Source organism: Cebus imitator, unplaced genomic scaffold, assembly GCF_001604975.1.
Source record: "Cebus imitator isolate Cc_AM_T3 unplaced genomic scaffold, Cebus_imitator-1.0 Scaffold50, whole genome shotgun sequence".
Taxonomy (NCBI): Eukaryota; Metazoa; Chordata; class Mammalia; order Primates; family Cebidae; genus Cebus; species Cebus imitator.
In genome coordinates this window covers 2,043,842-2,172,597 of record NW_016107365.1, presented here as the reverse complement: position 1 = coordinate 2,172,597, position 128,756 = coordinate 2,043,842, and the positions used below count along the sequence as shown (strand labels likewise).

At 41.9% G+C, this 128,756-nt stretch overlaps 1 protein-coding gene and 1 long non-coding RNA gene across 3 annotated transcripts; one reads left to right on the top strand and one right to left on the bottom strand.

Moving 5' to 3' along the window:
* Positions 1 to 7,290: 7,290 nt before the first annotated feature.
* Positions 7,291 to 27,094, bottom strand: LOC119471094. The gene is made up of 2 exons (XR_005200087.1): positions 26,526 to 27,094; positions 7,291 to 7,488 (listed from the first exon to the last, which is right to left on the bottom strand). It is a non-coding gene; the product is annotated as an uncharacterized LOC119471094 (long non-coding RNA).
* ZNF366 (zinc finger protein 366) lies at positions 18,620 to 84,699 on the top strand. Of its 2 annotated transcripts, XM_017527612.2 has the most exons (6): positions 18,620 to 18,810; positions 30,811 to 30,986; positions 62,735 to 64,080; positions 67,759 to 67,950; positions 76,832 to 77,006; positions 80,326 to 81,737. In XM_017527612.2, the coding sequence occupies exons 2-6, from the start codon at positions 30,950 to 30,952 to the stop codon at positions 80,856 to 80,858; spliced, it is 2,283 nt and encodes a 760-aa protein (XP_017383101.1). In that variant the 5' UTR covers positions 18,620 to 18,810; positions 30,811 to 30,949; the 3' UTR covers positions 80,859 to 81,737. The 2 variants fall into 2 exon arrangements, with proteins under 2 accessions (XP_017383101.1, XP_017383102.1); XM_017527613.1 differs by lacking the exon at positions 30,811 to 30,986 and having other exon boundaries at positions 18,635 to 18,806; positions 80,326 to 84,699.
* The last annotated feature ends 44,057 nt before the right edge of the window (positions 84,700 to 128,756 follow it).

The following is a 128,756-nucleotide window of genomic DNA, read 5'->3' as shown; positions in this document are numbered from 1 at the left end:
AAAAAAAAAAAAAAAAAAAAAAACCAGAATCACTTACTGTATTGCTTTTCTTTCTTTTTCTTTTCCTTCTTTTGAGACAGGGCCTTGCTCTGTGGCCCAGGCTGGAATGCAGTGGTGTGATCTCACCTGACCGCAACCTCCGCCTTCCAGGCTGAAACAATTCTTCTGCCTCAGCCTCCCCAGTAGCTGGGGTTACAGGTACCCATCACCACACCTGGCTAATTTATAATTTTTTGTAGAGAAGGGGGTCTCACTATGTTACCCAGGCTGGTCTCAAACTCCTGGACTCAAGCAATCCTTCCACATTGGCCTCCCAAAGTGCTGGGATTATAAGTATGAGTAACCATGGCTGTACACTGTATTCGTTTTCTATTGCTATGTAATAAATATTTTAAATTTGCCAGCTCAAAACAACACACATTTATGATGTCACCATTCCCAAATGTCAGGAATTTAGACATTGCTTAACTGGATCCTCTGCTTGAGGCCTCACAAGATTGTATGCAAAGAATTGACCAGGTCTCCTTCCTTTCTGGAGCTCAGAGTCCTCTTCTAAGTCCAGGGGGATATTGAGTAGGAGTTAGTTTCTTGTGGTTACAGGACTGAAGCTGGAAGTTTCTACAGTTTCCACAATTCCCTGCTTTGTGACTCTCAACATATGTAGTTGATGTGGTGGCAACTTGCTTCCTCAAGGCCAGCAGGAAAGTCTTAATTCTTCAGCCTGCTAAAATTTCTATCACGACCTAACCATGGGGTGATAGCCTGACATCTTTGTTGTATAATATAACCTAATCAAGGGAGTGCTAGCCCATTACTTTTGCCGTATTCTGTTGGTTAGAAGCAAGTCACAGGTTCATCCACACATACAGGGGGTGGAATACACAGGACTTGAACAGCAGGTGGCAGGAATTATCAGCAGGCACCCTAAGGTCTGTCCACCACACTCACTGTCCTAATCTATAAGTGGGAATGTTTCCCAAGGTTGTTATGAGTATCATACAAAATAATAATATGAGAAAGTGCCTGACATGAATAATAATATGAGAATGTGCTTGGTAATGTGAAATACCATTTTCTGGCCCAAGAAGAAAGTGAGTGATGATCAAACCACAAGGTAGGAATCTAAATTTTTAGCAGGTGCCTTAATGCTGATGCAGATGGTCCAAGGACTGTATTTTTAAAAACACAGAAAGGATATGTCATCTGCCCAAGGTCCTACAGTGACAGAGCACAGACAACCTGGAGCCTTTGTCTGACTTCACAGTCAACACATCACAGTGCCCACCAGCTCCTATCCAAGGACCCGAGGCCTCTCAGTTCCCCTGTAGCCCTACAATTCATGTCACTCTGGAGGTCCACCCCGGGGCTCTGCTTTTTGAAATAGGCCTGGAGTCTCCAGATTTCTTTATGTACCCTTTCCCTAAATTTGAGCATACATATCCAAAATGTTTATCTGTGTTTGATTGTTTACAAATTATACATATAAGCTGTCATACTAGTTTATGATAAAACATACCCAAAAGAACTTTTCAAAGGATAGAAAACATATAATAAACCATACATTAAGTTTTCTGCTAATTACAATGGCTCTTTTCTATCATGAGCTGATATTAGTTGAGGTTTTTGTTAATGATTGATGGTTTAAATCTGTACTTCAAATAACCTTCTTGATGGAGTTCAATACCCTTTGGCTTCTGTGTAGCCTTCTTTTCAGATCTGATTCAATTATCATTATTTTTACTTTGTAATACGATTGAAGGAGTAGAAAAAATGTCTGTTCTGCCATTTTCTTATTCTTTACAGAATTATTAATTGCATTATTATTAATTGCACTATTATTGGATTTAACTTGTTATTCTATTTAACTTGTAATTACATTTAGTTTGTAATTTAGGGGGCAGGAATCCTTAAAAAATTGTTAGTTGGCAACATACAAGCTGTATTATGTCACAATACACTAAATGCCAGTGAAGGAGTGATTGTATAATGGTCAACGTCTTCACAGTGTGGAATTCCCACTTCTCCTTTGGGATAACTCAAGTTCTGTTTGTGACCCATGACCAGCTTATATATGGATCAAGTGAGAGTACCGGTGCCATTATGTGTACTAAATGTTGATCAATCTAGATTGCTTATGGGGGAGGATAAATATAAACAACTTTGGAAGTTCTGCAAGCCTGTCATTAGAGATCAGTGAATTGGATTTTTCACTTGCGAATCCAAGTTAATCAATATTGGAGATTCTGGCATCAATATGAATAGTCATTTTAAAAAGGTATCTATCACGTCTTTGCCACCTCTAATGTATAACATTTCCATGTCACTTCAGATACCTGCCAAGTGCAATATATGAAGCTTAAGAGAATTCAGTTTTATCTCAGCAGAGGGCGTCCCTTCCTTCAACAAGAGGCTATCTTAAGACCTGCAACATAAAAGAGGTCATAAGAATAATCTCTAAGTCTAAAAGGACTAAATGAAGCTCATCCATTATCCAACCCAATGTTCTCATTTCCTGTGTGAACTCAAGTCCAGAGAACTGGTCAGATGTCCATGGTTAGCGGATGACTAAAAAGCAGGACTAGAATTCAGGCCTCCTATCCTCAGCTCAGGGCATTCTCCAGTATTCCCCACAGTCCTTTAATGCATATTTATTAAGAAATATTTATTAGGAATAATAAGGTTAACTCATTTACATTTAATGGAATTACTGATAAATTTGGGTTTTAATCTAGCATCCTATTTCATGATCGATATGTTCTGCTTCTATGATTCTTTTTCTCATCTCTTGACTTCTTTTGGATCAACTAAGATTTTTTAATCATTGATCTTCCCCTTTACTATTTTGGAAGGTTTACAATAATTATCTATTCTTTTAATGGCTGTCCTAAAAGTTATTACCATTTTCTATTTATTATTTCAGTTTTAACCTTTCATTGTTAACATATCCAAATATAATATAAATATTATTCTCTATCATTGGCCTATACAACTCAGAAAGCTTAGAACACTTCAATCCCATTTACTTACATCCCAATTAATTGGCACTTGACACAATTAAAAATTCTACATAATTTTAAATTCTGTAATCTGTTTTTATTGTTTTTTTATTCCTCATTTCTTCCTGAGTCTCAGGTTTTCCATCTGGATCATTTTACTTGTTTCTTTTTTTTTTTTTGAAATGGAGTCTCACCCTGTTGCCCAGGCTGGAGTGCAATGGTGCAATCTCAGCTTACTGTAACCTCTGCCTTTGGGGCTCAAGTGATTCTCCCACCTCAGCCTCCCGGATAGCTGGGACTACATGCATGCACCACCACATCTGGCTAATTTTTTGTATTTTTAGTAGAGAAAGGGTTTCACTGTGTTAGCCAGGATGGTCTCAATCTCCTGACCTCATGACCTCAGCCTCCCAAAGTGCTGGGATTATAGGTGTGAACCACCACACCCAGCCCTACTTGTTTCTTAAATACATCTTTTAAAATTTTCCAAACTCACTCTCTTTTTTTTAAAAAAGTATTTATCTTTACCAAATATAATATAAATAAATATATAATATAATAATATATTAATAAATGGAATACTTCCTGGGAATAGAAATCTAAGTGTGCAATTGTTTTATCTCAACATGTTGACAATATTATTTTATTGTCTTCTGACTTCAATTATTAACTTTTAAAAGTCAGCCGTCAATTTAACTTTATTTCTTTAGAGGTAATATTTCATTTTCTCTATGACTGCTTTTAATATGTGGTGTGCTTACAGCTCAGTTTCTCTGGTTTTCCATGGTTTCACTATAGTGTGTCTGGCAGTGCTGTTTTTTAATTTATATTGTGTAAGCTCTATTAGGCTTCTTGAATCTATAGATTTATGTCTTTTATTAGTCCTTAATATTCTTGGCTATCATATCTTAAAACATTGCCTTCTGTCTGTTTTCTCCTTCAGACACAGCAGAGTTATTTTACAGTTTGTGACTAGTAATTCCAACAGACATTATTTCCAGTGATTATGGGTCTATTTGTGTTGTCTGTTGTTTCTGCTGGCGTTGCTCTATAAGCTCTGTTTCCATGTATGACTGGCTATTTTTGACAATGTGTTGGACATTGTGTTTTAAAGATTATTTGTACGAATTTTCACAATAATTTGAGGCCTAGAATAACATCCCCTTCTTCCAAAGAGGATTTTCCTTTGTCTTTGCCAGACAGTTGAGGTGCTACCAGTCTGGGTCTATCTCAAACCAAGATCGAGGCTTGCAATTTCCTGGACCAGCCAGGTGACATAAAGTCAAATCAAAATTATTTGCAGGGATTAGCTTACTCATGATTCACCTTACCTGGATCCTTTGGATCCCAACTTAAAGTGGTCATGGTTTATTAAAATTATCAATTCTGGTGGATTACAGGTCTTGCCTTTTGCCTCCTGGCCCCAGGAATTTGCCAAAAGTAAATTTCTTTAGGATTAACAAATGTTCTTAGGGCAAAATCAGATTTGAATGTTGGTCTTACTCTCTAGGTTCTCCTCTTCTAGATTTTGGTTTTGTAATTCTTCAATATCTTAATACTTTGATTCTTTTAAGAAGATTTTTTTATATTTCATTTAGTACTTTAGGTTTCCTTAGTAGAAGGATTGGTCCAAATTTTCTAATCATCAATTATTGTGAGTAGAAGTTTCAGTTTATGTATTTAACAGAAGAAATAATACTTTTCACAGTTTTCTATTTCTACTTTGTTCATCAAATTGTTAGTCACTATAAAGCACTTTACATATACCAAGAATGTAACATATCCTACAGAACCAAAATTGTTATGTAGCATTTATCAAGTTCCTTTAAAGGACCCAATCTGGTATGATATGAAATTGTTTATAAGACAATTTTAAGTTGTGACTACTTCAGGTGTTGGATATTCAGTATGATAAATGTGTGCTTCACCAATTCATAAAAATATAATGGAAGATTCAGTGAACTATATATGGCATACATACATAATGTCATACCCCACCAAGGGTACTTACTCTTTCCACTGAATGAAAGTGTCTTCCCCTTCCCTGGCCTCTTTCAAATCTTTTCTCTATCCTCATCTTCTCAATAAAGCCTTTCCTATATATCCTATTTAAAGTTGCAAACTCCCCCATCCCATCCCTGCATTTCTTAATCTCATCTTGTTTTTTGCTTTTCTCCATCTTGCATACTTATATACCAAACATTATATATCCTGTCTCTATCTATCACTGCCTCTCCAATCTTGATAAATCTACTTAACCTCTCAATTCCTCATTTTTCCTAGATATAAAACAGCATGAAGAAAAGCATTCCTCTTCTTCATATGGGTGTCTCACTGTGAGTATGGTGATCACAAAGGGGGTTACATTTTAATAAGATTGTTGCCATTATTATTGCACAATAGTTTTTTATAATAATGTGCTGAATTGTAGGAAATGACCACAAATTCCTTCTATATATATATGCACACATACATGCACTCCATTTTCTTAAATCTGGATAGCCTTATGACCTGCTTTGTGGTGGAAATGACACTGTATGTTTTAATTGCAGGCTTCAAGAGCCTCTGTAGCATCCAATTTTACCCTCCTGTAACCCTGGGACATTTACATGAAGTAGTCTGGGATAGCCTCCTTGAGAATGAGAGACCACATAGAAAGAGAGGCCCAGCCAACTCCTTCATCAATTGCTAGTGAGTGACAATGTCTTCGACCATATAATCCCAGTCAAGCCACTAGAAGAATGCAACAATATATGTAAGAATAAACAAGACCAGCAGAAGAGCTGCCCATCAATCTGAGCCTCCATTGCTGACCCATAGAACCATGCGCAAATAAATATAAAACTGAGACAAAAACTATTTGCTAGAGTAAAATCGACTATGTCTTAAAAAAATTTGAATAGTTATTTGTTCAAGAAGCAAAAGAATAAGAGTTATACTCCCTTTTATAGTAATAAACCTCTAGCTAACCAACTTTTCTGCAGATTATAATTTAAAACTTTAGAAAAATAGAAAACTATCTGAGGGCAAATAAAAGCAGGCAGATATTACAGAAGAGTTTATACTTGAAAAAGAGAATACCATGAGTTAAGTTTTATGTTTCTTTTTTTTTTTTTTATCCTGAGAGCAGGCTATAGCTGGTGCGACATGGGGATCACTGAAACTGTGATAGAAACCCACAGTCTTCCTGGCTTGCAGAACCAAATGTCAGAGTTCAAGGCAACCACAGCTTCTTGAAAATGAGAGGGAAATTCCATGAAGGAGATAATCACAGAGAGAGAAAGAGAGAGACAGAGCACACCCAAATGCTGCCTAGAAATTTCTGGTTGAACCCTATGTCTCACATTTGTGGGACAGAGCTCAAGCCTCTCAGCTGAGGAAAACAAAACAAAACAAAACAAGAACTTGGATTTGAGCTGCTGCCTACTTCAAGACATACCAGAATCTGCAATTTGAATTCAGCCAAGATAACTGCCTGCATAAAAAATCTGCACAATATTCCTCAGAATAGCATAACAAAATACAGAGTCTCTTCAGAGTATCATTTATAACAGCCAGAATACACTCCAAAATTGCTCAACATTTGAAGAAAAAAATATAACTTATTTATTCTCAAGAGAAAAAAAACAATTTGGAGATAATACAGGTGATGGAATTGGCAGACTAGATTTTAAAGTGGTTATCGTAACTATACTCAAGGACATAAAGAAAAACATACTCCTAATAAATGAAAAGATAAGAAAGCTCAATAAAGAACTAAAAACTATTTTTTTCTTAAAAGAACCAAATAAAAATTCTAGAATTAAAAATTACAATATCTAAAATAAAAAATATACTGGTTGGTCTTAACAGTAAAATAGAAATAACGGAAAATATCAGTAATCTTTAAAATCATTCAATAGAAGTTATTTGATATGCAGAACAGAGAGAACAGACATTGAAAAACAATGGGCAGATCCTCTGGGAACTGTGGATAATATGAAAAGGTCTAATATATGTGTAACTGAAGTCAGAGAAGGAGAAGAGAAAAAATAGTTCAGAAAAAAATATTTGAAAAGAAGTAAAGGTGAAAATTATTCAAATTTAGAGAAAGGCATAAAGTTATAGATTTGGAAGGAAAGCAGTTCCCAAGCAGAAGAGGATTAAACACACACCCACACCCACAACCCGCCCCCCACACACAGATACATTAAACTGCTAAAAACCAGAGTTAAGAAGAATAATCTCGAAATAACACAAAGGAACTTATTATAAACTCATTCTATACCAAATAAAATACTACATGCAGAGTTTTATGAATTTTTTTATTAAGGAAATTTTCAGTGTAGGAGAAATTGCTACTTTTCACTGGAGAAAAAAATCCTGGCTGTGAGGAGCTCATTCACACTGTCAGGGACCATGGAGGTGGGTGGTTGAGGAGCAGACTAATAGCCCTTCATTTACATTTCAGCTGGGGAAGAGCTTCTGGAGGAGACAGGATGCTATGAGCTCTCTGGAAGACAGAAAGATTTTGACATAAATAATTCTAAAATCAGGGAAAGAGAAGTGAGATCCTCATGGTAAACTTGAGAATGACCCAACCAGAGAATCTAGTGCCTTGGAGCCAAGGGAGTTTTTGAAACGGAATTAGTAGAAAGAAATTTGGGGGGAATGGGGAAGGCCCAGAAGATTTTGATCCTTTAACAGCATTTGTTTCCTCATATACTTTCCCTTCTTTCTCCCACAATTTAGCATAACCCTTTTCAGGGTGGGTCACTTTGAAAAACGTAAGGAGGAAGATTCTTTCCCTTCCTTTTCACCAACAGATCAGAGCTGTCCAGAGGTAGCTGCTCTGGGCAGTGTGTGGCCTCATTTTGACAGATGTGTACTCCTTAGTTCATAGAGGATGATGTTAATAATTGAAAACAAATAAATAATGAAACCTCCAAATGTAAACCCAAAGTTTGCTGCTTGTTATAATTGTTTTTCATACTAGACTGGAAATAGGGCTATTGTGTTTTTGTTCGTATGTAAGTCTCTTTTTCTCTTTTTATTCTCCCTCCCTTACTTCCCCATTCCTCCATCTCACACCATCTTATGTTTTAGGGGCAATATTCCCAAAGGAAGGTAGTAATCCAAGAAATAGCTGGAAGCTGGTTGCCAGGGGCTGAGGCAAGTTCCTGGTGTGATCTCAGGCTGAGCACCAGTTAGGAATAGTGCAACCCAGCAGCATCATGGCCGGTCTTTCAGCCCGTCTGCAGCTCTTCCTGGAACAAAGGCCCTTTCCTGTGTTTGAACTCACCGCCAATGGCTGTCCTACCAAAGGTAAACAGCATCAGTCTAAGCAAACTACTCTGTTTCCAAAAGAAAGCTTTTAACTTTCCTGCTGGAGGAGGCAGGAGGGGGTTGTTTGAGGACTGGGTGGAGGAGAGGGAGGAGGTTAGACCAGAGGAAACACAAGTGACCCTGGAGCCTTGCCCTGCTGTGTTTCTTTCTTTTCTTTTCTTTTTTTTTCTTTTCACCTCTCTCATTATTTTTGGCTGGCTCCTTTGTGCATGCTGCCTTCTATTCACTGACAGCTGCTTTGAACATCAGTCATATCAGGTCATCTGCCAAGCTGTGCGCCTCTGGTCACATTGCTCTGAGGCCTCCGGTTTTTCAGCTTCAAAGCACCTCACAAGCAGTGACTTGCCTCCTTTGGAGAGGGTGTTAAAAGAAGGGGAAGCCTGTGACGGACTCATGAAACCTCTGGTGTTAAGGCTGGAAGCTTCGATCTCATTTTGCAGAGGAAGAAATTAGGACTGAAGAAGAGTTGCAGAGGCCTACTTCCTGGTCCTTGTGGTCAGTAAGTGGAAGGGCCAGGGGTAGAAGCCAGATCTGTTCATGTCTGGTCTGAAGGTGTTCTTCCCACTCTTTGGATTTCAAACCATATTTCTCAAGAAGTCTTAGCCTACCTCAGATGTGCCTCATTGATGACAACATTTTAAGAATGAGATGGGTGAAGGGGTGGGGCTAGAAGAATGCCCCGTGGATGGAACCATCCTCCTCCTCCAAGTGGAACCTCTTCTTTTTGCTCTCATTCACTCACGTTTTCATTCATTCGTTCAAAGTTCCTTATTGAGCAACTTTCACATGCCAAGTGGCTTCCAGACACTGGAATACAATGGTGATCCAGCAAAGTCTGATTCCCATGAAACTTACATTCTGTTGTTTGAATTTGTTCCCAAGGAGGATTATTTTTTTGGTGAAAGCGTCCTGTTGATTTTTTCCTCCTTTAAAGAATTTTTCCAACATCTAGCCTTCAGATTATTAACTGGTATTCATTAAGCACTTGCAACACTAAGTATAGATTTTGCCACCACCTAAAGCAAATTAGCTGCTGATCTTCTAACCCATGGTAATGTAAAATCTATAAAGAAAAGACAGCTAAAGAGAGAACTTGACTAGAAAACATCCCCCCCACTCACTAACAAATGTTGGAAAGAAATAAACATGTCAGTGGCATAGATGGTGAGTTAAACTCCTGTGGCTTGTAGTCTACCAAGGGCCACTAATACACTCACTGTTTTGTTATCCCATATGTGATGTAAGGAGGTGAAAAAATATGTGACAATTTTACTACAGACCTACTTGGTTGGGTATGGTGAAGGTGGGTACAAGCAGTTAACAGACTTAGTTAATTTCGTAGTCAAATTTTGAGATCCACCCACCTACAAATATTCCTACCTGGGATTTTTGGTCTGAAAATTTAGAGCCAAAATTGTAAACTAGCAAAAGATAACTGCTACATAGCAAATAATAACAAAACTAACTGGTTTTTTGAAAAAATGCTTATTATCTCATATTTCTGTGGGGCAGGAATTCAGAAAGCATATCTGAGTGGTTTGGTTAAGGATCTTTGATGAGGTTGCAGTCAGTGTGGTAGGGGCTGCCATTGTCTGAAAGTGTGACTGAGCCAGATGCTCCATTGCCAAGACAGTGCACTCACAATGCTGTTAGTGGGAGCCCTCAGTTTCTCTCCATGTGGTCTTTTCCACATGTTACTTGGGTCATGACATGGCTGCTAATTTCTCCCCAAAGCAAGCAATCCAAGAAAGAGTAAACAAGGAGGGGACTCCAATGCCTTCAATGACTGTGTCTTCTAAGTCCCTTACTGTCACTTCTTCCTTATCCTGATTTTATGGAACAAATCACTAAGTCTAACCCACACTAAAAAGATGAGGAACTAGATGTCATCTCTCAAAGAAAGGAATATTGACGAATTTGGAGATGTATTTTAAAACCCTAATGCTAGGTTCCCTTCACATATATAATTAATTTTTTCTTAGATTATTTTATTTTGGGAAGGTCTTGCTGTTGCCAAGGCTATAGTGTAGTGGGGTGATCACTGCTTACTGCTCATTGCAGCATTGACCTCCCAGCCTCAAGCAATCCTCCCACCTCAGCCTTTCAAGTAGCTGGGACCACAGGCGTACGCCACTCTGCCCAGCTAATTTTCTTATTTTCCTTCTGTAGAGGCAGGCCTTACTATGTTGACCAGGCTGGTTTCAAACTCCTAGCCTCAAGCAGTTCTAATCTTGGCCACCCAAAGCGTGGGGATTACAAGCATGAGCCACCATGCCTGGCCCAATTCTATATTTAAAGTATAGATTCCACATAAATATTCAGTTTTTGTCTTATTTTTAAAAAATAAGATCTGTTCACACTAGGCCTATGTGCTCACAAAGCACTTTATATTGAACACAGGCTCTTCAGTTTGCCATGATCACCACTAAGCCCTCTGTATTACACATGGCACACTTACTTAACACATGTGTTACCTGCTTGGCTCATTTAAATCACTGAGTTTAGAGCTAAATACTGATCTAGATCTAATGAGGCTGAAGACATGGCAATGGAATTGAAGAAGGAAGAAGCCTGACCCCTGGTGTGAGTTGTATCCCAGAAGATTGGGAAATGAGACAGGTTGTGGGTTTTCTTAGAGTGGCAGCAACCTTGCATCACACCTGCATTGGGCTGTGTAGATGACAGGGGCAGGAGATCTGGGCATGAGGCAGGCAATAGGTCAAATAGATTTGGCAGATGTTCCTGTGATGGAACTTGACACTGAGTGTGTAGAGTCACCAGGAGAACCAGCCCCCTTTGAGAGGACCATGAATGACCCAGCATGGATCAAGGCTCAGTGCTGTCTTCCTAAGATTGCCTGAGTCCTATGTCTGGGACAACCTAAGGAAGGGTGTGGGATCCATGAAAAATAATGACATAGAATTGTTAGCCAACTTTGCCAAGGAGGGGAGCTCTAATCATATTTAGTTTAATGTATAAAAATAAAGTTATTTCCTGACCCTGGTGTGCCACAGACACATCAATAAGCATTTAGAATGCTTGAAGAGAGCCTGCAAACAGAAGAAAAGGTCTTTACAACCTCTCTGGAGGAGACTGTGAAAAGGTGAGCTTTACTAAGTTATAGAAATGAAGACTGGAGAATGATGAGCCTAATAATAACCCACAGTTGACAGTGCACTCAAAGGCTGTTAGTGGGAGCCCTCAGTTTCTCTCCATGTGGCCCTCTCCATAGGTTACTTGGGTATCCTCATGACATGGCTGCTAATTTCCCCTCAAAGCAAGCAATCCAAGAAAGAGAAAACAAGGAGGGCTTGCTTTACTTTTAATATGACTATGAACATTCCCCAACTTAAAAATGTTTGTTTACTCCTACCAGATATTTGGAGCTCAGACTGCATGTTCCTTGATGGTTAAGTCCACAAACCAGTTGTGATACGGTGAAGTGTATATTTGGCATTAGTCCCCTTCCTGGCATACAACTCCTAAAATTCTTGGAATCTTCAAAATGATGTGTCTTTTGATATGCTAATGAGCTGACTGGTGGCTGGGAGCCCAAGTTAGCTTCAGGATGGGGGCTGGTCACAGGAAAGACCCGAGTTGGGACTCTCAGCTTCACCCCCCAACCTGCAGGAAGGGGAGAGGGGCTGAAGGTTAAACTGATCATCAATGGCCAGTGATTTAGCCAATCATCACAGTGTAATGAAGCTTTCATAAAAACCCAAAAGGACTGGGTTTGAGAGCTTCTGGATGGCATACCCAGAGAGGACATGGAAGTTCTGCCCTCCTTCCTCCATATTTTGTTCTGTCCAACTCTTCATCTTCTGCTCATTGGTATCCTTTGTAATATCCTTAAAAATAAACCAGTAAAGGTAAATAAGTCTTTACCTGAGTTCTGTGAGCCACTCTAGCCAATTAATTGAACCAATTAATTGAGGAGGGGGTCATGGGCACCCTGAGGTATAGCTGATTAGTCAGAAGTAAAGGTGAAACAACCTGGGGCTTTCGATTGGCACCTGAAGGGGAGGCTAGTATCATGGGACTGAATCCTCAACCTGTGGGATCTGATGCTATCTCCAGGTAGATGGTGTTGACATTGAATTGAATTAGGACACCCTACTGGTGTCTGCTGCAGAATTGGTTGATTCCTAGGTATGTGGGGAAAACTCCCATACGTCTGGTGTCAGAAGTGTTCTGTGATGTAAATGTATAGCAGGAAAAACTTGAGTGTTTTTTCCTATATCCTCAGACCAGTTGTTAAAACCATAATGTGCTGGAACTCTGTTACACCACCACCAATCTACCAAGTATAACAGTTTTCTTAGAAATTTCAGCCTGGGTCCTACATGGAATGCCTGGGGTACATTTTCCCCAATTCCAGTAGGTCAAATACTGGGTTCTACTCCATCTCTCCAACTACCACTACTGGGCTAGCTTGGGGGATGCCAGTAGCTTTTTGGTAAAAGCATTGTATATTACTCAAAGGGAGCTCTCTGTTAGGTCAGTGTTGAAAAAATTAGACATGGGACAATGACAGCAAGGCAAGCAGACAGGAGGCTTGGGTGGAATAAAGTGGTGGGTAGGCACTTAGCTTTGGAGGCTCTGGAAACTGGGGATGGTAGGGAAATTGTAGATGTTGCTGTTTGAAAGTAGGGAGCGTTCATAATTCAGTTATTCTTAAGCCAGGCATTGCCTATATTTATTCTTCAACAGACTCTGGTCAAACTTGGTCATCCTATGACCTCTCCAGGCACTAATATTGAAACTGCCTTTGCAAAACTTACAACTGAGGAAATTAAGACAATGAAAGAGATCAGACTTAATCAACTCTGTCTTGTTTCTAACTTTTAAGCTGTCCTTGTTCATTCCTGAGCATAGGCCGAACTAACTTTGGGAAGGAATTCAGTTCATGGTTTTACTCTCTTAAACAATATTGATAATAGCCCTTTCCCGAAAAGACCCCCTTCTTGCCTGGGGACCAGTCTGCCTTTCAGTACTAACAAATTAGCTACAAGATTAGAAATTACAGTTTAGGGATCATGCAGCCTCTGGCTCCAAGAGTCTGAACCTCCCCAAATTGCTCCTAGGGGCAACATCACTACTGTAAAACCTAAGATCAGTGCTTGAGATATTTTGCAGACCCTGCACTGGATGGATCAGCTGACACCACCCAGACTGGTAGTCTGGCTCAACCAGCTCTGCCATCCCACCCAAGAACAGAAGACAGCAAGAAAACCTCACTTCCACCCACAATTATTCCATCTCCAATCTGACCAGTGAGCACTCCCCACTTCCCAAGCCCCTACCTGCCAAATTATCTTTAAAAACTCCAATCCCTGAATGCTGGGGGAGACTGATTTGGGTAATAATAAATCTCCAGTCTCCTGCACAGCCGGCTCTGCATGAATTACTCTTTCTCCACTGCAATTCCCCTGTCTTGATAAATGGGCTCTGTCTAGGCAGCAGGCAAGGTGAACCCCTTGGGCGATTACCACACGTCCACCTATGTCTCTTGATTGGACTCACTGGCAGGATCAACTTTACAGCTGCTCATCTGCTTCCACTCTTGCTCCCCTTCATTCTTTGCACAGCCACCGAAATAGTCTTTCCGAAATGCAAACCTGACCATTCCATCCCCCACGTAAAATCTTTAACGATTTCCCACCCTTCTCAGGATCAAGGTCACAATCTGAACTCAGGCCTGTCGGCTGGCCCCTTGCATGAGCTGCCCCTTACCATCTTTCCTGATTCATGCTCATTCTTGAGGTCTCAGCTGACATGCCATTTTTAGGAAGAGCCTCCTGACCTTCCTGCCCCGATGGCCCTGTAACTCCCAGACTTTATCTTCAGAGCACTGACCACCATGGTAACTGTTTAGCTATTCAGATATGGTTTGTTTGATTTCTTTAACATATTTCTCCTCTACGAGGCAATAAAATCCAGAAGCACATTAACCACACCTAGCATGGGGCTTCCTGGTCCATAAGACATGTTTATTAAAGGGTTGCCCTATGAACCTTTGTGCCTTTTATATTGTAATACATGTGGTTCTCCAATTTTAGGGAGCAGTCATTGGTTTTTACTATGTGACGTGCAGTGTTAGTTTGGAGAGCAGGGTATGTTAGCTTTGTGGCTAAAAATTAGGGCTCCGAGCCAGAATTCCCTGGGTTTGAAATCTTACTATTTGTGTGGTACCAAGGAAATAGTATGATGTCTCCATTACTCAGTTTCTTCATCTATAAAAAGGACAGGGGGGTGGTGGACGATAACAGCACCTACTTCAGAGGACTGTTGTGATGACTAAGTTAGTTTGACGGATGAAGTGTTTAGAAGTGTCCGGCACATGGCAAGTATGTGAACGATGTTAGCCTATTCTTGTTTACTCCAAATACTGTACAAAATAGATGTGTTCTTATCCCCACTTGTATGAAAAAACTGGATGCATAAAATAGACTTTCTTCAATAACTTGTCTAAATGAATCCTTCATATCATCTTTTGATGCTAAAAAAAAAAAACAACTTAAAAGGAAAAAAAGAAATGAACATTCTCACGTTTTTGAGAGTTGGGACTTGGAGGCTTTTGGGGTTTGGCAAGTTGAAGACAGTAAATCAAAGAAACAAAGGAAGTTTCAAAACAGTTTCAAGCTGGGGACTGCGCCATCCCTCCTGCGCTTTCACGTAGCAAAACTCAGCATGTTCGTGAGAAGCCCAGAGCAGAGAGGAGAGACACATTTTCCATAGAATCTGCAAGGGAGATGGGGAGCGGCTGGAGCGTGACTCAGCAGCAGGAACTAGCATCTCCAGGTTGCTGCAGGAAGTGAGAACAGTGGCTCCTAACCAGTGCCCAAGTGCCTCAGGAACTCTGCCAGTGTCTCCAAAGGCATGGCCATGTCCTCAAATCAAAGTCATTTGATTCCTTTTTTTAAATCTATGCTATGCATCCCCTGTGAGAGGAAGTGAGTGCCAGAGGATGCCAAACAGAAAGACTGTGAATCACTGGAGTGGCCAGTCTTCCTGGAGAGAGACGAGTCCTGCATCAGGCTTCTAAAAAGACATCCGGCAAGGATAGGAATATTCCTGGCAGCCCATTTGTAATGGCTCCAAACTAGAAACAATCCAACGTCTGTCTGAAGAAGAAGAGACGTATAAATGGTGGTATATTCACAGGCTGAAACCCTATCCAGCAGTGAGAGTGAATGAGCCACAGCTACATCAACAACAGGGACAAATTCCATGAATATACTACAAACGAAGTGCAAGCCAATGCCATTTTCATGTAAATTCAAAACCAGGTAATGCGTATCCCTGTCAGGTGCTGGAAGTCAAGGCATGTGAATGGAGGTAGTGACAGAGGTTTGGAGGCCTATGTCCTGTTTCTTAATCTGGGTGCTGGCTACTCAGACGTGTTCCTTTTGTGAAGTTCCCTGACCTGTAAACTTACTTTTTTGTGCATTTTTCTGAAGAATATGTCGTATTCCAATCCTTTCTCCATTCTCTCCTACCCTGCTACCTCCATGACCTGAAATCAAGTTGGCCCAGGAGTCAACAGATGATCCTAGAGTTCTGTGTCATTGGAAGCTGGCACCATACAAATTAGGGCACTTCAGAGGCAGGATGCCATTTTGAGCAGAGCTCCTATTTCTGTGGTGCTGGTTCTGAGGGCTGGAGTCACAGCATTGCCCTCACCTTGGTTTCTCTCCTTGTCCTCCTATCTATTCCCAGGGGTAGGCAGCCCCCCTCTCTACTCAACTGCTCTTTATAATACGCTGTGCCACACGGGGCTTTCCGGAGGGGTGAGGGCCAGAGCCACGTGCCCTTCCCGCTCTTATGTCTCAGTTGGATCATTCACTTTCAGTCAGGATGCAGATAGGCCAGGACAGAACTAGAGCTCCAGCGGCCTGATTAGAAATCTCTCCTGCCAAGCCTAATGGGAGGGTTAGGAATTTCTGCCCCTGACACCCAGTGGGTGATTTCACAAGTTTTAGAGGGTGACTGTTCAGGTGATTGGCAGCATAGGGGAAGAGGGAAAAGCCTTTTCTGTGAATCTCACAGGCAGGGTTGCAAGGTCGTGTGAGCATGAAGCAGCTTGGCACAAAACAGCCTTAAAAGTCCTCTGGCTGGCTGCAGGGAAGATGTCAGAACCCGACTGAATGCTGTCCCATTCAGTCAAATGCAGCCTGAAATGGCACATGTCCCAATCCAGGCCGTCTGGGTGGGTCAGCTGGCCTGGAGAAAACAACACGGCTTCAACGTGACAGTCCCCACATTCTGCAGACTTAAAAGGGAAATCCTTTGGATTCTGCCTGGACTCCTGGGGCTCAGCCCTGGCCTTGCCCTGGGGCTGCGAAGAAGAATAAAAATGTGGGAAGGGCTGTGTGTTGCTGCGATAGATTCTCCAAGTGAGCAGAGGCAGTTTCGTGCCTGTGAGGAGTTGGTAGCCTGAGCATCTTGCTGCTTGGATCCCTTCTTTCCTCCGCTGCTGATGCCCCTGACACCTTGCCCCCTCCCTATTGCTCCTCCTCACCTCACCTGACTCCCACGGATGTCTGCTTTTTTATTGTGAATTTCAGCCGCCTGCTTGTTTCACCTCCCTTATTCAAAGCTTTGCCCCACTGCGGCTCCCCTTTAAAAGACTCCGTTCCTAGGCCTTCCCGCTCCTTTCCCTCATGCCCCTTCCCTGGCTTTCTCAGATTTTCATTTTCATTTCCCTTCCCATTTCTACAAAGCCAGGATGCAGAGGAAGGCCAGCAGAGGGCAAAGAGCCCAAGAGCCGGGATCAGGAGACAGAAGTGTGTTGGCATGTGGCTCTGGGCAAGCCGTAGAGACTGTCTCTGGTCATCCATGTTCCCCACTGTTGGTAAGCCTGGATCACTCAGGCCAGAACTCCAGTGCCGTGGGTGTGCCAGTGTTAGTACTGTGGAGGATGTAAAGAATGGCACTCTGCCCTGGCTTGTGCACACCAGCCGAGTAACAAAATCTTATCAAAATCTTCATGTCTGTCTCTGATACATGCACACATATTCAGATAACTAGATAGAAAGAGACAGATAGATATGTAGATAGATTAGATAGACAGATAGATAGGAAAAAAGACTGTCAGAATAAAAACATAATCCTATAGGCCAATAAGGACCTAATCAAAATCTTGCAGGGTCACTGATTCACAATCGTTCTTTCCCTGAACTCACTTTCGTGACTCTTTGCAATCAGGTGTATCTGTTCACCTCATTTTTTTCACAATTGGGTAAAATGAGGAAGTAGTATAAAGCTAGTTTTTCTTTTGCTGCCGCAAAGGTCTACATAACTGCTAGTTCCTTTTCACAGTGAAAATGATCCTAACCAGATGAATGAGGGGTGCAAAAGACATAACACAAATCTGAGAAGTTAAAACTGAGCTTATACCTAAGTGCAACTAAGCCTAAGCAGAGCTCAAGCCTGCCTGCTGAAGTCCCAAGTCTTCTACCTTGATACAGGGTACTTCCTCCATTTTTTCTGCTCCTGCCTCCCCCGTATTTTTTCAAAAATTGTGGCTGGTTTATCTAAGCCCTATGCTGCTTGGCAGTATTATGAAATTAGAAATCTCCTTCCAGTTTTCCAAAGGTGATTAAATCCAAGAGGCCTTAGGAATGTAGAGGATAGGATAATACAAACAACAGATCTGAGATGACCATGTCCTGTGCAGTTGTGGTTAGTTGCTTCTTTTCCCTTTTTCGTCCATCAGTGATGGAAGCTGGATTGGGTCAACTGCATAAAGCTCGGTGACCAAAGCATAAGTCTGCTATTCGATTCTGGAAAAACTCTAAGGATCCAGAGTCAGCTGAGGAATTGCAGCAACGCTGGTGTTTCAAAGGGCCTAGGAAAAGCCAAGAGTCCTGGCTGACCAGCCCCGACACTGTCTTACAGGCTGCAGGTTTACCTTGGTTAGCACAACAGCCAAGTTCTCCCTTGCTCTGAGTCGACATGACATGATTTGTTCCCTTTCGGCTGTGTCAGTTCTGCAAACCAGATACCAGAGGCTGCAAGCACGGGAGAGCCTGCCTTTCTGGAACACCATTTGTTTGGACAGGACAGGCCACTAAGGCGTTTTCATCTCTTTAAAGCTCCCAGGGCAGAGAGCATATTTGAGGAATTCCTTTTTTCAAAGATTTTTTTTCTTTTTTTGCCCCTTCCAACATTTTGTTTAAGAGAAAATGAGATGTCTATCTTCTGTTTCCTTATTTTTTTTCAGGAAAGCAAAGGGTTGTTGACTTCCTCCCTCTCCCCTCCCTTCCTTCCTTCTTCCCGAAGGTACTCATCTGAGAAAAAGAGAACGAAGTATTGTTCCTGTTCTCTTTCTTAAGTCATTCGAAACACTGTCCCTGCGAGTTCTTTAAGTTCCCTGCAATCTGTACACAAGTGAAAGAGGGAGAGAGAGAGGGAGAGAGACAGAGAGAGCAGGGATCAGGTAAAGGAGTGGGGCTGCTGCAGCCATTCAGACCTCAGGACCTGGTAAGTTACCCATGCAATCATTTCTGCTTCCATTTCAAGGTTCCTGGGGTGGATACTGCTGTGGGCATCTTCAACAGAAAATACCTTACTGAGTATAGCCTTAACCAAAGGCTGTGAGTGATAGATGGCCCAGAATTTAAGCTAATACTTTTTTTTTTGTAAGAGAATACTGATGCTTTGCAGAGCTAAGGCTGGTAAAACTAGAAGTAGAATTACATTGGGACTAAAGAGGACACTGTGTTAAATCTGAATTTTGGCATAGATCATGTGGCTGGGTGAACCAGGAGCCACTGGAGTATGAGATATGTCCCACACTGGAAGAGTAGAATTTGCTCTTCCTCAGTACTATGTCCTGGGAACCTTATCAGGCTGTCTGTTAAGGACTGTGGTTTTTCTCTGGAGTTTTTGTTAACATGTTGCCTAGATTGAGGTGCCCTTCTCCTGTTCTTTGCTTTCCATTCCGCATCCCACTAAAGGAGGATTGTTAATTGTTATATGATGGTTTTTCTGCATCACTGAAGTAGGAGGGAAAGAAAGAAGGGAATGTCACTTGGAAATAGTTCTGCATGTGAGGAGCTTATGTGTTCAGGTTCCCTGTGCAATGTCATCTGCCACATGAAAGAAGGCAAAGGTTTTGGGGCACATAGCTTTAGTTTTGGAAAACAATATGCAGCGAGAATTGGAGGATTAAGATTGATCGTTTATGTCAGTAGGAGGGGAAAACTAAGTTATAGCACAATTGAAAAACATTCACCCAGTGCCTGGTTTTCCAAGCACCAAATAGAGCACAGTAAGCTAGTCAGGCTTATATAGACAACTAGTTTTTAAAAGTCTAACTGGCTTCAGTTAAATTTTTCATAAAGGATAATGTTACCAGGAGCCCATCATCACAAGCCATGGGGGAGCCGAAGTCATGTTGTCAAAAATAGGTCAGCAAGGTCACTCCGAGAGACTCAGTATGTTTCCCAATATTAATACTTCAATTCAGAGAGATGCCGAATGGGTGAAAGCCAATGGCCATGCACACTTTTAAAAAATATTCACTCCTATGAAATGTACTGACTGAAATCACCTGGGATGTGAAGAGTAAGATAAAAATAGCTAGACTCTCATTTTTAAAATTAATTTGGCCAGACTATGCTTTAACCACATTCAAGTAATTAATCTTTATTCAAAATTGAACCATCATCTTACTAAGGATGAGAAAACATGATAGAACTAGACTGTGATGTAGCTTTTGTTCCATTAGTCAGACCTCTTTGTTCTTCTCCTTTTTTCAATAGACTTTCCTTAGGAGCACCATAACAGGAGCAATGTAAAAAGACGTGATTAGAGTTTGCCAGCTTGCGGATGCAAAATTATTCTAGTAGCAATTGAAAATGGTTTCCAGCTACCCTACCTCCTCCCCTAACTACTCAATTTTTATAGATCTTCAGATCAAAAGGTAGCTGGGATAGATTGTTCAGGGGATTATTGCATCATTTATCAGCAGTTGTGGCCCCAGAAGAAAACGCAGGTCTGCGATCTTCACTTGCTCCTTTCAGTTTCATTTCTCTTGATAATGTGTTTAATTTTGTGTCCAATTAAAACAACATCACAGAACACATTCTAATTTTGTTTATTGAGTAAAAGCATCAGATGCAGCACAATAAGAAACAAATGACAGCAGAGTCATTTGTTAAAGACAAGAAAGGCAATTAAATTAAAGACAAGGAAGGCACAAGGTGGATAGGCCAGTGGCTCAGAAAACAGCCCCACTGCTAGCATGAGTCTTCACTATGGCTTGAGATTAAGAAGCTGAGGATATGCAGTTTTCTTTAAAAGAAAAAATTGTATTCAATATTTCCATTTAAGTTGTTAAGTCATTGCCATGAAATTATTTCTTGGATCCTGCGGAATAAGGACTTTAGCTACCTGAAGAACAAAAGCCATGGACTGGTTTAGTCTAAGTCGCTACCACTCGATCTATCTTTACTCACTCAGCTCCAAAGAGTGAGTTGGCATTTGTGGAAACTTCCAGTGTGTGATTCTTTGGGGGTCATGGTGCAATATCATTGGGGGAATTCCAGTTTGAAGTGATCCAGAATTTGAGACATACAATATTTTACTCATTAATTTCTGCCAAAACTATACACATACTTAATTATAATTTCTTAAATACATTTTAAATCATGTTAGGATGTGTGTCCGGTAGATCTGTGTGCTGCGATGTGAGTCAAATTAGAGTGAGTAGGGCACAAGCTGTTGTCAGACTAACTTGGGTTTGAATTTCAGCTTCCTCGCTTACTGATCATGGGCCTCAGGTCAGGTACTTAACTGCTCTAAGTCTCAGTGTCCTCAAATGTCAAATGGCATCGACATAATGGAATTGTGAGGATTAAATACAACTATTGACATAAAACACTTAACATAATGTTTGGTAAGTAGTAGGAGTCAATCAATGTCAGTTATATGTATTTTTAAGAGCCATATATTAACACTTAAGAGTACTGTATTTTGTTAATATAGCGAATAGAATGAGTCTCCTGTAATTTGTGACATTATTCTTGCTTAGTACTATACCAAGGATCTATCAGAGCAGATATTATTCCTCATAGCTTTAGCGTTGGGCACACATTGAATGAAGATATTCTGAACTCTAAATTCTTATAAAATAAAAGAGGGTAGATTTTAACGTATTGACACTTATCTTTGCTAATGGCAGAAATGGCAGATTTTGCTTAATTGAATGCAGCTGTATTCAACACAGCTCAATGCAGGGGAAAGTTTGTCTTGGGATAAACGTTTTCAACTTGGATGAACGTGCGAAGAGACTTCAGTTATATTGTAGATATTTTATTCTCCCTTTCACCCACTTCCCCAAGCGCTCGAGCTCTGTGTCATTGGTGACCTTTTCCCTGGTCGTAGAGGTCTGGAGACACTTTTTTTGGAGACCATGGTAGTTGTATCATGACTCAGCTAAAGAGAAAAGGACTTAAAGTGACACATTCTCCTCCTGCCTTGAGCACACTTAGGGTTCTCTCACCTCAAACATTCAAACAATGAGCCTCTCACCTTCACACAGAGAAACAGAACGCTGTATCACCATGGGTGAATGTGTGTGTGTGTGTATATGTGTGTGTGTGTCTGTGTATGTGGTGCCTGATTGATCCAACTACTATTTTTCTTTCACTGTAAACTTCAAAACCTATATGACTATTCGTTTGTTAAGTAATAATGATTTTTTTACTTAGGTCTTGGTTAAATTTCTCTCCACTTTCCAAAAGCAAAACATATAACAGCAAAAACAATAAAAAATCTACCACCAATACACCAATATCTGAAACCATTCAGGTCCTTTTGTTAGACTGGGAGCTTGTAATAACAACAGAGACTTGCTTGGACGCTTAACTTAGGGACAAATCAAAGCTGAGTTGTTCTGCACTTACATGCCAAAGGTGCCTTCTCATGTGGCTTGGTGGAGTAGAAAAAGACCAGACTGGGGGGCGGAACACTGTTGTTCTGAGCCAATCTCTGCATTTCCTATATGCATGACTTGACAGTTTTCTTTACTTCGATCTCAGTTTCCTCATCTGTGAAATGACAAAATGGGCTAAATAAAGTAATTTTCGAGGTGGCGTGTGTGTGTGTGTGTGTGTGTGTGTGTGTGTATTAGAGTTCACTTGGGGGCTTGTTTACACTCTCCTTCTGCCCTGCCATTGCACAGGATGACCTGTGAGACTCTTGCTGACATGCAGTGATTCTCTAAAACAGATTGTCGGTGTCTTGCTCCATCTTCTTCAGGGTGGCATTAACATTAACTGTAAATGCTCACTGTTAGAGTCATGCTTTTAAATGGAACTCCTATTCAGCACTGGATGTTCTCCCTAGAAGATATTTCTGAGTATATCCATTGTTATTTTAGAAGCTATTAGTATTATAGAATAAGGAAAATCCTAGCCGGTTGAGCAATCTGATGATAATGATCAATGTTCTAGAACCATATGTAAATCACAAGATCAATTACTTAGATCTGTAAACATTATAAATTAATATAAATAGCACTTTTTTTTGAGACAGAGTCTGACTCTGTCACCGAGGCTGGAGTGCAGTAGCACAATCTCGGCTCACTGCAACCTCCACCTCCCAGGTTCAAGCGATTCTCCTGTCTCAGCCTCCCGAGTAGCTGGGATTACAGGTGCCCACCACCACGCCTGGCTAATTTTTGGAATTGAATTTTTAGTAGAGATGGGGATTTACCATGTTGGTCAGCCTGGTCTCAAACTCCTGACCTCAAGTGATCCAGCCACCTCAGCCTCCCAAAATGCTGGGATTATAGGCGTGAGCCACTGCGCCCAGCCAAATAGCACTTTTTGATTTATGCATTTCTATATTATTTGCATCTTAGGGTGAGCATGCATTTATTAATCAAGAAAAACAGATACTAAACTTTTTCTATCCCCTTAAAAGATATTAGTAGATTCCATTTCATAAGGTTTTGTTTCTTATTTTTTACAACATGTGCTGTGATGAACCTATTTTAGAAGTTAGATCCATGTCCCTAATTTAATGGTGATGTAAAAAGGCAAAAAGATTGATAATGGTGTTTGAGAAATCAGCACTCACAAGTCATATTGCCTGCTTTAATTATAAGGAAAATATAAACCTTATAGAAAAAGTTGTTCTCATTTTCCTGATTTAGTTTCTACCTAAATCACTCATATTTTTTTTTCTTATATGTTTATGTGGATAACGAAATAGAGCAGCAACGGATACAGATCTGCCTCTGACAGGAATGTATAGACCACAAATAATGCTGATGGCTGTTCTTTCTGACTATTCAAAAACCAAATACATTTATATAAAGTAATGGTATTTACGTAAAAGAATCAGAACATGTCTTCATCCAGTGTTATGTGTAATACATACGTTCACAAGAAAGTAAGTACCACGAGGACAAGACTTGGTTTTGTCCACTGCTGTCTGCCCAGGGCCTGTAATAGCACAGAGCCTGTCATAGAGGCACAATAAATATTTGTTAAATAGATGAGTTAATGAATCAGTGGGCTGTAGAGTGAAAGATGCTATCTTTATATAATGCCAAATGAAGCCGTTAATTACTAAAAAAAAAAAAAAAAAAAAAAAAGTCAAACTTTTTTGGAGTCTAGACAATACCAACCTGCCAGCTTGATGTATTTATCCCTCACCTGAATTGACTGGAATTATATGGGCTTTGTTCTGCTGTTGAGTGCATGGGGCTGCTACATGTGTAGTAAAATGTCATCTTGGTAAGCACCCCCACCCATTTGTTCATGGGAAATTAACATTTATCAGATAGATACACAGAAAAGACTGTTGTTGCATTTTCTTTTCCATTTATTTTCTGGGCAGATGATGGGTTTGCAAATTGTTTTTGGCGACAGAGAGAATGGTCATTTGTTTTTCCTTGACCAAAAGAACTGTGAGCCAGGATCCAGCCTTGTAGGAAATGTTCAGCTCTCTGGTTTGTTACAGGCAAAGGCTGTGAATCCATGCTAAAGGAATGCCACTTGGGCTGAGTTTACAAAACACCATGAGGTAAAGTCAGGGAGAGAAATGTGATACCCTTGTGGAGAACAATACCCTTTCCCTTATTTAATTAAAGGCAATTGAAGAAAGCCAAAAGCACTGGATTGAGACAGTTTTATACTTATTTGGCAAATTTAAAGTGGTAAATCTAAATGCCTAATAACAAAAGTTGGAAAGTTGGGATTTTGGATGATGCTTTTTACATTTAACAACATTGGGGTTCAAGGTGAAAAGGCTCCCTCTACTCATATCGATAAAACTTCTCTTTAGTGTCAAGTACCGGGGCACACAAAGACAATTCTGTACAATTCTCCTATATTCCTTTGATAGATTATGCCCCCACTCTGACCTCATTCTGTGATGGCCACTGATACTAACTGGGAGAGTGACTTACCAACAACAGCACTGCCACCACCAGCACCATTTATGGAGGAGTCATTACTAGGTTTGGGGCCTCCTTAGAACTTTAGGTGCTTCATTGCACTTACCCCATTCTCAACTAGGAGCCTTATTCTCCTCATCTCAGAGCCAAAGAAAGGCTTATTTAACAGATAAACTAGAGAAAGTACATGATTTGCCAAAGGCAGTAAATTAATGTTGCTTGTTTTCAGGTTTCTTAGTAAGAAAGAAGTGTCAGCTGTAGCTAATAATTTAAAAAAAAATGTATTCTTTTAAGGCAGTAGCCTTCAAATGGGGTGCAAGGACCAGCAGCGTGGCACCACCTAGAAGCTTGTTAGAATTGCAGAATCAATCCCAGCTCCACCACAGATCTACTGAATCAGACCAGCATTTTAACAAGATCTCTAAGTGAGCAGTTGCACATTCAAGTTTGAGCAGTGCTGCCTTACAGTTTTGAACTGTTGCACACAGGTTGATCTTGGAATGTAGATCCCTATTCCAAGGAGTTATAAAGCCATTTGTTAATTTTGACCTTGTCCAAGAAAACATACCTTTCTATTAAATATTGGTATTACTGGACAAGTCTCCAGTCTATTCAGCTCTGAGCAACAGTAGGCATGATTTCTGTGACCTCCCCCATGAAGTTAACCCGGTGTCATGGGATCTTAGCACTCCCAGAGAGGAAAGGTCGGGGATATTATTTTTCAGGTGCTTTCTGAGCACCAATCATCAGTCACCTGGGGCAGATTTGTAAGCCCTTCCTCAGATCTAACAAATCTGAAGAGGGGACCAAGGCTCTGCCTATTATTCAAGCTACTGGCTCAGGGTAAGGAAGACCCCAGGGAGGGTAGTGATGAGTATTTCAGGGAGATCATCCTAAAAAATAGTTTTGCTTTTTTCAGTAGCTTGAAAAAAACATTTAAAACAGTAGTATGCACATGAGGGCACCGCAGAGTTCTTCCAGGAAGAAAAGGCACTCTGCCGGCTTCTTCTTTGAATGCTTGAGAATAGGGACGAGAAATCCTGCGGTTTGCCCTGTGTCTTTCTCCCTTTGCCCTGTGTCTTCCTCAGGGAGAAAGGGAGGACCCCGTTCTCCAGCATCACAGCCAAGGAGGAGACGCCAGTCCACACGCCTCCCTCTTCCCAGTCAGAAACCTCTGTGGAAAGAATCCTTAGAGTTTCCTTTGCACTGGGGACTCACCGTTCTCTCTTGGAACAGAAATCAAGAGGGGACTATTGTTGGAGGGGTGGGGGAAGGAAGCAGGACCGGAAGAGAGCGAGGGAGAGGACCGGAATCGCCTCTGGTTCGCTGAAGCCTGGACAAAATGGGGCGTCTGCCTGGATGGAGCCTATGGCATCTCTCCCGTGACTGAGGCCCCCTGGCCACCTTCCATGGAAAGTGCAGGGAAATGAGGAATTTCATGTTTTCAGCACTGTTTGATGGAGCACCCACCTCCATCGTGCCCACCACTTGTTTCTTGCTGTTTTTCTAGTTTATGCATTTTTCTTTCCCATAGCACAGTGGAATTTCCTCCCCTCATCCCTACCCCAGAGAATTTTTTCAGTTTTTTTTCTTTTAAGCACAAAGAAGGGCCTTCTAGCATTATCCTAAAAAAATGTATATATTGAACATTTTTAGGGTGCCAAAGAGCTCTATGCTTAATCTATAAAGGCGGGGTTCCTGAAGTGCTAGAATTTGAATTCTTAGGGTGAGAAACATGTGAAAAGTTCTGAAAGGTTGCTGGCAGGCATATCCACAATCTCGCCTCCTACCTGGCTTTTAAGAGATCTGGGCAAGGAGGGACTATTCCCAGCATCGTCTTTCTTGACACTCAGGAAATATTCAGTGATGCAGCAGGCAAGTGAGAGGCTCCTCCAACATGGTCTGCAGGCCTTCTGGCACCCAGTGATTTCATGGCACAATCACCTGTCTCTGGCCAGGGAGAAGTATCCAGAGGCAGAGAATTCTTCTGATGGCAGCTTGAACCCCAGATCTCAATGGGATTGTTTGCGAAGGAAGAGAGAGCCCAGTTTTGAGGGCAACAAAGTGCTGCTCAAAACTGCATCATTTTGCAGAAGGCAATCCCATTCCATGTGTATTTACAGCCTCCATATGCTCAGACACATCCCACTATTTAGGATGACTGACATTGGCTCTTTTCTCCCTTGAGTTTCCTTGGAGCAGAATTTCAGCATCACATTTTTAATACATGCAGTTGGGAAAGACATTTAATGGTGAGAAAATCCCATTTCAGAAGGATTAGGACACACAATGCCGAATGTATTTGCTCTTCAATCAATATGGATATTTTAGGAGGGGTAGTGGTTTGCTGAAGTGCTATCGCTATGTACCTGGGACATGTACCTTAACGCTTGTGTATACATACACACACTGCCTACCCAAATTCATTGGCTCTTATAAAAGATTACGAGCCAGTGGGTTAGCCCCAAATTGTTTGACTCAAGAATGTAGTATCTGATGTTCAATCTCTTAAACTTCCAAACAGATTTACTGTCCTAATTATATTTTTCTTAGTGATGTTAAAAAGAATTTGAATATTGTTAGCTAGTGGGGACAGGGAGAAAATGAGAGAAGATTTAAGTGTTACTGCAAGCAATTCATAAAGCACTTCATCCACTTACTGTGAGATATTGTGAGAATGTGAGTAACGCAGGAAAGAATGCTACTTGGAGTCAGAGAATGGAGGATTGAGTATGCGTGCTGACACACGAATGGATGGCAGATCAGTGAACTAAAATGCATATGGGAATTTAGTATATGATAAAAATAACATGCATATCAGATGAGAAAGTTGAATTACGTAATTAATGAGATTGGGACAACTGTGTAGCTATTTGGGAAAAAAATAAACATATTCTTACTTGATTTCTTACATTAAAATAAATTCCAGATAGATCAAAGACTTAAAATGTTAAAAATAAAAATATACTGTGAACCTAAAATTTTGCTTTAAAAAATCTTCAGTAAAACAAAGAAAACATAAAAACTGTAGAGATGTGTTTTTTTGAATCTCAGAATAGGAAGGGCCTTTCTGGTTTTACGCAGAAGACTTAACATTTATCATGCATTTTATTGCATTACAATAAAAAGCTTTTTCAGGGCCAAAACTCAATAAACAAAGTCAAAAGACAAACAAAAACTGGAGGAAGCATTTGCAACATGTATCACAAAGAGCTTAGTATAAACAGAAAAATGAGCAAATGACATGAAACACATACTTCACATAAAATGAAATATAGTTAACTTTTAAACATGCACAAAATACAAGATACTTTAATTCACAATAAGAAGATGCAAATTAAAACTATGAGATACCAATTTTTATTTACTTGATCGGCAAAAATGAAACATTTGTTAACACACTTGTCTCTGGGGTTCTGGAGAGAGCTGTCAGATATTTCTGGTGTAACTGTGAATTAGCAGAACATCTATAAAGAGCAATTTTTTGAATGTCTATCAAAATGTAACATTGACTCCTCTTGATTTTATCCTACACAAATAAGATGCAAAAAGACATACCTACAATGCACTGTATCTGCCACAGCATTATTTGGACAGAAAATAATTAGAAATAGCACACTCATCCATTAGTAACAGACTGGTTAAATTAGTACAGGGCATCTGTACAATGGAATATTATGCAGACCCAACAAATGAAGGAACATAATAGAGTCCAGAAATGGACTCTAGGTATATGTTCAATTGATTTGACAAATATGCCAATGAGGGAAAAACAGCCTTTTTAACAAATGGTACCGAAACGATTCCATTTCTATAACAAAAGAAAAAAAATGAAGTTTGGCCCTTGTCTCACACCATACACATATATTAACTTGGAGTAGATCATAGGCCTGAATGTAAGAGTTAGAACTATAACATTTCTATAGGGAAACACAAGAGAAAATCTTTGTAACTTTGGCTTAGGCAAAGATTTCCTAGTTATGACACAAAACATTAAATAAATGAAAACATTGTAAATTGAACTTAATAAAAAGTAAAGACTTTTGCTCTTCAAGAAAAAGATACCGTTATAAAAATAAAAAGACAAGCAATAAACTAGGGGAAAATATCAGAAAATATATCTTATAAAGGACTTGTTTTAAGAATATCTGATAAAGGACTTATTTTATGCATATTTTAAAACTCTTAAAATTCAGTAATGAAATAAACAACCCAATTTAAAAATGGACACAAATTTTGAAAACTTAAAAAAGACATAGAAGTGGGAGATGAGCACATCAAAGATACACAATATTGCTACATTATGAAAATGCAAACTAAAACCCTGTTGAGATACCACTATACACCCAGTAAAATGTCTAAAACGAAAAAGATAGAAAATATTAAGTGTGGGTAAGGATGCAGAGAAACTGAAATTCCTGTATGTTGCTGGTAGGAATGTAAAAGGATACTGCCTCTTTGGAAAACAGTTTGGTAGTTTCTTAAATAGTTAAATATATGCTTACCATTCAACCCAGCCATTTTACTCCTGGGTAACTACCCTCAAAAACTGAAATCATATGTTCCCATGAAGACTTGCACACAATGTTCACTACAGCATTATTCTTAATACCCTCAACTGGAAACAATCCAAAGGCTGATAAATTGGTGAGCGGATAAGCAAAAGCTGGTTTGTCTATGCAATGGAATACTACTCAACAATAAAAAGGAACTACTGATATACGCAACAATGGATGAATCTCAAAATCATCATGCTAAGAGAAAGAAGCCAAGGAACCAGACACACAATAAATGTTGAATGCTTTTGTTTATAAAAAATTTCTAAAAGCACAAAACTATAGAGACAGAAAGTAGATTAGTGGTTTCCTAGGGCCAGGGGTGGGAATGAGATCGGCTGCTAATGGGCATAATGGAACTTATTGGAGTGATGAAATTATTCCAAAATTGGATTTTGTTGATGGTTGCACAACTGTATAAATTTTCTAAAACTCAATACACTGCATATTTTAAAACACATAAATTGTATATCATGTAAATTATACCGCAATAAAACTGTTTAACTTGAAAAAAAAATGAGGCAGCTTTATAATTTTTGATAAGGGAGCAATCTCCAACCTGGATAGTTAAGTAAAAAGGCCAAGGGGCTTTAATTCTATAGAGTGCTACCACTTTTGTAATTTTAAAAAAGTACATTTTTTTATATGTATAGAATATCTCCAGAAAGATACAATAAACTTGCTAATAGAATTTGCCTTTGGACAGGGAGCAGGATGGCTGGGAGACAGGGATATAAGGAAATATTTAACTGTATTTCCTTTTTGTACCAGGGAGAGGGTGGGGTGGGGTGGTTGAGACCCAGGTCAGCCACACCAGCTCTTTTATAGTGGGCAAATGTCTGAGCCTTTGTTTTCTCATCTGTAAAATCAAGTTGATCTCTAAAGATACTTCTGATTGTAAGTTCCATGCTCTGGGAATTTCCCTAAGGATGAGCATCTCACGCCTGTCAACATTCCTCTCATTCTTTCCCTGCCAGCATGTCACCAAATGCCACATATAAAACCACAACCAAAGGCTTTGTTCCTTCTCACCCAGTTGCCTCTTAGTTTATTGGGGCCCTGTTCTCTTCACAAATATGAAAAATATGTCAACCACTGTGAAATGGCAGCCTAGAATGTTTGCTAGGGGCAAACACACAAGACAGTACATGGGAACAGTTACAGCCACGTCCTAGGGGCAGCTGCTTGAGAAGAAATCCCAACCACCTTGTTTGCTAGCCACATGACCATGGGGAGTTCACCTGTGCAGTTTCTTCATCTGTATGACAGGTATAAAATAGCATCCCCTCTTTGGGTAGGAATTAAGAGTGATAATTCATGTAATTAATAATATTCAATAAATGGTTAGCCCTTTTAATTGTTAATCTGAACTCCCCTACTCATGGGACCAGGAGCTTTCATAGAAGTGGGGGAAAGAGAGGCATGTAAGTTAACAGGTTGTATATTCATTACCACTGTGAACTGAGAGTGCTGGCGGTGATGAAATGGCTTATTTTTTCATGCAACAACCCAAAAGGAGAGGCTGGAATAAATTCTGCTCCCTGCAAGCTAGTATCACTGAGGAAAACTTCTTCAAGAAACTTCTTCCCAGAGTCCATCCCCTAGAGTCAATTTCATCCTGAAAATGTGATGAATGCAAGCTGTGAAACAGCAAGATTATGACATTATGCAGGGTGTTGAGCCAGTTAAGTTACAGTGGGTTTCAGTTTACATGATAAATGTGCCTTAATTGACATTTGGATTAAGATATTATTAAATATTAATACGGGGACAACGGCATAACCTCTTTGCCATGGTAGTCATTCGACAAAAATGAGTTGCTGCTTCAAATCAAATGAAACCAAACCAAACACCTCTAATTACCATGATATGTGCATGTCTATTTTTCAACTTTAGTCTCAGTGCAGAAGCAAGGGTTTTATCGAAGTCCAGACAATTATCTGTGGATCCCTGTAACTTCAAGTGTCTCATAGATAGTAGCCCTCCACACATACATACACACACGCACGCACGCACATGCAAATCCCTGACAACTTTTAAAGGAGTTGAATTTCCCCTATGCGTGTAAGGTGATAGCAGACTCCTTTCACACTCTGCTTGCCTTATACATGATCAGATCACATTCTAGAACTGGATTCTAGAAGGCACAGTTCAGTTTAATGGTTGCTCTGATTACTAAATCTTTCACGTCTATCTGCTCTCCTTAACTACATCAGAACTGTATTTGTCAGGAACTGTGTTTTAAACCTTGTTTGTACTCTCTAGGACAAGAGGCTTTCCAATTCTTCCTGGTCTCACATTAATTCTCTCAGATCCTTTGAAGAAGTAACAGCTCTTATTATCCCTACTTTAGAGATGAGTAAACTACCACTCAGAGAGAGTGAAGGATTCAGCTGAAGTCATATAGCTCCGTGGATCTTCAGGCGAATGTAGAGTTATTGCAAAAAGTCTGTACATAGATGTCAAGTGCTTAATGTTTTTGGACTAACTAAATAATGGTTTAGAAGTATATGTACCTCTATTTATGTTATAGTATATGTTATGTTATGGTCATTTATAGTAATTAACTCATTCATTGATTAATATAAATTTTAAAATGTTATTGAATTCAAAATAGCTTTTATTTTGTATTTTTCTAACTTATTAGTAATGTGCAAAATGGTTTTTTTTTTTAAACTTACAAGAAGTCCTTGAACTGAGAAGTCTGGAATCCATTGAAGTAGACCAAAGCTAGGGCTCACTAATAAATTACAGAGGGTGTTTTAAAGAATCTAGTTTTCTAGTTGCAAAGAAAATTTCCGTTTTTCAATTGCTACCTATATAGGTTTGCATGTGTGATCAAAGCCTAGAAAACGCCTGGAAGTACTGATCACTATTGTTTAATTTCTTCCTTCATCTAACAACTATCTCCCCCAAAACTTCTAATTCTTACCTTTATTATCTAAGTGACCTTGGACAATTTGCTCAACTTATTTGTGTCTTAGTTTTCTCATTGATAAGGAGAATCGTAGCACCTACCTTATAGAGTGCTGTGATGGTCACATGAGTTAATGCATGTGATATCTTTAGCACATTCTTGTCACATAGGAAATACTCAGCAGATATTGTTGCTGAATACTTAAGACTGTTGTTGACACATAGTTGGGGCTCAATAGACATTTTTGGAATGAATTAGTGAATAAATGAAAAAATGAATAGAAATAAGGACAGTTGCATATATGTAATTTTTAATCTACATTTCTTTGGTCATAGGCAGGCAATTAGGAGAGCTGCTTTTGTGCAGAGGCTACATTTGGGGAATATTCATTTTGGTGAGCTCAAGCTAGAGAGCTGATGATGTTTCTGTGTTTTCTGGCCAAGCAGACTTTACAAGTTTATCAGCTTTATCTGCTAGATGTATCACAACATGCATTTAAAAAATCAGGTGGGAAAAATTTGGGTTTGGAACTGATGTGAAGTGCAGGCTTTATTCCTCATTAAAAACCATAAGAGGAAACAAGGCCGTTAGACCCTCTAAATGGGAGAAGAGAAGCAATGCTTTCTTGCCACAAACCAAAATGCTGAGGACCACAGTTATAAGAAGGTCAAAGGAAGTTAGAATGACCTTTCGTAGCAGGCTCAATGTTTAGCTAGCTTAAAAATTTACTTTCAGGTGGTGGGTGGGAAGCTGGGGAGAGATAGCAAGGGGAGAAATGCCAGATGTAGGTGATGGGGAGGAAGGCAGCAAATCACACTGCCACGTGTGTTCCTATGCAACAATTTTGCATGTTCTTCACATGTACCCCAAAACCTAAAATGCAATAAAATAAATAAATGGGAAAAAAAATTTACTTTCAGATTATCCTAGGGATAGCTATTTAGTTTACTACATAAACAGCCTTGCAACCTTATAGGAACAGTTGTTTTTGCTTTGGTTTTGTTTCGTTTTGGTGTTTGTACAGTGAGGTTTTGAAAGTAGGAAAAAAGAACGTATTGCTTGACTTTAAAAGATGAGCTGTCCTGAGTTTCGGCACTAGCTGACATGGTTTTTGTTTTGGTTTGGTTTTAACAAAGGCATTGGCCAAATGGGCCAATGAAGAAATAATCCGTTTCTCAGGTTCCACTGTCTTTTCTAATACTAGACGGTAATCAGATGACATGTCACAGCGATGATAGTAGCTAGTGCTCCTTGGAACTCCACACTGGGGAGGCTCTGTGCTGATGCGCGGACATAGAAGGAAGACCCATTTTCTGCCTTCCAGAACTTTCCAGGCATGGTTATAATAAGGGACATTAATATGCTTCCCTATTACCTACATTCACTGGCCCTGTGTCTACCTACTGGTATCAAATGAAGCAAATCAAGTTCTTTTAAGTGTCAGCTCTTTGAAGCATTTAAACATAAGCTATCAAGAACCCAGGTGTCAAACACACTTCCTTATTAACATACTAGGGAATGCCAGCCATCTCAGTAAGTTATAGTTTTATGTCTCTTCACCAGTAGGTCACAGTGCTTTTGCACACTCTCTAATTTGTCTCTGTCCATAAGGTTTGACCCACTCCTCCACCACCACCATCCGAGTGGTTTTGGCCAGTACAGAGTAGAGCTGGGCTCTCTGGGCCCAATATACAGGGTCACAGCAACTTCTGGAATTCTCCCTCAAAATGCCCAGGTGAAGGGGTCTGGAGTAACTAAATAAGAAACTTGAAATAAAATGATTGATTTTCTTTATTATTTTTTTAGATCCTCACCCCTAATCCTGTCTCAGGCCTTCTTCCTTTCTCTGTAGAACTTTTAGACTATCTTCTTACCAGTGTTTTTAGGGAAACCAAATACTAGTATAATTGCCATTTATTAAGTGTCCTTTTTCTGGTACCACATGCTTTAAATTTCTTATTTTAAGAAATCTTATAATAACCAGGCAAGCTGGGTTATTAGTATTTTTTATCCCCATTTTCCATAGGAGGAAATTGTGGTTTAGAGGTTGAGCAACTTGCCACAATTCTAGAATTCAGACCCGGGGCTCCCTGACTCCCAAGTTTCTGCTCCTTCTCACACATCACTCAGTGTCTCTGTGATATATGAATAACGTACTTGGAAATACTTAGTACTTTGGTTGGCCATGCTAGGTGCTCAATACATGTTAGTTTCCCTTTTTCTCATCATCCTTCCTTTTCTCCCAAATAATCACATGCAACCTAAAAATGAGGAAGAGGGCTTAGAGTAGCAAAAGTCTGTGCCAGATTCCCAAGGTGGTCAGATAACATGAATCCTGCAGTGACGTGCCTTTGGCCAGGTACGCCCTTTCCGTGGGGCTGTGGGCCAGCTCTACGTCTGTCAACATGTGCAATGCCAACTTGTTTACTATCAATGAATGTCTGGGAGTTCTTTCTAACCAATCCCTACCCCAAACACTTTCTCCTTATTTCTTCAAATAATTCTATTCACTCCCTAAACCATTTCATTAAATCCAGTGACTTTTGAGAGTTCCATAGCAGCTCAGAGCTGGCCCTGTCTTCTTTGGACTCAGGGCCCACAGGTCAGGGAAAGATGTAGACAGCACATGCCATCAGGGAGAAGAGGGTCTTGGGGCAGCCTTCTCTTTGGCTCCTCCTATCGTTGCTGGGGTTCTTTTTGCTCCTCTGAGAGCTGCGTACTATGTTACTTACAGCAACTATCATGCTCAAGTTCAGTAGTTGTCAACTGGGGGCAATCCAGTGCTTACAGAGGTATTTGGAAATAGGGAGGGTGCTTTCTGGTTATCACAATGACTAAGGGGCATTTTTGGCATTTAGTGGCTGGGGGTGGGCAGATGTGTTAAAATTCTGCAATGCACACAACAGTTTGGCATGACGAAAAATGGACCCCAAATAGCAATGCTGTTGCCCCTGTTGAGAAGGCCAGGGCCACCACTATCTTCTTGCCATTGTCCCTCCATGTCCAGCACAGTGCCCGTCCTTCCACAAAAGCTAAGTACAAATCTCATGAATGAATGCTCTCCTTGGTACCTTGCCATCTTTCCTTATGTCTCCTCTTCCCGCGGAGCTGTCCTGCTTGCCTCTCATTTCTGGAACTGACTTTGAAAGTGGAGGACTTATTCAGCTCCATCTCATCTGTTTTCCATTCCTCTTTCCTTCCCTTATTCTGAAAATTTTCAAAATTGACCTTCTAAATTGATGAATTATGATTTACCTTTTGAGTAAAATTCAAAGACATGGCTTTCTAGGGTAATTTTAGATAGCAGCATTTATCTCCACAGTAGATGTAAACACTCTAAAAAGGTATTCTGTTGATGGTCTAATTGATTAGGTTTTTAAATGATTAAGTGATTTGGCCAAAGCAGCAACAGTGGCCCTGCTGACTTCCCTTCTCTGACCCTTGAAGCTACCCTTGAAGCCTGGAACTGGTGGAGGAAGGGAGGGGTGTCTTAAGGAGCCAGCAAGGAAGAAGCTCAAGCTCAAGCTGTGCCCTCTTCATCATTCCTGCTGGAGTGTCAGGAAAGCTGGTACTAAGCAGATCAAGGACTGCAGCTCCCTCCAGACAGATAACCTGCTAGAAGAGGGTCAGAAACATGTCCCCATGAGATGCCTGTATCCTGATTCCAGTTAAGTGATAGCAATGTGATGCTGCACCGTGGAGCATTATCTGTGGTTGGAAATTTTCAGAGGTTGTGGGTTTTACTTTCTGGCTCATTCCCTTGAGAAGACCCTTAGCTCCTTTCTCTTTTGTAAATTTCACAGAGAAGGTTCTCTTCCCATCATGGGAATTCCCAACTCTGCTCCATTCAGGGGTTCTCCCATTTTCTTAAAGGGTATTAGGGAATACTTTTAAAGGTCTTAAAATAAAGTTCATTCTCATCCTTCTCAAATTGAAAACAACTTTCTGAAGGGTAGCAAAGCTCAGGGCTGGTAAGTGTGGGCTGGGAAAATCATGGAGCAGAGAAATTTGATAAGGGGGGAAAGAACAACATTTACTTGTACTTGCCATGTGCCATGCACATTACCTATTAAGTAAATTCTTTAATCTGCCTCAAATTCCATGAAGAAATATATTAGTCTGGATGGATGAGGTTATGCTCCAGTAACAACCCCTATATCTCCCAACTTTAAAAAAAAAAAAAAAAAAAAAAAAACAAGAATATATGCCTTACTTGTATTACATACCCAGTATATAGATCCAGGTCATCTTACCTTTATGCCCTAGACTGACAGAATAATTGTGATCTAAAATGTTTCAGGCTGCTATGACAGAGAGACAGAAAATAACATGAAATTATGGACTATTTCTTTTTTTTTTTTTTTGGTCTTAATTTCTTTTTTGAGATGGAGTCTTGCTGTGTTGCCCAGGCTGGCTCAAGTAATCCACCTGCCTTGGCCTCCCAAAGTGCTGGAATTACAGGCAGGAGCCACCACATCTGGCCAGAATTGTAGGCTATTTCTTAAAGATTCCACGAGGAAATGACACATGTCACTTGTGCTCATGTGCTCGCATTTTATTATCCAAAGAAAGTCATGTGCCATGCCTGCCTATAAAGGGTTAGGAAAATGCAATCCAACCATGTGCCCAGAAGAAGAGCTAGAAATGTTTCATGAATAAAGTATTATTATCTCTGTTTTATAGCTGAGGAACTGAGGCTTAGGGAAGGTAGGAAGTGATACAGCTGGCTTTCAAAGCCAGGTTTTGTGATGTCAGCTTCTTAGCTCTTTGCTCTCCTATAGTGGGTGCATTTCACAAGCATGTTCCATACATGGTACCCAACCTCTCTTCTCCAAATGCAGTTGCTGGGCTAAAGTGTTCTTGGGGCTTAAGAGGGTATGCACATGTAACAGATGCAGACAGGTTAAAGTCAAACCAAAATCACTGTGGCTCAGCCATTATTTTACTTAACCCACTTCAATTCTCCTTCAAGGGATTCAACATATTCGATGTGAAATCATATGTAAAATAAGTGGTATCTTTAAATACATGCAAGATTTTTCTTCTTAATCCTAGTCTCAAATGTCATAGATTTCCTTTCTTATTGCTTTTATTTGTTAAATAATAAGAGAAGAGGTGCTCTGCTCTTACTTTGGTAAGACTACTGCCTGGTGGATGTTCATAGTCCAGGGAAAAGAATGTCCCCAAATTCCCTCTATTTCTTTCAGCCAAAACAGTCTCCAGGAAAAAAAATAATAATAATCTTTGTTCAAAGGAGCAATAAAATAATAAGACTGAGAGACTGATTCTACCAGCCCTTGGGAAATCAGTTCCAGCTGATTTCTTCCTCCTGGAACCCAGAGGAAACACCCTGTTACATCAGGTTTTCATTTTGTTTTGTTTGAGATGAGGTCTCACTCTGTCGTCACCCAGGCTGGAGTGCAGTGGCGCAATATCGGCTCTCTGCAAACTCTGCCTCCAGGGTTCAAGTGATTCTCCCCTTCTGCCTCTCCAGTAGCTGGGACTACAGGCATGAACCACCACACCTGGCTAACTTTTTTGTATTTTTAGTAGAGACAAGGTTTCACCATGTTGGCCAGGCTGGTCTCAAACTCCTGACCTCAAGTGATCTGCCCATCTCAGCCTCCCAAACTGCTGAGATTCCAGGCGTAAGCCACCGCACCCGACACCCTGTTATGTCAGATCTTCTCAGACTTTTCTATTTCTAATAGGAGAGAAAAATCTGAAGAAGACATCCTAGGCAGTGGGCCACAGGTAGAATTTCAGACTGTCCTGGCTTTTTGCATTCTGTTCTGTAACATACCCATATTTGTCTGCATTTAAAATGTTTTCAGTTACTCACTACTACACAGGCCAAAAGATACACTAACTTATTCTGTGGTTTCCACCACACTTAGGAACTTGAGCTTAAGCCTTCCCCATCCTTTAACAGCAATGTGCTTATCATCTGAAAGTGGGTCCCTGAGGGAAAGGGACAAGGATTGCTGTCAGGTGGGGGTATGGTAGTTGCCCCTTGGCAGCTAGAGTGTCCCAGAAGCCAAAGAGGATGAAGGAAAGGAGGAGGAGGGGAAGAGAGGAAAGACTGTGAAATGATATTAGAAGACTAGGAAGAGCCCCAAATATGGCCTAAAAAAGCACATGGAAATAACTTGGAACCAAGTTACTGATTAACACAGTAGTTAAGGGACTACATTTTTTATTCATTATATTTTTCTGATTCATCAAAAAAGACAAAGTACTTTGTCCAGAGCAACACAGGTTTTAGCTCGAGGCAAATTGTTTAACCTTGCTGGGGTCCAACCCACAAAGCATGAGCTCAAGCGCTGCTCAGCCTAATGAGGTGTAAATTTTCCAAAACTCTTTGAAGGCGGAGAGCACTATTTGAGTATTATGTATTGCTGAATAAAATATCAGTTTATGAAGGAAACTCTCCATCGCATTATATGCACCTTAACTAGTAGTCAATCAGTAGATCTGGTTGTCGAAGTTTCATGACAGAAGGAGCCCAATTGTTGATCACTTAAAAGGGAAAACAAAAGAACAAAGAAATAAGCCAGGCAGTCACAAATGGCATGCACCATTAAGGCATTGGCTTGGTTCAGAGAGAGATTCCTGAGCTAAAGAAGGCCTCATTTACTGGAATGGAAAAATATAAGGCCAGGAAATTGCTCAGAGGTCTCTCGTCTTTTCCTGTACACATGGGATGCACTATGTGTTGGCTACTGTTTTGGATCAGGATCTCAGTTTTAGAAATAGCCCAGTGTGTCCTTGGGAAGGGAGAGAGTGTTATGGTATATTTGTGTGTGGTGGTGTGGGGCAGGAGACCTGCAGCGGATATTGGGAGGAGCCAGTGAGACGCTCCCTGAATCCAAACTGCTTCCTTGGGCCTCACAGTCATCAGAACTGAGCCAGGAGACTGGGCAGCCAATCTGAGTGCAGGGAGCTTCCCAGTCTCCTGACCGAGGTAGAGCTGAGTTGGTCCCACTGACAGCACAGGCCAGTTCTGCACGTTCAAGCCCAATGACTGGTCTCAAGTCTGCCTATTTTTCTGGTGCATAAGTTGAGCTTTAGTCTCACAGTCAACAGGTATTTACCAGGCAACAACCTCTCACCAAACATTGTTTTAGGCAGTAGGAATATATAAGGAAACAAAAGACAAACATTCCTGTGCACATAGAGCTTGCATTCTAGTGGAGGAAAATGAACAATGAATAAAGTCAGCTATATGGCACATTAGAAGACATGAAGAAAAATAAAGTCAGGAAGGGGAGAGAATAGGGAGTGTTTGGCAGCCAGTGTTAGGGTGGCCTCACTTCAGAGGTGGTATTGAGCAAAAACTTGAAGGAGGCAAAAGAGGCATGTGGGTATCTGGGGGAAGAACTGTACAGGCAGAAAGAACAGCAAGTGAAAGACCCTGGGGTGGGAGAATGCCTGGCGTGTGCCAGGAACAACCAGTGGCTGGAGAGTGGGAGTGGAAGAAGCAAGTAAGGGAGGGCGGGTAGGGCATGAGGTCAGAGGAGGAACAGGGAGAAACTTCAGGTAGAGTCTTGCAGGCCACTGTGTGGACTATGGCTTTTACTCTGAAATAGATGGGAAATCACTAGAGAGTTTTGAGCAGGGGAATGACAAGATCTGATTTGCATTTTAATAGAACCTGCCTGAGTATTGCGTTGAATAGGCTAATGGGAGACCAGGGGAGAAGAGAAGAGTCTGAAGGCCATTACCATGATCCCAGCAGGAACCTCTGGTGGCCCGACCAGGGTAGGGGCAGTGGAAGTGGTGAGAAGTGTTTGGATTCTGGACAGACATTGCAAATAGAGCCCATAGGATTTGCTAATTAATATAACAGGGTACTCAGCTGGCCTGTCGAGGAACACATGAGTGAACTGGGAAGATTTAATAAAGAAGGAAGGGACACAGCTAGAGCAAGCAGGATTCCCGTTGTTCTTCCTTTGCTCCTTTCTTTAACTGAGGGTCAGTTATGGGGCAGGCACATTAGGGACTATGAAATAACAGGATCCCTACCTCATGGAGAAAACAGTCTGTGGAGAGAGTCAGACATTAAGTGAATAATCTCACAAATCCATGTAAAATGACCACTCTGACATGTGCTGAGTGTCGGTGCTGAAAAATAAAAGTATTTTAAAGTAGATCTTCAGACTTTTTTAGATTTCAAATTTTCCCATTAAATGCTGTGTATGCCTCATAGAAAAACCCTGCTTGAGGGCCAGGAGCACACGACTCTTACTTAATACTCCAGTGGGACAAAGCCCCCAGCCCGTCACTCCCATCATAGTTTAAATATCTCTGGCAGTTTTAGTAGCAACACAACTTTGTCTTCTCATCCTTCCCCTTGTTACAGTTTAGGATCAATATTTATAAGTGAAAGGCTGTGTCTTCTGTGATTCAAGGTGAGCCCCAAACTCTGCCGGAGCCACACAGGTGTCCGGGGACCATGATGATATATCACTGGTTTATGCAAAGCACACTGAAAACCAAGAAAGGTGAAGATACTTGGCTCACAGGCACAAAGAATGTTACTTCTTCCTCATATTGTGGAAACTACATGCCACAGAGACAGATAGGGGCTAACTGAGGAAGGATCTCAGAGAGAATGAATGTCACCTAAAAGGCCAGGAAGCCAGCTTCTGGGACCCACAACTGTATCCTTAGTAGGGATAGGGTTTCATCATCTTGGCCAGGCTGGTCTTGAACTCCTGATCTTGTGATCCACCCACCTCAGCCTCCCAAAGTGCTGGGATTACAGGCATTGAGCCATCACGCACTGCCATGGCTCTTGTTACCCTGGGTTGCCTGGGCATTATCTAAATATCTGGTATAATGCTCTAAGTTCAGTGGGAGCTTTCTGGCCTCTACCTGTTCACTTTACTCTCTTGAACATCATGATAGAGGATGAAGAAGCTGGACCTCACACCTCTGAGTTACTACCCAAGACATTGTGAGGGGCTGAATGGTAAATGGAGGGCACAGGACAACCTTGCAGGATTGACACCTTCAGGTGCCTTTGCCTGACCAGCATGGATCTTCTAGCTTTGACACCACTGGATGCCTGACTGCTCACCAAGAATTACAGCAGGCACTTGTTTTTACTTACAAAGGAAGACTACTGCTAATTTCTTTAAAACAGTGTCTACAAAGAAAGAGAAGAGGGCTCAGTCTGAGAATGTTTTCCTTTTGCATTTTCATCAGCCAAAAAAGTATTGAGTTTAGGGTACCAACATACGGTGCAAATGTTAATTTTAAGGGAAATTTGGCATACTCAGCATCCTAAACTGTGCTACTTTCTACACATATTATACTTGGCTTCAGTGGTGGCAATACAGTGCCAGATTTTCTTAAATGTCAGGCATTTTAAGAGATAGTTTCTCAGAATTTAAAATTACACACACACACACACACACACACACACACACACACACATACTAGAAATGCTACTGTGATGCTTCTAAATGAATTTGACCCCCAAAGGAAAACAAGGCAGCAGCTCTCTGGAGCCTGTGCTGGCTCAAACACCAGCACACTGCCATTTTAAGCTCTAAGCAATGTGTTGTAATCTCATAGTACATTAACATGATGCTAATCTACAACATAGATTATCCAATCTTTAGGGAGCATAGGTGGTTTCCCTTGAAGATACCCATTGTCTGTTGAAAGAACTCACTTATGCTACCTAAAACAGAGAAGCAGGTGAGAATTATCCAGAGGAGTCCCAGCAAACATTAGCATTTGATAGTCTTTATAGTCTGGTGCTGAAATAACACTGAGCCTGGAACCCTGCACTTCTTCTTACTAAACTTCCCCTTGACTACTTTGGTTTTTCTTAAGCACAGATCTGACTCTCTCAACTTCATTGGCTCATTACACAGTCTTGGGGGATCTTTTCTAGGTCATCACCCACATCATAGATAAAACACTCATTTGAAGACTGTTCTGTCTCTACTTATGAGTCCGAGTCCAGATTTCTAGTTATTTTCATACCCCTGGAAGAGCAAGAAATCTAATGATGTACTTCCCAATGGACTAATGAAACAGTGCAGGAAGGAGGAAATTGAGAATGATACAAAGCTTAACAGGGACAAGGATAAAGTCAAAGTCATCCAGCAGGAAGGAATACATGAACTGAGATTCCTGACACTTGGGTTCTAGAATTTTGAAACTCTCATATCTTGCCCATGCCTCTATCAGATGGAAACATTAATAAAATCTGAACTAGATGATATCAGAAACCCTTTCCCATGCCCTAAACATTCTATAACTAATTTTCTTCATCTCAGGGGTTTTTGGGGAACTAAACGTACTAATGGGTATGAAAATATTTTAAAGAAGTGAGAGTTATCTCACTGTAAGTTAGCACAACATCATGAAATAATTATCTCAATAAACGTAGAACTGTTCTTACTCCTAGTACAATGTTGAGTCAAATGTAGGCGCTTACTTAATGTCAGGTGGAAAATAAAAGGAGTCATAGGAGATTAAAAGATACATTTATAGAAATGAGTAATGTAAGCATAAATTAAGTTGACCTTCCAGGAAAACAATTTAGCAATATGTATTAAGACCTGAAAATTAATATATTTCACTCTGTAATTCTATTTCTAGAGAATCTAAGGAAATGATAGAGACATAACAAGGATTTGTGAACAAAGTTGTCTACTGCACTGCTATTTGTTTAGTGCATAGAAATATATAGTAAGTAGTGCTGTAAAAGAAAATACATTCATGCATAGTAAAAGACTTGAAAGAAACAGACCAAAATATTAACACAGTAACTCTTGGTGGTAAAATTATTGATTATTTTAATTTTCTCTTTTAGATGTTTCAGCATTCTATTTACAATGGTAATAAATTTATGCTATTTAAAGGTCATTAAAAATAAATTATATAGAACTGTTTACCTTAATCTGATTCTGGTACCTATACATTTTGTCTTTTAATATGTCTGATCAGTAGCCAGCTAATATCAACTGCTTTCAGAACTTTCTTCTGTTCTGTGCTAACCATGAGGCTGCGTGGGCTTTGTATTATTGCTATTATTTGCTAACAGCTCTCTAACACCCAGAGAGCTGAGTCACCTGTCAGTTTTAGGGTGTCCACATATGGTGTTTATTCCTTCCTTCAATACCCCCCATACTGTTTCTCCACATGAAGTTCACAAGCTGTGAATTGACCCAGGGCTCACTTCTTCGACAATAAGATATACAGGGGCACTCTTAAAGCGTGGCTTGCTTAATCCTCTTTAAGAAGCAGTCGTCACTCACGTTGAATTTCCCATTAATTTCTACAGAATAGCTATCTATTCTGAGAACCCAAAGGTTTTAGAAACTATAGGCGATTCTGCAAACTCTAGATCAAATATTCCCATATTCTGTTATCATTAAAAAGACCCAAATTAATTACCTGTCTCCAGGTGAGACCTTCAGTAGAAAGGTGTTTTGTTATTTATTCATTCCATTATTTATTTAAGCATTCAAATTAGTTCTGTCTTAGGTTTGCCTCACCAGTTCTTCGATCAGCATAAATGAAAATGAAAACTTGACAGCTTCATTTCCCAAATGCCCATTAAATGTTATCTAATGTACCCTTTTTATAAGGAAGCTACAGAAGGCTAATGATGAAACAGAATCAGCCTGTTATTCTGCCAAGACAGCAGGGTTGTGGGGAGGGAGGGAGGGAGTACAGGAAGGGAGAGATATAGATTGAAATCCACCAGAACCAACTCATTCCCAAACACCAAAAGTCAAACAGCTCCATGGAACAGAAAATAAGTTATGGGAAAGCACTTAAAAGAACACTTTCTTTTGCCAAACCTTTCAAGAAATTATTCTTTATGCAGAATCTTCTTCTAGATTCAGCCTATGGCATCCAGTCTCTCAGAATTGGCCCCTCAGTGTCTTAATTAGCTTTCCCTTAGTACCTCATCAATTTGTCACACAATTCTTATTCAATTTAGATCCAGCTATTTCTGCACACTTTCACATTGATTTGGAAAATGTCCTTCACACTTTGGTTTTAGTCTCTACTCATGAAATGTCATTTGCATTAGGATGATTTAGTTTCATGAATGGATTTTTCTCATGTACGATTTTGCCTTAGATGATGAGCCTTGGACTGTGTATACCGCATTCCAGCCACTGCTGCAAAACAAGACTTTGTGAGCCTGCTTGCACCTCCTCCTTAAATGTATCTATTTTTTTTATCCTTTATTCAAGTTCTCAGGATGAAGTCTTGCTTATGTTTGTATATGTTTTTTACACAAGTTTTGAACCTGAAATTCAGTCCAATCCCTGTCTCCAGTCTTGTAGCCTCCAGTCATCTAAACTGTCTCAGGCAGGTGTGTGTTTATATAGAGAGACTGCACATCCTTGTGCACACACACACACACATGCAACTTAAGTATGCCAGATACGATCCTGCACATTTTGTCTAAGCAACTCTATTACTCATGATTCTGTGATAATTAGGTATCTGGTGCTACATGAAACTAGCCCCCCAAAAAATTTTTAAAAATATGACATTAGTATTGTTCTTCTGCATTGCATTTTGGTGGCTGTTGCCCAATTTTCCATTTTAAGTTGTCACTTTTGTGATTGATTTGTAGAAGCTTTTAGACATTGAATAATATTGTCATATGTCAAAAGTAGTTTTAGTTTGTCATTTCCTTTCAAATTTTATGTGATTTTTGACATACAGGAATTTTTTTATTTTTCTTTTTTAAATTTTTAAATTTTTGATTTTTTTAATAAATAGAGACAGGGTCTCCCTATGTTGCTTAGGCTGGTCTCAAACTCCTAGGCTCAAGCCATCCTCCTGCCTCAGCCTCTCAAAATTCTGGGATTACAGGTGTAAACCGCTATGCCCAGCAAGGATTTGTTTTCTTGTATAATCAGGTTATTCAATCTTTCTAGTTTATGACTTTTAGCCAGAGGTTTAAAAGATCATAGGGGTAAGGCAGACTCAGTACAGCCATCTCTACCAATGAGTTGGAGCTTTGGACTTGGAATGAAGCTGGTACAATGTTTCCTATTATAATGGTATTGTTGAAACAAATGGGCAAGGGCTACGTCTGGGATAAAGGGTTGGATTTACACTCATCCTCAGGAGGAAGAGCCCATTTGAAATGGACAGAAGTAGGAGGAAAATCTCTTGGAGGAAAGCAGGGAGCGGGGGCGGGGACGGTGATGAAACAAGTGTTTATAAGAGTCATTTATGTGACTAGAAATTGAATGACTGTTCTGTAACCTTTTCCAAGTTCCTGGGCTTTGGACTGATTTCAGGGGATTTTTAGAGGCCTATTTCTCCCCCAGTTTGAGCCATCTGAATGATTCAGTAGACAAAGTCCCCTGGGGGTGGGCAAGCCCTTTCTATGGCCAGTTCCCTGGCACATGCCACCACTTTACATTTGCAGAATATTTTTCCCCTTTGCAAAAATCTTTCACCTACTCTACTTGCTTGATTATTATAGCAATCATGTAAAATGAGAGGATATACCAGGGTTTCCTTTTCTTTTCATAGGTCAAAAATAAATAGAATATCAAATTTAACTGACTTTCCAAACTCCGTGATTTGAGTTAAGCAAGGTGAAATGTGCATTCACTCTAAAGAAGCCATGTGGACTAATGAAAGCTATACAGGCAAAAAATTGGGCACATTTGGAGTGAAATGCCAGCTTAGCCATTTACTCACTCCCTGACCTCAGGCAAGCCAGTTCCCCTCTGCACTTTGATTTCTCATCTATAAAACAGAATAATGGCACCTGTCTTGCAGGATTGATGTGAGGATTAAATGATACAATGCTCCATTTCCTTCCATTCTTTTATCTTTGTGGTGGTGTGTGTTTTTGTGCGCCACCTTAAAACTTGCATGGAAGGAATGGTATATGAAGACACTGAAGAAATGGGAGAGTATAAAGGATCCCCTCACAAGGCCTGGCATAGAGCAGACGCTGCATAAACCTAACTGTTCTTTCACTGCTCAGCTCACAAATTCCTGGAGCCATGATGCCCTTGAGGCTTTCCCCTGAAGGTTTCTTACGTGGTCTTACAATCCTACTCATTCAAATGTCTTTTCCCACAAAAAGATTTAGAGTGTGGCTGGAATTCAGAAGTATGATGCATTAAAAAACAAACAAACAAACAAACAACCTCAATTATTTACCCAGAAGGCCATTATACAAGTAGGCTCAACAGCTGCTTGCAATAGTTCTTATGTTATGACCAAGAGAAGAAATTGGCCAACTATAGACCCCAGGTCAAATCCAGCCCACCACTTTTTTTTTTTTTTTTTTTAATTAATTTTTTTTTAAACCTTGGCCCTTTCCTTTGTTTTTTTTGTTGGTTTTGGTTGTTTCCTTTCCCCTTGGTTGGTTTGGTTGTTTGCACCGGGGCTTTTTTGCTTCGGGGGGTTGAAATTTTTTCTTTTTTGTTTTTTTTTGTTAAATTTTTGCCACCGGTTGGTTAGGGGTTGTTCTTTCCCGGGCTTTTGCCTTTGGTTAGTTCTTTCCCAATTTTTTTGCTTCAATTTCTTTTTTTTTAAATTGGGGTTATTTTTGTTGTTTAGGCCGGGGATTCCTTCTTTTTTTTTCTTGGATTTTTTGTTTTGCGGCAAGGTTTTTTGGTTAAACCCTTGCCCCGGGACCGGAACCTTTTTTTTTCGTTTTTAAGGTTCCTTCTTGCGGTTCCCATTGGCGGTTGGACCGTTCTTCTTTCTTTGCCTTATTCTTTTTTTTTTGGGTTTTGCCTTTTCATTGCCTTTGGTTGGATTTCTTGGCCTTTAAACCTTCCCCGGCCTTTCTTCCCCCTTTATTTTGGCGTTTTGGTTCGTTGCCCTTGGTTTTTTTCCATTGTTTTTTTTCCCTTTTTTGGGGGGGAGGGATTTGATTGGGGCTTTTTTTTTGAATTTAATTTTCAGGGTTCCCGGTTGTTTTTTTTTAAAATTTTGGGTTGGTTTTTCCAAAGGTTTTGACCCTTCATTCAAGTTCCAGGGGAGGTTTTTTCTTTTGTTTTTTTTTTTTTGGATTTTTTTTTTTTTGTTTTGTAGAGAACCCCCCTTTTTTGACATGTGGTTTTGGGCGCTTTTGGGGGTTTTGAAACACCAGCAGTTCCACTTTATCTCCTCTATATGGTGAGAAATGCTTTCTCAATGTAAAGAAATCTTATCCTGCAGTCCAACCAGTATATAGGGTGATTTCCAAGACAGAAGTGAAAAAAAAAAATCCCACAGCCCAACCTTTCAGAAGTATCATAGTCATGCAGAGAGAAAACATCCTGCCCTCTTCCTCATTGTTAAGCTTTGTGGGTTAGCAGAGCCATCCCTATGTGGGTAGCCATATCTCCCACCCAGCTTCTCACCAAGTAGCTGGGAAGGGTCTTGGTTTGGGATGGAGAGAAGTCTTCCGCTTAGGACTCATATGCATACAAATGATACACCTGTGAGCACTCTCCCCTGTCGACAGGGGAGAACATAACCTGTTCAGGATTTGGATTACCTGGACCCCAAATGGCCATTTCCATGGACTGTGCCTCATCAACTCAATTTCGACAGAAAAAAATTTTCTCCACACCTCCAAAACCCCATTGTTAGTATCCTAGGTGGGTGGTGGAAACAGAGAGATGACTGCAAATCATAGGGCTTCTTCCATCAGAATGTCTCCTCTTCCATGCTCACCCACTCACCATGCCCGTTCACACTTCCCTTATTGTAAAGACTTGTCATTTACATTGAACAGAGGTTCACTGAGCACTCCCTACAGTACTTTTTAGTCTAGGGTGGCCATGAGAATCACTTACAATACAGAGCTCTCAAAAAACATTGATGCCTCACCCCCACTCAAGAGATCCTGAGGTGATTTTGATCTGGGGAGAAGCCTAGGCTTGCATTTCTTAGGGGAAGGGGGCATTGCTTATTTAAAACTTCCCAAGTGATTCTCATGTGCTGACCTGTCATGTGCCAGCCATTCTTCTAGAGGCATACAACAGTGAACATAGGCCAGGTACCTGGTCTCATGAAGCTTACGGTCTAGTGCGGCAAGTCAGATGGTAAGCAAATGAATGACCAACATATTTTTTATGGTGCTACTAGGATAATAAAACTTGAAGCTGTGAACAAGAGAGCCAGAGATAGGGAGATCTGTAACTTTAGAGTGGTCAGGGCATTATTGTTATGGGATCATACTTTGCTTCTTTGCACATGGTAAGCTCAGTGCTACAACAGGCCTGCACTCAGACAAATTCTGTTCCTTGTTCAGGACAGCAAGTGTCACTGTGTTCCCCAAGCCCAGATTTTACAGGCTAATGGACAATGAGAGCCTCTGATTGGGCAGACCAGTCCAAATCAACCACCGTTTCTAGAAGCCACCTTAGGGGGCATGTATTACCCTCAGTGATTTGGTTCCAGAATGCTCCAGCTCTCTTTGTCCTTTACCTACTATTAAATCCATAGCAGAACTTCTTTGACTATTTCACTCCAAAGTGATAACCTATTATCAGTATCATCTATTGAATACAATTTTTTGACTTGTATATTGATAGTACTAAAAGCACATGGAAACTTGCTTGTTCTGTACAGGCCCTCTGCAAGACAATGATCTCATTGAATGAATCGCTAAGGTAGGCATTATTGGCTGAGTTTCATAAATGTGTAAACCAAGCCTCTGAAAGGTTAAGAGAACTGAGTGCAGCTTACCTCTGTAGCCCTTTTAGGTTCCTACCAGTTAAGACATTCTGTGGTCCTATGATCTTTAGTGGATTTCCTCTAATAAGTTGGCAAGCCTCTAAGGGAAGGCATTTCATCTTATACATCTTTGCAGAAGACCCCCTTCTCTTCCACCCACTATGGACCTTGCTTGTGGTGGGCAGTAAATACACAAGAGACCAGTCTGTGAATGCAGCCCGATGGTCACTCTTGAGCCCCTGAGCCCTGCAGGAAGGTCTTAAGGCCTGCAGGCTTCAGGATTGCTTCTCATAAATTCCTGTATGTCAGAGAAAAGATGGTAACTTCTGGCCTTTCTTCTCAAGACTCCAGGATGGAATTCTCAGTAAGCAACATTGAGCCTCCTCAAAGAAGCTCCCAAAGCACCTCAAAGGCTTTTATAAATGGCTTCTGTGGGTGTTTGCCCCAAGATCTGTCCCTGGACAGAAAAATTCAAGAGAAACAATTATTTTATGCTACCCCTCCTTTCTTTCTCATTAAATTTTTAAAAATTGAGATTAAAACACCAAATAAAGAGTCATTGCAATTCCTAGACTAGGAACCGTTATTCACTAAGGTAGACTTCGAAATCCAAGTAATAAGTGGATTCTCTGGTTGAAGATGTGGAGGATTCCATACAGAGAAAGAAATCCCAGTAAGGTTACTAAGAGAACTCTATCTTTGAAAGGAACCCCCTATTTTGTTAAGGTAATGCACACACAAAGAATTAGCAACTTGGATTACTTATTTGAGGTATGTGTGTGTGAGTGTGTATGTGTGTGTGTGTGCATGCGTGCACGCATGCATGGGTGTATGTTTGAGACGAAGAGAAAGAAAAGTTATGAAATGTGATGAAATCTCATTGAAAAAAATGTAACGTAGAAAATTGAGAAATTACAATAACCTTCCTTTCTGAATTTGGACTCTCCCTCCCTTACTCTGATGTCCTTTTTGATTTTCACAGTTTAAATCCCTAAAGAGAGATACAAAACCGTCCAAGATATAAGTCCTGTGATTATTTCAATTTAGCTGAAGAATACTTAAACCTTCACAGGTTTAATCAACAGTGGCACATACCCCCAGCCCCCATCCTTTCTCCTTTGTGTGGAGTGGAGAAGCACAGCCCTCCAAGGAGACTTTCAGGATGGCTTAGCTGCCCCAGCTCAGTGCAGGAGCCTGAGAGCTTCGAGCCTTTTAGTTGGCCTTTGTGGTGCTTCTGAGATAGTATCAGAAACTCCTGATCTCATCTTCCTGAGGCCAAAGACATAGATTTAAGGGGTTAAAAATTGATCTCCAGTACCAACAAATGTTCTTTAAACAATGTGCAAATTCAACATAATGATCACAGAAATAAATAAGCCACAATGATAATATTTGCTGCTGTACATTTCTCCACGTGGCAAATTAATTTATTCTGATTCCGAACTGGCAACCAATAGCAATATTAATTTACCAGATGGAGACACAACCTACATTCACATGCTCTTCAAGCCACAGACAAACCTCTTTTCAAAAGTAGATACAGCAATGCATAAGAGGATCACAACCAAGCAAGGGATATCTACTGAATATCTTCATGGTGGTCAGTACAGTGCAAAGTGCAATTTCAGAGAGAGTATGAATCCCAGGCTGCAGGGAGCTTAAGCACTAAACCTAACCACAAAATAATCAGAGTGCGATATAGGGGGGAAAACATGCATTTAACCCAGGGATCAGTGGGTTAATGCCATAGGATTTGAAACAAGAAACAGATAACTGAGTAGGAATCAAAGGCTTCTGGGAAGAGGCCGAAGTTAACTTCAGCCTGAAAGAACAGAATGGATCAATTAAAAGAACATTCCTGGATGGCCAATCAGTCTAAACAAAGGCAAAGAGGAAGGGATTATTATGCCCCTTGCAGAGAATAGTGGAAGTCTGATCTGGCTGCAGTTGACAGAATTTTAGAGAGAAGGGTAACAGAGTTGGACTCGATTATGGAGAACTCTAAAAGTCAGGTAGAGGAGTTGACATTTGATTTGCTCTATATATCAGGTAAGGATTGTGTTTAGCTGCAAGCCACGGAACTTGGGATTTTAAAGGATTCATTTTTTCAGTTAAGAAGACCAGCACCAGTGGGTACAGGAGCTCCACACTGACAATCTCCCTTTACCTCTTGACCACATTTGGTAAGAAGCATTGTTGCTTCGTGGTTCCAATATGGCTGCTCCTCCTCCAGCCTCATATCCACATTCCAGGCAGTTTTATCTACTATTTATTGTACAAATAAATAGAATAAAACAAAATCCTCTTAAGGCTAGAAAATTATAGCAATTTGAAAATTCATCATTTAAGTACCAGTTATTGTATGAGACAGTGATGATGCAGAAAGATTTCAAGGAGATCCCAGTGTTGTAGGAGGTTAGATTATTGCAATACCCCGTGAGGAAGCTCTCTCGGGGGTGTGGACACAGTCTGTGGGAGCTGAGAGGAAGGAGGACTGATTCTGTCTGAGGGCTGGGGCATGCTTTGTACTTTGATATTGTGTGGTTTTACAGTGGTAAAGATAGGATTGGACTTTTAACAACTGAGCTACATCAGGGCCCTGGGGAAGGACCTTACATTGCCAAAATCTAAAGGGCTCACAGCTGACATGCCAGAGTGCCCTGTCATGTCTTGCTGCAGCACTGGGGAAGAAGCCAGGGAGAAACTCGGAGGGCTGGAATGGAGAAACTGGATTAGTCATTATTTGCAGTGTGTAATTCTGTAATTACTGTGAATCTTTACAACAGATTCATCTTTATTTCAAGGCTAAATGTAGTTCATTTTTGGACTTATACATACTGGCGTTCTTAATGCAGTTAATTGAAGGTCAGCCTAATTTTCCAAGTCTCCAATTCATCCTGTGTTCCGGAGAACACACTGGTAGGGAAGGCTTAAGCACTGGATGGGAAACGGGAAGGTTTTTCTCTCATCCTTCACATCCAGAGATAGTCCTTCATCCTTTACTTGTTGTTTTAACTGACATTTTAATGATTTAAAAAAGGAAAACAGAACATTTTGAAAGAAAATAGTTTCTGATGTTAGTCAAGGAAATGTAGTTCTGCTTTCTGTTCTCTCATGTTCAGTAAATCAATCAACCAATTAAACACTCTTCTAGCAGCTCTTAAAATGTTTGGCGCCACATCTGGTTGTCGGTTTCTTCCACTGCACAATGAGTTCCTTGAACCTAGTGTTTGGTTTATGAGACACGGTCCTCCTGGCAGCCAGCATAGTGCAGACACAGAAGAGACACTTGAAGCAGTTTGCTGAGTGAATACCTGTGGGGCAGTTCCTCACAGTCTGAGTCTTTACTGTGGTTTATACTTTTTTTTTTTTTTTGATGATATAAGCCTAGGCCATAAAGCTGTATACCCAAAGTATAAGCCAGGGTGAAGTCTGACAAAGCATCAAAAGACCTTAGGCAGAGGCTGAGGCTGGAGGATCACTTGAGTCTAAGAGTTCAAGACCAGCCTGGGCAACAAAGTGAGACCCTATCTCTTAAAAAAATTTTTTTTAAAGACCTTAGGCAGAAAAATCAAGGAGTCCATTGAAATGCCTCAAGGGAATTTTTCAGAGCTCAAAAGGAAGGGAATCTCAAGTCAGACAAGTGTTTGCTGTTTGGAAGCCAATATGAATGTTTGCATTTTTAATGCAAGTGTTTGAATAGCTAAGTCATCTACGGTATGTAAAAGTATCAGTTCCAAAACTATACCATTAAAAGATTCCTTTTCAGCCAGGTCACTGAATAGCTGCAGAGACACCTACCTAGAAGCTATGGTGGGAATGGCCCTCTACAATCCTCTTCCCCAGAGATAGCAGATAGTACCAGATTCTTCTATTTCCTTCTAGAGGTAGGCTATCTGTACATGTACACAAGGAGATAAGTGCATATATTTTATAAGTATGTATATTTTATAAGAATGATTTTAGTGAGCATAATCAATAGAAAAAAATCAGTATGAAGCAGATGAATGAGAAGACTTGGAATTATAAAAATGTAAAGCGAGGAGAAAAGGGATTCAGATGCAGAGTGATCATTCATCAGAAGGCAGAAATATAGCAAGAAATCCATCTACATAAATAAAAAGAAACAGTGGAGTCCTAGACGCATCTGCCCATGAGGATGGGCATTTCCACAAAGTGAATGAGTATTTTTGCAAGGAGAGTCATGGGGAATCTGCAGCTATTGAGTCAGTGAGTGAAATCATGATGGCCTGCCCTCCTGGGGAGGGCAAAACAAACACTGTGTTTGTGGGAATGTGGACATGTTTTACTCTGTGGTGGCATACTCACTCAGAGGCTCATTGGCATTTGCCCACTGTTACCTTGGGCATTTTCAGAGAGCTCCCACATTAATTTATGTTATTTCAGTGAAACAGAACATTTTATCTTTCATATCAAAGGAACATGGCATTCATTGGCCAAGGAGCCTGAGCTAGGATGAAGCAGGGGCCATCCCTTCCAAGGAGCGCTACCCTATTCCCTGCTATGCCATGGCTAAAGCACCTTCCTCAGGGGAGATGTTCTTAGCAGTTAATTTATGTGAGGTTGGCTCAGGATAAACTGGGACAGAACAAGTGAACCAGTTAGCCCTGCCCTCAGGAAGTGACAAAATTTTGCTTAGGGTCAGGGAGCAAGAGAAAGCTAGAACGTGGTTATTTTTCAAGTAAATTTTCAAGTAATGATTGGATTTAAACCATATATGAGGCACCAGGCAAGTTTCTGATTTTCCAACCAGATTATGCTAGAAATATAGGACATCCACACACACAGAAAGGTGACTGGCAGTACAGGACCCTGCCAATGAGTGGAACATCCAACAATTGTGATAGGCTTCAGAGAAGTGAGGGGTTTGGTTCTGGCTCTTATAGAAAGGAAGGTTTCACCTTGAAGTTTCCATAAAGACTCCACTAGAGAGGCATCTTTCCTCCTCCTGCCTGCAGAGTCTTGCAACAATATGGCTGATACAGCCAATGAAATGTCAAAGAAAGAACGCAGCTTGTTGCTCAGGTGAACAGCATCTGGTGGGACCATGGCAACTTAGGATTTGGCCTGTGAGTGTGGAGATTATTATAATAAGCAACTTCCATGATGCTGGAGAACTCAGTTCATCAAGCCTAGGGGAAATGATGCCCAAGAGTGACCTATGGACCTAAGTATCAATGTCAATCAATCTTTTGAATTATAAGAGGTAGGAGTATATTTTCTAATGGCCAGAATAATCTTGTCCATTGATAGCAGACTACTTTATTATTATTATTATTTAATTTATTTATTTATTTAATTTTTTAAGTCAGGGTCTTGCTCTGTTGCCCAGGTTAGAGTGCAGTGGCATGAAAATGACTCACTGCAGCATTGAAACCCTGGACTCAAGCAATCCTCCCACCTCAGGCTCCTGAGTAGCTGGGAATACAGGCCCATACCACCATATCTGGCTAAGTTGGTTGTTGTGGTTGTTTGCAGAGACCGTGATCTCAAACTCCTGGCCTCAAGCAATCCTCTGGCCTCAGCCTCCTTGGTTGCTGGGTTTACAGCTGTGAGAGACAGTGCCAGGCTCCAGACGAGATTGCATTTCAAAGAATGTTAGAGCAATTATAGAAGATTATTTACTGAACATGCAATCAGAGCAAAAGATTACCTTGAAGGATAATTTAGTGCATCATCCTTGCCCCCACAATATTCTTGCCGAATAGACTATACATACACAAAAATGCTTGTATCTGCCATATTTAAAGTCTCCCCTTTGGAAAGAGCAAGAATTAAGATTATTAAATCCTCATAACCCTTTTCTCCTCTGTATACCATATGCATATTATTGGACACATTCCATAAAGATGAACTGATCACTGGGTGGCATCTGGTCACCTTGACTATTGCTGGATGTTTTCTGAATAGCTTCATATACACTTTTAATAATGGTGTGCAGAATAGCATTTTCTTGTATATTCCTTTTATATTTTTAAACTTATTTTTAATTTAAATTTAGTAAAATTCATTCCTTTATTTTTTCAAATTTTGACAAATACAGAGTTGTGTAATTATCACCACAAAGTACAAAATATTTCCATCAACTTCTCCCCAGCTAATATTTCCTTGAGTTATGCTTTTAAAATAGGTTCCTTCCACAGATGGCTAACCTCATCAATGATGCATTGATTCTCAGCACCTTTGCCTGCAGATAGTCATATTTTCTGGTATTATCTACCAATTCTGGAGCCCAGCAGACTGACTATACTGTCATTTCCAGAGTTGGACCAAATGAAGTTTTCTAACATGTCTATGCATTTTTTTGTGTAGCTAGGAGTAAGTTTATCAAATTTGTTTGATCTATGAACATAAACAACATATATTCAAAGACATTCCCTCTGAAGAAAGTTGGAGAAAAATTCTAACATTCTAGTTAGAGCACCATCTATAAGAGATACACTAACTCTGAGGGTTGGAGAAGAGAATTGCTAAGTCATATCTCCAATTCATTTCCTTCCTTTAAATGGGTCACAAGGACAGAGATAACCCCAACACACTAGCAACTGTTCCAAGTTCACTCCTGCTTTTCAGAAACTGGCCTAGGTATTCAGCACTTTTAAAAAAACACTTTCTCTTTCCTAAATGAAACTCACATCTATTTCAACCTATGCAAGTCAGTATCTGAATCTGTTGTTGATAATTTTTTTACTAAGAGCTTCTTAAACATATATAAGATATACAAATAGTAAATATGCATGTTCATTATGAACAATTTAAAAAATACACAACTAAACTTGACTTTATGTTATGTCTTGGTGGTATTTAGGAACTTTCAAAAAATTAATTTTGTGAGTTCAATTGGCTATTTCATATGTGAACGAGTCTCACCACCAATTAATACTTTCTGGCCACGTAGAGGACTCTGACAGAGTCACACCATGGACTGACAGATTATTTTTATAACCAAATTGGAGGAACTAGGGTCTATAAATTAAATGGGGGCCAGAAGGGCATCTGGAAGGGTCCTGGGGCCTGGCCCAGCATCTGGTTATATCTTTTTGATTCTACCACGGACCCAGAGAGTGACAAGGGAGAACATTCACTTCTTTGACCACGTATTGCTCCATTTGCTAGCTATGTTTCGAACCCCTTCTCTTCCTGCCAATCACAGGAATGCCAGACTGAATCATTACTTGCCAAATATCTACGAATGAAGAACACAGCAGTACAAGTTCATATATATTAAGACAATTGTGTTGAAACATTAGAACATTTCATTTTAAGACTTAAAAATCCCTCTTCAGAGGAGCCTCCCTAGGAGGTCCTTTGTATGAACAGAGAGGATAACTGCCAGTCCATGTCTCTCCTCTTCTGCCTTCCTGTGGTCCTCCCCCAGCCCCACCCTTTGCTTCTCTTCACTCTGCTGTTTATTCTCACCCTTTTCCTTGACTTTCATCTTTTCCCTGCCTCCATCTGTGTTGAGAGCAGAGTTCTGAGCTATAATAAGTAAACTGCCATGCTCATATTACAAGGGAAGTTAGGGTCTCCAAGAGTAAAATGTAACATATTCCAATGAAAATGGGAAAGCTTCAAGGAATAAAGAGTTCATTTTCTCTCTTTCACAGAAGAGTGAATATTCTTTCGTGAATTTCAAGACCAAAGGAAGTCAGTGTAGTGGAGGAGAGATAAATAGATTTGCCCATGGCATCCTGGCTCACTGTGACTCTTCTAAGAACATTTACTGGAATGACCTTCGATTTGAATGAGAACAAAAAAATACCAGTAATTTTATCTGGGGAATATTTATATTTTGGTGCATTAGGTGAATTCCCAATTAAAGAGCATTATTAGAAGCATATTTCCCCTCAAACTAAATGTGGTTTCATCTTGGTTAGTCCTTACATTTCTCTCATTGGTCCTTACGGGTCAAAGAGGAGGTCTTGGTTTTGGTTTTAAAATTCCTTCATTCCCTGTTTCTTCATAACCAACTCTTATAGATAATACTAGTTAAGAAAGCTGCCTGAGTCCCAGATTCTTTTAATACAGATCAGTCCAATATTTTCCTTTTCAAACTATTTGTTTCTTGATTTATAGCCTATTGCGTTTGGATAATGAATTGTAGAAAGCCAGGGACCTTAGAATAATGCCTGACCATAACAACGAAAATGAATGATTATTCTAAAGTCTTCTCCTCCTTACTAGTACAAAGAGCAGGCTGCTACTAATTTCCCAAACATTATTTTTAGGTGGAAGAGTGCAGGGTGACCATCCACTCCTGGTTTACATTTCCCTTTCTCAATCCCGGGGTCTTTCTTTCTACCTCTGACTGCCTTTTGGACTTTTCAGGAATCTGTTTTCTGACTGGGTTGCAGAACCTGATGGAACTTTCATAATGGCTCTCCAGCATTAGTGTAGCCAGGATTTAGGGCTTATCCTGAATCTGAGGGTTAGTTCAGAGAATAGTGCCCTTGGATGAGGAGGGTAAGCAACAGCTCACACAAAGCATGTGTTTCAAGTTCTTTTCAAAATAACTACCTAAGAACGTATAAGTGTGCTGATGATTTCATTAGAGACATACCAAAAGTCATCTGCAGTCTAAACAATGCAAGACAAAATTAAACATTTTAAAGCTTCATGGGGAGACTTTAAAGAACCACCCATTTCTTCTTTCATCCCAAAGTAGTTGATGGGGCATCTATTTTGAGCCAGGCACCATTCCAAGAACTGAAGATGCAGCAGTGAATGAAACAGACCCAGTCCCTGTCTTCACAGTCAAGCAGGAATTGTAAGAGCTGGTTTGCTAGTGTTGATCCAGCACTATTTTAGTGTCTGAGACTTTGGGTTTGACAAACAGGTCCTCCTGTCCCTAGGAAGGTGACCTCTGATATTAGATTAGAGGCAGTGTTTCAGTTTCTCACACACTGGCTGAAATAGCTCATGAGACCAGTCTTTGCTTCAACTCCCCATTCATCAAAGCAGTCTGTTGTTAATATATGCTTGTAGATATCTCCATAATAGCACAGAAAGCCATAAAGAAGGGATGGGGAGATATTCTTTAACTACATGGTTTATTGCCACATGGAATGAGTAAACTCATCCTACCCTTACCCGCGGCCTTTTTCAGTGTGGTTTATCTTCACTGCTGTGACAAGACCAACTCAGGATAAATGGGTAAAGTCTTGGTTAACTTGCAAAGCAGAGGCCCAGATGCCATCGGTGGTGATCAAGAGCTTCAGCTTAGAAAACAGACATGATGTCAGACAGCATCAAACCACTGATCACAATCCAGCCCCCCACCCCTGTCCACTCTTTCTCACTCCTTAAGGGCAGCATACTGTCTAGTGTTTAACATTCTTTCTCACACACGCTCTAAATTTCCAACAACCCTGTGGGGATATCCTAACTCCCATTTCATGGATGAGAAAATCAAACCTCAAAAGTAACTTAGTCTCCCACAGCTGCTAGCACAAAGCCAACATTCAAACCTAGACTTTCAGGCTCCAAACCAATGCTTTTTCCATTATCCCATACCCAGCGGCATTTACATTTTCAGTTCTTCTTTCTTCTTGCGTGTTGTTTCAACTCTTCCTGGTGGGGAACTGTCTTACAACCTGCTGGTTTTCTCCAGGGCCTCTGGGGGCAGCCATGGATCAATGACTCAGGGGAGGGCTTGCCCCTCCTCCCCATGTTTTGGGTCTCTTAACCAGATTGCCACCCCCAAGCCTCTCCTGCCTCCTACATAAGAATCCTGTCAGTTCTATGGGTGCCCGTGGATCTATTTTTAAAAATAGGGGGAAGCATGTGGGTGGTACACATCGAGGTTTTCCAGGAATCTATTAATATTTTTTGCCGAGGACATCCAGAATTTTAACTTGACTGATTTCAAGATAAATTGCCTCTTTAGGGAGATATCCTTCCCCTGCTTTTCCCTTCAACACTCCCCTTCCCCAGGATGGATTTGTTTTCTGGATTTTGTTGTTGTTTTACCGCCTGGGGCTTCTCCGTATCACCTGGTGCTGGGGCTCAAAGGCAGAGATACTTATAGCTAGAAGCAACCACAGCTGATTTCTCTCTCAAGCAGGACGAGGAGAAATCAGATCTAGTTCTCCTTGACCTCTGTAGGGACTGGTGGTGCTCCTTAAGATCTTTATGCAGAAAGGCATCTGTATTCAGAAAGGGACTGCCGTTTTAAATGTAAAAATTTCCGTGGATTGATCCTACTTTATCAAAACCTTCTGGGTTTCTAATTTTATTCTTGTGTGCACAGACTACTATTTTTAGGGTGGGAGAATCATCATATATACACACAGAAACTGAAGGAAATAAATATTATGAGATTAAAATATATAAAAAATTAAAATGTACACACCTAAAGTCTCTATTTGGGAACATAATTGTGTCACTTATGTTTAAAAAGATAACCACATCATCTCTGTTTCAACATTTTTTTTTTTTTGCTTTACTAGGACAATGGTGATAAAAATTCAAATGTTAAAAATAAATATGCTTTTGAGATTAACATAATATTGGAAGTATATTACAACTCCTAATGTATTAAAAGGAAACAATTACTTGATTATGTCATAACTAAAAACAAAAATATTAAACAAAAGCAATAATAACGTGCATAGACTGAAATACTTTCCGTTTCAAAATTAGTGATAACATTCCTTTCCAAATCGGTAGCTTTCCAGTATAAGCTACACCACGTTGTATAAAGATACAACATGTCATTAGCCATGCATGTTCAAGTACCTTCTTAATAATAAAATACACAGGAAACTCAGTAAGTTTTGGCCCAGGTTCTGACATGTTTCTTTTTCACTAATTCTCAACCCAAGCTCTCTAGTATGTACTAGGAATTATTGCCTCTTTTAATCAGAGGAGAATTTTAAAAAGAAAAAGAAGTTTGCTTCCCGATGGGCTCGCAGTGGTTTGCCATAGGCACTTGTAGTCTGGAAGACTCTTTTCCAATCTGGGTAGCCTTTCTACAAAAAGAAATTTCTCTCCCAAGGGGTTATAAAACCAACTGTGTTCCAAATGAAATCATAAGGAAAGGATCTGCCATTGTCCCCTCCAATTAAGCAGGACACATTTAGTCTTTTTGAAAGTCAATTATTTTTATAGATGCAACAAATTCTTGGGCCAGGGCCACACCCTCTATAACTCTATGTGAATCTAGAGATCAGGACCTGCTGGATTGCAAGCTAAGATATAATTTAGTAAACAAGAAAAACCTCAAAGAACCTCTGCTTCCCCATCCTCCTGCTGGTCCTTTCTGATAGCAGCAGCACCACTCTCGTTTCACCCACCCACACCCCTCTGGGTCTCATAAAGGTAGACATTTCATTCTCCCACTGCCTTCGTGACTTCCTACCATTGCCTGGACCTTGAGGCAGCAGTGGAAGAAGATCTAGCATTGCAGTAAGAATTTTAGGAGTAGACCCCGCTGGAGGAAAGTCCTGTGGCCCGCTGGGCTCGGCTCAGCACCCCTACCCCTGGCTGCCTTGTGGGAATAAACAGACAAATTGGGGGAAAAAAAAAGAATTTTAGGAGGAAGCAAAGCTGACACAGGCTGGGCCTCCCATTTGCTGGACACACAAGTTCTTGCTCATAATTACCAAGCCCAAAACCTGCGGTAAGAAAGACAAGCCAGGGCTATCTTTCCACTCACATGAACACAAAGCAAATATTAAGCATTATTTTTTCATCCTCTGTCCAGTTTCACATACAGCTTTAAATAATGCCCAGATAGTCATATAATAAGGACACATATTTTTCCTCATTGGATTGTCTGTGTATAGACTTGGTAACAAAATTTTAAAAGGCTCATTTTTGTTTTAATTGTACTGCAGCTCTCAAGCCTCTCAAAAAGACACACGTGCAATTTAAGAATTTAGGAATATCTAGATAATTGTAAAAGCTGTATCTGACTCACCAAGGATCATAGAAAATCACTGAAAGCTGTTGGTCCTCTCACCCCTGGGACCCTCACCCCATATGACCTTGTTTGTAGATGGTCCCAGGGGCCAGAGCCCTGAGTTAGTCTAAGATCCCATGTCGGCCCTGTCTCCAGTGGCCTTACGTCAGACCTTACACCTGGCCAAGCCAACTGGCTTCATGGGAGCCTCTGATGAGCAAAAGGGATTGATCCCATTTCAAACTCAGAGGCCTTGGGTAGAACTGACTTTCACTGGAAATTTGGAGTTGGCACTTAGTTCATTCTGTCAGTATCCATATGAGGAAGATAGAAAACTGACAAGGACAGACACAGTGGCTCACGCCTGTAATCTCAGCACTTTGGGAGGCTGAGGCGGGAAGTTCACTTGAGGTCAGAAGTTTAAGACCAGCCTGGCCAACATGGTGAAACCCCATCCCTACTAAAAATACAAGAATTAGCTGGGCATGGTGGTACATGCCTGTAATTCCAGCTACTCGGGAGGCTGAGGCACAAGAATCACTTAAACCCAGGAGGTGGAGGTTGCAGTGAGCTGAGATTGTGCCACTGCACTCCAGCCTGGCTGACAGAGCAAGACTCCATCTTCAAAAAAATAAAAAAAGAAAACTGGTAAGGAGAAATGTGAAAAACACAATGCTTGGGGAGGCCGAGACGGGTGGATCACGAGGTCAAGAGATCGAGACCATCCTGGTCAACATGGTGAAACCCCGTCTCTACTAAAAATACAAAAAATCAGCTGGGCATGGTGGCGCATGCCTGTTATCCCAGCTACTCAGGAGGCTGAGGCAGGAGAATTGCCTGAACCCAGGAGGCGGAGGTTGCAGTGAGCCGAGATTGCACCATTGCACTCCAGCCTGGGCAACAAGAGCGAAACTCCGTCTCAAAAAAAAAATAACACAATGCTTGGTTCAGACTCTGGTCCTGCCACTGGCTCTTTCAGATATGCCCATGTTCCATGTCACCAGGACACAATAACTGGCTGTATCAGCAGGGGAAATGTCAGGCACCACAGGAGAAACCAAGGCTGCCCTTTACTTTGACACGTACCTGAAATGAGAGACCCATGTGCAGCTTTATTTCACATAATAAAGGAATATTTCATCCCAGATTGCTTCAGGTTGAAGACTGGAATGTGTATATTGCCAAGATAACTTTATAACATTGAGATACTCAAAATGCTTTTTAAAATCATGTTGATGTCATTCACTCCCTATGCCTTAGTAGCACACCTTACTCAGAGTGGATACTCAGAAACGATTAAGTCTGAGTTAAGCCTTAACATCCCTTTTTCTATGAGGCCTTGAACATCCTCATTTTCCAGCAGCAAAGGCCCAAGCAAGGGAGTAGCAGTGAAAATTGGTTGCCTTACAGAAAAAAAAAAAAAAAAAAAAGACCCTAAAAATCACTTTCCAATCACCATTAGTAGATGCAATTACATCTCAGATTTAACAGCTGCAGCAGAACGAGTCCAGTCTTCACTCCTTCAGAGAGTACCTGTGTCACTTGAGAATGTCATTTCATTTATCTGGACCTTGGTACCCTCATCTTAAATGGGGACAATGACCAGATGAGTTCTCAGGTTTCTTCCCAAACTAGTCCACTCCCCCTCCTACCATCACCCCTTGTGGTTTTGTGCGGGGATTTACACTGAAGCCTAATTTGATTCAGCCCTAGGGTCACCCCAACAGGCCAGTGCTATCCATATTGATAACTGGAGATAGAAAGGTGATATTTTGAACAGCCCTAGGATAAATGAGGGTCCATATTAAGCAAGTATTACTCTTCATAAATTAGTACTGATAAATAGCCAAAACCCTTAAGGGAAAAGAGAATTTAAAACAAAACCAAAACACAAAAGTTTCTTTCTCTTTAAAGGAAAATTGCCAAGGATGCAGAAGGAAATGAAGATGATCAAAGATGAGGATGTGCATTTCAACTTGGCTGTGAAGAAGACCCCCTCCTTTCCCCACTGCCTGCAGCCAGTGGCTTCTCGGGGAAAGGCTCCCCAAAGACACCCCTTCCCAGAAGCTCTCCGAGGACCCTTTTCCCAGTTTCGGTATGAACCTCCTCCAGGAGACCTAGATGGGTTCCCCGGGGTCTTCGAAGGAGGGGGGTCTAGGAAACGGAAGAGCATGCCCACAAAGATGCCCTATAACCACCCTGCAGAAGAAGCCACCCTCGCCCTCCACTCCGAGGAGAACAAAAACCGCGGCCTTCCCAACCTCCCTTTGCTATTCCCGCAGCCCCCGCGCCCCAAGTATGACTCTCAGATGATCGACCTGTGCAACGCGGGCTTCCAGTTCTACCGCAGCCTGGAACACCTGGGGGCCAAGCCCGTCAAGCAGGAGCCCATTAAGCCCAGTGCCATGTGGCCCCAGCCGACACCCGCTCCATTCCTGCCCGCTCCCTACCCCTACTACCCCAAACTCCACCCGGGCCTCATGTTCCCCTTCTTCGTGCCCTCGTCCTCGCCCTTCCCCTTCAGCCGGCACGCCTTCCTGCCCAAGCAGCCCCCGGAACCTCTGCTGCCCCGGAAAGCCGAGCCCCAGGAGAGTGAGGAGACCAAGCAGAAAGTGGAGAGGGTGGATGTGAACGTGCAGATCGACGACAGCTATTACGTGGACGTGGGCGGCGCACAGAAGCGCTGGCAGTGCCCCACCTGCGAGAAGTCCTACACCTCCAAGTACAACCTGGTCACCCACATCCTGGGCCACAGCGGGATCAAGCCGCACGCGTGCACGCACTGTGGGAAGCTCTTCAAGCAGCTCAGCCACCTGCACACCCACATGCTGACCCACCAGGGCACGCGACCCCACAAGTGCCAGGTGTGCCACAAGGCCTTCACCCAGACCAGCCACCTGAAGCGCCACATGATGCAGCACAGCGAGGTGAAGCCGCACAACTGCCGCGTGTGTGGCCGCGGCTTCGCCTACCCCAGCGAGCTCAAGGCCCACGAGGCCAAGCACGCCAGCGGGCGCGAGAACATCTGTGTGGAGTGCGGCCTCGACTTCCCCACCCTGGCCCAGCTGAAGAGACACCTCACCACGCACCGGGGCCCCATCCAGTACAACTGCTCCGAGTGCGACAAGACCTTCCAGTACCCGAGCCAGCTGCAGAACCACATGATGAAGCACAAGGACATCCGGCCCTACATCTGCTCCGAGTGCGGCATGGAGTTCGTGCAGCCGCACCACCTCAAGCAGCACTCGCTCACCCACAAGGTACCGCGGGCCCCGGGCGGGGCGGCGGGGGCCTGGGGAAGAGGAGCAGGGGCCCTGAGCAGACCCCTGGGGAGCCGGCGGGGCCTGTCCTGCTCCGCACCTGACCCTGAGGAGCTGGGCAACCCCAGACAAGCGGTCCCTTGGCCAAGCCCTGAGGTCCTTCCTCACGTTTAAATAGGAGAGAACGATTTTCAACCAAGCCCTTTCCCCGCGCCAGCCTCCTAGACTCTAAGGTAGGCCTAGAAATAAATAATGCAGACATTTGCAGAAAAGGATGAGGAAGGATGCTCTCTACCCTACAAGAATCTTGCAGATTCTATTTCTAGAAACTTCATCCAGGGCACTAGCATGAGTGTGCCATCAGACCCTAGATAAGCTCTGTGCCTGGGATGTGCCAGGGAGCACCTTCTAGAGAATTCTCTTGGTCTTCTACTGTTGAAGCAGTGGGAAACAGTCTTTTGGGTTGTTTTCTACCTCAGCGGTGAGACCTGCTTCACACGCAAGCTCTCCAAGGGAAGCGGAGCTTGGCGAGGCCGGCAGGGACTATGCCTCCCTATGTTGATCCCTTGCCTAGTTGGGTGAAGTGCCCTGTGCTTTATATTGCAGGAGGCATGAGAAAGTGTCCTTCTCTGTTTGGTTTTGTTTGATCTTCCCTGTGCTCAGGTCCTCAAGGGGAAATACAGGCCCAAGAGTCTAAGCTTAGCCCAGTTGCAACCATAGCCCTGGAGTCACTCAAGCTGAACTAAAACAAGGCCCTTAGTGGTGTCCCTGAAATCTTACCCCAGCTAAGCCATTGGAACCTGCTTTGAGCCTCTGAGAGGAAGTTTTGCCCCCACTGACTCCTGCTCTCACACCCTTAAACTCAAGTGATTTTCTTGGCAGGAAAGACTTCTAGCAAGCCAGAGTTTCTAAAGCATTCTTTAATTCTGAAATGTCAGCAGAGGACTTTGCCCAGCCAAGATAATGTTTCTGCTGCGCTATAATAGGTTTCACTTGTTAGGTTGGGACAAAGCACAGCATTTTCTGGCTCTGCAGCAGAGATGAAATGTGTGGCTGCCTTGTGGGCTCTGCACAAACAGCTCCTGGCCTACAGGAGGCACCTGCAGATGCCATCCAGAGGGGAGTGCCTGCCAAGTTCAGGAACCGTCAACAAAGGACCCAGACTGAGACTCAGCCGCAGAGGGGACCATTCACTAACTTCAGGGGCTCCTGTATTTGTGGAAAAGGAATCAAAAGTGCTTTTTAGAGTAGATAAAGATCCTGTAAGACGGTAGAAAATGAAGTCAAGGCCAGGCTTGGTGGCTCACACCTGTAATCCCAGCACTTTGGGAGGCCAAGGCAGGCGGATCATGAGGTCAGGAGTTCGAAACCAGGGTGGCCAACATGGTGAAAACCCCGTCTCTACTAAAAATACAAAAATTAGCCAGGCGTGGTGGCAGACGCCTGTAATCCCAGCTACTTGGGAAGCTGAGGCAGGAGAATCACTTGAATCTGGAAGGCTGAGGTTGCAGTGAGCCAAGGCCATGCCACTGCACTCCAGCCTGGGCAACAGAGCAAGCCTCTGTCAAAAAAAAGAAAGAAAGAAAGAAAGAAAGAAAGAAAGAAAGAAAGAAAGAAAGAAAGAAAGAAAGAAAGAAAGAAAGAAAGAAAGAAGGAAGGAAGGAAGGAAGGAAGGAAGGAAGGAAGGAAGGAAGGAAGGAAGGAAGGAAGGAAAGAAAGAAAAGAAAGAAAAGAAAGAAAGAAAATGAAGTCAAAATGGGAGAAACAGCCTGGTGCCTGTAATAAGTTTCATTTGAATTAGAAAACAACAGGCATTTTAATTAGCGGTATCAGCAAACAGTGGGAGGGAGTATTCGTTGAACACTTGCTATGTGACAGGTGTTTCACTCTTCATTTAATCCTCATTTACTTGTCAACAACTGTAAGGGCTACCCCCGATCTGCAGATGAAGACACTGAGGCATGGGAGGTCACTCAGGAATCTCTGACACCAGCACTTGTGTCTTGGCCACTCTGCAGTGAACACTTCCTCTTATCCACCTGCTTCCCTATTCACACCCCTGAACACCTGACGGCCTCTGTCTCTGTGATTTCAATGATCCTATCCGAGAGACAACAGCTTCCTTTGCTGCCTCAAAGTTATGTCCAGGCTCCTGTTCATTTGCACGCTAGGCCAGCCCACAGGTGAATCTTACTTTGGACACAGAATTCTCTTTAAAGAAATCTGCAGTGATTAGTAGAAACTTCTCCTTGGTTTAAGGACAAATGGATCAGAGCCAAGCCCAGAGGAAACCTAAAATATGCTAAAATAAAATCTAAAACCCATTAAGAAAATGTTTTTCATTAATTTTATAATTTTAAACTCAAGTGTTGGGAAATGCACTACATTTAAAAAATTCATCTCCTTAGGCAGAATCAAACTTTAATTTCTAAAGGAGGTTGATTTCTAGGTCTCCTTATTAGCATAAATGCATACTCATGTAACATCATCTGGACTAGACAGTGCTTGAGTTAGAAAGCACTTAGGGTTCTCATGCCCCACCACTTCATCTTGAGATGAGAAGACTTCACTAAAAAAGGCCACAGGACTCATCTAAGGTTTTACAACCAGTAAATAGTTGGGCAGAGACCTGAATCCACCCTTTAATACCATGGGCCCTTCAGAACTGCAGAGTGGTACTTTCTTACCATGCCTCAAAGTAAAGAAATAGAAATATAGGCAGAGAGTCAGAGATGAGCTTGGAATCCCTCCTTCCCTCCTTCAGCCACTATGGTATCAGGGAATATGGATTTCATTAGGTACAGTTGTTAACTAAGTAACTTGTTCTAATCCTATGACAACCTCCAGTTTCGTGCCCTCATTCTCTAAACTTTTCTTTCCAAAAGTCATTCTGGGTCAAGACCTCTTGCAAAGACCTTTGCAAAGAAGTGATGGATAGTCAGGATTAGCTATGGGTCCCTGGAAATGCTCTCAATCGAAGGCCTTAGTTCAAACACACCTTCATGCACAGCAAGGAGACAAGAAAGCATCCTGTCCTGTTTCCTAATTCAGAAAGCTAACTCCTGCCAAATTTCCTTATAAGGAGAAGCTGGCTTAGGGGAGGCTCCATATCCATGTCATGTGGAGGTCAGTGTGGCCTGTGGGAACCCAGGGGACCAACTTGAGAGGGTGATTATCAAGTTGTAATTTACTGAAGTGTGGATATAGTTGTTTTGGGATTTTCGAGTCTATTAATGAGAACCCAAGAGAACACTGGTTTCCATAAGGGAAATGATAATATCAGTTTAGAAGATTTTATTTTTTCATTATCATGAAAGCCGGATTATAGATTCATGTTGCATATCAGCCCACAGTGCTCTTACCAAAAGCCTACTAATCCTCAAGAACTATCACTGGAGACTTAACCCCAGCAGCAGCTGGAGCAACAAAAGCAAAAGCTTTCTTTTCCTTCAATAGTCTGGCTAGTTTATGGTTTTCCGTAGGAAAAAAAAATTACATAATCAACACTTTTCAAGAAAATAGTAATTTATCAAGACTGAAGCTACATTATTTGAAACTCAGCATCTATCACCAAGCTCTTTGTGGGTTTATGTGGCAGACAGGAAAATGAAGGCTGTGATCCTGATGAAAGCATGCTACCTGTCAATCACCACTTTTCTGAATCTTGCCTTCCCGCAGGGTGTGAAGGAGCACAAGTGTGGAATTTGTGGGCGGGAGTTCACCCTGCTGGCCAACATGAAGCGACACGTGCTGATCCACACCAACATCCGCGCCTACCAGTGTCACCTCTGCTACAAGAGCTTCGTCCAGAAGCAGACCCTAAAGGCACACATGATTGTTCACTCTGATGTGAAGCCTTTCAAATGCAAGGTGAGCAGTGGGACCAGGAAGGAACCAGAGAGTTGTGCAAATGCCTGATGGGAAAGGGTCTCCAGGGAGGCTTCCACTCTGTTTCATCAGTGGGGCTCCGGGGGCTCAGAATAGGTCCATGGCCAACCCCAGGTCCTATCTGCCACTCTGTCCCTCCGCACACCCCACTTATGTCATGCCAGGCTGGAGGTCCCTAAGGAGCCTGCCCTGTTTGTCTCACTGTGGCATCAGTGCCCAGGGGTGGAGCCAGGCGCTATGGAAAGGTCTGAGGGTGGAAGGCCCTTTCGGAGAAAGAGGCTGTTAAAGGATGAAGGTGATATGGAGAGCCTTTGTTTTAGAAAGGAGAAAGCAGGTTTAACCTTCTTCCCCATACAAGGCAATGAGCAGGACATAGGAAAGAGTCAGAGAAGCTTCTAGCACAGCCTCCCCGCCTTCTCCTCTTCTCCCCTCCTTGCCTCTTGACTGTAGGGCTGAGCCATACGTGTACTTTGAGGCAGGCTTCCCACAGAGGATGAGAAGGATTCCAAAGCTAGCCCCACCGAGGCCCTCAGAAATGCCTGCTCAGGCTGTGGAATCACTGTGAGCAGTCACTTCAAGTGTCTTTCACTTATTGCTAAGTGCCATGTAGCCCAGGGCTAGCGCGTCTTTGTTAAAATGTCTGTGTTAGGCCAATTTGGTTGGATTCGCATTTCATCAGCTGAGAAAATGTGTGAACTGGAGTTTGTAAAGCCTGAAGCTCTGACAGGCATTACTCAGAAATGCTTCGGCCCCCTGAGGCTGTCCCTACCCCACACCAGTGTTTTCTTTCTCTACTTCTAAAATGACAAAACACTGCGCATGACTGGGCTTAATTCAAGTGATGTATTGGCCAGGTGTCATACGGCCACGAAGAGGGCTGAGGGGGAAGAAGAGGGAAATCACCACATTCAGGTATCATCAGAGCCCTTCTGTTTGAAATGAAGGTTTTCTCTCTCTGCTACTGTGTGCCTAATGGAGTTTAAATGATACCTTCTGCTGATCCATATTCCTGAAGTGGGGTTCCCTGCTTCCAGGGGTTGTTCCTGCTTTAATCCCTCTGCAGTGTGGCCCCACTTGAAGGAATCCCCTGTGAAGCTGACTTCTTTCCTGTGTTGGCAACTCTTGGAAGGGGTGAGGGGTCAGACACCAGAGCTTCCCTAGACCCGTGTGGGCATTGTCCGGAGGTGAGAGAGGGAGGCTTCTCCCTCCAGCCCTTTTCCTGCCACCCACTTCTGTTTCCCCTCCTTTTCTTCACATTTCCAGTGGTTCGAAAGTCAACTTATGTCTGTCTAAAGTGGGAGTAAGCTGCATGCAGCAGAGGCTACATAATTTTCAGGACCCAAGGCAAAATGGAAATGCAAGACTCCTTGTTCAAACATTATTGGGAGTTTCAAGATGGTGAAAGCAGAGCATTAAGCCAGACTCCGGACCTTCCTGATGGTGGCACCTGTGTCGTGTGCCCATGAAGTGAGGCCTAGCTGCATGAGCCCATGGGCTCCACGGGCCTCCTCTTCTCTTTGATTTTCTTCCCACTTCATTGAGCCCCTAGAGCACATCATATGCAACAGAGCTGTTTCTTCTTGCAAAGGGTTTTACTGTCTCCTACAATGGAGGTACAAGTAGGTCTCTTTGCCATTCTTCCTTCCTTGTGATGAGTTTACTCTTGGGCTTCAAGCATGCACTGAATTTTTTAGCTCATCAACTGATGGTGGTGGAGTAAAGTTGCTAAAATATAAAGGGAGCCAGTTACATAGTTTACAATACCCTGAAAATTCACATCTGTCCCATTCAGCCATCTCCTACCTCCGCCTCATCAATTCTGGTCCAGTAGTAGTGGTAAAACCAGGCAGAAAATGTTCCTGAAATATAGGATTATGTCGGGGGCAAAGCCAATGTAGGCTATGTGTAGTTTGAGGGCACAACGGTAGTTCTGCTTCTCTACCCTCAGGGGCTTGGAGGACTTCTGGGCCCAGGTAGTATCTGAGGATCTAGAGGGTTCTCGCTAGTATCAGTGCACAAGAGACTACAAGGTGTTATGTAACCTGGGCCCAGCTTGATGTTTAGGGGCTCCCTTTTATGAACTATGGCTCCTTCTTCCTCTACTCCAATGATGGTGCATGTACATGGTCCAAAAGGTGTCTGATGATCAGGTTTACAGTTCAGAAACTCTGTTTTACCGATTTCTTGAGGTTAGAATAGGCTCCATGTCTGGTCCACACCACCAGAACCCATAGGAGAGCGGTTTATAAAGTAGGATGCCAGCTTTGAAACAATGCACGGCTTAAATTTTACAATGGGAGAGATGGGCCTGGCACAGGAATTGGACTGACCATTTGCAAAGGCTGCTTCTTCCTGGTGGTAAGTCCTCTCAGGAGACCACACTAGAGGTCAGGAGGCTCCCCACAGAGTGTTGTTTATCATCAGACAAAACTAATTGGATGTGAAAGGACCTTCTTGTCAAACAATGGAGAAAGTGGGCCTTCTCCATACTTAGCCATTTGTGAAACAAGAATGAGTGTCAGCCACCTCAACTCAGAGCCCTCTGTCTCCGAGACAGTGCTAAAAGCATAAGCCAGGGCCTTCCTCTCCCTGTCCCCATCTCCCATCAGTGTCACCCTCCTGGGTGCCCTCTTTGTACCATGGCCCTTCTTCCTTCCAACAGACTTGCAGAGCTCGCCTGGGTCTGCAGATGATGTCACAAGGCTCTCTGTGTTTGTAAACTGGATCCAGGTCACACTGGGGGGTGAGCCATCTCAAGGTGCTGTCTGGGTTCTTACTTCCCAGCTGTGCTATGCTAGATTCTTGGAAATTTGGCCTTGGGTGAAGGTTGTTAGGATTTGGGAGTTGAGAGGGGGATGGAGGGCCATTTGCCCATTGCCATGCAGTTCCCAGCCATCAGAGATAAAGGCTGGCTGGCTGCTCAGTGGTGTTGGACTACAAGCCCAGGCAAGTTCAAGGCAACTGGACTTGTGCTTTGTTGCTGTAACAGGGAAGAGCCATCCACTTCATGCCTCGTGATTGACATGGCCAGAAGAGGCAGCCTTCGCTCTCTCCCCTTTACCCAAAAAATCACAGCAAGGAAGAGGCTTTTAGTAACAGATTCTAATTTCTTGGGATTCTTACCATTAAAATTCCTTCTTAACATAAATCCTTCCTCCTGTCTCAATATGAACTGATCTTGCCCGGCCCTGTGCTAGGTGGAAACAGCTATCCCTAGTAAGCAGAAATGTTCACTCACTGTGGGATTAGGCATTAACAATAGGATGGAAAATTAGAGGAGAGGAGAGGTTTCCATTTCATGTTTCTTTTTTTCTTATAAAAAAGTTACTGCCCTTCTGGGCTCTTTTGCTATTGGCTAGACTTCTGGACTCGTGTTTCTTGGAGCCAGCTGGAGTTTTTCCAGAGATCTGCGCCTGTAGACTTAAGCCACTTTTCAGAAATATGCTTCCCAGATTCTGGATAAGCACACAGAGGTTGATTTGGATCCTATCCTTGTAGTGGCCACACTCCATAACAGCAAAGAACCAGCTGCCGTCTTTGGGAAACCTGTCCAGGAAAAGCAGCCATCCAGAATTTCCGGGACAAATTTTCTTTTGAGATGGGTGAAGCCGGGAGCTGCCTAAGTTATGAATCACCAGGTCATCGAAACCTTGTCTGCAGCAGAAGGCTGAAGGCCAGAGGGCAGAGTTGTCAGAAGAGGGATAAAATCTCCCTGCAGAGGGTCTCTACCACTGTTGTCGAACTGACTCCATTTTTCCCTTCACTTTATTTGATGCTTCAAGAAGTAAGAAACCAGATGGGGGGCTCTTAGGGGCCCGGTGCTTGGGGTCAGGCTTTTCAGGCTGGCATGGAGGGGGTTAAGGCAGTGACCAGATAGCAGGCTTTTGGCAGCAAAGCCCTCCTCAGCAGAAGGAAGGATATAGCTGTATGAACTGCCTGCTTAACAATGCCTCACATGTCCCCAGGGGCCCGCCTGCAAATAGATTTCATCTTGCTTTCTCTTGTACTTTTCAAAGCTTCCTGTTTTCTCACGGTCCTTTTGGACAGTTTACAGTCTCTCTCTCCCTCCCTCCCTCTTTCTCCCTTTGAGAAAAGGAACACCCTTCTTATTAAAAGAGAGAGAGGGAGAAGAATGTGCGGGAAGGGCAGTTTCACGGAGGCCATTCTCCTCAGCTGCAGGCTGCAGCTCTGACCTCTCCTCTTTGAATAGGAAAACACAGGCTTCCTGGCGCATCTCACTCAGTTCTGAAGCTCACAGTGGGCTGGTTGGGGCAAGGTAGTATGCTGCTCTGGCTCCAGCCCAGTGGCTGCGCACTGCCATCACCCTGGGTCTCTGACCAGAGCCAGCTTCTCCATGGCTGTCAGCATGGCCACTGGAGTTCATGGCAAGTGTCCGAGGTGCCTCCAGGCCCTGGACCAGGAGGAGAGTGCCAGGAGGCTGGGATGAGGAGGCCCGGAGCACACAGGCATCTGCCAGCTGTTCAAAGGGCAGACTAGGGATGGAGGGGCCAAATCACTGGGCCGTCTCCAATCCCTGAACCTTGGATGAAGACTTTCTTTCCATCCTTATTTCTCAGACCTGGGGCGGGTACAACTATTTGCATTTCTACTACACTTCAAGTAGCCTGGTGGGTATTTACTCAGTGGATGCTTCATTTGGCTCTTCCTTTAATATTCCCCTCATCTTCAAAGAGCTTTCCATTTCTTTAATCTAAAAGAGTCTACTATATACACAAGAATGAGAGTAAAAAGAGCTAATATTTATTGAGCTCTTACTATTTGCCAAGCCCTTCTTGTGAGTTATCTCACTTGATCCTTACAACAACCTTCATAGGAAACAATGATTATTATCAATGTTATACAGAACAGAAAGTGGAACAAGCTCTCTGTCCTTCTGTGTCTTCACCTCCTCTCCCTACTCTGACATCTCAAAGCCTAATAACTCATACAACCCATTTTTAAAGGGCACTTTAAGTACTTGTTTCCATTTTTCATTAAATTTTGAGGTCCACCTCCATCTTAAAAAGCGGGTGGATGGAGAAGCTGAGATTTCATGTTGAGACACACTGATGGTGCTCCTTAGAGCCTCCGAGAGGTCAAGCGGGGGCACACTGGTGGAGATGCCCACTGCACAATGGGATCAGAGCCCTCACCACTCCAGCGGCTTCCTGAACCAACATCCACTCCTATTTTATTCTCCACAGACCTTGGCTGTCGATGATTCAGCAAGTCCTGCTTGGGCACGCTCTTAGCTTCACATCGCATGATTTATGAAAGCCTCGACTTAAACGGCTGCTTTTCCCTGGGGAAGAACCTAGAGATTTGGTGGTCCCTCCCATCCATCCTTCTTCCCCTGGTCTAACTCTCCTCCCCTACTGTGCCAGTTCTGCTCAGGGCTCACATCTCAGACTCCTCCACCCGAAAGCGCCATGCTTCATCGGCCCATCCTCTTTCCCTGGCTTCTCTTCAGTAAGTGTCTAAGAGATTTCTCTCTTGAGACAGACATAACATATCTCCATACACTTGGGTGTTTTCACGTGAGGGCAATCTTCTGAGAAAGATGAGGAGGTCAAGTGTTCTGGATAAGGACCAAAAGGCTTGGTGGCAGGTCCAAGTCTGAGAGGAAGAAGCTAAGTACCTACTACCCAGACATGAATGGAGCCCAGGTATCTCAGGTCCTGGGTTAATTGGCTCTATCCTTCTGCCACTGAGGAGCTTAGTTTGAAAACTAACAGGTTTAGTGGGAAAAGGATGAGAGCTGGTGATGGATGCTTTCTAGAATTTTGCATGAAGTCATGATATTTCCCTGACTTGTTTATTTCCCCCACAGGCACTCATGAAGTGTACTATGTGTGTAGCCCTGTAGCTTGATATTGAGTTGGCTACAAAGAAAAGGAAGTTAGCTCACTGGAGACTACCTGGGATGCTGTTTAGAGCCCAGACACCATTATAATAGGCACACATCTCTGTGCATGGAGCTGGGGAAGGGGAATAGATGGGACCTTGGGGCAGGTGAATTGCAAGGTCTACACTACCCCAAGGTCCCAGAAGGTGTGGCAGCAGCAAGAAGTTGATCATTATCACAACCGTATGGTTACCTTACTTCTGGTGTAAGGTTGACTGAAGTGTCTGCAAATAACTAATGAAGACACTTTGTCTTTGTGTACAACAAAGTGCACTCTACACATTTTTCACAGTTAGGCTAAAATTCCACCCCCTTTACAAAACCCTCTCAGACCAGTTCAGCTTCTAAGGCTTCAGCAACCACAGATAATAACTGAAAGAAGAATTTCTCTCATCATGGGAGCCAAGTGTAGAAGTTGCTTGTCACTTATTTTCAATGACCTCTTTCTGGCCTATAGGACCATGAGACCCGGTTCATGCCTAGACTAGTGCAGTGGCCTAATTGATCTTCTGGCCTTCACTTTCTCTCCCCCTACATTCCTTGTGCTTAACCACTCATGGCTTTTCCTTTGATCAGTTCTTCTGTGGCAATGTTCTCTACCCCTTTCCGCACTCAGCAGATGCTTAATGAGGAGCTGTGATGTGTCAAGCCAATACTAGGCAGGAAATAAATAAAAAAGCAGGCAAAGCTTTAGTGCATGTTGCAGTCTCCTGAGTGAGAACATATCTGAAGCAAATACTGGTTATGCTCAGCAATTGTTTACAGCAGCTTCACTCCAAATAACCAGGATCCATCCCACAAACCAAATGAGGTATGCTTTTTCTAAAAATGACACATGACTGGAAATCTCTAATCTAGAATCTCTAGGTTCAAAGCTTTTTTTTGGTCTGGGATGGTGGCTCGTGCCTGTAATCCCAGCACTTTGGGAGGCTGAGGCAGGTGGATCACTTGAGGTCAGGAGTTTCTGACCAGCCTGGCCAACATGGTGAAATCCCATCTCTACTAAAAATACAAAAATTACCAGGCTCCTGTAATCCCAGATACTTGGGAGGCTGAGGCACGAGAATCACTTGAACCCAGGAGGTGGAGGCTGCAGTGAGCCAAGATGGTGCCACTGAACTCCAGCCTGGGCAACAGAGAAAGACTATGTCTCCAAAGAAAAAAAGCTTTCAGCCATGATTGTGGAGAAGTGGGCAACTTAAGCTGGTAAACATAACTCTAATAGAACTTTTACACATGTGCACAACTGAGCCACAGATTGATACATCTTAATAAGTTATCTCAATTGATAATAAAACGGTCATCTATCCTACAAATTGCTTCTCTTGAGAAAGTTGGAATTAGACAAATTCTGTCATCCTTTTCTCCTCTGAGGTCACTATTTTCAAATGAATATGGTGTGCAGGTGCTCTGTCTGGATGCTGAGCTTGGAACCCCACACAGTAAGCCAAATTCATTCATGCTAGTAAGAGAGAGCAAAGGTGGGGAATTCTCAAACATGAATTACTCAAGAATACAGAGCCAGCCATTCATGATCCATACATGGATCACCTGTGGCAAATGCATAATCCCAGGCTGGCTTCCTCTTATTACCCAGCATTCTTCTAGGCTAATCTCCCCAGATCATCATTTGAGAGGTCTACCCACTCTTTCAAGATGAGCTCAACACTCATCTCTCACAGCCAACTAAAGAAAATGCTGCCTTCATTAATAAAAATTTGGCCCTAAAACTATATCTCAGTAGGAAAGGAAAACTGGTGTAAGCCTCAGAGGATGCCTCATCCTGAGTATCTCTGTATCTGACCACATATCACTGCCCCAGCTCCACTGGCCTCTGAGGTTGGGGAGGGAAAGAGAATGCTCCCCCTTAACATTCTGGTCCAATCACAAACACAAAATCACTCTTTGCATTTCTCCTACCAAAGCTAAAGAAGGGCTGGAATTTCCCTGTTCTAGTAAGGTTTGGGGACAATAAAAGCACCCCCAGAGCAGTCTGCTTCTGGCCTGCACTTTCTACATATACAAAATGACCTGTGAAAAGAAAGTTCTGCTCTTCTTTCAAAAGAAGTTGGTGGACCAGTGGTCCTTCACGTATTTGCACTTTGATGGAAATAGAAAGAATGATGAGAAAGAAAGAGTAAAACATGTTTATTTTTTGTACACCTGAGATAGCACTCTTACTACTTCAAATTTCTACCCAGAGAAAAGACACACTTCTTCCTTGGAGGATTTTTCATTTCTTTTAACTTTGAAATTCATACCAGTAATTAGAAAACGAAACAATTGAAATAGCATTGTCTGAGACAATTTATGTAATAATACAGTGTATTATTTTATTCTCTTCTGCCTGATACAGAAGAGTTGTGCCGGGAGACACACAGTATGGTCTGGTGGTTGGCCATGTGGCCTCTGGCCTCCGATAGCCTGAGTTCATTAACCCGGCTTCAGCACCCACTAGTTGTGTGCCTTGGCCAAGTGACATTAAGTCCTCAGATTGCCCATCTGTAAAATGGGGATGGCAACAGCATCCATCTCATATGATTGGTGTGAGAATTAAGGAAGATAATCCATGGTAGACTTAGAACAATGCCTTCCATATTGCATCATAATCATATTCTTATTATTAAAAGTAGCCACTGCTTTTCAGATCAGCTTGTAGCCACTGCCTTTCAGATCAGCTCTTTTCCTTTTCCAAAGCTTTTATTCAAAAGAAGCTTTACAAGCTTTGATATTTTTACTTTGAATTTAAAGATCTCTGAACTCCAGGAACAAATCTTATGAATCTACCCCTACTTGCTCCAACTCTGAGGCTCCTTCCTGATTTCCTTGGGGACATTTTCCTTGCAAGCAGATTAAAATGCCAAGGTCCAAACAAAAAAGCAGTATCTGTGCTCCGGGGGCCTGGATGGGACTTCACTTAGGCAGAGTAACCTGTGTTCTCATCCCCATCTTCAACAGCTATGTGGGAAGGAATTCAACCGGATGCACAACTTGATGGGCCACATGCACCTGCACTCGGACAGCAAACCCTTCAAGTGCCTCTATTGCCCAAGCAAATTCACCCTGAAGGGGAACCTGACGCGCCACATGAAAGTCAAGCATGGAGTCATGGAGCGGGGCCTTCATTCCCAAGGTAATCACTCTCCTGTGAAGCCCCGTGAGTCAGTCCAGTGAAAAACGAATGGGAGCTGAATTCGTTTTATGGGGCATTACCTTGAGGGTTATTCTTGTCAAGACCAGAGCAGAGTAACAGGAGTAGTTTTACGATGTTACTAGAAAAAATCTGATGCTAATTTCTGAAGGTAGTAAGTACAGGTGACTTAGAGGACATTGGACCATCAGCATGATGCCAGTCGGTACCAATATTGGTTCCTTTGTTCCAGACACTACATGAGATGCCTTGCTGCTAATGTCCATGGCAACTCCAGATTGGAAGAACTTCTGTTATTTCTATTTTACAGTGGGGGAATGAAGGCTTCAAGAGATCAATTTGCCCACAGTTGCTCTGCTGAAAAGCAGCAGAGTCAAGATTTGAACCTCGGCCTTTCTGACTCTGCAGCCTTGATTGTACCCACTTCATGGCATTGCTGTTAATAAGCACACAATTTTTCTTTCCTTTTTAGAAAATAGATGTGCAAGCCCTACTGTTGGCAGAAGTGTGTTGGTAGCAGGCTAGGTCTTTCTAACTTGTTCATGACCAGACACACCCAAGGACAATTTTGTGCTTGGTAGGTAGGGCTGATTGGCCCATATGCAGAGCAGGGGTTTACACCCTACTGAGTCCTCACTAAACTAATGAAAAGTTCTTACCGCCTTTACCTGCTCAGTCCCAGGGCCCTTGGCAATGAAGGGTTTGTGTTCTAGATCTACTGAATTCAGCAGGGTTGCTCCTTAATCACCTAATCGACCAGTCCTTCAATAAACAGGAAATAAATGCACCTGTGTCCAAAGCGGTGCACTACACACAGCGGCCGATACTAGGGGAAGGACACGGTCTGCCCTCTAGGATGTCTGTGCGTGGGGAGAAGACAGGTTTACATGTAATTTACAAAATCATATTAACAGCTTTTCGGTCACTAGTATGATCAAAGCACAGGGTGAGACACCTTAGGGACATTATTGCTTGTCCCTACAATGTTATTCTCATTTTATGTAAGAGGAGACCAAAGCCTAGAGGCATTAGATAAATTCCTCAAGGTCAAACAGCAAGTCTGAAGACAGAACTGGGATTCCCAGTTAATGATTTCTGAATCAAGCCAGTGCTCATTACCCTAGGCAGAAACATGGGGTAATTTGTTTGTGTGCTGTTTCACTCACCCACTTACAAAAGAGATGGTCGAGTGGGCATGCGTATTCATAAATAGATACACATATGAGCACCCAGCGTGAAACAAAATGATTGTAGCTTTCAGGTTTTTCACGGTACCCACTGAGTTTCTAGTGACTCCTGGATGACAGGGAGCTGTGGTCACAAAACAAGGCCTGGAGCTTGTGCAAAATCCCTGAAAAACATCCTAGTCAAAACAGAAACAACTTTACTTTTCCTGCAAATGTTTTTCTCCTGCACTATTCACTGAATTTCTAGTTGCCTGAGCCACCTCCCCAAACTAGGCCTGGATTTTTCCAGAAGAGGTGAGGTTTGCTCGGTCATCAGGACGAGTAACATACAAATCAATGAGGAGACCACACTCCATTTGAAAGCACGACCTGGTTGCCATGACTTACCCCACACTGATACTCAAATCCTAAAAGGCACCTAACAGCTCTGTTGTTCTGGAAAAATAACTATTCAGAGAGTTGCTTTGAAAAATTTTAACAGACTTTCAACAATCTTGGTGTTTTCATCTACAAAGGGTATTAGCTTTTATTTTTCACTCTAGCTTTTGAAGTGGCTCAAAAATCATTAAAAAGATCTTTCCTGTCCCCTGACAAGATTAAAGATACAGAAAGCTTCATCGCCTGACAGCATCATAAAGTGAGTGAAGTTGGACATCATCGCCTCTACCCTTCTTTTTTGTTCACCCCCCCCCCCACCGCAGAAGCCTGGTCTGGTTGCATCCTGGGTTCCCTCCCTTCCTGTTGCTCCTCCTCAGTGTCCAGCCCGTCCCTGAAGGCCTGACTATTGGCTCATCAAAGGCCAAGGCCTTAAAGATAGGATCAAATGAAACTGCCATGCTGAAAAGCCCATCCCTACAGCCCTGCAAAGTAAAGCCAAAAGTGTGGTCTTCTCAGCAGGTGCAGTGGCTCACCGAGAATCACTGCGGTGAATTACTTCTCGGTGTTGTGGTAATCCCAGCACTTTGGGAGGCCAAGGCGGGTGAATCACCTGAGCTCAGGAGTTGGAGATCAGCCTGACCAGCATGGAGAAACCCTGTCTCTACAAAAAAATACAAAGCTAGCCAGGCGTGGTGGCACACGCCTGTAATTCCAGCTACTCGGGAAGCTCAGGCAGGAGAATCGCTTGTACCCTGGAGGTGGAGGTTGCAGTGAGCCCAGTTTGCACCACTGTACTCCAGCCTGGGTGACAGAGAGAGAGTCCGTCTGAAAAAAAATATGAGGCCTTCTCGAATCACTGTGCCCAACAGCAGGGACACTCGTTGTCAGACACAGGGACTGTGTGAACTCCTCAGAGGACCTCTGCATGCCATCTCTACCCTGTCTATGAGTAGGCTGTTGGCATAGGGCCCACAGTCATGGGGTGGTGTCTGCTGCCCCAAATGGGATCTCTTTGTTTTGTTCAAGGTGAAAATACCTTTATTATCGATTTACTTTTTTCTTATGCTAAAACATATGCTCATGGTTAAAAAAAACAACAACAGTCATACATTAAAAGTTAAAAGAAAATGTTCATTGATTTTAAGATTTTGACATACCTCTTTCCGGACATTTTTTAATAGAGGTAGTTAACTAGATATAATTAGGTCTGTACTATAAATAAATAAATATACCCACACATACATACGTATATATTTTGTTTTTACTTAAAATACATAACCAATACCTTTTTATGATCATTAGTAGATCTCTACATCACCTATACATGGCTCACTATATGGATATATCATTATTTATTTAACCAAGCCCCTATTGTTAAATACAAACATTTTTCACAGTTTGACTGTGATGAAAAATATGGTGATAAGCATCCACACACATGTGTTTTGTCCGCCTGCCTGCCTATTTTTTCAGTTTAAATTCGCAGTAGCATACTTGCTAAATCAAAGCTTATTTTTAGAGGTTTTGGTGCATATTGCCAAATTCACCTTAAAGGGATTAACCCAATTTAATGCTGTCTGTGACAAGCCTCCCATCACCACATCCTTACTGGGAATGATCTATCTTTAAAATATGCGATCAGAATATATTAAACGGCCCCAGGCTGCTCCCCCTCCTCGAGGCCCCATTTGTGCAGTATTTCCTCAGGTGCATGAATTTTCGCTCTGCTCTCATAGGTCTGGGAAGGGGGAGAATCGCCCTGGCACAGACAGCCGGCGTCCTGAGGAGTCTGGAGCAAGAGGAGCCCTTTGACCTCTCTCAGAAGCGCCGGGTCCAGGGGCCCGTGTTCCAATCAGACGGGGAGAGTGCCCGGGGCAGCCCCTGCCACGAGGAGGAAGAGGAGGACAACTGCTACGAGGTGGAGCCCTACAGCCCCGGCCTGGCCCCGCAGAGCCAGCAGCTCTGCACACCTGAGGATCTGTCCACCAAACCCCAGCCCGCCCCCGAGGTGCTGGAGGAAGTCTGCAAGGAGAAGGAGGAAGCGTCCAAGGAAGAATGGGAGGAGAGGAGCAAGGGCGACCTCGGGGCAGAGGGCGGCCAGGAGAGAGATTGTGCCGGCAGAGAGGAGTGTCTCAGCCTCAGGGCTTTTCCGAGCACCCGGCGGGGCCCCTCTTTTTCCGATTACTTATACTTCAAGCACAGAGATGAGAGTTTGAAAGAATTACTGGAGAGGAAAATGGAAAAACAAGCAATGCTTTTAGGTGTCTAAGTGGACAGTTTTAAAATTACGTTTGGAAAATGAGAACGAGGCAGTTCAACTATAGCCTTCTGCATGAACTGTCATTTTCTGGGGACTGGTGAATAGGACCAATCTCTGCAAATGGCTTAGACTAAATGAGCAGGGATGTAGGGAATGTAAAGGCTTCTCAGGTCATTCCCGGGGCCGTGATGCCTGTCACGCATGTACAGGGTCTTCTTCGGTGGTATTTTATGCATCGCCAGTATAACAAACTGTGCATGTTCTTTTAGATATCTAATTATAAGTTGATGCCGAGGTGCTTTTAGAAATTCTGTTTTCATTTGATTAATATGCAATACATGGTAAATTTCTAATTGCAAAAATATGGTGCTTGAAGTGTCACCTTATGAATAACTGTTTAGGTGAATTTGTGAAGGTTATAATATTTTGCAGATAGATGAAAATATTAGTAGTTGTATATATAAATATAGCCTTTATTCTATAACCAAAAATGTCAGAAATGGCACGGGAGGATGAGCTAGTGAAGAGAATGCTCTCAAGCAGTTGCTGCAGATATAAGGTAAAATTTCAGGAGAAGAATAATTTTTGACTAAGGGAAACGGGCAATACTTAAATTCCTGCTTAGAATACTCAGATTCTCTTGTTCTGTGTCGGCTGTCTTCGTCAGACTGGGCATTTGGAGCATTTTTTTCAAGATGATCTGATGATGTTCAGAGTCCTGTCTCCTCAGATAAGCCCCCACTTCTTAAGCAGAGCTCCCTCCTGGAGACCATTGCTGTCTTGCTCTGAGGCCTCATGCCCCATAAGACAGATGCAGGGGTCAGGCATGGTGATTCATGCCTGTAATCCCAGCACTTTGGTAGTTCGAGGCAGGCGGATCACTTGATGTCAGGCGTTTGAGACCAGCCTGGCCAACATGGTGAAACTCCATCTCTACTAAAAATACAAAAAACAGCTGGGCATGGTGGCAGGTACCTGTAGTCCCAGCTACTCAGGAGGCTGAGGCAGGAGAATTGCTTGAACCCAGGAGACAGAGGTTGCAGTGAGCTGAGATCTCACCACTTCACTATAACCTAAGTGACAAAGTGAGACTCTGCCTCAACAAAAAAAAAAAGGAAAGAAAGAAAGAAAGAAAAGAAAAAGGACAAATGCAGAAAGAGGTGTCACCAGCTAGCCAGTGAGCAGGGGGCTTTCTCCTAGAGCTAGGGGTGGAGGGGTGACCCCAGAGAATTTTCCTAGAAATCTAAGCTCTGACTTATTTGGGGTACTAGAATAGTTGTCAGCTGATCATTAGTAAAGAAGACTATGGACTGTGTTCTCAATGCTGGCTGAACATTAGAATCATCCGGGAGAGCCTTTAAACAAACACACACACACACACACACACACACCCCAAACCAAGGCCTCACCTCTTGTGATTCTGATTTAATTGGTCTGGAGTGGAGCCCCAGAACTGGAATTTTCCAAATTGCTCTAGGTGATTCTTATGTGCAGCCAAGATTGAGAAGATTGAGGGGATTAAAATAGAACTCACCATTTCTGTGACTTCCAGGACACCTCCCAGGGACTTCATAAGTATTTCTGTTCTTAGCCTCACACTCATTAAGGTTGAGAATAGGAGACTTCACAATTATACTGCTGACTTAGGCCTTCCTCCCTGTCTGTAAGAACCTTGTAAGGGGACACACACTCTATACATAGATACACACTTTTTACATTATACTAGAAGATGATGCCTCCAATGTTTATGGTCACTTACAATGTTGAAAAATGCACGACTGGCCTATGGTGACTCATTATTTCTTCCCAGATGCTTGAACCATGATGCCAGTGAGTGGAAATGACTCTATTGGGTGGGTTGGGCCCAGCAGGTTGGCCTTACTTAGGCACTGGCACTGAGAAAAGCAATACTGACCGGGTGTCGTGTACGTGTGACTGCCCATAAGCAATAACCCTCTGGTACTGTGTCTGTTTATGGGAAAACCTCTTGGTTGGTAGTTTCGACTCTTATTTGTAGAGCTAGGTACTGGTTATTATTGTGCTTCATCCTATCCCATGTCCATCTCCAACTGCTGGGGGCTGGCCTTTTCTGTAGGCCAAGGTGCTGCCCTGTCAGCCCCACCTGGTTGTCATCACTCACCCGTGTGTTTTGTCCATTTCTGACCCATTTCCCCTGCCACCTTGCCTAAAGCTTCTCCTGTCAGCCTCCCCACCACCATGAAGTGCTAAGGCTACTATGTCCTACAGTAAGGGCACCTGCAAAGGAGATGGTGAGGAGAAGACTGTGGGCTTCTGTGGTTACAAGCACAACTCTGGGTCAAAAACCCATTCTCAGAAGGGCAAGTCCCTTCCACTCGCTATTAATATAGCTCCTCAGTGCCTCTGATAAAATTGCCCAGGAGGTTGGCAAAGTGGCCTGGGAGGCCTCCAACTGTTAGGGTCCAGTTACACATTTATCCACCCTGTGGCCATGTGTTGAGGACCTACGCATGTGCTGTGTTTGACTACAGGTGCTGCAGACTGCCATTTGGTTCTATGTATCCCTGGCTGGAATGGGAACCAGGAAATTCTAGAATAACAGGCTCTAGTCCTTTCCACCCAAAACAAACCACGTTGGAATGTTTGAGGGATCCGTTAATGTTGAGATGGAGAGAGTATGGTCTAGAATGATGGTTTTCAGATTGTGTTTAGAGGAGCCAGAGGTGATCTGTAGGCCTCCGAAGAGTGGTTAGGGGAGGAGAAACTCTCTACTCCCACACCCCCCTCACTCCAAGCAGCTCAAGTTCCATCTGATTTACACATTAACATTCTAAGTAAAATTTTATTTGGAGAGAGATAAAAGGTCTAGGAGATGTAAATTTGTTATGGAGTGTATTCCAGGGCCTGTTTTTAGTTGTTGACTCTGGGCATAAGACACTTGATTAGATCTAACCGGATGGTTAATACAGCATTAACCTTCTGAGCACCAAGGCTAAAACCTTGGTTTTGTATGCTGTTGAGTGACCAACATCCTGGATTGCCTGGGGCGATCCTGGTTTAGACCTGTTGTCCCAGGATAATTATTCAAGTGTCACTTTAATTCTCAAAAATATTCCATTTTGGGTGAGAAATTACATGGACACCCTATGCATGAGCACAGAGTTAAGGTAAGGGTTTGCCAACCTTGCCTAATGAGCTGATGAACCAGAAGGCAAGCCCTGAAGGAGAAGACAAGCCTTCCAAGATTACCAGCACTCCAAAACCAGAATATCACATTGTGAGACTCTGAAAATAGGTCACTACCAAATGCTTTCCAGCTTTTTGACCACTGTCACTTTGAACCAATCAGTGGACCAGCCAACTGGCATATTTCTCTTTTATTCTTTTTATTCATCCCTATGATTACTCCTCATGTTGCCTTTCAATTCCTCTTTCATTTTTAAAAATTTGACTCCCCACTGGCCATGAGACTAAGGCTGACCTTTCATAAACCCACAAAAGTAACTGGTATATTTGTATATGAGTAGTTGCATGAGAAAGCTCAATGTGCATACTGTATTTATTAAGCCCTGAAGGCATTTAATAAAATATTAACATTGTGTTTTGAATTATGATCTTTGTCTGCTTTGCTGGAACAAAATTATAACAGAGCTAACATTTGAAATCGTTCACATATTTGGACAACATTACACCAAATGTTGATTTTGTACAGAACTCTGGCTTGCTATTTAAAAACTAAAACTCTTAAGCATATAGCAGCCCAAGTTGTGAGTATTGCTTCCTGTTTCACTGAAAAAGCAGTTTACCTGAAAAGAGCATGTAACCTATATTTTGTTAATTTAAGCAAATAAAGACATGTTGAAAAAGCTGAGTTAATTATTTGCAGATACCTGAAATTTTGCAGGGAAGCTGCCATTGTCAACATATCACTCCTGCCATTATGGTTGGTCTCACTCTGCCAGGGTGGTTCCCAGTGCTTGGCTCCTCAGCCCCAGGGATACAAGTGTGTTGGACTCTCCCTCCCTCAGGGCTTCAGAAAGAGATGAATGAATCCCAATCCATCTGCAGGAAGGTGACATCTTCCTCATCCTGTTGCTCTTTCCTATTCAGAAAAAAAATTATTCTGGAAGGGTGTTACAGGCAAGTGAGAGGTGAAGGCAGGATTGTCTCATTCTGACTCACATTCTTTGTAAAATAAAGTTCAACAAAGAAACAGTAGATGCTATAAGCAAAAGCTCCAATCTGCTCCCGGGTGGCCTGTGTTCAGAGCCCAGCTCTCCCGCTTCCAATCTTTGGGAGCTGCAACCCGTTCATGAACTACTTTGTGCCTCATTTCCTTATCTGTAAGATGGGACCAGGAAGTCTACCTTTTTCACTGGGTTGTTGAAATGACTTAAAACATGCAAGACAATGTGGAATGTGCTGGATTCACAGTGATGCTGTGTTAAGAATTTCACTGGGTTGTTGAAATGACTTAAAACATGCAAGACAATGTTGGAATGTGCTGGATTCACAGTGATGCTCTGTTAAGAATTAGGCACTGTGAGGCCAGGTGCGGCAGCTCACGCCTGTATTCCCAGCACTTTGGGAGGCCTAGGTGGGCAGATCACGAGGTCAGAGATTGAGACCATCCTGGACAGCATGATGAAATCCCGTCTCTACTAAAAACACAAAAAATTAGCTGGACCTGGTGCCGTGTGCCTGTAGACCCGGCTACACAGGAGGCTGAGGCAGTAGAATTGCTTGAACCTGGGAGGCGGAGGTTGCAGTGAGCCGAGATCGCACCACTGCACTCCAGCCTGGCAACCAAGTAAGACTCCATCTCAAAAACAAACAAACAAACAAACAAACAAACAAAAATAATTAGGCACTGTGATTGTCAACAGTGTGGCCAGAAAACTGAGTAATCAGCTTTTCGTCCTCAACAGAAACTTCACAAAGTTGTGTCAGCATGGGGGACTGTCCATTCTTGGGGAGCTTCCCTTTAAAACAGCAAAACGGCAGCATATATTGAACACTGTGATAGGCCAAGCACTGTGCCAGGTGGTTTACATACTCACACACATTATCCCCATTTTGCCAATGAGGAAATGGAAGTTCAGGAGAGTGAAATAACTCACCCCAAATTACCTAGTTAGCAAGTTTCTCCTTTGCCTGTAGCAGGCAAAGCATATAACAGCCTATAGCATGCTGGGTTCTCTGGAAGCAGTGCTGAGACACATTTGAATAGAAACTACTTATTAAGGATGAAAAACAGTAAAAAGAAGGAAGAGGAAAGAAAGATTGAGCAGAGGGAGAAAGCAACTTGCAGTGCAGCCCTAACAAAGCCTCAGCCAGTGTGGTGGGCAGCTCTGGGTCAGATGTTGCCCATCAGAGTTGTGCCAGTGTGAACAGAAATGTCCATTTCTCTCCACCCCTGCCTGGCTCAGCACCAGATGTGGGCTTCCCTGGAAGGGCGTGACTCTCTGCAGCTGTGGCAGGCCTTGAAGGAGCTGGCAGCTGAAGGTTGTTTGCCAACTGTACTCTCATAGCTCCATAGCTCAGGTGCAAGTGCTTCCTTGAAGAGAGACTGGGTGACTCATCTCTGCCTCACCCCAGTCCGCTTATGCATGCATATTCATGAAGCATCTCCTGCAGATTCCGGTGGGCTTCTCCTCCTGAATGAAAACTTAGAAGTTTTCATTCAGGAGGAGAATGAAAACTCGCTTCATAGCTGCAGCGAGTCGTGGGACCAAAACTGATAGTTTTTCTCTTCCTGCATTACCCAGTCTAGATTCCCCTCACCATCAAATACCCACATGTCCATTCCTCTACACACTGGTAGTCTCGGTGGCTTTCCTAGTGATTTCATCCAGGTCCTTATCTGCAAGAGATCTGAGCCCTTGTTACCATGCTGCTATGGACTGAATGTTTGTGTCCCTCCAAAATTCATATCTTGAAACCATAATCCCCAATGTGATAGTGTTTGGAGGTAGGGTCTTTGGGAGGTAATTAGGTTTGGATCGAGTTATGTGTGGGGCCCTCATGATGTGATCAGTGCCCTTAGAAGAAGAGGAGGAGATTAGGCCTTCTCTCTCTCTCCCATGTGAAGATGTGGCAAGGCAGCTGTCTGCAAACCAAGAAAGGAGCCCTTGCCAGACACTGAATCTGCCTGCACCTTGATCTGTACTTCCCAGCCTCCAGAACTGTGAGAGCTAGATGTTTGTTGTTTTAACCACCCAGTCTATAGTGTTTTGTTATAGCAGCTCAGATGCTATTTGGCATATACCCTTTGCAGAATGAGGTTGCTATGCCTGTTCATTTAACATCACAAGTGGGCCAGGAAGTATCAAAATGAGCCTAAGTAGGTCCTGGGTTCCACACTTTACTTCCTGACCCACTCTGTAACAGCCCTACTTCCTCCTGATGGTCAGGTCAATTACCTCTGCCAAGGTGGTAACTCCTCTCCTTGTCTGCTGGGCCCTGGAGGCAAGGAACAAAAGTGTCCAGGTGGCAGCTGTAGTTTGTAACTTAATGATACTCTTGCTACGTTCCAAGGTGAAAGTGTACCATCTTTGAGGATGGAAGTTTCTAACCCTGCAGATCCCAGAGTTATATGATAAGAAGTACAACTCCTCTCCCCCGCCCCATCACCCCAGAGTGTTATTGGGACTGATGGCAAGTGGAGCCACTCCCACTCCTGGTCGCTGGACCTATGCAGTCTGTCTATTAGGACATAGCACCATATAAAAGTATTTGATTCAATGCATATACCAGGGGGTGGTAATCCATCCTTCCAGAGTATTTCCTCCAAGAAGCACTTTAGGAAGCTAGCCACTTCTGGGTGGTGCATATTTGATACGATCAGTAGAACCTGTGACCAGGGCTCATTTCTAAACCTCAGTTACTGTAAGCTGAAGGCCATGGCTCGATGCGATGTTATATAGAATTCTGTGCCAACATAGCAAGCATTCCATAACCCCATCCCTTGCATAGTAGTGCTGGCTAAGTTCCCATGAGCAGGAAGGCAAACGTATACCCAGAGTGCGTGTCTATGCTGTTATAAGGAACTACTGGCCCCTCAGGATGAAAGGAGCTCATTAGAGCCAACATCTTACCAAGTGACTGACTGGTTTTCTTGAGCAATGGTGTCATATTGGAAGCCCATCCCCAGTCCTCACAGTTGGCATGTTGGCTATTCAGTGGTGATAGTGGCTGGATCAGCCTCTCTAAATGCAGTTCTTGCTGTTGGGCCTGTGTGTAATCTCTGCCTGCCACCGTGGCTACTTTGTTCATGTGTTCTTTGCTCCAGTGCTGGGGTGGCTGAAGTCAACTGGTAAGGTCATTTTTGTCTGCCAGGTGATTTAATGTTTATTCGGTGGTAGATGCTATATGATGATGTGTATGAACATGTGATATAAAGATTTTCATACTTCATGTTCACTCTCATTTCTATTAACATACTCTACCCTAGACAGAGAATAATAGTGAATGCCTACTTTAATGAAAATGGTAAAGAATTCCCTTTCTGAAGAAGTGAAATTTAATTTGATAACTTAAGGATAGAAGAAACTGACCAGGGAAAGAGGAAAGAGCATTCCAGAGAGAGCAGACAGCAGTTGCAAAGACTGTGATATAGATATAAAAAAAATAAGGCCAGTTTAACAATTCATCATAAACATTCTGGCAAATAATTTTGTTTCTTTTTCTAGGAAACTGGTCTCAACCTTGTGTCAAATGAGGGGATAGATAAGGTAAAGTCTATTCATCATCTTGGACTTGCACAGACAATTGCTATATCATTTATCATTGCTGAAGGACAGCTTCCCTTCCAACCTGTGGCAAGTCTAGCTAAGAAAACAGTTTCACTTGGAGTGGCAGGTTATCCCAGTCAGGACAATGTCTGAAATCCTCATCAGTGTTTTTGCAAGAGCGTGTACATACAGGATCAAGTCAGTTACCCCTTTTCACTCCTTAAGACAGTGTGGTAGAGCCGAGCAGGAGAGGGTGAGTGATGCAAGGTGAGGCTAACATGGAAAGCCATAGAGCAAGGAGGCAAAATAATGAGGTTCACTTTTTGAAAGCTCATTCTGACTGTAGTGTATAGGGTTGGAAGAAAGCCAGGATGATGCTGGAAGACCATCAAGAGGCAGTTTCTGTAATCTCTGAGAGCTAATACTGGCCTGAATTAAGGAGGTAACAAATAATTCAGAAATGAATGGTTCGAAATCTGATGTGAAGGTAAATTGTAATAAGATGCATATTTTTGTAAATTCAAAATAAAAATGCCACTTGATATAAAGTCCATATCCTCACATAATGACTGAAGGGATCAATTAGATTTTTATAGCTGTCATAAAAACCATGCTCTTCACTTGGTTGGCAGGAGGGCATATTTACTAAGTAATATATGTAAAACTAAGTCGTGGTTTCTCTCAGTTTTGCTGTACGTTACAATCAGTGAAGGAGTAAATAGTCAAGACTAAAGAAGGCCTTTCAGACACAGATTCTGGGAAGAAATGACAGAATAACAATGCCAAATGAACACTGAGTTAGAAGATCAGAAAATGAATGGAAAGACTAGAATTTCAAGACCGTGATGCAAGGCTGCAAAGAGACCTTTTCATCTCTATAGACTCTGAGGATATCTTTGATCCAGCCAATAAAATAATGCATCCATGAAAATGAAATTGCACAATCAAAGAGTTAACCATCTCCATTGTTTTTATTCACCAAATGGAGTCCAAATACATTTCCATTTTTTAAAAATTCAATTCTCAAAGGATGATAGTTATCTGGAAAATGTTATCTAGTTATCATCTTATTTAGCAACGGTGTAGAATAAATGAGATATTGTCACATTTTAAGTCCCAAAGTCAATTGGCCTATGGCACCACTAAGAGCACCTTAAGAAGAAACAAAAAAAAAAAACAAAAACATGTGGAAGGAATTTGTTCCTGCCCTTAAGGAACACACTGTTCTTAGCTGGCCTGCTGAGGCTGGCAGGAACATGGCTAATGATTTTTCAAAACTCCTTTCTCCAAATCTCCAAAGCCTTAAAGCTAAAAATCTCTGTCCTGTGAAAACCCAGGTGTGAACACAGCCTGATTCCCTAAAGCACTGTGCCATTTCTTTTTCTTTTTCTTTTCCTCTTTTTCTTTTTTTTTTTTTTTGCAGATCAGAGCTGAGCCAAGAGTAACTTCCATTCCCGTTACAAACTCACTCTGCAAGTGGAGGAAGACATGCTCATTTGATAGCTGGGGAGTGACCCTTATGGGGTCCCTGGGGACCCAGTATCAGTGGCGCTCACTGTTTCCTCTTCCCTGGATGCAACAATATATTAAGGGAGAAAACAAAAAAGAGGAGGTTGGCTCTTTTCATGATTTTCCTTTTTCATTTTTGTTGAAAATGGAACAGTGTTCTCTTGATCCTTCAAACAAATGGAGGGGAAGTGGAAACCCAAAAGTTTCTCTTACGCTCCCCAGAGAGGGTGGCTGTGTTTGTAGTATGATGTGGGAAAAGTCCTTGTGTATCTACTGCATTGTCATGGTGTACCAATGTGATTTGCAGTAGGAAGTGTGGGATGAATAGAATTTTTATGTAAGAGAAAGTGATGGAGTCACATTCTTTAAATCAAAGACCTCCATTTGCCCTTCATCTCTAAGATGTGTTTCCCGTGACTCCACCCCTTATCTTTATTAGCCGATGAGAAAAAACGCAAAGGCTGTCTCTCTGAGCCTAATCCAAACAATGAGTTCAAGCAGAAGTCCTTGCTACTCAGAATGCACTTGGGCAAGGAAAGTGAGAGAGTGAGAATCCTTGGCAGCACATGCCAGAGATTACACCGGCAATATGAAGGGGAAGCGGAGGGCTATTAAAATTTCTGGCATCGTACCTGAAAAATCATTTTAAACTGACTTTGAAATACATGGTGTGACTCTTTTCACAGAGTGGATCTTAATAAACAAATGGTCTTTGGAAGGAAAATGGTTAGATACATTAAGAGACGTCAAAAAGGATTACAGGGACAGTGCTCTCAGTTTAGCAATTCATCACATTAAGCATGCTGGCAAATAGTTTTGTTTCTTCTTCTAGAAATTAGCAGTAATGAAACTGGTCTCAGCCTTGTGTCAAATGAGAGGATGGATGAGGCAAGATCTATTCATCATTCTGGACTTGCAGAAACAATTGCTGTGTCATTTATCATTGTTGAAGGACAGCTTCCCTTCCAAACTGTGGCAAGTCTAGCGAAGAAAACAGCTTCACTTGGAATGGCAAGTTATTCAAGTCAGAATAATATTTAAAATCTTCAGCAGTGGTTTTACAAGACTGTATGCATACAGCATTGAGTCGATTGCCTCTTCTCACTCCTTAAAAACCAATTTAAAATGAAAGAAACATAAAATTCCCAGTAATGGCAAAGTCCTTATAGGAAGAAAAAGCAAAAATCAAAGCAAAGTTATGCAGAGCCTCAGAAGCGGATAATTACAACATCAGCCTCCCCAGGGACATTCAATAAACATTCGTCAGACATACTGATGTATCTCTTTGAAGCAAACACTGTTGACAGGGTCTAATTCCCTTGGCAGTCCCTCTAAGCTCCTCTCGGAAGACACAGGTGATTCTGTGGATTTCAAATGGCTTGTATTTCCGAAAGCTCCATATGTCTCCATGCTATTAATGTTCTTACCTTCCTGCAGGGATACTTTACTTTTGATCTCAAGTTTATCTGCTCAAATGCTTTGTCTTATTCAGACTGTTAGCTCTCTGAGCAAAGGGCTTGGCTGCTACTATACCATCTTCAGCAAGGTTTTAAACATACTTGCAATTGGATATAGCCACTATCTCTTCTTCTCCTTAGAATTCCATCGGAGCAAGATTGATAGATGAACTTATCAGAGGAAGCCTTCAAGAGCACCTCTACAAAATGCTGCTGTCTTAAAAGATGTATGTTCCACTATTGTTAATTAAAACTCTATGAGAAAGAGAGGAGCTTCCAGAATGATAATGGAATGATGCCAGTGAAACTTCTCCCCCAGGGAGACATCTATTAAACAGGTAAAAGGCAATCATTCAAAAATCTCTAGTGATTGGCCAAAGGGTTTACAACAATTTAAGGAATATTTATTCAACAAATCTACAGAAACTCAGTAGGAGCAGTGAGAGGCCATGGCAGTCAAGCTAGGGTCTGCACCCTTCCTCCTCCCCAGCTCCAGGTGGCTTGTCCAGTGGGCTTGGCAGCTGGCAACTCCCACCTCCCCAACCTGTACAGACAGAAGATCTCTCCTGGGTGGGTGTCCAGGAAACAGTTTCCGCCACCCGCAGCCACTGCTCAGTGGGGAGGAGCTGAGTGGAGCAGCTGGTGAGGAGTGCAGCCCTTCATTCCCCATAACTCCGTGACGTGGCGGAGCTGTCACGGTAGGTTCGGCAGCCAACTGGCATTCCCATCTTCCCCAGTTTCCTGGTGCAGGAAAGCTATTCTAGGCCAACTGAGCAGCCAGTGAACACCGGCAGGTTCCATTTCCCCTGGCCATGCACTGCGCTGTGGAAGGCCTATACTGAGGGAGGTAGCAGAGGATGGCGGTGATGGCAGTACAACATTGTGAATATAATTAACGTATTCATAGGTTTTATATTATCATCTTTATCATTGTAGAAATACATACATAACATAAAATTTACCACTTTAAGCATATAATTCAGTGGCCGTAAGTATATTCACAGTGTTGTACAATCGTCCCCACTATCTATTACTAGAAAATTTTCATTATCCCAAACTGAAACTCTACACCCATTAAACAATAATTCCCACTCTCTCTTTTCCCCAGCCCCTGGTATACTCTGTTCTACTTTCTGACTCTGAATTTGACGACTCAGGTACCCGTATAAGTGCAATTATATAATATCCGTCCTTTATGTTAGGCTTATTTTATTAGCATAATGTTTTCAAAGTTCATGCATATTCTGTGTTGTAGCACATGTCACATGCATATTCTGCATTGTAGGACATGTTAGAATTTCCTTCATTTTTAAGGCTGAATAATATTTCATTATATATATTTATACTACATTTTGTTTATCTATTTATCCATCAGTGAACACTTGGGCTCTTTCCACCTTTTGGCTGTTGTGAATAATGCCCCTATGAACACTGGGGTCCAATTACTTGTTTTGGTGTCAGTTTTCAGTTGTTTCTGTTTTGATTTTGAGTATATATTGTCTTGATTCATTTTCTGCTGCTATAAAAGAATACCACAGACTGAGTAATTTCTAAACAATAGAAGTTTGTTTGACTCATGGATCTGGAGACTGGAAAGTCCAAGATTGAGGGACTAGCCTCTGGTGAGGGCTTTGTTGCTGTATCAGACCATGGCAGAAGGCTTCACATGGATGAGAGAGAGAAAAGAATCAAACTCATCCTTTCATCAGGAACCCACTCCCAAGATAATGGCATTAACCCATCTACGAGGGCAGAGTCTTCAGGACATGATCACCTCTTAAAGATTCCATCTCTGAACAATGTTGCAGCAGGATTGTCTCCAACCCATGAACTTTGAGGGACACATTCAAACCATAGCATATACCTACATGTGGTAATATTCTTTTTTTTGTTTTTTTTGAAACAGAGTTTCAATGGCACCATCTCAGCTCTCCACAACCTCTGCCTCCTGGGTTCAAGTGGTTCTCCTGCCTCAGCCTGCCGAGTAGCTGGGATTACAGGCATGTACCACCATGCCCAGTTAATTTTTGTATTTTTAATAGAGACTGTGTTTCTCCATGTTGGTCAGGCTGGTCTCAAACTCCCAACCTCAGGTGATCCACCCACCTCAACCTCCCAAAGTGCTGGGATTACAGGCATGAGCCACTGTGCCCAGCCATCAGGTGGTAATATTCTATGTTTAACTTTTGTGGTACTGCCAAATTGTTTTCCACAGAAATTACACCATTTTCAATTCCTACCAGCAGTGCATGAGAGTTCCATTATCCCCACATCCACATCAACACTTGTTATTTTCCATGTTTTAATAATAGCCATCCCAGTGGGTGTGAAGTGTGTCTCACTGTGGTCGTAATTTTTTAATTAAAGCACTTGAATTCCTTTATCTACTCAGCTGTTAATGCTGGGTTCCATATTTACTTTCATAATCGCCATTCTTGTCTCATGAATATAAAAATAGAAAATAAAAGATAAATTGTACCTGTTCCTTGTAAATAGAATGCCCAGTGATCTATATGGGGTTCATTTCTATAGCTGTGCTGTTGTTCTGTACCTCTTATTCTTCAAACAACAAGGACCCCACTTGGATTTTGAATAGAAGCTTTGTCTTAGTCCATTTTGTGTTGCTATAAAGGAATATCTGAGGCTAGGTAATTTATAAAGAAAAGAGGTTTATTTGGCTCATGGTTCTGCAGGCTGTTCAGGAAGCATGGTGCCAGCATCTGCTTCTAGTGAAGGTCACAGGCTGCTTCCACTCGTGGTGGAAGGGGAAGGGGAGTCAGCATGTGCAGAGATCCCATAGCAAGAGACAAAGGAGGAGTGGAGTCTGTTCAATAACCAGATCTTTCAGGAACTAACAGAGGGAGAATTCACACCTGTCTGCCCACAGTGGGTGGGCACTATTCTTGAGGGATCCCCACCTCTGCCATGACCCAAACACCTCCCATTCGGCCCTACCGCCAACACTGGCAATCAATTTCAACATAAGAATTCAAGTGGATGAACATCCAAACTATATCAAGTCTTTATTCCAGTTAAGGCATTTTCTTCTGTTTCACCATTCCATTTTCTTTTCCCACTCTGGATTCTGTTTTCCCTTCATCCTGCATTGTAAGGTGAGCTAACAGCTAACTGTGTTCTTGGTTGACCTCTATAAAACTTGCATCGCCAATAAAAAATGATAAAGGAGAGATCACCACCGATTCCTCGGACATACAAACTACCATCAGATATTACTACAAACAGCTCTATGCACATAAACCAGTAAATCTGGAAGAAATGGATACATTCCTGGACACTTGCACACTCCCAAGACTAAGCCAGGAAGAAGTTGAAACCCTGAATAGACCAATTAACAAGGTCTGAAGTCGGGGCAGCAATTAATAGCCTACCAACCAAAAAAAGTCCAGGTCCAGATGGGTTCACAACTGAATTCTACCAGATATACAAAGAGGAGCTGGTACCACTCCTTCTGAAACTATTCCAAACAATACAAAAGAGGGAATCCTCCCTAACTCTTTCTATGAGACCAACATCATCCTGATACCAAAACCTGGCAGAGACACAACCGAGAAAGAAAACTACAGGCCAATATCCATAATGAACATTGATGCAAAAATCTTCAATAAAATACTGGCAAACCAAATCCAACAGAACACCAAAAAGCTTATCTACCATGATCAAGTAGGCTTCATCCCAGGGATGCAAGGCTGGTTCAACATACGCAAGTCTATAAACATAATCTACCATATAAACAGAACCAAAGACAAAAACCACATGATTATCTCAATTGATGCAGAGAAGGCCTTCAACAAAATTCAACAGCTTTTTATGCTAAAAACTCTCAATAAACTAGGTATCAATGGAACATATCTCAAAATAATAAAAGCTATTTACAACAAACCCACAGCCAATATCATACTGAATGGGCAAAAACTAGAAGCATTCCCTTTAAAAACTGACACTAGACAAGGATGGCCTCTCTCACTACTCCTATTCAATATAGTATTGGAAGTTGTAGCCAGGTCAATTAGGCAAGAAAAAGAAATAAAGGGCGTTCAATTAGGAAAAGAAGTCAAATAGTCCCTATTTGCAGACAACATGATCATATATTTAGAAGGCCCCATCGTCTCAGCCCAAAATCTCCTTAAGCTGATAAGCAACTTCGGCAAAGTCTCAGGATACAAAATCAATGTGCAGAAATCACAAGCATTACTATACACCAACAACAGACAAACAGAGAGCCAAATCATGAGCAAACTCCTATTTATAATTGCTACAAAGAGAATAAAATATCTAGGAATAAAACTAACAAAGGATGTAAAGGACCTCTTCAAGGAGAACTACAAACCACTGATCAAAGAAATAAGAAAGAACGCAAACACGTGGAAAAACATTCCATTCTCATGATTAGGAAGAATTAATATTGTAAAAATGGCCATATTGCCCAAAGTAACTTATAGATTCAATGCTATCCGCGTCAAGCTACTATTGACTTTCTTCACAGAACTGGAAAAAAACCACCTTAAACTTCATATGGAACCAAAAGAGAGCCTGCATAGCTAAGACAATCCTAAGCAAAAAGAACAAAGCTGGAGGCATCATGCTACCTGACTTCAAACTACGCTACAAAGCTACAGTAATCAAAACAGCATGGTACTGGTACCAAAACAGAGATATAGACCAATGGAACAGAACAGAGGCCTCAGAGGCAATGCAACACATCTACAACTATCTGATCTTTGACAAACCTGACAAAAACAAGCAATGGGGAAAGGATTCTCTGTTTAATAAATGGTGTTGGGAAAACTGGCTATCCATCTGCAGGAAGCAGAAACTGGACCCCTTCCTTACACCTCATACAAAAATTAACTCCAGAGGGATTAGAGATTTAAACATAAGAACTAACACCATAAAAATCCTGGAGGAAAACCTAGGCAACACCATTCAGGACATAGGCACAGGCAAGGACTTCATGACTAAAACACCAAAAGCAATGACAACAAAAGCCAAAATAGACAAACATGACCTAATTAAACTTAAGAGCTTCTGCACAGCAAAAGAAACAATCAGTAGAGTGAGCTGGCAACCAACAGAATGGGAAAAAATTTTTACAATCTACCCATATGACAAAGCCCTAATATCCAGAATCTACAAAGAACTAAAACAGATTTACAAGAAAAACAAAACAAAACAAAACAAACACCCATTCAAAAGTGGGCAAAGGATATGAGCAAACACTTGTCAAAAGAAGACATATATGTGGCCAACAAACATGTGAAAAAATGTTCATCATCATTGGTCATTAGAGAAATGCAAATCAAAACCACATTGAGATACCATCTCACGCCAGTTAGAATGGCAATCATTAAAAAATCTGGAGACAACAGATGCTGGAGAGGATGTGGAGAAATAGGAACACTCTTACACTGTTGGTGGGAATGTAAATTAGTTCAACCATTATGGAAGACAGTTTGGCGATTCCTCAAGGATCTAGAAATATAAATTCCATTTGACCCAGCAATCCCATTACAGGGTATATATCCAAAGGATTATAAATCATTCTATTGTAAGGACACATGCACATGAATGTTCATTTGCGGCACTGTTTACGATACAAAGACCTGAAACAACCCAAATGCCCATCGATGATAGACTGGACAAAGAAAATGTGGCACGTATACATCACAGAATACTATGTAGCCATAAAAAAACAATGAGTTCATGTCCTTTGTAGAGACATGGATGAATCTAGAAACCGTCATTTTCAGTAAACTGACACAAGAACAGAAAACCAAACACCACGTTTTCACTCATAGGTAGGTGATGAACAATAAGAACACTTGGGCACAGGGAAGAGAACAACACTCACTGGGCCAGTTGAGGTGTGATGGGGAGGGGAGGGGAGGGACAGCAGGTGGGAGCGGGGAAGATGGGGAGGGATAACATCGGGAGAAATGCCTGATGTAGGTGATGGGGGTGCGGGGGTTGGAGACAGCAAACCACCGTGGCATGTATGTACCTACGCAACAATCCTGCAGGATGCAGGACGTGCACATGTACCCCAGAGCCCAAAGTACAATTAAAAAAACAACTTTCATCACAAATAGTGTGGGTTAATCTTTGCTAGGACTTGTCCGTGAATAGTAGACAAGCACTGCATCTTCCCTTTGAGTGGGTGGAGGTGGTGATGTGCGTGCCCAGGGAAGCAGCAGGGCGTGTATCCAACCAGGATTCAAGTTGTGGGTCTACCCCCTTGCCGAAGTTTGTACATTTTAAACTGTAAACACTTCAAAAATCCAGCAAGCAAAAACCCCAGAAATCCTCTCTGGGGCTTTCATTTGTTTAGAGAGAAAGAATCAATGTGGCTAAGTACTCACATGAGGCATTTAGTGATGAAAGCCTACACTTAGCCACTGAAGATAACACTGCTGTCATCATATGCGAAGCCTTGATACTTTGTCTTCAAGTTAAAAATTTGTCTGTATTTGTAAAGCAAGACTTTTCCCTTGGAAATCAAAACAAGAGGACCCACAGCTTTATTTACTCATTCTATGAACGTTTATTGAGCACCTGCTACATGACAGGCACTGTGTTGGAGAGGCTCTGGAGACTCCAGAATAAACATGACAGACACAGACACTGTCCTGAATGAACTTAACAGTTTTGTGAGGCCTTTATCAGTAGGCCATTCTACAAAAAGTCCATCAATCTAACTACCCTAATAAGCAACAATACAGAAGCTATATAGAAAGCTCCCAAATTATAACCAGGATGATTAAACTCCTTTCAAGGCAACGATCCAGAATTCTACTTATATAAATTAGCTAGGTATATTAACAACTATGACAATTATTACTTAAATGCATACAATAGGTTGAGGTTGTCTATCTAGACATCTTTCCCCTACCCCAGATTTCAAATGTCTTCCCTGGAAGTAGAAATTCCTTTTCTGGTGCTCCAAGGTAACAGTGGAGAAGCACTTGAGTGCTAAGTATTCTAAGAACCATGAAACGTGGTTCCTGACCACAAGCAGTTTATTTCTATCCATCTAAGCATAAAGTATCACATTTCTCTTGGTATAAGGTACATGGTTTAAGAAGGAATTTTAAAAGTCAAGTCTTACATTTGTATTCAACTTTAAAATGTCCAAATCCCTCACACCTTTAGCTTTAATCCTTAGGGAGCTCATAAAAGTTCATTGGCTTGCACGGTTATTTGTCTGAAGACACAGAATGATTTATTTGAGACTTCATCCCCTGACCCTTCACCCCCCGGCAAGCTTGTGGAAAGTCAACACTAGAATACATGTTTCTCAATAGCAGCACCAGATCCTTCCATCCTACCATGTTCAAACTTGCATTCCTGAAAGAATCACATTTCCCCTTAAATTCCTCCTGGTCACCATGGCCCAGGAAGCAGCAGAGCTGAGGGGCTCTAGTGAAAGAATCTGGCTTCGATGTCAAGACAGACTTTTTGTGAATCCTGGCTCTGCCACTGGTCAGCTGTGGAACTGGGATTACGTACCCTTGACTTACTCTTTTTGAGTCAGTTCCTTCCCCTACAATAATTCAGGGTGGTGGTGACGAGCACAGGCTGTGGACTGGGGAATATCTGGGCTCTGGTCCTGGCTCTATCTTACACTAGCTGTGTATCCCTGGGGAAATTATTCCTTCCATCTAAGTTTCAGTTTCCTCAACTGAAAAATTGGGAGTCATATAGTACCAACCTCATAGAATTGTGAGCTTTAAATGGGATAATGCTTGTAAATACCTCAAGAAAAATAAGCACCCAATACACATTAGCTCTTACTACATCTACTCCAGCGACTACACCAGCATGTGGCTAGAGTGAGTCCTGACACACAGCTGACCCACAAACCTCCTCTATGTCCCTAGGCTGACCAAACACAAATGTGAGATCATTAATATTGCTCCGGGCGTGATGGCATAACCTTAGGGAGAATTCTTTCACATCTGCCTTCTCATTTTACTCTATTCCCCGGGATTCCCCATACGGCAGATCACTCTTCCTAGTGATAGACACACATGCTTCTCCCCACCACGTAACCCAATCAGCTGCAGGCCTGCAGACAGATTCTTGGCCTGAGCAGACTAACATTTACATCTCTTCCTGTGAGCTGCATCAAAGGGCATCTAGAGGGAAAGTACCTCTCCAGCTGTGACAGACAGTCAAGAAGAATGACAGAACCAGGTGCGCTTACTGATATTCCCAACACCAGCCCCAAATGACAGCACATTAATGCCAACTTCTGAGAAAGTCTCAGATTTATGTTGCTTCCAGCACATTTAGCAGAGATAACGTCTAAGTTTTAAAGGAAGAGCAAATCTAACAAGCCAGGCTCAAAGACTTTTAAGGTTTTTATTACACAAGGCAAACACTTGAATTTTACTCCAGGCTTGTAGTGTGGCATAGAGAGTGGTGTTTTTGAAAACTGCAGGTCATGACCCATTAGTAGATCATGAAATCAAGTCGTTTGAGATGAACACTTTTACAAAATGGAATAGACTAGAATAGAAACTACCAGAAAATATTATACATAATAAGGCTAAGTGCTTTTGGTGATGCTTTTTAAAAAGATATATGTAGATGGGTGGATGGGTGGATGGCTGGATGGATTGTACTGCCAGTGTGTTTCATATTGTTAGCCATGGTCAAAATAGACTGGAAGTCACTGAAACACTAGATGTACATGAAAACATATGTGCATTTTATCAAAACAAACAAAACCACTCTGGATTAAAGAAGTACATGAAGATAATGGGAAACCCACATCATTCAGCCAATGCCCTCTGTTCATAATGGTATAAATTTACTTCATCACAAAAAAATTGTGTGTGTATGTGTGAGAGAAAAATACAAAGAGAGAGTCCACCCGAGAGTGTATTTCCATCCCCAGTGACCTCGGGACACTTTCTCGCCTGGCAGCTGGAGCTGTATCAGTGAGGGAGAAAAACCACCTGATTGGATTTAGCTCTTCTGAGTCCCAGCTGGTGGGGAGAATTGATTTTCAACTTATGAAGAGTGAAGACCAAGTCTTTCATTTCTTTTTGCCTCTCACACTATGTCTTATTGCATTAGGTGTTTGAGAACTTTTTATTGACCCGAGAGTCTATGCAGGATGCAGTAATGGACTTGTTGAAATAGTCCCATTCTAATGTTTTCAATAACATCCATAAACTTTTCATCTATTTTCTCTGAGTTTACATAAAGTGCTCCTTGTCTGATGACCACGGTGGGGTCTCCAGGCAGCTTACAGTAGAGGTTCCAGTACTTGAGTGAGAACTAGGGGCAGGTAGATGATGCATAAAGGATCAGGCAACTCCTGTGGATGCTGAGTAAGAAGACTGCATATCAGCAATTCCAATTCTAGGGATTTGTTCTGTGCTTTTATATGTATGTGTACAAAAAGGTGATTGTACACATAGGCACCTTGAGGCATGCTTTGAAATACTGAAATAATCTAAATGTCCATCCATAGGGGATTGTCTAAATAAATTTTCATACCTACCTTCATACAGTGGAATAGTATATAGTTGTGGAAAAGAACAAGGAAGCTCTTTATGTACTGGTATGGGACAGTTTCTAATAGGGTGAAAAAAAGGCTATAATTTTAAAAAAAATAATAACTGCGAGTATCATCTGAGCTTCAGAAGCTCTCGTACGGCCAGCTGAAGACCTCCCTGAAACTGTATCCAAGCTCAACTTCTGCCTTTGCCCAAACCTATTTCTTTCTCTTCTGTTCCACAGGTGGAGAGGCATAAGGAATCACCCCAAAACTTAGTTACTTAAGGAATCGCCCCAAAACTTAGTTGCTTACAACAACGATACACATTAAAAATCCCACAGGTCAGGAATTGGGGAGTGGCTTATCTGGGTTGATCCAGCATATGGTCTCTCATGAGGTTGTGGTCAAGATGTCAGCTGGGTCTGTTTCCCCCACCCAGGCAGAACTGGTGGGAAGCGTCCTTAGTTAAGCTGACTGTGCTTGTCATGTCTGAGGGATGGATAGGTAGTGAGGACACCAACGAAGCTGCAACTAAGCCATATTAGAAAAAGAGCATGCCTTCAGTTCTAACAGCCTGCAGAGGAGGAAATTCTATTACCCAGATCAATCTCCCCCCTGGCCATGGCTTCAGTCTTCTCTGTTTTATTATGTCTACCCTGGGCATGGAGAATATGTGCTCATCATTATTTCCCCACTATCCTTTCTAGACCTAGGCAGTGATGAACTCCTCTCTCTTTTCTCTAATAAGGTGAAACCATCTCATTTCTATTATGTCTCTTTACCTCACCATTCTTTTCATTATATTTTCTACTTGCATGGGTAAAAATGGAAATATAGCCTGGAAATCGGAATTATACTCCCTTGAATAATTTTTGTGTATTGTATTATTGGGGTCGGAGTGTGTGTCCTGTCCTCCTCACAAACACCTTTCTCACAATTCTCTGCATCTTTTGCAGCACAACTTCATCATCAGTGGAGTCAACTTATCTGATTGTGAGGAGGCGGGCTGAGGGTTCTTGACTCTCCACAGCCATCAGACCACATCTCCTTCAACCTTAAAGCTATCCCAAAATATCTACAAAATCTAACTGAATCTGCCTTAATTAAGCCCACTTGTCCCTTCTCCCAACAAAATTGTCATCCCTGAGACTGTCTAAATAGACGTTCAGGAGTGGCTGTTGGCCTAGGTATACGGCATGACAAGCCATATCTTTGACTTTCCAGCCTGTAGTCATTAAGGGCAACAGCTCCTGGTGATAAGATTCTAGAGCTCTTGATTTTTACTTTGCTTCAGGGTAAGAGAATGAAAGATGCTTCCTTTTTGGGGAACAGTTGTTCCTATTGAGTCTACCCAGTGCTTTTAACACAGGTGTCATACCACAGAGAGTCACTTATAGAAAAGAGAAAGCTCTCATCTCCCAGCCCCACTTATGGCAAAAATAGTCTTTCTTTAGTCCTGCCTTTTCTACTACTTTTCTTATGCTGTTCTTGAATCCCTGGGCCTTGAATCTGGTGGCCTCCCTCTTTTTTTTTTTTTTTTTTTTTTTTTTTNAGACAGAGTTTTGCTCTTTTTGTTGCCCAGGCTGGGGTGCAATGGCGTGATCTCAGCTTACCACAACCTCTGCCTCCGAGGTTCAAGCGATTCTCTTGCCTCAGCCTCCCAGATAGCTGGGATTATAGGCACAAGCCACCACGCCAAGGTAATTTTGTATTTTTAGTAGAGACACAGTGTCTCCATGCTGGCCAGGCTGGTCTTGAACTCCCCACCTCAGGTATCCACCTGCCTCAGCCTCCCAAAGTGCCGGGATTACCGGTGTGAGCCACTGTGCCCAGCCTGGCTTCCCTCATTTTGACTCTTAGACACACTCTCTTAGATGTTGTTTCACCTTCAGCTTCCTTTATGTCTAAGCACCCCAGAAAATGACCCTGCCTGGTCAATGCCGGAACCTGGGATGCACTCCATGGCTGCTTGCTTAGCCATTGTCAGATCTTATGACTTCATTAAAGGCAGTTGAAAGAAAAGGAAAACTGGGTCATGAGCAAGTTTCACATTTCCAGATTAGCTGTCTCTAAAACTAAAAGGGCATCCCGATGACAGATTCCCGAATAATCTCTTCATGGAAATCACCATTCATGTTGGCAGCTGTGGTTTCTCAAGAGTCACCAAAGTCCAAGTCTTTCTGGGGTTGATGACACCTGTGTATGACATTTAGGACTTCTTTTGTTCCCTGCCTCAGTTTCAGATATGGTACCTGAAGGTCAGAAGGCTGTACAAAATAAACTCCCGGTTCAACTGTAATTCTAATTTGCTGAGCAGGGGAGAGCTCCAGGATGTTATGAGAAAATGCACTAACAGGAAAATTTATCGAGGAATCTTGCTTTTCCTATTACCATGTTACTCCCTTAATCTCATTCTTCCAACCCCTATTATCACCTCTTAAGATTTTGTCTTCAAATCAACTATTCTAAGAATTACTTTTACTCTTCCAATGTCTATATGCCCACTAATCTTGCACGTGAAAGATGTTTTTTGTGGAGCTTGTCCATAGTGAGAATAAGGAGATGACTGTGGTTTTCCTGATCCAGTCAATTCAGAACTGTCATCTGTTTGAAGATGTCTGAAAAGGAGAGCCCAGCCTAAGCCTGCTACCAACTGCCTATGTGCTCACAAGAGAAGGAATGATAAAGTCAGGAGAAATTTATATATGTCTCTATTCTAGATAGGAAATTTAAGAGCCAGGCACCACAATGGTATTTTTATCCTTCTAGTTGAAGATTCTGTCTTTAAGAGAAGGCAGTCATGAGATGTGAGTGATAGCTACATGGCTGGCTTACCATGTCTCAGGATAAGTACCTGGTAAAGATTGAGGGCCACTTGTGAAGGTCTGAAGGAATTCATTTAAAAATAAAAATAAATGGCAACCCTGAAATGATGAGGAAGAAGAAAAAGTCTAAGAAAAACTATAAAGATATGAAAGAAAGATGAAACAGAGTATTAAGTGCTGGATAATCAGCATCCACATGGGTGCTGATGTTATTGGGGGCACAATTAACCATTTTCAAGAAGAAATAGTAGGAAAGTTTCAGGAATAATTATTTGTGAATCCCTAGTGGCTATACAATAAACCCCAAATATGATTGATTGCTAAAGTAATTTAATAGGTTAATATGAAGCAAATGCTTTTGTTAATACTCCTTTCTAAAAGATTTGGGGCCACAAGGTTATAGAATTTCAGTGGTATTGTTCAAACTGGCACAGATATTACCAGTACTCCTGAGACTTCCACTACTTTGATACCTGTGGGAAGTCTCACCCTGCTGAAAGTAGAACATCTTATAAATTTCTAACGTCCTTTGCTAATAACATCTTTTCTCAGAAGCAGATGGATCAATAAAGGTAATATGGCCAACTCTTAACTCTGAGCAAAAAGGTAAAACCTATTAGTAAAGTGGAAGTGAGGTGAACCTTGGGAGACAGTAGCTACAGTGGACATCTGTTGTTCTTCGGCATTCTATCACGTATTCACCCCACTCCAGGTAATTGCACCCCAATTCCCTCTGGGAGCATTACCTCCTCCCCCATTGCGTGTAGCCTTATTGGACATGTAAATCAGAGTTTCCTAGCCTACACTAGTCAAGGGATAGGCATCTCACCTATGCTGGGCCAATCAGACTCACCATCTCTCTTAAGATTTTCAATCTGAAGTATGTGATGGGTCTTCAGAATGTTCATGAAAATGCATATTATGAAAAAACTGAGTGAATTTCAATTTTGTGCACCAAAATAAACTTGTGCTAACTTGTTATAACATATCTAAATAGGATCTTGTTTGAGGCATGTCAAGAGGGATAAGACTTCAGTTTGAAAACAGCCCATATCAGAGCAACATGAAATCTGCTAAAAATGAAGTAAAAACAAAACATCAAATTTATGATGAACCTTGGGTAGAAGAATGGTGAAATCATTAATGCTTTACAAAAAGTTTATGGGGACAATGCCTCAGAGAAATCAGCAGTTTACAAATGGATAACTAATTTTAAGAAAAGATGAGACAGTGTTGAAGAAGCAGCCAGCAGTGGCAGACCATCCACACCAATTTGCAAGGAAAAATTCATCTTGTTCTTGCCATAATTGAAGAGGGCTAACAATTAAGTGCCCTGATTAAGGAAGGCTGACAATTAACAGCTGAAAAAATAGCCACTGCAAACATCTCAATTGGCTCAGCTTATATATGTGACTGAAAAATTAAAATTGGGCAAACTTTCCATTCAATGAGTGCCAAAACTGTTGTGCCCAGATCAGCTGAAACAAGAGCAGAACTTTCGATGGAAATTTTAAACAAGCGGGATCAAGATCCCGAAGCATTTCTTTGAAGAACTACAACCAAAAAGGAAAACAGTACAATCCCGCAGACAGAGGACAGTGAGACCAATGGCTACCAAGAGAGGACCAGTCAAGAGCGAAGGTCATGGCAACGGTGTTTTGGGATGCTCAACTCACTTCGCTTGTTGACTTTCTGGAGAGCCAAAGAACAACAGCATCTGCTTATTATGAGAGTGTTTGAGGAAGTTAGCCAAAGGTTTAGCAGGAAAAAAACTGGGAAATCTTCATCGGAGAGTCCTACTTCACCACCACAATGCTCCTGCTCATGCCTTTCATCAAACATGGGTAATTTTTGAAACTTTTGATGGAAAATCTTTAGGCATCCACCTTAGAGTCTTGATTTGGCTCTTTCTAACTTCTGTTTGTCCCTAATCTTTAAACAAACTCTTTAGAGGACACGATTTTTATTCAGTTAAAAATATAAATTAGACATCACTGACATGGTTAAATTTCCAGGGCCCTCAGTTCTTCAGGGATGGACTAAATGGCTGGTATCACGGCTTACAAAAGTGTCTTGACCTTGATGGAACTTAGGTTGAGACATAAGTTAATATTTTTTAATTTTTATCTTTTAATTTTATTCTTCCACTAACATTTGAAGTCTTCTTTTATTAGCACCAAGGCAGATTAATTTCTGCTGAATAAACTCCTGGAGCCGCCCTGGTTCTGTCTGTTGCATAGCCTGATTCTGACCATCTGTCTTTAAGCTTCTTGATAACGCTTCCAACAAATTCCATTTTTGTTTCCCTTAGCCATAGTCTGTTTCTGCTGCTACTAACTTAGAACCTTATTAAATGATATCCACACACTCTCCATTGTGCCCAGAAGAAAATGGAAAGCAGAATGAGGCATCTGTCTGAGATTTCAAATATTCAAGTATTAATGTAGATAAAGCCTTTATATAAAAAGAGAAGTTGCCTAAGAGTCTATAAGAAATCTGAAGATATTATTTTTAAAAAATGATCATGGAGTAAAAGAAAAGAGACAGGAAGGTAAGGAAGCAAAAATGAGTAGCTAAGTCCACGTCAGTGGAATCAGATTGTAAAAGATGACACGCACACAAGATCAAAGAATAGTACCTTACTAGGAGAGAAAAGAGAGATTGGTGGAGAAGAGCCAAAATCATAGCCAGAAGACTGAAGCCAAGAAAACAAATGAATCAAAGCTTATGAAAAAATCTAGAGGCATCGAAATGGCTTTCTAGAAAGCTACAACCACAGTGACAATGGCCGGAACTGTGTACCGAGGCTCACATTCTAAAGCTAATGGAAAAAACCAGGAAAGTAAAACTTCTTTACAGCTTTTATTTTGCTTCTACCTTCTCTATGACAGTGAGAGAGCCTCAAAACCTGAAGGTGTAGAATAAACGTGGTTGCACTGAAGTCCAAGACGGGGGCCAAGTTAGTAACAGAACAGGCTTCATGAAAGATTTTGATTCTTTAGACTTGGATGAATTCTAGCTCAAGATGTAAGAACTAATCAAAATAATTGTAGAATTGCTGCCATTAATTTTTGGAAAATCAAAAAGAATAGAAAAAGTGCCTGAAAGTTAGAGATGGACAAATGACTTTATTTCTAAAAGCAGGTAAAGTAACGCAAATTTTTTAAAATTATATATAATAGAGACAGGGTCCTACTATGTTGCCCAGGCTGGTCTTGAACTCCTGGGTGCAAGTGATCCTCCTGCCTCAGCCTCCCAAAGTGCTGGAATTACAGGCATGAGCCACTGTGCCCGGCCAGTAGTACAATATTGAAGTTTGGAAGCTACAAATAATGAATTTAATGTGAAGCCTGGTAATTTGGGAATTCCAAGAGTTAGATCACCATATCTGCAGGCTACATATTCTCATAACTTAAACAGATAAGGCCTCTCATGCTATCCATTCAAATAACATAGAAAACTGGACTAAGAGTACAAGTACATGAATTTCTAATGGGTTAAAAACTTCTACCCAAGAAGTGCTGAATTGTGAATCAGTAGTCTTCTAGAGGGCAAAATATTGCACTATGAGGCAGGATTCTGTTTTCGTTTATATTATACAATATTTTATCAACAACATGCACAAAAACACAGAAGCCACTTTGTGGCTGACTCAGAGCTAGAAGAAATAGTAAATACACTAGAGGTAAGACTGAATCTAAAAAATTACTGCTATAGGTCATTTATGTATGGAAATTTGTTTATGGATAATTTAGAAAGATGTTTATTAAGAGTCTAGAAAAATACACACCAAAGTATTCCCAATGATCAACTACGGGTGGGTGGCATAATAAAATTTTAATGTTCTTTTTTTTGTTTATCTGTACTTTATAATATTTGTGTAATGAGCATATTCCTTTCATTAAAAAAAACAATAAAAAGATTTATTTCAAAAAGAAAAAATTATGTTGGCTAATGCAATATAAAAACAAACCAGACGAAAGTTAGCATGGATAACTGTAAAGTCCTTTGTCAAGGTGGAGAAAAAACGTACTTACATAAGCATAAGATGGAGGCAAGAAGGGTCTGAAAACAGTTTATTTGAAAAATATTTGGAAATCTTGGACACAAAGTGGATACATACCAAAGGGATAGACTAATGCAATCATAGGCAGTATTAATAGAATATCAAATTCTGGAAGAAGAAAAATGATGAGTCCAGTGAATTGTAGTCAGATTCCACGTGGAGCACTGTATCCAGTTCTGCACCTTGATGGCCTAGAGCAAGGTCAGAGGAGGGTCTCCTGAACAGTCACAGGTTTGAAGTCACTGTTCATTAAGACTTCCTGACCCAGGACGATTAACCTAGATCACAGGTTCTCAGAAGTCTTTTTAAAAAAATTATTTAAGACCTTTATTAACAGGTCCTTGCAGTTTGTTGACTTTTCTGAAAAAAAAAAAATCAAGTCGTAAACCGTTATTACAAATTAAAAATGAAGTTCTTGAAAATCTCAACTTGACCAGATATGAAACAATTTAAAAATCTTTAAAGGTATATTTAAAAGTGGGGGGGAGCTTTAAAAATGTTTATTACCACAAAGAGACATCTTTAGGTAAATTTTTTAAGCCGGGTGCAGTGGCTCACACTTGTAATACCAGCACTTTGGGAGGCTGAGGTGGGTGGATCACAAGGTCAGGGGTTTGAGACCAGCCTGACCAACATGATGAAACCCGTCTCTACATAAAAATACAAAAATTAGCCGCGCGTGGTGGTGCGCACCTGTAATCACAGCTACTTGGGAGGCTGAGGCAGGAGAATTGCTTGAACCCGGGAGGTGGAGTTTGCTGTGAGCCGAGATCGTGCCATTGCTCTCCAGCCTGGGCAACAGAGCGAGAGACTCTGTCTCAAAAAATAATAATAATAACTTTTTAAAAAACTGGCTGGAGGCGAGCTGATCGCTTGAGTTCAGGTATTCAAGATCAGCCTGGGCAACATGGTCAGACTCCCCCACCCCATCTCTACCAAAAAAGTACGAAAATTAACCCGACATGGTACACATGTCTGCGGTCCCAGCTACTCAGGAGGCTGAGGCAGGAGGATCAATTGAGCCCAGGAGGAGGTTGCAGTGAGTGAAATTGCACCACTGCACTCCAGCCTGGGTGACAGCATGAGTCCCTGTCTCAAAAACAAAACGGCCAGGCGCGGTGGCTCATGCCTGTAATCCCAGCACTTTGAGGATGGGAGAATCATGAGGTCAGGAGTTTGAGACCAGCCTGGCCAATATGGTGAAACCCCGTCTCTACTAAAAATACAAAAAATTAGCTGGGCGTGGTGGCGGATGCCTGTAATCCCAGCTACTCTGGAGGCTGAAGCAGGAGAATCGCTTGAACCCGGGAGGCGGGGGTTGCAGTGAGCCACGATGCACTCCAGCCTGGGTGACAGAGTGAGACCCTGTCTCAAACAACAACAACAACAACAAAACCACCACTATGCTGCATAGGCACTGCAGATAGTTCCAATTGTCTGGTCAACGGACAAATAAGCTCTTAAGATCTTCAGCTTTTGTTCATTTCTTGGGGCTGGAATTTCGCCTTCCTTTCTTCTCGTTGGATGGTAACCAGGATGATGGTAGAGATAGAAAGCCCGCATTTACTCAGCCTCGAGAGCCGGATTCTCAGCTGATGGATCCGCTGCTTTTGTCTCTTTGCCATCTTGTAGTTTAGGGTTTTCTGGGCGTCTGGTGTCGGTAAGTGACGTTGAGGCCGCTGCTGACCTTGGGTCTCACCCCCTTGATCACTGCAGAGGAGGGCCCTGCGGAATCGTGGTGTGAGTCCCGGATGCGCCTCCTGCTTTCCTGGTCTACCCTGTTCTCCTGCGCCTGGCTGTGGGCACCCCCATTCCTGCTCCTGCAGGAGGGCTGGAGTGGCCCGCGCCCGCGACCGCGGGTCCCCGCAGGTGGTAAGGGCGGCCCTGCGCCTGCAGCCGGCGCATGGCTGGGCCTGGCCTTCGGGCGTGCGCGCTCCCATCCCTTGTTCTTCCCCTGTACCCATGATTCTGCTGATTCTGCTGCTAAGTGCGTGAGGCCCCTGCCGCGCGGATGGTGTCTCGGAAGGTGGAGGGTTGCGGTCGCTGCATGTACTGCCTTGGACTGGACCGCCACCAGGACCCGTGGCATTTGCCGCCTCCACACCCTTTGCTCCTTCAACACCAAACACAGTTCTCCATGTCCAAGGTGCGAAGATGCTTCCTGAGCTGCTGCTGCTTTATGGCAGTCTGCTGTACAAAATGCGTCTTCCTTAGTGTCGTTCCCGCTGATGAAACCGTATCCTTCTTGTCCCCTCGGGCAGGTGCGGCCGAGGTGAAGCCCCTGGCCACCGCTCCCTGCGGGCTGCCCCTGGTGTTGGGCTTGGTGTCCCGGCGGCTGCTGGGCCTCAGCCTCGCCGCTCATGGGTGCGGGACGGCGAGTGGCGCCAGCTGCGCTCTCTAGGCTCCTCCCGGGCGGCGCGGCGGTGGGGCTGCTCAGGGTCTCTGCAGTCAACTCCCCACCCCCATACCATCCAGCTCAGAAGTTTTAAGGTACATGTGACAGCTGCCATCGCCACAGCTCAGTTTGCGGAGGGACAGGACGCAGTAGAATCCACAGGCCAGATAAACCCCTGAAGTGGCTATGATGGAGGAAGTTTTCTAGCATCTGGAAGGCCAGGAAGGCAGACGGAGAACAGAGACGTCTTGCAGATGAGAATAGATAGAGACCAAGGAAAGCAGGCGGTATGGGGCTTCTCAGAGCAGAGAGTGGGGACTCAGGAATGACGTAGAGGGAAAAGGGAACTAGGCCCTGAGGAGTCGGGGTACCAGGCAGGCAACAAAGGAAGCCACTCAAAAAGGGGAGTCAAGAGGTGGACTCAATGAGCACACAGTAGTGGTTTTCACAATGCCCGTCTCACTGGCAGCAGCAGCAGAACCTTGTCACCAGCCAGAAATGCAAATTCTGACTCTTCCTGCTCCAAGATGTCTGAATCTCAAACACCTTGTAGTCTATGTCTGAGCAGGCCCTCTGGGATTCTAAGGAATGCTCACGTTTGAGAACCACTGGCTTAGAGAGTAAGTGCATGGACTCTAGAGCCAGCATGCCTGGGTTTAAATCCCAGTTGTGCCAGTAATTAGCCATGTGATCTCAGTTGCCCGGGATAAAAATGGTACCTACCTCATAGGGAAGTTGCAAGGAGTGAAACAGGCGCACACACACACACACACACACACACACACACACACACACGAGTACTTAGAGCAGTGACTCCACACATGTAATTGTCAGCTAATGTTGCTCTTCTCATTACTCATCAGAACTAGGATATTCAGGTGAAGTAGAACCACCCATAACACTGCTCGATGTGGAAGCACAGAAGTTTGCATTCAAGGTCCTTTCATCTTGGTCCCTCACTGGCCTGTAGTGAGAGGTAAGAGGTTCCAGCTGTAGAAACCGGGGAACTCAGGGATCCAGGAAGTGGAATGTAACAACTGGCTTTAAATGTTTCAACACTGGGCTTCCCTTGCTCCTCATTACTCCTGAAAAGCAAAACTAATTATAAAAGATGGCAATTGGGAAGCTTTAAATTCAAGATCAGAAGAACTTTAAAAGCTGTTCTGTCCAGTGATGGAATGAGCTGTCTCCTGAAAAAGGCAACTCTTTCTTACCCTACATACATAGTCTGAGACAAAGTAGTTATTTGCAAAGCATGTCAGACACAGATCTCTAAGCGGGGAAGGAAGTTCAAGTCTCAGTGATTCCTTCCACATTTTGGAATCCGGGAGTCTAGACCTTAGCATTTACACATGCAATAGGCCCTGTTTTTGTTCCTCGTTAGTCTAGACTTTTCTAAAGAAACAAAAATGATTATACTCCCTTCTCCCACAAATAAATGCTAGGCAGTTAGCTTTTACTCTTACCTTTGAGAGTGGTCTTACCAATGAACAAGGGGCCAGCTCTCCACCACAGCAGCATGCAGCAGAAGGAGCTGTGAGAGTGACCAGTGTGATCTAATAGGCAGATTCCTGTTTCCTCCAAATACACACACACACACACACACACGGATGTGTGTATGCACACATAATTGGAGACACATTGATAAGGAGCCACTGTCCAAGTGCAATCCAAAGGAAAGGGTGAACATGAAAAATGGCAAATATTAGACTGGTACTGACTCCCCCAGTTGGGATCTTCAGGTCACAATTTGTTTTAGAAAAATAAAGACATCTGTCACTCCTTGACGCTGACATGATCTGATGCAACTGATAGATGTTATAAATCAATAGCTCTTTATTGAGTGCCTATGAAGTGACTAACGACAGAAGCTCCCAGGCTTTCACATACTTTTAAAAGTAAATGGAAAGGAACACCTTAGAGACAGGTATTATCTCCATTTTGCAAATCTCAGTCAAATTAATGGAACAAGGACACGAAGATTTTCTACTAAACCATGCTACTTTGCTCAGTGCCAGATCATTAAAAAAAAAAAAAGTTAGCCTTTGTGATATCAGACAAAAAGCCAAGAATCTACCATAACTGATAAAAAGGAAAATATCTTATTTCCGGGAGAATTAGAACAAGTTTTATACTTGTTCTTGTTTTTATTAAAACAAGATTAATTATGTACAGATATAGATAATGGGTTAAAAGTTACATGGTTGGAGAATAAATTGAAATTTAGTTTCCTTTAACAAAAATGCAACGTCAATAAAATTTCCTACAAAAACAAACAAGCAAGCATCATCATCTCAAGACAAGGTTATACAACAACAAGCAATGGCAGCATCTCCTCGGAAAGCTTCTCTCACAAACAAGCCCAGACTGAATTTTATGATGACAAGATACAGAATAAGTATATATTTGACAATTCAAAACAAAACTTTCCTCAAATTAAGTTATGTTTTCTTAGTCTTCAAAATATCTGATTTAAACATATTCTTTTATCTTCATTTGTATAAAAGCTTTATTCTTAAAGACTTGTGCCAACAAGTCAATGTTTCTCCCTTCCTGAAAGATTCTGCTATTTAAAACCTTGGGACCTTGGCTTCGCTTTGATTTCTGAATTTAAAAACTTGGAGATTTTAAATTTTCCATTCTACAGCAACCATGAAAAACATATCACACTGCTGCTTATGGTTTTGTATATGTTAAACATCTTTTTTAAAATATGCTAAACAACTCATCTTTTTTCAAAAAATGTATTTTAAACTTCTTTTTAAAATGTGCATAGATTCATAGCTCTACTTCTTAAATTCATCCTAAGAAAATCATCAGATAGGTACACAAAAACATAGGTACAAAGGAGTATTTTTAATAGGTAAAAGAAGGAAACAATTTAAATATTTAATAATAAGAGATTGGCTAAGCAAATCCAGCTATATTCAAATAAGTGAAGTATTAGGCAACTAGTTAATAAAGATGACATAAATGCATGCTGACACAAAAGATATTAAGATTATACTGTTCAGTTTAAAAGGGAGGTTACTAAACAGCTTGCACAGCATGGAAAACAGTCCGGAAGGTTGCCCACCAAGATGCTGACAGAGTTCATATGTCTTCATGGTACGATTAAAGGTTTCTTCAATAAATTTCTTCTTCCTGTTTTCTTATCTATATTTTCTAATGTGGCTACAACAAACCTATCTCCCTTGTCTGATACATAAATAAATGAATACCACATAGAAGAAAATAACACTTCCCATCATGAGAAAACACTCCTTTGACCCCATGTCATCCAGATTCTGCCCATTTTCTGCTCCCTTTTATAGCAAATCTTTTCCTGCTGTTTCTGCTTCCTTCCTCCCCTTTCCTTCAAGCCATCCCCCTACACTCTGCCAGAGCTACTCTGTTAATGTCGCCGTTCACCTCCGCTTTGCCCCTTCTGGCCTCGTCTTACTTGTTCCTCAGCATTGGACAGAGCTAATCACAATTTCCTTCTTGAAACATTTCCTCACTTGGCTTTGAGACACCGCTCCCTTCTCTTTTCCCCATTCTTCATTAACAACTCCTTCTCGGTCCCCTCTGCGGATCCCTTCTCATCTCCCTGACCTTTTGTTGTTGGAGTGCCCAGAGCTCAGTCCTTGCGCCTCCTCTCTCTGCGCTCCCAATACCATCTGCGGAGACTCCATCAATACCCACATTAGTATCTCCTCTGCGTTCCAGACCTTGATAACCAACTCTCTTCTCTACATTTCCATTTGGGTGTCTAAAAGATGTCTTTCTCTAACCTATTGTTCCTCTACTGTTTCATACCTATTAGCAAATCTTGAAAGCTCTGCCTTCAAAATAGATGATACATATGATAGTGTCTCAACTACCTTTACCACTGCTACCTGAGTCCAAGCTAGCACCAGCCTCCTCTGGGTAGAACTCTGCAAAAGTCTCCCATGCTCCTCGTTTCCCAGCTACCATATTCTTCTTGCTGCTCCTTGGACAGGACATCATGCATTCTGGACTCAGGCCTTTGGGCTTGCTATTTCCTCTGCCTAGAATTTCCTTTCCTCAGATATCCATCCCATTGCTCATTTCTTAACTGTCTTTTGGCCTCTGGTCAAATGCCACTTATCAGAGAGGCCTTTCCTGCCCACCCTATTTAAAATAAAACAGTCCATCCCAGTTTCACCTCCATTGTCTTGCCTTAGTTTACCCACAGTACCTATTGCCTTCTAACATACCATACATTTATTTGCTATTGTCAGTCTCTCCCAACTAGATTATAAGTCTCACGTGTGCGGGGAATTTTTTTTTGTTACTGTTCACTGCTGCACTGCCAGCTCCTAGAACAAAACCCGAGACAGGATAAGAACGCAACAAATATTTGTGGAATGAATGACTTGTCAGTCTAAGACTTTTCTTAGACTTAGAGGAAACTCTTCTTACTTTCTCTATATTTTTAATATCTTGGGGTGGTAAGATGAGGTTAGTAGTGATAGACAAATGGGGCAGAGTGAGGAATAGGAGTTGTAGCCCCTTCTTCTGGAAGTCTCAGTCAACTACAGCATACTAATGTGAAAAGAAGAGCAAGGAGCAGCAGAAACTCTGGGAAAATAGCCCAGCACCTCCAGTCTATGTTTGGGGGGTGGAGTCTCTTAGCATAGGTGTTGATCACTGACGTTTCCCATTGAACAGTTTGGCCTTCAAATGGAAGAAAAGAAAAAAAAAAAAAAAAACCACTCTTGAACAGCAAGCTCCAGACCACTTCAGTAAAATCAGTTCAATTTCATGAAAACTCTAGGCAAGAATAGCCAGAGGTGTCTGCAGTACAAATTACCCTTTTCCCTCCACTCCTGCTTAGGGGCAGCCACACTTCTGCAACCATGATGTCTTGGCCCTAGTTCCCTTTACTCAGCCTTGTTTTCCTAGGTGCCGTCTGAACCGCCTGGTTTAGACCTAATACCAGAAAACATTCTTCTCCCACCTTCCTTCATCACTTCTGTTATCTGACATCCTTCACAACTTGCATGTCATCTGACCATGACAGCAAGCATTATGGTGGATTATGTCTGTCTTTTTTGGGAAACAAGTGTCTGATATTCATTGTAAAAGGCTCAACAAAGTTACAAAATGCCTCCTATCCCTTATAGTGACCATGAGCCCTTTCTGTCATTACCTTCTTAACATGGAAAAGTAAAATACAAATCAGGAGTCTCAATAAGTTAAGTTCCCTGGATGGGAACTTAAAGGTAGTCTGTGCCTTTGATTTGCCTGTGTCTCTGATATCTCTCTCACCTAGAGTGGGCCAAGGGTGGGCAGCCAGCAAGCTGTTGTCTCCGCTGAACTATCTGCAAATGGGTATAAGCAGATTTCTCCTATGGTTTGCCTTTCTGCAGGTTCCTGGAGGCTTTTATTTACTTAAGGAGACTTGTTTTCTGGTCTGAATACTGGCTGTGTTAATGGATTGCTTTATTTGAAATCTATTTAAACACAAACCTAGGGGGGCTGCCTTGCCCTGGAAGAGTAAACTCTAGCACCTGTGGAATATTTCAGATCTTAGGACAAGTCTCTGTTTCTGAGAATATTACCAAGCGGCAGTAATTTCATTATGCTATTCCAGGAGAAAATTATTCCTATCTTAGATTTGCATCTGTGTAACACTAATTGTGCTGAAGTGGTTAATTTCAAAGACAGTATTCTCATGTCATTGATTCTCTCATCATTAAATACACACACACACACACACACACACACACACACACACACACACACACACAATGAATACCTACTATGAGTTTCGAACAGGGCTGATCTTCCCCAAGGGAAAGCTAAGAGGAAAGGGTCTTCCCAGAGCTTGTGCTCCAGCAAGTGGAATCACTAAGTCAGGGACCGGAAGGCAGAATCTGTGGGATTTCTTGCTGGATTTTGAGTTGCATCATGATGTATATTTTAACAGTGGTGTAAGCTTAAGAGTTCAGGAGAGCAAATATTAAGTCCCAGAGAAACTCCAACATTCAGAAATAAAACGAGCCACTTGTGAATGGCAACTCTCACTTTGCATGTAATAGGGCAATTGATTAACATGATTCCATTCCAAGTCTGCAATATTTATTGAGCACTCACTCATGCATATGAGGCATGTGGCAGGGCTGCAGTATTTCTCAGACTTTCCCAAGGAAGTGCTGTGAAGGGCACAGGGAATGAACTGGAGACCCACAGATTTGGGAGTTAGGGGTCTTAGCGGGTGGGATCTGCTACAAACTTGACATTTCTCTGAGTCTCTGTGTTTTGTTTTAAATATTTACATTAATTTTCTTCTTTCGTTCAATAATACGTCAGAATCTGTTTTAATATAAAATATTGTTTTCTCCAAAACCTTCAATAAAATGGGGTGTTCCAAATAGGTGCTTACACTGTGGCTTTGAATAGCCCTGACACAAAACAGTGAGTACAAGCACTCCAATTTGACCAGCACAGCTCTAGGGACTACCATGTGGAATTCGGCAAAGTGCCGATCCTTAGGCATGCTCCAGCCGGGCTCGAGCTTCACATGTTACCCTTCTTGACCTTCCCTGACTGCTGGGTCTACAGTAGTCTACTTTTCCCCAAAATATCATGTTGGTTTTTTTTTCACAGCATTTATCATCATCTGAAATTATCATCTTCTTTATTTTTAAGATTTTCAACAACCAGAAAGTTTAATAACAGGAGACAGGTTAAAATAATAATATACCCATATTGTAGAATGCTATCAAACAATTTAATATTAAAAATGTTTTATTATTTTCTCAACATATTGTTAAGACTAAAAGTGAGTCTACCAAATAGCATGTATAGAATACTATAACTTCATAAAAGAAATATATACACAGATATATGTTAATAGTTGTTGTCTCTGAGTGGTAAGGGGACTTTAATGTTTTTCTGATTGCTTCTCTAATTTCCAAATTTCCCACAGTAGTATATATTGCCTCTGAAATTAGGGGAAAATATTATTTATTACAGTGCCATGGAGACACTGGTATGGAGCTGGGAGATGGAAGGGAAGGAGATGGTGGGTCCCTACGCTCTACCTCAGGTGGCACCTCTGAAAGTCACTGCTGAGGATCCAACTCCTGGCCACCAGGCTTGTCATGATTCTAGATCCCATCTGATGCCCATGAATCCTGATGCTCACAGGAATGGTAGTGGCTTCACTCCTAAACTCTGGGTTGCCTCGCCTTCCCTGTTGGCTCTGCAGCCACTTCTAGCACCTGTGTAATCTTTCTTTTTCTTTTCTTTTCTTTTCTTTCTTTTTTTTTTTTTTTTTTTTTTTTGCATTAATTCCCCACTGCTATAAAAATTTTAAAGGAGTTTTCTGTTTTCCTGGTTGGACTTGAATTGATACTCTATCTGACTTATCATCCTTTCCAGTAATCTATCATAGAGAAATGGAGGGGTGACATCAAAGATTTATGTAAAATATTGCAGCATTATCATTTGGGAAAAAAATAGAAATAAGCATAAATGTTCTACAGGAAATGCTGTGGGTTAAATTGTGTTCCCCCAAAAAGAAGTGTTCAGGCCTCAATTCCCATGCCTGTGAATGTGACCTTATTTGGAAATAGTGTCTTTGCAGACATAATCAACCTTAGATGAGGTCATATTGGATTAGAGTGGACCTTAATCCACTTAATCCAATGACTGAGAGACATAGGGACACAGACACACAGAGAGAACAACGCATGACAATGGAGGCAGAGATTGAAGTGATGCGGCTGCAAGACAAAGAATGCTCGGGCTGGTGGCAAACACCAGAAACTAGAAGAGACAAGGAAGGATTCTCCTTAGAGCCCTCAGAGGGAGCATGTGCCTGCCAACACCTGGATTTCAGTCTTCCAGCCTCTAGAGCTGTGAAAGTATACATTTCTGTACGTTCAAGCCACCTAGTTTATGTTAGCTTGTTAGGCAACACTGGGAAACTAGTACAGTAAGCTAATAATTAATAAATGTTTTAGAAGAATTGGAATTTACTCCAACATTGCTGTTAAATATATATGCATATATACACCCACACATATATAAAATCTATCTAAATAATAATGCAAAACTTAATGAGAAGCTTGTTTACAATGTTGCAATGCAGTCTCCTGGGCCTCACTGTAGGTATTCTGATGCAGTAAGCCTGATTTAGCAGGCAGTAATATGTTCTGGAAATCTTAGCCTACCCAGAGGTAGGCTTGTGGGCCACCCCTAGCTGGAGTCAGTCACAGACCTTAATCTTGTTTCCTGAGATATAATTTAAATGATTTAAGAAGGAAAAAGAGAGAGAGAGAAAGAAGCCACTTTTCTTGGTTTCTGCTTTCAAGTAGTCTCAGACTTCAGTGGAGCCTTAATTTCAAGCGAATTGGCCTGTCAATCTTACTTAGAAGAAATTAGTTTTCTGGCCAGGCGCAGTGGCTCACGCCTGTAATCCCAGCACTTTGGAAAACCAAAGTGGACAGATCACAAAGTCAGGAGTTTGAGACCAGCCTGATCAACATGGTGAAACCCCATCTCTACTAAACATACAAAAATTAGTTGGGTGTGATGGCAGACACCTGTAATCTCAGCTACTCAGGAGGAGGCTGAAGCAGGAGGATTGCTTTAACCCGGGAGGCGGAGGTTGCAGTGAGCCAAGATCGCACCACTGCACTCTCGCCTGGGTGACAGAGTGAGACTCTGTCTCAAAAAAAAGGAAAAAATAAATTAGTTTTCTTCAATCAGAGTTGAAAAGATGTCATTGAAGACTGAGGTGACATTTTCCAGCTTTCTCGCTGTCTTAGATAAGGCTCTTCTAGTCCCAAATTACAGAAACCAACCCTCCGTAACTTAAACATAAGTAAATAAGTAAGTAAGTAAAGAAAGAGAGAAAGAACTCAAAGGAGAATCCAAACAGCCATCCTGAGAGAGGACTGGGCCCAGGGCAGATTCAGTCATCAGCATCAGTGTCAATTCCAGGCCATTAACCTCCCTCGACCACATGGACTCCTGAAGTCACTCACTTCAAACCTACAAATTCCTCAGAGACAAATCTAATTGGTTCCACTCGCCTGAGCCAATCAGTTATGCTTAAGAAAGAATAGTTTCGTGGGATTCAGATGTAGCAATTTGGGGTCTATTTATGTGAGGGAGGGCCAGTTCTCAGAAAAGGAGAAATGAGAGAGTGACAACTTCTCCAAGAAGCCTCCACTCTCGTGACTCACCTCTCTAACTCCTAACTCTTAGTCCATGCTCTGAGAACAGATCTTAAACTTCCCCCTAGAATAAACCATTCCTGTCTTCCCTTTCCAGTTCTCCACACTCCATTCCAGCTCAAGGTATTTCTGCAATGCCTCCCAGGTTCCCTTTCCCCACAGGTCCCATCCATGTGGAATATAGACACTTGCTCATCCTGCTTATTTATGCATTTTGGTGAAATCACCTCTCTAGAGGGAACTCCTTTAAGATCAATGAGATGATACTGCTCTTTGGATAAATGACACCAGTAAATCAGAGCCAGTAAGTTCTGGTTTTGGGTTATTTTTTCTAGTGGCAGTGATGGGTCGAGTTGAGTCACCCATACCAGTTTCCCTTTTGACCGCTATTGCACAATGAAGAGCAGCCTGGGTGACTGGGGGATATAGTCTATGGCTAACCACACAACATGGCTTTTCCCAGTGGAAAGGATGGCTGGCCACTGTGGGAGAAGGAAAGCTAATTCAGGCACAACAGCATGACACCCTAAATTGAATGAGTTATCAATTTTGAAAATAACCTATGTCTATATCAATATCAAGTCAACTCTCTTGCCCCCATTCTGTCCTTCAAGGATGAGTTGAGTACATTGTCAAAAAAATTAAGGTTTCCTTGGATACCTTCCTACTTTATTCTTTCTCCACAGAAACTATGTTAGCTATCATATCATCAAACTCTATTAATTGTGATGACACGGTTTTAGCTCTTAAGAGTCATGAAAAGGTGCCATGAATCTCAGACATGTTGTCCTCTGAACTGAACTAAGAAAAACACATATTGGAAGTTAGCTCACACTAACTGTGTGCCATTGGGGCCAGTTACATAACCTCTCCAAGACTGTTTTCTCACCAGTGAGATGTCGTAATAATAATCCCTCCCTCAGGGGATTGTTGGGAAAATTAAATAAGTGTCAAAAATTCAGAGCTGTTTCTGTTTTGGGTCAAGTTCTTAATAAATGTTAGCTATTATAACCGTTTCCTAGCCCTCAGGTAATGTCTGATACACCTTCTCTCTATAAAACATCCTCCACTGTAAATATCAACTTACCTGTCTTTCTTCATTGGTAGACCAGGACCCTAGGTGGGAGCCTCTTCATCCTGCATCTCTAGCACCCAGGGAGCCACAGTGATGCTGGCTGCATGTATGGATGGTGTCTCGAGAGCTGAATGTGCGTCATCAGGACTGGGATGTAATCAAGAGAACTATGATCTCCCTCCCCCCACCTCCGAGGAATTTTAACCTGTGTGAAGGCATTCTTTGACAGATTTTCCTGAAAATCATAAAGAGGGAGTGGAGAGGATAGTTAGGAGTTTCGTGTGAACTTGGGAAAGCTGTTTCACCATTCTTAGCCTCAGTTTCTTCAATTGTAACATGTAGATAAGACAACTTGCCTTACATCATTGTGTGAGAACTGAATGCAATAACAGGAGTACTGTGCTTGGCCCATAATCAGCATAAATAATAACTATACAAGTAAGAGTCTTCTTACCAAAAGACATAACGACAAACGCTGTTAACACCACCAACTATGCCTCTAGCTTTGACTCTACTTTTACCAAGTACCTTTTAGATAGTAATTTGGTTTCCTCTACAGACTTACCTAGAGGAGAGAGGGGACTTATCAGCCAAGGGGAGTCCAATTGACTCTTGAGTCTTGTTTAAACTGGTCAGGCATTTAAAAATTTCCTCTGAGAGCCTCACTGAGCTGGAACAGCTCTTGGTGACAAACAGGGGTGTTTCTGGACCTGCAAATGTCAAGACCTGATACTGGTACAGAGCACCCCATCTTCTCTGGCCACTCAGCCAAAGTGTATTTACCAGACATATAAGCTCACCTACTGCTTCTCTTTAACAGCAAAAACCACTATTAGATGGTAGAATCAGACAGAGTGAAGCTTAGAAAGTCAGCATTCCTTCACAGAGGAGCAAGTCATATGGGAATACTCTTTCACTCTGGGAATACTTTTTTGGAAGGCACACTGGTAATTCTGGCCCATATTTTTGTGTGAAATATCTTATTTTTAGTGGTTTGAAAGATACTAGGGTTTTTTTTAAGTGAGGTGCAGAAGACTGCATAGTGTGCTGAAACTCATGTAAAAATGTTTAAATGTGTAGACCATATCTAGAAAGATTTATGACAAACTGATAGCCTTGGTAGCCTTTGGGGAGGGAGCAGGGTGATCGAGGGTTAGGGGTAAAAGGAAGACTTTCTATGTGTGCCTTTTTGAACCTTTGAAAATTTTGAACAATGTGAATGTAATTGCTTGTCAAAAACTACAGTTTTTAAATGTTAAAAAATGAAATGAAAGAATCAATTTCTTCACATTTAGTAATTTGCTAAAGTCTCTTGCCTATTCGTTGCATATGCTTGTGGTTAATTACATTTACATTCATGACCTAATCAATTCAAAAACTACATTTTTGTCATTTCATTCCCAAGGATATTTATTCATTCATTCATTCATTCATTCATTTATTTTAGTGATGGGATCTCACTATGCTGTCCAGGCTGGTCTCAAACTCTTGGGCTCAAACAATGGATATTTATTTTTAAATACACTTTTAATCCTTTTGCCTGTTATTGAGGTTATTGAGGTCCACATTCACATTTTTTTTAATCTTCATAAACTTTTGAGGGCAGAATTCTTGAATTTGAAAGACTGCAAGATAGTTCTGATGGCTAGATAATATTGTCTGGGTAGGTGGTGGGGGAAGAGAGGCAAGGCAAAAATATAAAGAAAAGGGGAACCTTTTTTAGTGCCTATTTTCCTGTTTCCATTCATTGTGACATGATTCTGATATTTGAACTTTTCTTGTTGTGCTTACCCTAAATCTTCAGTCACTGAAATTAATGAATGACTAGTTCCAATGTTTAGCAGATTCTTCATACTATAGAAGACTCTCTCCTGGGACCATGCCATTCCTTGGCATGGAGGATGTGGGCCCCATCCTGCCTGGAGCCTCACAGTGAGACTAGCCTGAGAACAGAGCAAGAGCAGAAGCAAAGGTGTATGCTCGGAGATTGCCATCCTCTGCCTTCATTCACCCTCCTCGTTCTCATGGTGCCTCCTGCCTCATACTGCCCTGAGCCTCCATCCTTCCCAGACCTGCCCCCCTCAACTCACTGACACTCACACTCTGCCTCACGTCTACAGCAGCAGTTGTCAGATGGGAGTGTGAGTCAAGTCACCTGGAGGGCTTGTTAGAGCTCATGTATCTGGTTCCCGCTTCCAGAGTTTCTGATCTAGAAGGTCTGGAGTGGGGACCAAGAATTTGCATTTCTAACAAGTTCCCAGGGTATGCTAAAACTTCTGGCCTGGGAATTGCACTTTGAGAACATCTTACTCATCTTTCTCTTTCCTCTTCTAAAAGGGTTTTACTTTTGCTCACTTAGAAAGGATCTAATCAATGAATTAATTCTAGTATAATGGAAGTGATCTTGAAGTTGGAGGCAAGTAAAGCCAGATTCACAGACAGACCCCATCATTTGTTAGCCATGTGATGCTGAGCAAGAACCTTAACTTCTGTCAGCCTCAATTTCCTCATCTGTAAAATGGGAATACCTACCTCATATAATTAAATAATGTGTGTAATGGGCCTAGACCATGTTAGATATTCAATAAACATCAGTTTCTTTAACGTCAGTCCCTTTCTTGATGTACAATGGGCTGGTTACCACTTGAAGTGTTAACTCATTCAGGAATTCCCAGGATAATATGAGCAATTATTTACATACATGCAACTCTTTACATTTACAAAATAAACCAATATACTTTATCTTCTGAAGGAAAATTGAGAATACACATTTTTAACAAACATCCAAAATAATTTTCATATGTACCACAGTTTGAAACCAAAAAATATCTCATTTAATCCTCACAACAACCTGAAAGATGGCATTATTAATCAGATCTTATAGATGAGAAACTGAGACTCAAAGAAGTTAAATGACTTGCCACAGCAACAGAGCTAGATCCCAGACCGCTGGCTTGTGAATTCAGCTCTTCAATATCAAGATAAAAATCTTTAATGGTGATATTTTAGGCATCAGAGACAGGAAAATGGGAGATATTTTTGCCTAGATGATCACCGTTGGCGCCACCTGATGTCCGATGAATGAGTTGCATGGGAATCTGAGAGGCTGTTTGGTTAGTTCTAATATGACAGGGTCTGATTCTGTGGCTCCTGTACAGTTAACTTACGAAAGGATGCACCTGATCCAGGTGTCTTGCGGCCTTTCAACTCTGAATGGCTGACCAAGTGCCAGCTGGCTTTTTGGAATGGAATATTTAGTGACCCTGCTGACAGACAAGCTTCCACCTTTTCCATTCCTTCTTTTATAGCTCGAGCCTTAATAAGGGAAGGATGCGGTTGTTCCTAAATGTGGCTCTGGGAAAATCTTAACCCAGGAAAGAACAAATCTTGGCTTGGACCTTTACAAGTGGGGATGGCCACCAGCCAAGAAACTACCCGTTAGGTTATTTATACTGCAAAAGGAAATGATTTACTTGCAAGCTAATTCTTTTCAGCTCATGCCTAATCCAAAATATTGTTCCAGAAATCAAAACCTGGGGTTGAAATTAGCAAAAAATATTTAGCGGACATCACATGGCTTCCTATTATAAATTCACAATTCCATGTGGTTACCTATGACAGATGCTCACTGTTTTAAGTGGCCATTTTTAATCAAGACTGATTTGATTCTTTCTCTGACCTTCCCATCCTAGAATCATATTAGCTTCTTGGAAATTCCCCGTGAGCACATGTGTAAGGAATGCCCCTCAGGCTTCCATGGAGAATTTTTTGTACTTATTTATTTTAAGTAAAATATGTTTGAGAGGAACATAACTATGGATGAAGGCACTGAAACCAGCCAAGTGAGAAATTAATCCCCAACATGGCATGAGAGTTCAACAACTGGAAATGGAATTCTTATACTTAAGGACACTCCGACCATCGTGGGTGTGGCACCAAATCATGTAAGTCAAAAATTTCCCCATGAGCTCTGGGAGGGAAATTCCACTTTCTCATCTAAGAAATGGAGTTTATCCCCCTCTACTTACTGGAGATGGAGGATGATTTTTCTTGATGTTGGTATCCCAAGACTTCATAATAAGTCCCACTGGGAATGTGACACCTGAACTCAGAGTCAGATCTGGTGCTACTGGCAAAGACCTTGAATAGGTTTGCCTATGCTAGACTGCAAAATACTTCAGGGGTCAAAACCACCTCTTCACCCACCTTTTGCAGGTCAGTATGAGCTTGGATTGAAGTGCATAGTAATGAACTCTTGAATAAAGCAGTAACTGTGAAATAGATCATTTTCGCATTGTGGACAGGGTGAATTTGTGGTGTTCAGAGACCATGGTGAAATCAAATCAGGAACATTAGAATCAATTTCTCAAGTCTAGCTGAAGATGCAAAGCAAGAGTTTATAAGCCTGGTGAGAACATGAACACATTTTCTTTACATAACGAATTTCTCCAGTTGAGGGTGAAAGTTTTTAGGAGGAATATGAAGTAGTTCAGTCGTTTGACATCTAAAGCAGAGCTTGTCTCCTGGATATTAACAAAACCACTTATCTTGAGACATTTCCCTGAAAGTAGGCTATTTCTTAGCCAGCTGAGATACATCAGCTACTGAAATTCTCAATCAAGGAATCCAAGACAAGAAATAAGTCAGGGTCCTTCTTTATTGGTATCAGCCCAATTTTACTTAATGCTAGGCCTGTATTAATTTGCACTATATAATTCTTTTTTTAAAATAAATTTTATTTTTGAGATGGGGTCTTGCTGTGTTGCCAAGGCTGGGGTGTGGTAACATGATCTTGGCTCATGGTAACCTCCACCTACCAAGCTCAAACGATTCTCCCACCTCAGCCTCCTGAGTAGCTGGGACTACAGGTGTATTGACATACATATCAGGCTAGTTTTTTGTATTTTTTGTGTGGAGATGGGGTCTTGCCATGTTGCCCAGGCTGGTCTTAAACTCTTGGACTCAAGCAACTTGCCTGCCTCGACCTCCCAAAGTGCTGGGATTACAGGCATGAGCCATCATGCCTGGTCTGCAGTACAGAATTCTGAAATTAAACTCTAGAATAAGCAAATCTGATGCATACCATAATGAGGAAGACAAATACAGAAGAATAGGTACTGTGACAGTACAATTTCTGTGTAATTCAGAAATGTGAGTGACAGATTTACTCACTCATTCATTCATTCATTCATTCAATAAATGTCCAATGAGATTCTGGTCAGGGGGCCACTGCACAACCCTAGGGCATACCATTCATAGATACTTTCATACTCTGTATAAAGTTCTGGGAAAACAAGAAACACTTCCTGTAACTGCCCGACAGTTCTCCTTGTCTGCTGCCCAGATAAAGCCAATTTGTCAAGACAGGGGAATTACAATAGAGAAATAGTTTAATTCACACAGAGCTAGCTGACTGGGAGACGGGAGTTTTATTACTCAAATCAGTTTCTCCTAAAATTCAGAGGCTAGGGTTTTATAAGGATTATTTGGTCGGCAGGGGAATTGGTACTGCTGATTGTTTGGGGATGCAATCATAGGAGTGTAAAAAATAGTCCCTGCATACTGAGTCCACTTCTGGATGGGGGTATAGGAACAGTTAAGTTAAAAGTTGTGGGTCTGGGTGGGGAAATTTGCAGAAATGCAAAAGCCTGAAAAGACATCTCAAAAGGCCAATCCTACGTTCTATAATCGTGATGTTATCTGCAGGAATAGTTAGGGGAAGTTGCAAACCTTGCGACCTCCAGAATAATTGCTGGTAATCTTTTATGCCTATATCTTAGCAGAATTCAGGCTCCTCTCGTTCTCCAACCTGGTAGTCTTCCATTAATTTTGCAAAGGCACTTTAGTTTGGGGAAGGGCAGTTATCATTTAAGCTATAAACTAAATTTCTCCCAAAATTAACTTGGCCCAAGCCAAGAATGACCAAGGCCAGTTTGGAGGTTAAAGGTAAGATGGAGGTTGGTTAGATCAGATCTCTTTCACTGTCATAGTTTTCTCACTGTTATAATTTTTGCAAGGGGATTTCATCCCTGCCTTCAACGGCCTCATGGTGCAGTGTGGGAAGGGACAAGGGGTCAGGCCATTCAATACAGAGTGGAAATACCCAGGACGGCATGGTTAGCAACTGTAATCCTGGGATCTCACGGTGGGACACTTATCTCAGCCTTAGGGGATCAACAGAAGCTACCTGGGAGAGGTAGTACCTGAGGACACGCTAAACGAACAGACAGGACCTAGTCAGGGTAAGAAGAGGGAGAACGGTCCGGAGTTGACAATGAAGTGCTATGTAAATTCAAGGAAAAGAGGGAGACAAGGTAGGATAACCAGAGGAAGCCATTTTGGACCAGCTGAGTAGAGAGAGTAAAGGAGAGTTGCCAAGAACGGAGAGAAGGGGGAAGGGAGAGGTGGGAAGGAAATGGGAGTGAAAGGAAAGAGAGAGCAAGAGGACAGAGGAGGCGATTTAGCCAGAGCCCAAGGCCGCTCTGGTTCTCACCCTCCCCACATCCTAGCGATCTGATTCCCCTGGGTTTTCAGCCTGAGTCCTTTTCCTGCATTAGCGTGTGACCACACCGTTCCTTACAATCAAAAGAATCACAGTCCTAACAGGGGCTCTTAATAGTCAACAGACTGAAATGTAAGTAGGCCTTTTCATCTTTTAGCAGGTAGTAAATAAGCATGTGGTTTTGAACAGGGTAGTTTCAACTTTGCCATTCTGATAGTCTGAGTACAAACCATCCTGAGGACTGGAGGCGCAAACGGCTTGTTTTGCCACATTATTTCCCAGCACTTCACATTAGGCATCCTCTCTGCTACTTTGCCTTACATCTGCCCACTTGAAAAAATGCTTGCTCTGAATTCCTCCCTTCTAAGTCTTTGCTGCTCAACAGTTGAGCACCAACTAGTATTTTTTTCTAGTTATCCAGTAATTGTTATCCCATAGATAACTAGAGAAAATACTGGTTGTGGATTTTTCCGCAGATTTTAATCAGATTTCAACTTAACAAGGCAATATATTCTGGTGGAAAAAGTGCTACAAAAGAAGTTCTAAAATGACAAAGCAAGCATTAGATTTTCCCAAATATCATTTACTCTATCTTCATAATTCCTATACTTTAAAAATCAAAATATGAAAAACTAGTTCAATGAATAACTGCCTAACAACAATAATAACAAAAATAGCTTAACCCCATTTTGAAGAATGCATTCTTTTCTCTCCATTTTACCACTTCCTAGTCAATCATCATCTATTAACTTTTTTTCACACCACACTCAGAAACCGATAACAGTTAGTGAACATAAACATCTCCAGTCTACCTCTTTTACAGTTTTGTTCCTCATTTTTCTTCCCACTTCCCCTTAAGGAGGATTTTTCTCTCTTTCCTAAATGGGCTTAAACTCCAAATTTGTCCTTTAAGCTTATATAGGATCTTATCTTCTCATGTACAGTGCCCTTAGGACTTTAATCACAACACAAAGATCTTCAAAAATACAGTGGCTATTTTTGAAAGAAAAAAAAATAAATTCTAAGAAGGCTGGTTGCAATTGTTAGAAGGTTCTGCAAACAATTATAACCATAAACTAAAACAGAAGCAATTTCACAGATGATAGTACTTAGTAAACATCAGTGGTTCTCATCTTCTTAGCCAGACCCTTGAAATAGCGTCATCTTCTTTAATTATCAAAAAAAGACAATGTATCATTGGAGTCATTCATGACCCTTTTCTTATATCATGCCTTCTACTGTCTGCTTCATATTTTCAGTCTATCCCACCATTGGGTTTCAGTCTATCCCACCATTCCTTTGTCTGTCCACTAAATGGGTCATGCCTGAGTGCTTAACATTCAGCACCCAGCAATCAAGGCCACCTCTCTTCATTCCCACTGCCAGCCATGGGGGACACTTGTCACCCTCTGGCTGAAGCCCTCCCTTCACATTCCCATGGTGTGTCAACCACATTCTGTCTCTACTTCTCCCTGGAAGTTTCAATTCTTAAAACCTGGTAATACTGAATCTTTTCTTAGTTTCCCCCCAAGTTGAATTCCTCTCTATGGGTACATTTTTCTCTCAGAATTAAAAAACAAACAAACAAAAAACAGAAAAAACTTGTCTCATTCTTTTTGCTACCCATTCTGTAAGCATATTTCTAG

Coding starts and splice junctions, on each gene's coding strand:
- ZNF366 (XM_017527612.2), top strand. CDS start 30,950: ATGACATTATGCAGGGTGTTGAGCCAGTTAAGTTACA. Junction 30,987..62,734: donor GTTGAGCCAGTTAAGTTACA/GTGGGTTTCAGT, acceptor TTCTCTTTAAAG/GAAAATTGCCAAGGATGCAG. Junction 77,007..80,325: donor GCGGGGCCTTCATTCCCAAG/GTAATCACTCTC, acceptor CTGCTCTCATAG/GTCTGGGAAGGGGGAGAATC.